Source organism: Salmo salar, chromosome ssa10 (genome assembly GCF_905237065.1).
Source record: "Salmo salar chromosome ssa10, Ssal_v3.1, whole genome shotgun sequence".
In the NCBI taxonomy this organism is placed as follows: Eukaryota; Metazoa; Chordata; class Actinopteri; order Salmoniformes; family Salmonidae; genus Salmo; species Salmo salar.
The window spans coordinates 63507257-63651435 of NC_059451.1; the positions used below are offsets into that span (position 1 = coordinate 63507257).

Genomic DNA, 144179 nt, shown 5'->3' on the forward strand with positions numbered 1-144179 from the left:
CCATAGAGAAATGCTTATTGAAATTCTCAATTATCGTGGATTTATCAGTGGTGACAGTTTATCCTAGTCTCAGTGGAATAGTCAAAGAAAAGGAAACTCAACCAAACAATTGGCAAAATCTTGACAAATGCGTTTTTAAAGGGAGATGAGAGTGCCCATATTCAGCACTGCTGAATGGAAAGCGCCTTGGCTGCAGCTCCACACATGAGACAGGTATAGCGGAGCTCCTTGGTGCTGAACTGGACAATGCCCCTGCCCAGTTAGCAGTTGATATTTCCATTTGAGGGAAATTCACCATGTTATAGGTTTTTACAGTTTTACTGTAAATGGCAATGCATGATGGGTAATTCTTTGACCTGACTGTAAACTCAAATCGAAGTGGGATTTGACAGCTATCAAGCAGGTAGCATTGTGGGATTGCCGCGGCACAAATTTTAATGGTGGACACATCAATCAAACAGAAGTAAGGAATCAACAAACAAGGTATGTAAATTATTTTAGCATGCTTTACCTGAATGTGTACCATTCCATTTCATTAACTTAGCTAGCTAGGCAATGATGTGGCTAGCAATAATGATCAACAACAGTGCCCTTCGATGCATGTTCGACTAGCATAGCTGATTTTGTGTTAAGTTGAAAGACAGTGGTTAGGCTAGCTAGCTTATCTCTCCTTTATTCGAGTTAGACATCATGCAAACTTTTGATTGTAGCTAAAGTTTTCTGTGGGCTGTGTTCGCCTGGGTGTTCTCCAATGTTCAGTGCGTGTGATACATCTACGACTCAAAGTGCATGGAGCTTTAAATACGTCTACGACTCGCAGTGCAAGGAGCTTCAGGTAGTACCTTCTCGGTAAGCTTTCAGTTTAGGTCACAACGTGAGAGAGACTAGGTATGGTGGTTTGAGTAGCCACTGCCAGCATATTTTAATAAGTCAATAATCAAAAGTACACATCACCAAGACAGCGGCCCTGACCTCTACACATTCTTACCAAAGATTTTATAACTAACATCTATCTGTGTTCTTAGCTAAATATTTACCGTTAGCTGGATAGCTTCCAAGCAAGGTAGCCTAGCTATATAGCTATCTACCTAGCCAGTTAGCTTAGAATCTGTGCTACTGGCGTGAAAGTGTGCCCTCATCCTTGATACAAAAATAACGTTGTTACTGTGTGGGCCTATTATGTTAGCTAGTGGGCTTTTTTCATTTTCCGAAATATGCAATCTACAAAAAGCAAGACAGTTGGGGCAGATCGTGCATTCCGGACATGTGCTTGCATTCATGGCGAGATAAAATTGTTAGCTACAGTAGCTTGCTTGCTAACGTGTGTGAGGGAAGCATTTGCTTGCATAAACAATTTCATTGGCGTATGGCATTTACAAAAAAAAGGTTTGGGATTTACAAACTACAGGCCACTAAGTACCCTGGTTTAAATGAAGATATGGATTTCTTACCTTTCCTGTAGGGTCATGATATGTCTATTTCCTGTCATCTAGTGGACATTTTTGCTCTATTGTCCTCAGCTATGTTTAGACTGTTGTTGTCCAAGTTTGCTGTGTTTTGGGGTACTACAGAGTAGATGGCTCTCCTATTCTATGCACTTTGCCCAGTCATATTCAAGGTTGGAACTCCCTTTCTAGGGGTTCTGATGCTTTTAGCTTGGAGTTGCATTTTTGATAACATATTTACAGTATTTCACTTTTTAATGTGTATAGTATTTCTTACTAGGTGTTGTCCAATGAATGCTGTAACCACTCCCTCTTCAAATCAGTGCGGATTGGAAAAAGCTGTTCAAAAGAGGACATTGTATTATCATTTCTTTGTACTCCCTGACGAAGGCCATGCAGCCAAAACGCATCTGAGTTTTTAAACTTTGTTTCCATTGAACATGCCACACAAATTTAGAATGCATTGGTCCTCCTTTCTTTTTGATGACCAATTTACCCCTTTTACCAAAGAGCACCTTCTGTCTACCACAATGTACTATTGTGTACCATAGCAGCGCTTCCCTTCCTCCTTTTTCTACAAGTATGGCATTTGCAGTTGAAAAATATAGCTAGCTAGCCAATACATTTTGCATTGAATATCATAGTGTAATGTACATAAGGTTTTAATAAGAAAACAATGTCGTAATGAACAGCTAGTGTGCTAGTCATTACGAGCTGTCATTACGAGGTTGCCAGAAAGTGTTTCTCCTTCTATGGTATTATGGCGGCCCGCAAACAAGCGTTAGAGGTGCATGCCACCACCTACTGTACGGGTGGTAAAACTATAGAAAAAAATATTGATTGTAGGACATAAAGTGTTTGTTTAGCTACATGACCTTTGGCTGTAGTAAATCTTCTCAATACAAATGCTGGCGTTGACAGCTAGTAGTGGTGACATTACGAACTGCATGTTTACTGCATACACTGTAAAGGGGTTGCCGTGAATTTGACTGGAACAAAGCTCCCTTGATATATCTGTGACAGTAACTTGCAGGCAGCTCAGTGGCAAGTACAGTGAGGGAAAAAAGTATTTGATCCCCTGCTGATTTTGTACGTTCGCCCACTGACAAAGAAATGATCAGTCTATAATTTTAACGGTAGGTTTATTTGAACAGTGAGAGACAGAATAACAACAAAAACATCCAGAAAAAATCATGTCAAAAATGTTATAAATTGATTAGCATTTTAATGAGGGAAATAAGATGCTGTTCTTCTACTAATCTTACTGCAACTCCCCTCCAAGTCTCCGACCACTACCTTGTATCCTTTTCCCTCTCGCTCTCCTCCAACACTACTCACTCTGCCCCTACACAGATGGTATTGCGCCGTCGCAACCTTCGCTCTCTCTCTCCTGCTACTCTCTCCTCTTCCATCCTATCATCTCTTCCCTCTGCTCAATCCTTCTCCAACCAATCTCCTGATTCTGCCTCCTCAACCCTCCTCTCCTCCCTTTCTGCATCCTTTGACTCTCTATGTCCCCTATCCTCCCGGCCGGCTCGGTCCTCCCCTCCTGCTCCGTGGCTTGACGACTCATTGCGAGCTCACAGAACAGAGCTCCGGGCAGCCGAGCGGAAATGGAGGAAAACTAGCCTCCCTGCGGACCTGGCATCTTTTCACTCCCTCCTCTCCACATTTTCTTCCTCTGTTTCTGCTGCTAAAGCCACTTTCTACCACTCTAAATTCCAAGCATCTGCCTCTAACCCTAGGAAGCTCTTTGCCACCTTCTCCTCCCTCCTGAATCCTCCTCCCCCCCCCCGCCCCTCCTCCCTCTCTGCGGATGACTTTGTCAACCATTTTGAAAAGAAGGTCGACGACATCCGATCCTCGTTTGTTAAGTCAAACGACACCGCTGGTCCTGCTCACATTGCCCTACCCTATGCTTTGACCTCTTTTTCCCCTCTCTCTCCAGATGAAATCTTGCGACTTGTGACGGCCAGCCGCCCAACAACCTGCCCGCTTGACCCGATCCCCTCCTCTCTTCTCCAGACCATTTCCGGAGACCTTCTCCCCTACCTCACCTCGCTCATCAACTCATCCTTGACCGCTGGCTACGTCCCTTCCGTCTTCAAGAGAGCGAGAGTTGCACCCCTTCTCAAAAAACCTACACTCGATTCCTCCGATGTCAACAACTACAGACCAGTATCCCTTCTTTCTTTTCTCTCCAAAACTCTTGAGCGTGCCGGCCTTGGCCTGCTCTCTTGCTATCTCTCTCAGAATGACCTTCTTGAATCAAATCAGTCAGGTTTCAAGACTGGTCATTCAACTGAGACTGCTCTTCTCTGTGTCACAGAGGCTCTCTCTCCTCTGCTCTCATCCTTCTAGACCTATCTGCTGCCTTTGATACTGTGAACCATCAGATCCTCCTCTCCACCCCCTCCGAGTTGGGCATCTCCGGCGCGGCTCACTCTTGGATTGCGTCCTACCTGACAGGTCGCTCCTACCAGGTGGCGTGGCGAGAATCCGTCTCCGGCCACGTGCTCTCACCACTGGTGTCCCATAGGGCTCAGTTCTAGGCCCTCTCCTATTCTCGCTATACACCAAGTCACTTGGCTCTGTCATATCCTCACATGGTCTCTCCTATCATTGCTACGCAGACGACACACAATTAATCTTCTCCTTTCCCCCTTCTGATAACCAGGTGGCGAATCACATCTCTGCATGTCTGGCAGACATATCAGTGTGGATGACAGATCACCACCTCAATCTGAACCTCGGCAAGACGGACCTGCTCTTCCTCCCGGGGAAGGACTGCCCGTTCCATGATCTCGCCATCCCGGTTGAAAACTCCATTGTGTCCTCCTCCCAGAGTGCTAAGAGCCTTGGCGTGACCCTGGACAACACCCTGTCGTTCTCCGCTAACATCAAGGCGGTGACCCGATCCTGTAGGTTCATGCTCTACAACATTCGCAGAGTACGACCCTGCCTCACACAGGAAGCGGCGCAGGTTCTAATCCAGGCACTTGTCATCCCCCGTCTGGATTACTGCAACTCGCTGTTGGCAGGGCTCCCTGCCTGTGCCATTAAACCCCTACAACTCATCCAGAACGCCGCAGCCTGTCTGGTGTTCAACCTTCCCAAGTTCTCTCACGTCACCCCGCTCCTCCGCACACTCCACTGGCTTCCAGTTGAAGGTCGCATCTGCTACAAGACCATGGTGCTTGCCTACGGAGCTGTGAGGGGAACGGCACCTCCGTACCTTCAGGCTCTGATCAGTCCCTACACCCAAAGAAGGGCACTGCGTTCGTCCACCTCTGGCCTGCTTGCCTCCCTACCTCTGAGGAAGCACAGTTCCCGCTCAGCCCAGTCAAAACTGTTCGCTGCTCTGGCACCCCAATGGTGGAACAAGCTCCCTCACGATGCCAGGACAGCGGAGTCAATCACCACCTTCCGGAGACACCTGAAACCCCACCTCTTTAAGGAATACCTGGGATAGGACTAAGTAATCCTTCCAACTCTCCCCCCTACCCTCTCCCCCCCCCAAAAAGACATAGATGTACTATTGTAAAGTGGTTGTTCCACTGGATATCATAAGGTGAATGCACCAATTTGTAAGTCGCTCTGGATAAGAGCGTCTGCTAAATGACGTAAATGTAAATGTAAATGTTCTGAACACTTCCAAAACAAAGGTAATGTGGTTTGGTAAGAAGAATGCTCCTCTTCCCACAGGTGTTATTACTACCTCTGAGGGTTTAGAGCTTGAGGTAGTCACCTCATACAAGTACTTGGGAGTATGGCAAGACAGTTCACTGTCCTTCTCTCAGCACATATCAAAGCTGCAGGCTAAAGTTAAATCTAGACTTGGTTTCCTCTATCGTAATCGCTCCACTTTCACCCCAGCTGCCAAACTAACCCTGATTCAGATGACCATCCTACCCATGCTAGATTACGAAGACATAATTTATAGATCAGCAGGTAAGGGTGCTCTCGAGCAGCTAGATGTTCTTCACCATTCGGCCATCAGATTTGCCACCAATGCTCCTTATAGGACAATTCACTGCACTCTATACTCCTCTGTAAACTGGTCATCTCTGTATGCCCGTCGCAAGACCCACTGGTTGATGCTTATTTATAAAACCCTCTTAGGCCTCACTCCCCCCATCTGCGATATCTACTGCAGCCCTCATCCTCCACATACAACACCCGTTCTGCCAGTCACATTCTGTTAAAGGTCCCCAAAGCACACACATATCCCTGGGTCGCTCCTCTTTTCAGTTTGTTGCAGCCAGCGACTGGAACGAGCTGCAACAAACACTCAAACTGGACAGTTTTATCTCAATCTCTTCATTCAAAGACTCAATCATGGACACTTACTGACAGTTGAGGCTGCTTTGTGTGATGTATTGTTGTCTCTACCTTCTTGCCCTTTGTGCTGTTATCTGTGCCCAATAACGTTTGTACCATGTTGTGTTGCTACCATGTTGTTGTTATGTTGTGTTGCTTCCATGCTGTGTTGTCATGTGTTGCTGCCTTGCTATGTTGTTGTCTTATAAGTCTCTCTTTATGTAGTGTTGTGTTGTCTCTCTTGTTGTGATGTGTGTTTTGTCCTACATTTATATTGCATTTATTTATTTATTTTTAATCCCAGGCCCCCGTCCCCGCAGGAGGCCTTTTGTCTTTTGGTAGGCCGTCATTGTAAATAAGAATTTGTTCTTAACTGACTTGCCTAGTTAAATAAAGGTTAAATAAATAAAACAATTTTAAAAGTAAAATTCTGTATTTCATATTACAGTACACCTACTGTCATATAAATACGTTATCAAAGCAAGTACTGTGTAATGTCATAGTACAATAATAAAATGTACTGTATTATACTGTAAAAAAGTAAAAAGTTAATGCTACCATAATTGGAAAGAATGAATTAAATTCATTTAGGGGAGTGGTTTGGATTGGTTCATGCAGGTTGATAAAGTGTTTATACGACTTGCACTTCTAGAGGCTTCCAAACTGGCAGCAACTACAGGGCACAGCAGACCTAAAGGACATGGCAAACTGCTCAACCATTTAAGGTTTAAGACTTGCTTCCACTCCAATCTGTCCCCTATACATTTTACATTTAAAGCAGCACTATAACCACATAGGAGTTAAATTGGTACAGCATTCTCACTCATGGGACGGGCGCAACAAATATAGCCTCTTACAAGGCACGCCTCACGCACTAGTGGTCAAAAGATTTTTGCCGCACCAAAGATACGGTATGGTAGGGTACAGTACTGTATTCTGTGGGATGGAATTACAGTACCATTAAAATGTTGATAATACTCAAAATTACCATATCAATTACAGTTTTGCGATACAGTGTATCAATGCATAGGTTGTGAACAGTGTAATCCCGTTCCCAGACACATTCAGCCCAAATGTCTGGTGGAACAACATGTCAAACTTGGCCTTTGTTAGCCAATACAGAACAATCGAAGGAGGAACTCCCGGTGCAGAGGCATTGGCTTAATCGGTTAATGTACCAGCACATTCTCAACCACAGCAACCATAAACTTCCCCCATACGTGTCTTGCTTCGATTTGGAGCCACACCTCTCAGTTGTGGGATTCTCTAAAATGTAATGATGACAAATACTTTACTCAGGTCCCTTCCGTCCCTCCCACAGAATTCTATGGTCATTCCTATTAAAGCCAATTTTGAATCGTTGATATCCCAGGCTTACATGTGCTGTGCGCAATAGCCTGGGGATGAGGTTATGAACAATGCAGTTTCAGATTTACTTTGTGACAAAGTTTAATTCATTCAGCCAGCACACTTCCCGTCGTGTTTATTTGTGTGCTTGTGTTGCTACAGCACAACACTGCCCTCAATAGACAAATCTTTAAGTTGTACATTTACATTTTTGTCATTTAGCAGATGCTTTTATCCAGAGTACCTAAGAAGGTAAACTAAACAAGGCTTTTCCCTGTGTCTTTGCTGTGGCTCAGTTGGTAGAGCATGGTGTTTGCAACGCTAGCATGGTGTGTGCAACGCCAGGGTTGTGGGTTCAATTCCCAAGGGGGCACAGTACAAAAAAAAAAAATGCAGGAAAGGAAATGAAATGTATGCATTCACTACTGTAAGTCGCTCTGGATAAGAGTGTCTGCAAAATGTAAATGTTTTGCATTTACAGAGGATATGTTTTTTTTGTTGTGGTTATCTTGTAGACCATGAATAAAATGATCTTAAATAATGTTAATTTGAATAATTATGTGACCGGATTCTGTGGTATTGATATGTTCATGTCCTGCAGAGGCCTGCCACAGCTGCGGACACCCTACCTGGGAGTCAATGACTCATTGTACTTGATACTGTCTGTATTCTTTCCCTCTTGCACTCACTCACTCACTCACTCACTCACTGTGAAAATCACTTAGATGTTTATTGTAAATGTTTGACTGTTATTGATCTTTGGTTTCAGGTGAAACACTGACCAGTGCACCCTGGATGGTCAGTGTGGAAGGCCAAGTCATATGTGAGGGGACACAGCCTACATTTCTGTCTGGCCTGGCAGCATTGTTCGCGTGCTAACTATATTTTCAACCTGTAGATACCAAGAAGAGGCTGCTTGCATACTGGAGTTTATTCAAAGGTAAGCGTGTGTCTTTATTTCTCTCTCTCTCTCTTTCTCTCTCACTCAATCACACTCTCTTAACTCACAACATTAAATTACTTCACCAATGGATAGAGCAGCTTGTGGATACAAAGATTAAATATAGCAGATTTGATACTGTAATTTCTCTGCCCCCCACACTGACACAGCCACAGATCCACTTGTAGAGTGACAGTCCCAGTCAGAGTCAATTATTATTTTGCATTACTGATTGCAGAGGCACGTATGTAATCAAAATATACTCATATTTTTCTCAACTAATCTGACAGTAGAGCGAATGTTTTTACCGATGTGCTTTACTGTTGTGGCGCTGAGGGAGAATAAAGCTCAATGGTGAGACACACACATATTATCAAAGTTTTGTTTAATGTTTTTGTTGCGAGCCTGTAGGAGCTCACATCGACCAAGGGCTAAATTGCCTGCTGCAGGCTAAAAAGGCTGGCTGAAAAAAGCTAACAAAATAAAATAAAAAATTCAGATTCGGTTTTTTAATTGTTCTTCTCACACAAGCGCGCCAGTTCAGAGTGTGTTTGTCTCTCACTTTTCTCTCATCACACAATGCCATGCAAGCAGCCCGTTCTATTTATATAAAGTAGAACATATTATGTTTTTTAAAAATGTTTATATACTGCACCAAAATCTAAACACAACATGCAACAATTGCACCAATTTAACAGAGTTACAGTTTATATAAGGAAATCAGTCAATTGAAATAAGTTCATTCGGCCCTAATCTATAGATTTCACATGACTGGGCAGGGGTGCAGCCATGGGTTGGCCTGGGAGGGCATAGGCCCACCCACTTGGGAGCCAGGCCCACTCACTACGGAGCCAGGCCCAGCCAATCAGAATGAGTTTTTCCTAACAAAAAGGTTTTTACGACAGAGAGAAATACTCCTCAGTTTCATCAGCTATCCGGGTGGGTAGTCTCAGAGGATCCCACAGGTGAAGAAACTGGATGTGGAGGTTCTGAGCTGGCGTGGTTACACGTGGTCTGCAGTTGTGAGGCCGGTTGGACGTACTGCCAAATTCTCTAAAACAACGTCGTAGGCAGCTTATGGTAGAGAAATTCAAATTAAATTCTCTGTCAACAGATCTGGTGGACCTTCGTTCAGTCAGCATGCTCCCTCAAAACTTGATACATCTGTGGCATTGTGTTGTGTGACACAACTGCACATTTTAGAGTGGCCTTTTATTGTCCCCAGCACCTGTGTAATGATCATGCAGTTTAATCAGCTTCTTGATATGCCACACCTGTCAGGTGGATGGATTATCTTGGTAAAGGAGAAATGCTCACTAATTTGTGCACAGAATTGGAGAGAAATAAGCTTTTTGTGCGTATGGGATCTTGATCTTTTATTTCAGTTCATGAAACATGGGACCAACACTTTACATGGTGCCTTTATATTTTTATTCATTATAAGATTCTTTACAAACATTATATTTGTAAGGCAAACAAGACATATCTGTCTAGAATCTTTATCTACCTGGATGCATGCCAGTTATCTAGGTGTAAACGATGTGAAATGGCTAGCTAGTTAGCGGGGTGCGCACTAATAGCGTTTCAATCGGTGACGTCACTTGCTCTGAGACCTTGAAGTAGTTGTTCCCCTTGCTCTGCAAGGGCTGCGGCTTTAGTGGAGCGCTGGGTAACGATGCTTCGAGGGTGGCTGTTGTCGATGTGTGCAGAGAGTCCCTGGTTCAAGCCCAGGTAGGGGTGAGGAGAGGGATGGAAGCTATACTGTTACATAGGTATGGTCTAAAGTTTAGATGAATTATTTTGTTCCTATCTTGACTAATTGATTACCCCAGAGAGATTTTAGCCAGAGACTTTAATTACTTGGATAGTTGATTGCAATGTTTTGTTTTACAAATTTAAGAACATGCAAATAATTTTTACAACTGCATTCCTCTCTAAAGCTTTTGACCATGTTAGATTTCAGCTAAATTGTTTAATTGTCATGTAATTATCATTTGAAGGACATATTGCTTTTAAGACTTCTCTCTGTCCTAGTCAAATTTAAACTTTATCAAGATAAATAAACTAGTCAGAGAACCAATTGATTGCTTTTGCCTAATGGCAATAGAGACAGCTTGTGGGTTCAGTGCAGAAAAGTGTGCATACAGCTTCATACGTTTTGACAGAGCCTTCTTCAGCTATTTATGTTAACATGTATGAAGATTAGGTGAAAACAATGACAAGGTTAGGGTTATGTTTAGTTTTGTTTGTTGACAAAAGTTTTGGTCCAAGCTCTGATGGAAGTCACAAGCTTTGAATCGGGAACTGGCTACTACGCCCCCCATATTCCCCAATCTACCTCTAAGTGAGCACTTAAGACCTCTTAGATGTAAGGTCCTGGACCTGCGTGGTTCTGGTACTGGTTCTGACTGACATTTTCGCTTATAAATTGATCTGTGGATACCGTAGATCGAAATGGCTTGCATTGAGCGATAGCCCTAGTTCCCATGAACACTATAGTATTTCTTAGCCTGTGTGACATAGGATGTGAAATCTGAAACCACTTGAACCTGGAATGTCCCTCCTACCATTTAATTTGCTCTTCCGACTGTCCATCAACTCCTGGCTGAACTGTTACATCGCAGTGCAACAGGAGAGAGTGGTTTCATCATGGTAGCACATTCAAGGATCGATTTATAGCAATTCATCTAAAATAATTCATACATTTTAAACAAAAACACTTTGTTTTGTCATAGACGGACAATATTAATATGAGAAGAAAGGCGAATTCCTAACATTTTCAGGAAGCCAAGCTAAATATATGTGAGAAGTTCACATAGAAGGAGGCAGACGTTTTAATCAAGAGAGACCTTTAGAAAATACTGTATGCAAATTTCCTCTAGCACTAAACATACAAATATGTATTTTATTGTTATAAGGAAGGTGAAATCTTATAGTTAATGGTTTTATAATTTGATTCTGCTATATTTAGAAAGCATATAAGTAATTTCAAGCCTTATTCATACATTTTTGTTGAATAGGAAATACATCATATAAAAGATTTCATATTTTCATATTTTTATCATATTTGTATTGTTACTTGAGCTTTAGTCCTCAAAAATGACTACACCTTAGCAATTTAAAACTATTTTTACCAGAAAGGGGAGATGTTAACCTTTCTTTGAGAATGCAGCATTACTAGTTATTATTTATGACCCTCTCATGATAAATATTACGTAGATTACATTTTTGATTACATTTAAGTTACATTTAACTGGTTAATTGTCACAGTGAGAGCGGAGATATATTACACAAAAGTTTGTTATTGTACATGTAGGCATTTTATCGTGGAAACCTGCCCTTGCTGTTCAATTCAACTTTACTTAAATGTACTTAAGAAAGTCGTTGAGAGAGAATTTTATTTTTGCCACAACAGCATGGTTTAATCATAATGAAAGACAAACACAAACACTGTACTGCCAGTCACTGTGTAGGCCGCAACTGAAATTTTGCGGGTGAGGTGAGGGTGAGAGAGGATGGAGGAAGCTTGCCTTGAAGTACTGAGTATCTTGTTATGGCATGCATTATCTGAATTAGGCCTACAGAATTATACCTACGGAGGAGCGGCTTCTATGAAGGAACTTTGAATGTCTTTATACTTCCTAGTTGGTTTAACGTTTGACCAGAGCAAACGTTAAAGGCACTTTATTAGGATTTCTGTGGGACTGGTAAAAAATGCCCGGAGCGTAAAATAACGTTATTAACCGGTTCTCATGCATTTAAAATAACGGTTCTGAGGAGCAGGTATGCAGCAACATGTGAAGACGTGTTTTCTCGGTGCTCCTGTCCTGGGCAAACAATTTACTATTAATACTTCAACACCTCCCCTAACACGTAAATGTTATAACATTTAATTCAGAACCAAACGCAATTCACTAATTTTCATTATAAAATGTCTAAACAACAACGGCCCAGAGTCACAACAGAGCAGGCCTCTACTAAAGCCTTGGGCTCACCGTTCACTGACACGGACTCTGGCCCCCCGACCTAGCCAAGGTAATGGCGAGACTATCATTAAGTCTGGACAGACTGTGCTGGCTAAGACACTATCCACTGAGTATCCGCATAAATAGGCACTCTCGCCACAGAGGTCAACACACATTTTTGTTGGGAGAGAGGGACTTGAGACCGTAGGCAGATTGCGGGCTACCCAGTTCATAGATAAACTGCTACAGGAAATCCTAGGCCTCGATTAAGCCCCAACCCTTGACCGTGTGCACAGAAGCTTACAGTCTGAACCGAAGAATGGGGAGCCGCTCAGACCCATCATAGTCAAATTCCTCTACTTTCAGGAGAAGGAGGATGTTCTCTGTAAGGCACCACGAGCGGCTCCCATCAACCACAATGGGCAGAAGATTCGCATTTACCTGGACTACACGGCGGCAGTCATGTAGAAGAGGTCAGCCTTCAATGAGGGGAGGGTCAGCCTTCCTACAGTGGGGGGAAAAAGTATTTGATCCCCTGCTGATTTTGTACATTTGCCCACTTACAAAGAAATTATCAGTCTATAATTTTAATAGTAGGTTTATATGAACAGTGAGAGACAGAATAACAACAAAAAAATCCAGAAAAACGCATGTCAAAAATGTTATAAAATGATTTGCATCTTAATGAGGGAAATAAGTATTTGACCCCTCTGCAAAACATGACTTAGTACTTGGTGGCAAAACAACTTGTTGGCGATCACAGTGGTCAGACGTTTCTTGTAGTTGGCCACCAGGTTTGCACACATCTCAGGAGGGATTTTGTCCCACTCCTCTTTGCAGATCTTCTCCAAGTCATTAAGGTTTCATGGCTGACGTTTGGCAAGTTGAACCTTCAGCTCCCTCCACAGATTTTCTATGGGATTAAGGTCTGGAGACTGGCTAGGCCACTCCAGGACCTTAATGTGCTTCTTCTTGAGCCACTCCTTTGTTGCCTTGGCCGTGTGTTTTGGGTCATTGTCATGCTGGAATACCCATCCACGACCCATTTTCAATGCCCTGGCTGAGGGAAGGAGGTTCTCACCCAAGATTTGACAGTACATGGCCCTGTCAAATGATGCAGTGAAGTTGTCCTGTCCCTTTAGCAGAAAAACACCCCCAAAGCAAAATGTTTCCACCTCCATGTTTGACGGTGGAGATGGTGTTCTTGGGGTCATAGGCAGCATTCCTCCTCCTCCAACCACGGCGAGTTGAGTTGATGACAAAGAGCTCCATTTTGGTCTCATCTGACCACAACACTTTCACCAGTTGTCCTCTGAATCATTCAGATGTTCATTGGCAAACTTCAGACGGGCATGTATATGTATTCTTGAGCAGGGGGACCTTGCGGGCGCTGCAGGATTTCAGTCCTTCACGGCGTAGTGTGTTACCAATTGTTTTCTTGGTGACTATGGTCCCAGCTGCCTTGAGGTCATTGACAAGATCCTCCCATGTAGTTCTGGGCTGATTCCTCACCGTTCTCATGATCATTGCAACTCCACGAGGTGAGATCTTGCATGGAGCCCCAGGCCGAGGGATATAGACAGTTCTTTTGTGTTTCTTCCATTTGCGAATAATCGCACCAAATGTTGTCACCTTCTCACCAAGCTGCTTGGCGATGGTCTTGTAGCCCATTCCAGCCTTGTGTAGGTCTACAATCTTGTCCCTGACATCCTTGGAGAGCTCTTTGGTCTTGGCCATGGTGGAGAGTTTGGAATCTGATTGATTGATTGCTTCTGTGGACAGGTGTCTTTTATACAGGTAACAAGCTGTGGTTAGGAGCACTCCCTTTAAGAGTGTGCTCCTGATCTCAGCTCATTACCTGTATAAAAGACACCTGGGAGCCAGAAATCTTTCTGATTGAGAGGGGGTCAAATACTTATTTCCTTCATTAAAATGCAAATCATTTTATAACATTTTTAACATGCGTTTTTCTGGATTTTTTTGTTGTTATTCTGTCTCTCACTGTTCAAATAAACCTAACATTAAAATTATAGACTGATCATTTCTTTGTCAGTGGGCAAACATACAAAATCAGCAGGGGATCAAATACTTTTTTCCCCCACTGTACATCGCTGTCGAGACACCAAATTCTGAATCCTCTACGCAGCAGTGCTGAAGATCACTAGTTCCTCCAGCGAGCAGAAGACATTCGTGGACCCAACCAGGGCCAAAGAATACATTGTCGCGCACCTACATCCACAGGAGGACAGGGGCATACAGCATACGATAATTCCGATCTCACTCTGGACAAGTGACATGTTTGGCCATATTTGTCCTGTAGGGATGGAAGTGCAGTGGTGTAGGGCCTGGCATAATTTATACCGGCTTTGGCAAGTTTGTGTGCACCTGGGAACTGGAGATGATCCAAGAGGACCTCGTATTTTTATTATTCAGTGAGGTGAGGATGATTGTTCAGGAGACTGTCCAAAGACATCTTGAGAATTACAAAATCACTCACACTTCCACTTCTGAAGGTTGGCAATGATGGCTTTGGTATCCCATGGGCTGATGCTATAAAAAGGGCTAACACATTGGCAGCTGTTGGTATATTAACAGGGGGTACATGGTATGCTCCAGTTATGGAATTTGCAAACATATACCAAGGATGGGCACCACGGTTATGGAGATAGCATAGCTTGACCAGGGGCTAGCAGTTAAAGGAGAGCTAGCACAGTTGACCTGGAGCTAGCGGTTGAGAAGCTAGCATGGATTGAACAGGGGCTAGCAGAGGTTGGAAAGGGGCTTAGCATAACATAGACAGGGGCTAGCAGAAGTTGAGGGGAAGCTAGCTCATTGTCAACTGTAGGTTGAGGAGCTAGCATAGGGGCCAGCAGAGTTTGGAGAGGGGCTAACATAGCATATCAGGGGCAAGCAGAGGTTGCAGCTGGGGTAGCATAGCATGGCCAGGGGCTAGCAGCGGTTGGGGGGAATCTAGCTCATTGTCAACTGGAGCTATTATAAGTTGGGGAGCTAGCGTAGAATGGCCAAGGGCTAGCAGTGGTTGGAGAAGGGCTAGCATAGCATGGCTACTGGCTAGCAGAGGTTAAGGATGAGTTAGCCTAGCATCTTGAGCAGGAGCTAGTGGGGGGGTTAGTGAGGGCCTAGCTGGAGAGCTAGATTTATATGTGGACAGTCTAGGAGTGGCTGCTTCACCCTCCAAGAGGTTCTGTTGAATGGAGCTGCAACAAGCTCAGCTGACGAGAGGTCAAGTTCTGCTTGGCGGAGGTTTAGTCAAGGTTTATTCTCCTAGCAATTCCTTCTCTCTCCCTTGTTGCTCTTTTCTTTACCCTTTAAGCTGCTTTGGCTTAAGCATCCATCTGAAGGCATTGTGCATCCTCCTCCTCCATTTGTATTTTCAGATCCTCAACTTTATCTGTCCTTTGTTTCTACGCTACAATACTGGTTTGTAGGTCACTCTGGGAGAATGTCTACCGTTCTGTCACTGAGGTCTGCTCTGCGAAGTTGCACTTGAAGTCCTAGGTCTTTTTTCAATTAGATTTGCTCAACTCCTGCGTCCTCGCTCATCCGTCCTCTCTCTAATAGAGGAGAGGGTGTGAGGAGAGTGAACGTGGACGAAAATGCGCTTGTGTTAAATAAGAAGCTATCTTTCCACTCGCGCATCGTCAGACAAATTACGTTTAGAGGGGTGGATCCCAAAATAAATGTGAAAAGTGACCAAAACAAATGAAGTTAGTTGTGCAAGACATTTTATAGACAAAAGGATAAGTAGCATATTGTTTTTAAATGTGTGCATGCTTTTCTCCTCCGACAATACAACATCTCATTCAAAGGGGATGTGGCAGATATCAAAACTCTTCTGTGGTAGGATAGATTTGTGCTTCCTTGCCAAAAGGACTCTATCAAGGAGGGGAATACAGTTTTCCATTTGCCTACTAACGAATTAACAGACTCCCCAAACATTCAACCACTTATCGGTTTCCGGGTCATGTAAGAGAGAGGAATGGAGAGAGGATGGAGGACTGACTTTTGCCCAAACGATAAAAGACCATTGTCACAGTTGACTTTTTACTTGTTGCACTGTAGGTTTGTTCAGTATGGGATTCTGATGTCCTATCCCATAGCAGTCAGGGGGGGGGGGGCTCTATCCCTCTTAGGATGAGCCACCTGCTGTTGGAGTCCCCCATGTGCTAGGTGAGACAAGCTGGCAGGAGGGAGGGGGTTAACTTTGCATAATGGTGTACTGACAAAGGAAAGGCCATGCCCATTCAGCCATGTCCATGGTACTTTGAAGCACATTACTGGGTTCTGAACTCCTGATGTCCATAGGTCACTGTATGATTGCTCACTCTATACTGCCTGCAGAACCATTTGAAGGAGAAGTTTGCAGTTCAAATAGAGTTACACAATTCACACAGGAGTCAGGAGTTTCAGAGGAACCAATCATTTATTTTGCCGAATTTAGTTCAGCCATGGTTCCTAAAGGGAGTGAAAAAGGACAGTAAATGATATGTTCTCGGCAATATTCAAACATTGAATTTATAAACATTATAACAATAAACAAATATGCATTAATAATATAACAAATTCTCTAACACCATAGTCCCCACGAAGCTCATCACAAAGCTAAGGACCCTGGGACTAAACACCTCCCTCTCCAACTCAATCCTGGACTTCCTGACGAGCTGCCCCCAGGTGGTAAGGGCAGGCAACAACACGTCTGCCACGCTGATCCTCAACACTGGGGCCCCTCAGGGGTGTGTACTTATTCCCTTCCTGTACTCCCCATGACTGCGTGGACAAACACGACTCCAACACCATCATTAAGTTTGCTGACGATACAACAGTGGTAGGCCTGACCACCGACAACAATGAGACAGCCTATTGGGAGGAGGTCATAGACCTGGCAGTGTGGTGCCAGGACAACAACCTCTCCCTCAATGTGAGCAAGACAAAGGAGCTGATCGTGGACTACAGGAAAAGGCAGGCCGAACAGGCCCCCATTAACATCGACGGGGCAGTAGTGGAGCGGGTCAAGAGTTTCAAGCTCCTTGGTGTCCACATCACCAACGAACTAACATGGTCCAAACACACCAAGACAGTTGTGAAGAAGGCACGATAACACCATTTCCCCCTCAGGAGACTGAAAATATTTGGCATGGGTCCCCAGATCCTCAAAAAGTTCTACAGCTGCACCATCAAGAGCATCCTGACCGGTTGCATCACCGCCTGGTATGGCAACTGCTCGGCATCTGACCGTAAGACGCTACAGAGGGTCGTGCGTACGAACCAGTACATCACTGGGGTCAAGCTTACTGCTATCCAGGACCTATCTAATAGGCACTGTCAGAGGAAAGACCAAAAAATTGTCAGAGACTCTAGTCACCCAAGTCATAGACTGTTCTCTCTTCTACCGCGCAGCAAGCGGTACCGGGGCGCCAAGTCTAGGACCAAAAGGCTCCTTAACAGCTTCTACCCCCAAGCCATAAGACTTCTGAACAATTAATCAAATGGCCACAGGACACTGCTGCTACTCGCTGTTTATTATCTATGCATAGTCACTTCACCCCTACCTACATGTACATATTACCTCGACTAACCTGTACCCCCTGTATATAGCCTCGTTATTGTTATTTTATTCTGTTACTTTTTATAATTTTTTACTTTAGTTTATTTGGTAAATATGTTCTTAAGTCTTCTTTAACTGCACTTTTGGTTAAGGGCTTGTAAGTAAGCATTTCACGATAAGGTCTACACTTGTTGTATTCGGCGCAAGTGTTAAATAAAGTTTGATTTGAAATAAATCAAATACATGAAAGGAGAATTGCTCATTAATACAAACCATGAACATCTCAACAGCTTTACCAAATGAAAATACATATTAAAGCCACTAAATACAGGCTGCAAGGTCCAACAGGGCCGACTTTACATGCAGACACCAAACAACAAAAATGACTGGATCATAAACAACTACCTGGCTAATGCAAACTATGCAGGACAAAACAGCGGTAAAAACTACATAATACATTGAAATAAAAGGCAGAAATTAAAAGGGATTTCTCACAATAATCAAAGACGCATGGAAGAAAAGGAAACTCAACCAAACAATTGGCGAAATCAGGAAGTACAAAGCAAAATTTGATACATGCGTTTTTATAGGGAGCTGAGGCCGCGCCCGTATTCTGAATGGACAGCGCCTTAGCTGTATCTCCACTCATGAGACAGATACAGCCGAGCTTCGTGGTGCTGAAACGGACAGCGCCTCTGCTCAGTTGGCAATAGATATTTCCTGCAGAAACCGTAGAGAAAGCGAGATACACCACTCCCTAATTTTTTCTGTTCGGGGTGGGGCCACTCTGGTCTACTTAATGCCCCAGCTCCGCAGAGGGGGTGACCCAGGGGAGACATCTCACTGGCAAAAAAAATTATATGCGGGGTGGGGCGAGCGGGAGGGGACAATAACTAGACCAGCTGTTCCCTCTCTTGCATAAGTATGCTAGATATTATGAAGCAACTGTGAGCTCACAAGGGTAAAGGCATGCTCACGCAGGAAAGGTATGCTCACGTGAGAGAGGAAAAGCCCATTACACAGACAGGAACCTTGACAAGTTTTTTCAAGAGTAAACGGCCTGAGTAAACTCATATTTTATTGACTATCTGTGTTACCAGTTTGAGGAAATTTTGACATGTTATAGGCACAATTCAATACATTTACAGACACGTTTCTTACCTTTTACATGAGTCTACAGCAGAGTCTGGCACACAGGGGGAAAACTGGGTCAAAAATTCAGCCCTGGCATTTCAGCCACACCAGCCCACATCGCACATCACCATCACCACGTTACTTACACACACAGGCAGTAATGCTACTGACACCTAACATATGCAGTACACTACAACACTTATCAACTTTTACTGTACCAGTGACCAGTGAAACATAGTCCTCCTTTTTAAACCAGCTCTTTTTAACCAGCTCATGTTTAGGATGAATACAACATGTAAAAACACCACTGGAGACACAAATCACCACTATAACTGTGCCTCTGTTGCCTCCATGTTGTGCAATCTGTCTCTGCATCTTGTCTGTCTGTCTGTCTGTCTGTCTGTCTGTCTGTCTGTCTGTCTGTCTGTCTGTCTGTGTCTGTCACTAAGTGTTAATTGCTATTAAATATAGAGCTAACATATTAAGGAACTGGCAGTACATCTGTGTCTCTCTGTTTCCTTCTTAATTCCACTACACCCACCTCTGATCTCTCTGCTAAGCCTGTCATCTTTTCACACAGCACTGGTACCATACTACCATGTGACCACACTGCCTGTGCTGGACTGCCTGTGCTGGGACCAGCAACATCCTAGTTGTGAATGAATAAACACGTTTATTAGATAAAGAATAATAATGACTGAAAAAATGCCTAATAGATGAGCATTGGCTCATAATACATTATGAAAGCCTAACTACTTATATTGCTAGCTGGATGCAGGAGATTTCCAGCAGTGTGCTTCGTTTGACATTGCCGCCTATGCGTATCTTTCTGCCAAGAAGTGACAGGCCTTTCAGCGATGGAAATAGGCGGGACTTTCCAGGTGGCTATCTAATGTAATTTGACACCAGAGTCACTCCTTACTACAGCTCATAAACTAAGACCCATTCGCTGGCTGAAGAGATTGAGATTCAGAAGAAATGTTGTTAAAACAATTAAAATACATAGTCAGTCCCCAAATTCACCTTTAACAGAGGATCATTTAGCAATTATATGCATTAATTTAGTGTTTCATTGTAATACATGAAGACTTATATTTAATAAAAATCAGTAGCACTGTATTTAATGTGTTATAAAAGCCAATCTAACAACTTTTTATTGCCAGTGTTCCCCCGAATCCCCCTAGCTTAATTAAGCCTAAGTGTTAATTAGCCTACTATTTCATACGACATACAGCCAAAATATGAACTGGCAGCAGTAGGCTAAATCTGTGTCAGTGTGTGTGTCTTTCTCTGTTTTCTCGCTACCTCGACTGCACTGTCTTCTGCAGCAGCAGCTGATCTGTCGGTGCCGAGCATCATTTCTCAGCACAGACACAGTCACAGCACTCGGACCAGCAGAAACAGAACTTTTAGAAGTTGGTTAATTTCACACAAAATTTGCAGCTTTGGCCTCAAGAGCTTTTTTTTTGGTTTCTCAAAATTTTTCTGCACCATCTTACTGTTTTTTATGATCCATCATAGCAAGTCTCTTTGGTAATGTGCGCTTGACTTTGAATGTGAACTCAGCTCAGCCAGTCAGAAAACTGGGCCGGCCCATCTGATCAGGCAAATGTGCAAAGACTATTCGGTTTCGGTTTCAAGTGTTTTACATGTACAATTTATATTATTTCGATAATTTTTACTATTTTACGAGGAAACAACATTCATATTTTAGGTTCAACAACTCTTTCCAAATAGACACAATCAAAAAATGCTCATAGACTGAGAAAACCACACACTCCCTTATCCAATCTTGACTTAATCAAGAGCAAAATATTATCTGACTTTAAACACGCATATGCAGGGGCATCATGCACCCCAAAGTATGTGAACCCATAGTTTTTAAACAGGACAAATCTGAGGGGGCACATGCCCCTATGCCCCCTATGGACATGACGCCTCTGACTCATATGTTTAATTCAGATGGGCCGATCACATTTCACTCTTTGGAAATAGTTCAAATGAATGGAAATATTAGCCTGTGGAGCGCTTATGATATCTGCTGCATTCATCATATCATCCATAGAATAGATAAATACATTAATTTGTTTTGCATCTATAATATTGCAAGTGAGATGTTTAAGTATAATTGGGTTATGTGTCTGCAGCTAAGCTATTCTTCGACAAGACTAGACTTCTATTATTTTATCATAAAATGTTGTCTAGTGGGCCTAATAAAAAGTTATGGACAGCGTATAATAAATTATATTTGACCACATTTTGTTAACAATTTACTGAACATATTAGGGCTGAGTTTCGTTTTCTGGTGATTTGTTGAGACCATTTTGGTAATATCTTTCAAAATTTGGCAAATGTGGAATGCCAATGTTCATTTTGAAACTTGTAGACCTATCTGTAATTTTATTTTTCTAAATCTCCTCATTAGTTTTATTTCGAAATGTGAAGAATATGTTTTATTTCACATTGGAAAGCAATAGGCCTATGACCCAAACTCCTAATAAGAAATGTAGGCCTATACACATCATCAGTAGGCCATCAATAATTCATAGTGTATTTTCATGAACTAAAGAAAAATGGTTGTTATCGCCAATTTCCATTAGTGTTATGGTGTTTTAATTGTATTTAGGCATAAGTAAGTAGATGGAATATACGTGGGAATATATATTAACATAGAAAATATGTGCTGAATCATGTGGTGAATCATATTTTAAATCATTTAAAATAAAAAATAATAACACTTTCAAGGAAGAAAAAAAAGAACATAGGCCAAATTCAAATTGTTCAAATTCAAATGCTGACACGAAAGAAAGATGACCCCTAAAACTCTCGAGGAATTAGGCCTAAAAGTCTTTAACATGGAAGGGACTTCATTACAGTTAAGCTACACGTGAACATATGTCATCTTAAACATATAAAGTATGGAGAACTTAACAGTTTGTTGAACAATCCTGATACTCCCTGTGGACATATGGGCTATAATTAGCTGGATATCGCCATAGTTTAATTATATCTTTTTTTCAGCCGTTCATATCAATAGAGGAGGCAAACAACGTTTCTTTTGTTCTCCAATGCAGGACATTATGTGGCTGAATTAATGGGTCTTGGCTATGTCTACATGGATTTGCCATATGGCAACAAAAAGGAAAGAATGGAGATGGGAAGCTCTTTGTGTTGGAAATGAGAACAAGGCCGTCAGAGGTACGCGTGTATGCGTGGAGCTGGCAAAGTCATTCTCGCCATCAAAAGTCTTCCAATTCCTCAAAATGTAGACATTATAAAGCATAAACATGTTATATTAATTGGTTAAGCCACAGATAGGGGCATTTGTCAGCGTTATGAAGGGGGCATAGGCCTATACATTTAGCAAAGTCCTATAGCGCATGAGCATGCTGAGTGCGTGGTTTGCTTTCTTTCAATTAAGGGTAAACTTGCAAGTATGACCAACTGAATGGTTCCTTTCAATGGACAAGGACAATTACAAAGACTAGTCGTTTTTTTTTTATTTGGGCAGGTGGCCTCCACGGCCGAAGTGGTGTGGCGCGGTGTTTCCACGGAGTAAACAGTGTGGGTGAGAGGTTCTTTAGACGAGTTGTTGAGTGCGGGTGAATGTGGGGGTGTCCGTGTGGACAATACGGGGTTCCAAAGGCAGCTGCTGCCTTTCTTTAGAAGGGCGAAAGGGCCTTTAAATCCCAGACTATATCCCGCAGCTGCCAATGGCTGCACGTTTAAATGCGCCATCATGCAATTCAACTAAGCTTATACTTTTTTTCCAAAGCCTACAAGCAATATTGGCACACAGAGATAGACTACCGGTATCAAATAAATAGAACTTCAAAATGTATGGTGATTGTAGCCTATAATCTCTTGAAAATTTAGGCTCACATTGTCTTTCATATTTCTTTTTAGGCCTATCATTTCATAAAAAAAGCAAGGATAACTTTTTTTGCATCCAGCAAAAACCTTAAGCTGACCTTGAATTATGTTTTTTCGCAAGGGAAGTTTAGGTTTTGTGGGGCTGACATTGGTGAACCGACAAGACATTATATAATGTAAAAATGTATATTTTTAGGTAAAATGTAATTGTTTTGTCTAGGCCTATGCTTGCTTCATCTAATGGCTATAATTCTCTTGCCATATGAGTTTGTAATTAGAAATTGCTAATTATTTTCATCACAGGGAAAGGGGTAGGCTATTTGATGGCAAAACAGAGCAGGCGGTGCAAATTTTTCTTGTGCTGGTGCCATGACGGGGAAAACAGATGTTGGCTTAGCTATGAAGTGACGTAGGCTTTGGTGTCTATACTGCTGTAAGCTTTTGTTACTACTTTACACGTTAGCTAATTCACACTATTCTTACACACTATAAAACTGACCCTTCCTGCAAACAAACATTCGGAAAAGATACAAACATTAACAAATGTTTAAATTTCAATGACAATATTTTATTTGCATCTTTTGCAAAACAGAAAATGAGGGCAATGATATAGAAAACGGCTCAGAAACACGATGAAATCTACGTTTCAAGTGCACTATAAAAGCTACATGATTGCAAAACATCACAATAAAACTTTGTAAATAAAAAATGTGCCCTTTGACTAAATCAAAACGGCATTTGCAAATGTAGGCCTAAAGTAACAAATAAATTATAAGTTAGAATAGTCTTAAATTGCCTATTTACACAACCCAGAAATATTTAACAGAAATAAACATTTATAATGTCTTTATAAAGCTGTACACTTTTGGCCAGTGTAGACAATTTAAAGTAATTTAGGATTGCACAGTTGTTAAACATTTAACACTGTCAAGTGGCTGTATGCAAAGCAACCATGAATGCTACATTTTGTCTGAGTCCTTAGGCGAATTCTCTCTCCCGACCGTTCAATCCTGAGAGTCCACGGACTGTAGGCTACGGTCCATATAGGTCCACACTGAGACGCACCAAGCCGATGGACAGTCGATCAGGCGGGTTCTCCATCCCTTGTTTTCTGTCTCCTTCAAATCGGACGGTAGGAGAAACGATTATCACAAAATAGTGCTAACGCCTGGAAAGGAAATAAAAATACATTAGTGTTCGTTGACTAAAATAAAATAATTTTACAGATATGAAAGACAAAAATCATGAGTATGGTCTCGAAATAAAATCAGAGTTGTAGCCTAACCCCAGCAGGCGTCACCATTTGCACGAGCCTTTCCCGCCACAGTGACAGACTCCCCTCCCCCAACCACACATTACTCCACTACGAGCGCTCACTCATGTTCAGCTCCCTCAATCACTGCAAGTGTGTAACACTATTTTCATTTCGCATTACTGGCGAATGCTTATCGTCAACAAAAGAACCCCATATAAAAGCAATTACACACAAGTAACTATGTTGTCCGGTATTAGTAAACGCACGGCCTATGTCTAAATGCCATACTGCCCATTTCTCTTGAACTAGAAACCATACAGACCTTCAACGAATTCTCTTGCGTGGAGTTTGTTCTACAGGAATGGGAGACGAAGGATGCTGGCAAGTGCTTTCACTCAGCTTCGTCTCGGCCGTCGTCCTTTTACGTTTCACGTAGAAGTCTGGAAAGAAAAGTAACATTTAAAAACCAGGAATTCACGCCATGGCCCCAGGTAGCCAAATATTAACTACCTGACAGCATGAAAATGACTACATCACTAGATGAAATATCTCGACAATCACCATCAAAGCTTAAAACACAATAGGCTTACAGGTGAGCGATATTTACCTGTAATATGTGCCGTGGTCGTTGTATCAGCAGTAGCCGTTCTTTTGCTTCGAACACACGGGACTGGTTTTCGGGTAGGCTTCCCTGAGTTCTGCTTCATTGCCCAGTTCTCCTGGTTGACTTCGGTGGGACAGGGAGTGCTACTTTCAGAGTTGGTCAAACGGTCCTCGCAAAGAGGCGATACATCCAGTGGGATAAAGTCCACGCATTGCTTCAGATTGACTGGTGTTACAATCCTGTTCCTCCCGACCTGTACAGAGTCCTGGTAGAAGACTGGAGTCGTATCTACCGGGGTTTCCTCCCACTCGTAGTCCCCAGACAGTGGCACGTCGGCGTCGAAATTAAAGTTCCATCTGCGCTGGTCCCTCTCAGAAATCTCCCACATCTTGGATTTCATCTCCCGGTTCAGTTCGTCGTGATCCACCGGTCCAAAAAGGTTACGGCAGACGCCTGTGCGTGCGTGGAGAGGAAAGGTCCTCCGTGCGACCAACCTCTCCAGGGCGCTGCTTGATAGCTGGACGTTGGACATTGTCTTACCAAAGTCCAACCCAAAAATCCACAAAAAAATTAACAAAATGCTTTATGGATAAATGCCTGGATTTAAAGTGTAGCAAAATATTTTCGTTTCTGTAGAGTTGTGCCACACGGTTCTGTTTAAATGTACCCGAGTAGAGCGCCACACCGTATTTAAAGTCCCAAACAGTTGTAGGTTCATGTAGCCGGATCGCTCGACCATCCCATTGGTTCGTTTACGTACAACCCTTTAAAAAAAAAAATGCCTCCATACCCCATTTCCATTGGCTGGGACGAAGATTTGAACGGGGGCCATCTAGAGCTTAGCTTTTGATTTGTGCCTGTGGTGTCAGTATTGGCAGTGAGTGAAATGCCTTTCGAAAGTCGATGGGAAACTGTTGTTGCTGCCTAAAGATTGCTTACTATGTATTTTTCCTTTCCTCCAATCCCCAGCCCTTACTGCTTCTCCCTCACCAGCTGCACAGCCACGTCCCGCAGGAGAGATCGAATAACTTCTTCACAAACCAAAGAGTAGAGGTTGGCAGTGCAGAAGTCTACCACATATTATTGCTGTTTAGGAAAAAATGTATCCGCTTCTAATAGTCCAATAGCCTATTGTAAGACCACCATTTAAATTATTGTAAGATTTCAGATGTTTCATTGCTGCTCCGATGTAAAGAACCCAACCCATGTAAACAGCAAACACCCACCATTTAAAAATCGAATAGCCTACCTGTCTCGTTTACAAGTGAAATCTCAAATTTGGTGAAATATTAGTTCTACAAGTGAAACATCAAATCTCATCCTAATACTCAACTAAGTATGTGATGTGAAGTTAATGAAGTGAACAGTCGGCTAGACAGGGCCAGACTACTGCATTTGGGACCCCTGGCACCGACCTTTTTGGGGGGGATTTATACTTTTTGTGGTGGAAATCAGCTAATTTACTGCATTACAATACATTTTGCCATGGTGCAGAGAGAAAAATTGTAGTTTTATAATGCTATTCTACACATTTTGATTTGAGGCTAAGATATATCTTTTTAGTTTTAAAGCTAATTTCCTGTAATTCTACACTTTTTGACATGAGGCAGAGAATAAAATGTGCTGTTTTATAGCTCATTTAATGTTTTTGTTCAGAAACAAAAAGTTGAATTTTTTAAGATTTTTTTTTGCAATTCTACACATTTTGCTAACGTATGCTATCTGTATAAAAATATATATATTTTTGTTGTTGTTGGGTTGGAGGCCCCCTGTAGGTCGGGAGCCCTGGAGCACGTGCCCTGCCTCCCCGTTCGGTAATCCGGCCCTGAGGCTAGATGCAAAGCAACCATATTAAAAATATAATTCTTGCATTTGATTGACAAGACTTACTCTTTATTTTTTATATTTTAAATGTTTTTGTCAACATTTATTATAATTGTCATGATTAGCCTGTTGCTGTTCTTAATGCTATCATTTGTAAACTGCTTTTGAAACCATATTTTTTATCAGGTAATATCTAAGTTGTTGCATTGGTCTGTTGTTGCTCATTGAATTCACAATACCGACATTCCCAAGTTAGGTTACTGATATATTTGTGCAGCAGAACCCATACTCTTCTAGCAATAACATTAATAATCTACTAAGAAACCAGAGACCAGATGGAAACGCCTAACGTTGCAGTATGAAGGGCGACAGCGACCTCCTTTGGCTTACACACTAGTGGTTTATGTTGGATTGGGTTTGTTAAAGCCTAGGGTGTCACTTTTATTTACTATGCGGTAGCGCCCTCTCATGGTTCTCAAATTGTAATTTCTATCAAAATAAGCTTCACAACAGCACCAATTCTAAATGCAGATTATTTTATTCAGTGCAAACTTAATTCTGTGGCAGTACTGGTTCATTGCAAGTAGACTAAACTGTTAAAGTTGCAGACATTTCTGAAGTATTTAGGCTACTGCTTGAGTGGCAGTGAGTGAATTAATTAATGTGATGTCATGATTATAATGATGATGACTTGATTACATTAATAAATTAACTCATGATAGTGTTTGATGTTTTCTCAGAAATTAATCAAGCAATTGATCAACCAAGAAAATAGAAAATAGGTTGATTAATGGTTTGTATTTGGTTTTATTCTTTATGACCTACTCTTTCTGGTAAGGAATAGAGTGTTGTTGTCAGACCATTTTCCCTGAAGTGGAAACCTTTCCCAAATCCGACAGACAGATACACACACACACACACACACACACACACACACACACACACACACACACACACACACACACACACACACATGCACACACACCCTTGACCCTCCCTGTGTGTGTGTCTCTGGCCCGTTGTCTGGAACTGCAGCAGTGGGTGACGTAACTGGCTTCTTTTGTGGCCCCAGGACCTGCTCTTCAGGACCCTTGGGGCAGGGAGGTGTGGCCCATGTTTTATCTTGTTTTGTCATGGGATTTACCTGGAAGTTAATGCTGAGTTGTGGATTTTCAGGTTCAAGTCCACGGACTGTTTGTCTGGTTATACATATGAAGCCCGTGTAAAGATGGGAATAGCGGGCCCCACTCACTTGTGAGATACATTAAACATGCTATTTAGCAAATGTGCATGATACCACTTATATGTAAGCCTACTAGTATATGGTACAGGGGAAATAAGTGGGCGAAACATACAATTCATTATTTATGTTCAAGATCAGAAACACAGTTCAGAGCTTGAAGGACATTTTCCATAAAATACAGTGTTGACTCCCCCAAAAATAAAAATCAGAAGGATTGTAACAAAACATGGAGTAAGTATACAAATTGCCTTATTTTGCAAATGTGACTGACTGCACATCAGACGTCATTTGCGAGTGGCTCTGCATTTTCAAGTGGCATTTCCACTTCTAAACAGCATTACGACCGGAGCTGCAAGACCCATTTCCAGGGTGTGGTGCACAAAGATCTTACCTATACGACTGGGCCTTTTGAAGTGTGATTAGGCTATGTTCCTTACTAGGGGAAATCGCCAACCATTTATACCACTGATGTCCCTATTGCCACCTGTAAAACCATTTGGTCTGTGTCCTCCACTCTTCCTCAGCTTACCTGGAGAAAAGGTGAGCTGAAACACCCAACCAGCCACCACCAATTTGGTGTTGTTTATTACACCATTGGATTTCTGTAGAGATTTATATGGTGCCAACATTTGCATGTACATTACGTCTACATCTACAGTACCTGCAGGCAGGTGCATATTTTTTGCTGTATTTGTTTATAAGAAAATACAAAAATGTTAATGCTTACATGTTTTATTTCACCTTTATTTAACCAGGTAGGCTAGTTGAGAACAAGTTCTCATTTACAACTGTGAGCTGGCCAAGAATATACTACATAACTTCATAGTGTGGCAAATCACATTTTTGTCTGCACTGGGCCTTTAAGACAAGCAAATGAAACCAAAAATGCCAGTTTGGTCACATTTTACATTACATTCCATAGGCCATGTAACAGAGTGAGTGATTTACCAGTGGAATTCTGTAATAGACTAGTAAGAAGTTGGAATAATGCTGTGAAATTGTGAAAATTATGATAATACCCTTTCAGTGTAAGAGCTGTTTGAAAAGACCACCTGACATTTCAGCCTGTTTTGGTGGGATGGAATTTTGGCCTGCCTGGTGACATCTTCAGGTGGTAAATTAGTTAATAGACCAATAAGAAAGAGAATTCCAAACCCCTCTGACAATAGCAGCTAGTTTCCAGTGTTCTCCCCCCTCAGACAACTCCCAGGCAATCCTAGAAACATTACTGCTTGATAAATTTCTCTTCTCTAAGAAGCTATTTGTTTCTTTCTTACCATTTTAATTGAAAACAACCACAGTAATGTACTTAATTGTTAACCAGAAATGATTTGAGATTGAGATAAAAACAGCAGCATTGGACCTTTAATAAGTTATTACAGTATCTAATTTATGTCTTTTGTAAATGACTCTCGTTCAACACAATGTGTTTAACAGTCTGGAAAACACAATCTCTCTGCATTAGATTTCAGCACTTTGTTTTTAATCAGTGTCACAGCTGTCGTAGGAATGAGCGGACCAAAGTGCAACATGCGTGTCGTTCCATAAATAAACTGAAAGACAAAAAAAACTAACCGTGACGCAGAGGTGAACCATAAACTAACTCAAAAATAATCTCCCACAAACCCAGGTGGAAAAAAAATAAAAAATACTTAAGTATGATCTCCAATTAGAGACAACGAGGACCAGCTGCCTCTAATTGGAGATCATCCCAAACAAAACCAACATAGAAATACAAAACTAGAACATGAACATAGAAATACAAAACATAGAAAACACCCCCATCACGCCCTGACCTACTCTACCATAGAAAATAACATCTTACTATGGTCAGGACTGTCACGTCCTGACCAGTATAAGGGTTATTTGTTATTGTAGTTTGGTCAGGACGTGGCAGAGGGTATTTTGTTTATGTGGTTCGGGGTGGTGATTTATTTAGTAGGGTGTTTGTTTAGTTAGTTCCGGGTTTTTTGGGGTTATGTTCTATGTTTGTATTTCTATGTGGTTTCTAGTCTGTTGTATTTCTATGTCTAGTTGATTGGGGTTGGACTCTCAATTGGAGGCAGGTGTTTTCTAGTTGCCTCTGATTGAGAGTCCTATATATGGGTATGTGTTTGGTTTAGTGTTAGTGGGAGATTGTTCTTGGATTGCTGTGGTGCTGTCAAGACTTGTTTTGTTATTTTTGTATACGTGTTTGTTTGGTTTTTTCCGTCTTTTCCCGTCAATAAAGAAGATGAGTATACACTTCCCTGCTGCATTTTGGTACTCTCCTTACGACCACAGAGACACTCTCTCTTGGATGTGATTGATAGGCACACAGAATGCAGGGATTTGATCAGTACAACAATAACAACAGGATTGGGGAAACTACTTTAGTTGTACATCAATTTCAGTGATGTAAGTCATAGAAAATGAGTAATATCAGAATAACTGAGATTAGAAAACTCAGAGTTCCTAATCAGGAAAAACACAACTATATATCTCAACATGCTAAATAGAAAGTGAAATTTCTGTTTAGGTAACAGAGCACTGACTGTATGTTGACAAAGCTGTGCAGTTAGATAGCATAATAGGAAACCTATAATATACAGTGCATATCAGTATGCACTCCGTTCATCCACCTCTGGCCTGCTCGCCTCCCTACCTCTGAGGAAGCACAGTTCCCGCTCAGCCCAGTCAAAACTGTTCGCTGCTCTGGCACCCCAATGGTCGAACAAGCTCCCTCACGACGCCAGGACAGCGGAGTCAATCACCACCTTCCGGAGACACCTGAAACCCCACCTCTTCAAGGAATACCTGGGATAGGATAAAGTAATCCTTCTAACCCCCCCCCTTAAAAGATTTAGATGCACTATTGTAAAGTGGTTGTTCCACTGGATATTATAAGGTGAATGCACCAATTTGTAAGTCGCTCTGGATAAGAGCGTCTGCTAAATGACTTAAATGTAAATGTAAATGTATGCACCTTTCCTTGGATTTCTTCACATTTTATTGTGTTACAAAGTGGGATTAAAATGAGATGTGTGTGTGTATATATATATATACACCTTTTATTTGTTATTTTTTACAATCTGCACAATATACTCATGTCAAAGTGGGAGACAAATTTTAACATTTTCTTTTTAAATTAAGGAAAAATTAAACACATCTTGATTAGATAAGAATTCACACACCTTTGGCAGCAATTACAGCTGTATTTTTAGGTAAGTCTCTAAGAGCTTTGCAGACTTGGATTGTACAATCTGCACATTCTTTTTTTCCAAATTCTTCAAACTCTGTCTGTTAGTGTCACGTCCTGACCAGTATAAGGGTTATTGTAGTTTGGTCAGGACGTGGCAGAGGGTATTTGTTTTATGTGGTTCGGGGTGGTGTTTTTGGTGAAGGGTATTTGATTTATGTATTCCGGGGTTTTTGGGCACTGTTCCTTGTTTATGTATTTCTATGTTTTAGTCTAGTTGGTTGTATGTCTATGTTTAGGTTAATGGGGGGTTGGACTCAATTGGAGGCAGGTGCTTTCTCGTTGCCTCTGATTGAGAGTCCTATATATGGGTATGTGTTTGGTTTAGTGTTTGTGGGAGATTGTTTCTTGTTTTGCGTGTGTGAGTGTTACAAGACTGTTGTGTTGATCGGTCGTCCTTTGTTTATTATTTTGGTGTTCACTTTTGAGTTAAAATAAATATCAAGATGAGCATCCATATTCCTGCTGCGTTTTGGTCCTCCATACCAGACGTCAACCGTGACAGTTAGGTTGTTGATCATTGCTAGAAAGCCATTTTTAAGACTTCCCATAGATCTTCAAGCAGATTTCAGTCAAAGCTGTTACTAGGCCATTCAGGAACATTCAATGTCTTCTTGCTAAGCAACTCCAATGTAGATTTGGCCTTGTTTTAGGTTATTGCCTTGCTGAAATGAGAATTCGTCTCCCACTGTCTGGTGAAAAGCAGACTGAACCAGGTTTTTCCTATAAGATTTTGCCTGTGTTTAGCGCCATTCAGTTTATTTTTATCCCAGTCCTTGCAGCTACCACCATGCTTGAAAATATGAAGAGTAGTAATTACTGATGTGTTGTTTTGGATTTGCCCCAAACATAACACTTTGTATTCAGGACAAAAAGTGAATTCCTTGGTCACATTCTTTGCAGTATTACTGTGGTGCCTTGTTGCAAACAGAATGCATGTTTTGAAATATTTTCTTCATTTCACTTCATCATTTAGGTTAGTTTTGTAGAGTTATTACAATGTTGTTGATCCATACTCAGTTTTCTTCTATCACAGCCATTCAACTCCGTAATCGTTTTAAAATCACCATTGGCCTCAAGGTGAAATCGCTGAGCGGTTTTCTTCCTCTCTGGCAACTCAGTTAAGGACACATATATTTGTAGTGACTGGGTGTATTGATACACCCCCCCCCATGCATAAAGGGATATTCAACATCTGCTTTTTACATTTTTACGCATCTACCAATCAGTGTCCTTCTTTGCGTGGCATTGGAAAAGCTCTGCACTCTTAGAAAAAAAGGTTCCTTTTAGAACCAAAAAGGGTTCTATCACTTGCTTCATACAGTATATGGAACACCTAAAAGTTATAAATAAATGCCTTTTATAGGATTCTTTGATAAGAACTGATATAGAGTCCTGCATGGTGCCATTTATTAATTATGGTTACTACTGTTAAAATAATATTTCAAAAAAGATATATAATTTAAAAAACGATTAAATAAATTGACAAAATAATACTGACAGTTTTTAGAATTTATTGTAACTATATGCAAACATAGTTTGGAAATATGCACTGGTGGCCAGGAAGGCATCTCTTTGTTTGAAAAATGGCCCAAGTCACCTGTGGCTGACTTCTTTATAATACAATAGAACTTAGTCCATCAGTTATAGCGAACAACAAAAATGTGTCTTCTGCTCTATCCTCAACCCCCCCAAACAGCAGACCTCACATATATGTCTAAATCCAAGATGGCGTAGCAGTCAGTCATCTTTTGTCTTGGTCTTGGTCTATTTTTTTTCTTCGCATATATTTTTTAAATATTTTTCTTAACCCCAACTTCAACATACTCTTGTGTAACCCGCCTCACCCAATGTGGTATGGATCTGCTATTTTCTTTACTTTAGAACCGGAACCCCCAACAGAAGCTAGCCAGCTAACTAGCTACTAGTCAGCTAGCCACTGCTAGTGGTCATCAGCTAAACTTTAGCCAGGACAACTCCTGCCAGTCTGTACAGCGTGTTTCAACCCAGAGTTTATCAGACTCTTTTTTTCTCCATATCACCGGATTCCTACCGCAAGCTCTGAACCTCTTCACCTGGATCATCACAGCTAGCTCGCTGCTATCCGATTGGCTTCTCCTGGCTAACATCTCTGTCCCAAAGCAAGCACCAATTAACCTGGAGCTAGCCTACGCTAGGCCCATCTCCCAGCTAGCTGAAGAGGTCAATCAGTAATTCCTTGGGCTACAATATCTATTTTGCCAATTCGCCTGGACCCCTTTTATTGCCGATAAGGAGCCCCGCCGATCCATCACGACTGGACTACCGACGTAATCCGCCCGAGGGGTTTATTCAACAGGCTCCTTCGTCGCGACGTCCCCTGAATGCCCATCTACTAGCCTGCTAGCCGTGGCCCGCTAGCTGTCTTGAGCATACCGGACTGTTAGCTGAAATGGTACATCAGTCAATTTCTTGGGCTACTATACCTATTTTGCCAATTGGCCTGGACCCTTTTACTACACGGACCCCTGCTGATCCATCACGACTGATCTGCCGATGTAACCGCATGAGGGGGCCACGACAACAGACTTCTTCCGTCGCGACGTCCCTCTAAGGCCCATCTGCTATCCTGCTAGCCCCGGCCAGCTAGCTGTCTGAATCGCCATTTCTCCAGCCTGTCCAGCTACTCATTGGACCCTATGATCACTCGGCATCGCATGCCTCTCCCTAATATCAATGTCTTTTCAATGCTGTTTTGGTTAGTGATTTATTGTCTTATTTCACTGTAGAGCCTCCAGCCCTGCTCAATATGCCTCAGCTAACCCTCTTGTCTCACCTCCCACACATGCGGTGACCTCACCTGGTTTAATTGATGTCTCTAGAGACAATACCTCTCTCATCGTCACTCAATACCTAGGTTTACCTAAACTTTATTCACATCTTACCATACCATTGTCTGTACATTGTGCATTGAATCTATTCTACCGCGCCCAGAAACCTGCTCCTTTTACTCTCTGTTCTGAACGTACTAGACGACCAGTACTTATAGCCCTTAGCCGTACCCTTATCCTACTCCTACTCCTCCTCTGCTCCTCTGGTGATGTAGAGGTTAATCCAGGCCCTGCAGTGCCTTGCTCCACTCCCATTCTCCAGGCCATCTCATTTGTTGACTTCTGTAACCGTAAAAGCCTCGGTTTCATGCATGTTAACATTAGAAGCCTCCTCCCTAAGTTTATTTTATTCACTGCTTTAGCACATTCTGCCAACCCAGATGTCCTAGCTGTGTCTGAAAACTGGCTTAGGAAGGCCACCAAAAACCCAGAAATGTCCATCACTAACTATAACATTTTCCGACAAGATAGAACTGCCAAAGGGGGCGGAGTTGCAATCTACTGCAGAGGTAGCCTGTCTTACTAGTTCTGTCTTACTATCCAGGTCTGTACCCAAACAATTTGAGCTTCTACTTTTAAAAATCCACATTTCCAGAAACAAGTCTCTCACCGTTGCCGCTTGCTATAGACCACCTTCTGCCCCCAGCTGTGCCCTGGACACCATATATGAATTGATTCCCCCCATCTATCTTCAGAGCTCGTGCTGTTAGAGACTGTTTTTTTTAGAGACTGAGATTGAGACTGACGTGTTTCAAGACTGGGCATTAAACTGAGACTGCTCTTCTCTGTGTCACGGAGGCTCTCCGCACTGCTAAAGCTAACTCTCTCTCCTCTGCTCTCATCCTTCTAGACCTATCTGCTGCCTTTGATACTGTGAACCATCAGATCCTCCTCTCCACCCTCTCCGAGTTGGGCATCTCCGGCGCGGCCCACGCTTGGATTGCGTCCTACCTGACAGGTCGCTCCTACCAGGTGGCGTGGCGAGAATCTGTCTCCGCACCATGCGCTCTCACCACTGGTGTCCCCCAGGGCTCTGTTCTAGGCCCTCTCCTATTCTCGCTATACACCAAGTCACTTGGCTCTGTCATAGCCTCACATGGTCTCTCCTATCATTGCTATGCAGACGACACACAATTAATCTTCTCCTTTCCCCCTTCTGATAACCAGGCGGCGAATCGCATCTCTGCATGTCTGTCAGACATATCAGTGTGGATGACGGATCACCAGCTCAAGCTGAACCTCGGCAAGCCTGAGCTGCTCTTCCTCCCGGGGAAGGACTGCCCGTTCCATGATCTCGCCATCACGGTTGACAACTCCCTTGTGTCCTCCTCCCAGAGTGCTAAGAACCTTGGCGTGATCCTGGACAACACCCTGTCGTTCTCCACTAACATCAAGGCGGTGACCCGATCCTGTAGGTTCATGCTCTACAACATTCGCAGAGTACGACCCTGCCTCACACAGGAAGCGGCGCAGGTCCTAATCCAGGCACTTGTCATCTCCCGTCTGGATTACTGCAACTCGCTGTTGGCTGGGCTCCCTGCCTGTGCCATTAAACCCCTACAACTCATCCAGGATGCCGCAGCCCGTCTGGTGTTCAACCTTCCCAAGTTCTCTCACGTCACCCCGCTCCTCCGCTCTCTCCACTGGCTTCCAGTTGAAGCTCGCATCCGCTACAAGACCATGGTGATTGCCTACGGAGCTGTGAAGGGAACGGCACCTCCATACCTTCAGGCTCTGATCAGGCCCTACACCCAAACAAGGGCACTGCGTTCATCCACCACTGGCCTGCTGGCCCCCCTACCTCTGAGGAAGCACAGTTCCCGCTCAGCCCAGTCAAAACTGTTCGCTGCTCTGGCACCCCAATGGTGGAACAAGCTCCCTCACGACGCCAGGACAGCGGAGTCAATCACCACCTTCCGGAGACACCTGAAACCCCACCTCTTTAAGGAATACCTAGGATAGGATAAAGTAATCCTTCTAACCCCCCCCCCTTAAAAGATTTAGATGCACTATTGTAAAGTGGTTGTTCCACTGGATATCATAAGGTGAATGCACCATTTTGTAAGTCGCTCTGGATAAGAGCGTCTGCTAAATGACTTAAATGTAAATGTAAATGTTAGGTGACCTAAACTGGGACATGCTTAACACCCCGGCCATCCTACAATCTAAGCTTGATGCTCTCAATCTCACACAAATTATCAAGGAACCTACCAGATACAACCCCAACTCCGTAAACACAGATACACGCAGATATTATCCTAACCAACCTGCCCTCCAAATACACCTCTGCTGTCTTCAACCAGGATCACTGCCTCATTGCCTGCGTCCGTAATGGGTCTGCGGTCAAACGACCACCCCTCATCACTGTCACTAAAACACTTCAGCAAGCAGGCCTTTCTAATCGACCTGGCCCGGGTATCCTGGAAGGATATTGACCTCATTCCGTCAGTAGAAGATGACTGGTTATTCTTTAAAAGTGCCTTCCTCACCAGCTTAAATAAGCATGCCACATTCAATAAAAAACAAAAACAGGAACAGATATAGCCCTTGGTTCACTCCAGACCTGACTGCCCTTGACCAGCACAAAAACATCCTGTGGCATATGGCATTAGCATCACATAGCCCCCGCGATATGCAACTTTTCAGGGAAGTTAGGAACCAATATACACAGGCAGTTAGGAAAGCAAAGGCTAGATTTTTGAAATAGAAATTTGCATCCTGCAGCACAAACTCCCAAAATTTCTGGGACAATGTAAAGTCCATGGAGAATAAGAGCACCTCCTCCCAGCTGCCCACTGCACTGAGGCTAGGAAACACTGTCACCACCGATAAATCTTTCCACCTGGCCACCCCTGCCTTGGTCAACAGCCCTGCACCCCCCACAGCAACTTGCTCAAGCCTCCCCCATTTCTCCTTCACCCAAATCCAGATAGCTGATGTTCTGAAAGAGCTGCTAAATCTGGACCCCTACAAATCAGCAGGGCTAGACAATCTGGACCCTCTCTTTCTAAAATTATCAGCTGAAATTGTTGCAACCCCTATTACTAGCCTCTTCAACCTCTCTTTTGTATCGTCTGTGATCCCCAAAGATTGGAAAGCTGCCGCGGTTATACCCCTCTTCAAAGGAGTAGACACTCTAGACCCAAACTGCTACAGACCTATATCTATCCTACCCTGCCTTTCTAAGGTCTTCGAAAGCCAAGTTAACAAACAGATCACAGATCATTTCGAATCCCACCGTACCTTCTCCGCTATGCAATCTGGTTTCCGAGCTGGTCATGGGTGCACCTCAGCCACGCTCAAGGTCCTAAACGATATCATAACCGCCATTGATAAGAGACAATGTGCAGCTGTATTCATCAACCTGGCCAAGGCTTTCGACTCTGTCAATCCCCACATTCTTATCGGCAAACTCAACAGCCTTGGTTTCTCTAATGACTGCCTCGCCTGGTTCACCAACTACTTCTCAGGCAGAATTCAGTGTGTCAAATCGGAGGGCCTGTTGTCTGGACCTCTGGCAGTCTCTATGGGGTGCCACAGGGTTCAATTCTCGGGCCGACTCTTTTCTCTGTATACATCAATGATGTCACTCTTGCTGCTGGTGATTCTCTGATCCACCTCTACGCAGACGACACCATTCTGTATACTTCTAGCCCTTCTTTGGACACTGTGTTATCTAACCTCCAGACGAGCTTCAATGCCATACAACTCTCCTTCCATGGCCTCCAACTGCTCTTAAATGCAAGTAAAACTAAATGCATGCTCTTCAACCGATTGCTGCCCGCACCTGCCCGCCCGTCCAGCATCACTACTCTGGACGGTTCTGGCTTAGAATATGTGGACAACTACAAATACCTAGGTGTCTGGTTAGACTGTAAACTCTCCTTCCAGACTCACATTAAGCATCTCCAATCCAGAGCTGGTGTAACTGAGTCAGGTTTGTAGGCCTCCTTGCTCGCACGCGCTTTTTCAGTTCTGCCCGCAGATTTTCTATGGGATTGAGGTCAGGGCTTTGTGATGGCCACTCCAATAACTTGAATTTGTAGTCCTTAAGCCATTTTGCCACAGCTTTGGAAGTATGCTTGGGGTCATTGTCCATTTGGAAGACCCATTTGCAACCAAGCTTTAACTTCCTGACTGATGTCTTGCGATGTTGCTTCAATATATCCTCATAATTTTACTTCCTCATGATGCCATCTATTTTGTGAAGTGCACCAGTCCCTCCTGCAGAATAGCACCCCCACAGCATGATGCTGCCACCCCCGTGCTTCACGGTTGGGATGGTGTTCTTCGGCTTGCAAGCGTCCTTTTTTTCCCGCCAAAGATAACGATGGTCATTATGGCCAAACAGTTCTATTTTTGTTTCATCAGACCAGACAACAGTTCTCCAAAAAGTACGATCTTTGTCCCCATGTGCAGTTGCAAACCATAGTCTGGCTTTTTTTATGGCGGTTTTGGAGCAGTGGCTTCTTCCTTGCTGAGCGGCCTTTCAGGTTATGTCAATATAGGACTCGTTTTACTGTGGATATAGATACTTTTGTACCTGTTTCCTCCAGCATCTTCACAAGGTCCTTGGCTGTTGTTCTGGGATTGATTTGCACTTTTCGCACTAAAGTACATTCATTTCTAGGAGACAGAACGCGTCTCCTTCCTTAACTGTATGATGGCTGCGTGGCCCCATGGTGTTTATACTTGCGTACTATTGTTTGTACAGATGAACGTGGTACCTTCAGGCGTTTGGAAATTGCTCCCAAGATGAACCAGACTTGTGGAGGTCTCCAATTTTATTCTGAGGTCTTGGCTGATTTCTTTTGATTTTCCCATGATGTCAAGCAAAGAGCCACTGAGTTTGAAGGTAGGTCTTGAAATACATCCACAGGTACACCTCTAATTGACTCAAATTATGTCAATTAGCCTATTAGAATCTTCTAAAGCCATGACATAATTTTATGGAATTTCCAAGCTGTTTAAAGGCACAGCCAATTTAGTGTATGTAAACTTCTGACCCACTGGAATTGTAATACAGTGAATTATCAGTGAAATAATTTGTCTGTAAACAATTGTTGTAAAAATGACTTGTGTCATGCACAAAGTAGATGTCCTAACCGACTTGCCAAAACTATAGTTTGTTAACAAGACATTTGTGGAGTGGTTGAAAAACAAGTTTTAATGAGTCCAACCTAAGTGTATGTAAACTTCCGATTTAAACTGTATGTGAAGCATTTATTTGGGCTGCAATCTGAGATGCGTTTAACTCTGATGAGTTTATCCTCTGCAGTAGAGGTAACTCTGGGTCTTCCTTTCCTGTGGCGGTCCTCATGAGAGCCAGTTTCATCATAGCGCTTGATGGTTTTTGCGACTGCACTTGAAGAACTTGAAATTTTCCAGATTAACTGACCTTCATGTCTTAAATTAATGATGGACTGTCATTTCTCTTTGCTTATTTGCTACATTTATTGTAGCTGGGGATTTTAACAAGGCTAATCTGAAAACAAGGCTCCCTAAATTCTATCAGCATATCGATTGCGCTACCAGGGCTGGCAAAACCCTAGATCATTGTTATTCTAACTTCCGTGATGCATATAAGGCCCTCCCCCGCCCTCCTTTCGGAAATGCTGACCACGACTCCATTTTGTTGCTTCCAGCCTATAGACAGAAACTAAAACAGGAAGCTCCCGTGCTCAGGTCTGTTCAACGCTGGTCCGACCAATTGGATTCCATGCTTCAAGATTGCTTGGATCACGTGGAATGGGATATGTTCCGCATTGCGGCGAACAACAACATTGACGAATACGCTGATTCGGTTAGCGGGTTTATTAGCAAGTGCATCGGCGATGTCGTACCCACAGCGTCTATTAAAACATTCCCAAACCAGAAACCGTGGATTGATGGCAGCATTCGCGCAAAACTGAAAGCACGAACCACTGCTTTTAATCAGGGCAAGGTGACCGGAAACATGACCGAATACAAACAGTGTAGCTATTCCCTCCGCAAGGCAATCAAGCAAGCTAAGCGTCAGTATAGAGACCAAGTAGAGTCGCAATTCAATGGCTCAGACACGAGAGGTATGTGGCAGGGTCTACAGTCAATCACGGACTATAAAAGGAAAACCAGCCCCGTCGCGGACCAGGATGTCTTGCTTTGAGGACAATACAGTGCCACTGACACGGCCCGCTAACAAAACCTGAGGGGCTCTCCTTCACTGCAGCCGACGTGAGCAAAACATTTAAACATGTCAACCCTCGCAAGGCTGCAGGTCCAGACGGCATCCCCAGCCGAGTCCTCAGAGCATGCGCAGACCAGCTGGCTGGTGTGTTTACGGACATATTTAATCAATCCTTATCCCAGTCTGCTGTCCCCACATGCTTCAAGAGGACCACCATTGTTCCTGTTCCCAAGAAAGCTAAGGTAACTGAGCTAAATGACTACCGCCCCGTAGCACTCACTTCCGTCATCATGAAGTGCTTTGAGACACTAGTCAAGGACCATATCACCTCCACCCTCCCTGACACCCTAGACCCACTCCAATTTGCTTACCACCCCAATAGGTCCACAGACGATGCAATCGCAATCACACTGCACACTGCCCTAACCCATCTGGACAAGAAGAATACCTATGTGAGAATGCTGTTCATCGACTACAGCTCAGCATTTAACACCATAGTACCCTCCAAACTAATCAAGTTTGAGACCCTGGGTCTCGACCCTGCCCTGTGCAACTGGGTCCTGGACTTCCTGACGGGCCGCCACCAGGTGGTGAGGGTAGGTAACAACATCTCCACCCCGCTGATCCTCAACACTGGGGCCTCACAAGGGTGCGTTCTCAGCCCTCTCCTGTACTCCCTGTTGACCCACGACTGTGTGGCCATGCACGCCTCCAACTCAATCATCAAGTTTGCAGATGACACTACAGTGGTAGGCTTGATTACCAACAACGACGAGACGGCCTAGAGGGAGGAGGTGAGGGCCCTCGGAGTGTGGTGTCAGGAAAATAACCTCACACGCAACGTCAACAAAACAAAGGAGATGATCGTGGACTTCAGGAAACAGCAGAGGGAGCACCCCCCTATCCACATTGACGGGACAGTAGTGAAGAGGGTAGAAAGTTTTAAGTTCCTCGGCGTACACATCACAGACAAACTGAAATGGTCCAACCACACAGACAGCGTGGTGAAGAAGGCGCAGCAGCGCCTCTTCAACCTCAGGAGGCTGAAGAAATTCGGCTTGTCACCAAAACCCCTCACAAACTTTTACAGATGCACAATAGAGAGCATCCTGTCGGGCTGTATCACCGCCTGGTACAGCAACTGCTCCGCCCATAACCGTAAGGCTCTCCAGAGGGTAGTGAGGTCTGCACAACGCATCACCAGGGGCAAACTACCTACCCTCCAGGACACCTACACCACCCGATGTCACAGGAAGGCCAAAAAGATAATCAAGGACAACAACCACCCGAGCCACTGCCTGTTCACCCCACTATCATCCAGAAGGCGAGGTCAGTACAGGTGCATCAAAGCAGGGACCGAGAGACTGAAAAACAGCTTCTATCTCAAGGCCATCAGACTGTTAAACAGCCATCACTAACATTGAGTGGCTGCTGCCAACATACTGACTCAACTCCAGCCACTTTAATAATGGAAAAATGTATGTAATAAATGTATCACTAGCCACTTTAAACAATGCCACTTCATATAATCTTTACATACCCTACATTACTCATCTCATATGTATATACTGTACTCTATACCATCTACTGCATCTTGCCATCTTGATGTAATGTATCACCAGCCACTTTAAACAATGCCACTTTTATATGTTTACATACCCTACATTACTCATCTCATATGTATATACTGTACTCTATACCATCCACTGCATCTTGCCTATAGCTCAGTTGGTAGAGCATGGTGTTTGCAATGCCAGCATGGTGTGTGCAACGCAAGGGTTGTGGGTTCGATTCCCACGGGGGGCCAGTACAAAAAAAATGCATTCACTACTGTAAGTCGCTCTGGATAAGAGCGTCTGCTAAATGACTAGAATGGAAATGTATGCCGTTCTATACTATCATTCATTCATATATTTTTTTATGTACATATTCTTATTCATTCCTTTACACTTGTGTGTATAAGGTAATTGTTGTGAAATTGTTAGGTTAGATTACTCATTAGATATTACTGCATTGTCGGAACTAGAAGCACAAGCATTTCGCTACACTCGCATTAACATCTGCTAACCATGTGTTCGTGACAAATACAATTTGATTTGAGCTGTTCTTGTCATAATATGGACTTGGTCTTTAACCAAATAGGGATATCTTCTTTGTACTCCCCCTACCTTGTCACAACACAACTGATTGGCTCAAACGCATTAAGAAAGAAATAAGGCTTCCTTCTTTTCACTCTGTCAATTAGGTTAGTATTGTGGAGTAACTACAATGTTGTTGATCCATCCTCAGTTTTCTCCTATCACAGCCATTAAACTCTGTAACTGTTTTAAAGTCACCATTGGCCTCAATGGCAAAATCCTTGATGGGGTTTCCTTCCTCTCCAGCAACTGAGCTAGGAAGGATGCCTGTATCTTTATAGTGACTGGGTGTATTGATGCACCATCCAAAGTGCAATTAATAACTTCACCATGATCAAAAGGATATTCATTGTCTTCTTTTTATTAGATTTTTACCCATCTACCAATAGGTGCCTTTCTTTGCGAGGCATTGGGAAACAGTCCTGGTCTTTGTGGTTGAATCTGAGTTTGAAATTCACTGCTCGACTGAGGGATCTTACGGATAATTGTATGTGTGGGGTACAGAGATGAGGTCGTTCAAAAATGATGTTAACCTGTCTGGGATAGGGGGCAGTATTTTCACGGCTGGATAAAAAACGTACCTGATTTAAACTGGTTAATACTCTTGCCCAGAAACGAGAATATGCATATTATTAGTAGATTTGGATAGAAAACACTCTAAAGTATCTAAAACTGTTTGAATGGTGCCTGTGAGTATAACAGAACTCATATGGCAGGCAAAAACCTGAGAAGATTCCAAGCAGGAAGTGGCCTGTCTGACAATTTGTAGTCCTTCTGTTGCATCTCTATCGAAATTACAGTATCTGTGCTGTTACGTGACACTTTCTAAGGCTTCCATTGGCTCTCTAAAGCCTTCAGAAAGCGGATTGACGCGTCTCCTGTCTCTGGACAGATAACAGCAGCAGAGTTTGTCAGTGGACTGCCTGGTGACAGAGAGACTGGAGATGCGCATTCACGAGACCTCGCCATTTTTTTATTTCCCTCTTTGAATGAATACAACATTGTCCGATTGGAATATTATCGCTATTTTACGAGAAAAATAGCATAAAAATTGATTTTAAACAGCGTTTGACATGCTTCTAAGTACGGAAAAGGAACATTTTGAATTTTTTTGTCACGAAATGCGCTCGCACGTTACCCTTTGGATAGTGACCTGAACGCACAAATAAAACGGAGGTATTTGGATATAACTATGGATTATTTGGAACCAAAACAACATTTGTTGTTGAAATAGAAGTCCTGGGAGTGCATTCTGACGAAGAACAGCAAAGGTAATCCAATTTTTCTAATAGTAATTCTGAGTTTAGTGAGCCCCGAAGTTGGCGGATGTCTGAATAGGTAGCCTGTGATGGCCGAGCTATGTACTCAGAATATTGCAAAATGTGCTTTCGCCGAAAAGCTATTTTAAAATCTGACATAGCGATTGCATAAAGGAGTTCTGTATCTATAATTCTTAAAATAATTGTTATGTATTTTGTCCACATTTATGATGAGTAATTTAGTAAATTCACCGGAAGTTTTCGGTGGGTATGCTAGTTCTGAACATCACATGCTAATGTAAAAAGCTGGTTTTTGATATAAATATGAACTTGATTGAACAAAACATGCATGTATTGTATAACATAATGTCCTAGGAGTGTCATCTGATGAAGGTCATCAAAGGTTAGCATTTTTGAGGTATTTGTATTTCGCGCCACGCGATTCCACGGGCTGTTGAATAGAGTGGGACGCTAACGTCCCAGCTAGCCCATAGAGGTTAACCTCTCCTACGTAACAGCCAGTGTAATCCCGTGGCGCGTTATTCAAAAACCTCAAAAATGCAAAAACTTCAATTTTTCAAACATATGACTATTTTACACCATTTTAAAGACAAGACTCTCGTTAATCTAACCACACTGTCCGATTTCAAAAAGGCTTTACAACGAAAGCAAAACATTAGATTATGTCAGCAGAGTACCCAGCCAGAAATAATCAGACACCCATTTTTCAAGCTAGCATATAATGTAGACACCCACCAAGTTTAGCCCTCACCAAAGTCAGATTTACTATAAGAAAAATGTTATTACCTTTGCTGTTCTTCGTCAGAATGCACTCCCAGGACTTCTACTTCAATAACAAATGTTGGTTTGGTTCAAAATAATCCATAGTTATGTTCAAATATCCTCTGTTTTGTTCGTGCGTTCAAGACACTATCCGAAGTGTAAAGAAGGGTGACGCGGCAGACGCGTTTCGTGACAAAACATTTCGAAATATTCCATTACCGTACTTCGAAGCATGTCAACCGCTGTTTAAAATCAATTTTTAGGCCATTTTTCTCGTAAAAAAGCGATAATATTCCTACCGGGAATCTGTGTTTTAGTACAAAGAGAGAGAAAATAAAAACATGGGGTCGCCTCGTGCACGCGCCTCAGTCTCATTGTCCTCTGATAGACCACTTACCAAAGGCGCTAATGTTTTTCAGCCAGGGGCTGCCTCGACATCATTCAGCTTTTTCCCGGGTTCTGAGAGCCTATGGGAGCCGTAGGAAGTGTCACGTTACAGCAAAGATCCTAAGTTTTCAATAAAAAGAGTCAAGAAGCCCAAGGAATGGTCAGAGAGGGCACTTCCTGTACAGAATCTTCTCAGGTTTTTGCCTGCCATATGAGTTCTGTTATACTCACAGACACCATTCAAACAGTTTTAGAAACTTTAGGGTGTTTTCTATCCAAAGCCAATTATTATATGCATATTCTAGTTTCTTGGCAGTAGTAATAACCAGATTAAATCGGGTACGTTTTTTATCCGGCCGTGTAAATACTGCCCCTAGCCCTAACAGGTTAAACACTATTATTGCACAGTAAGTCCATGCACCTTATTATGGGACTATTATGTTACATTTTTATTCCTGAACTGATTCAGGCTTGCCAAAACAAATGGGTTTAATACTTATTGGCTCAAGACATTTAATCTTTTCATTTGAAATATGCTGCTCAAAAAAATAAAGGGAACACTTAAACAACACATCCTAGATCTGAATGAAAGAAAAAATCTTAATAAATATTTTTTCTTTACATAGTTGAATGTGCTGACAACAAAAATCACACAAAAATAATCAATGGAAATCCAATTTATCAACCCATGGAGGTCTGGATTTGGAGTCACACTCAAAATTCAAGTGGAAAACCACACTACAGGCTGATCCAACTTTGATGTAATGTCCTTAAAACAAGTCAAAATGAGGCTCAGTAGTGTGTGTGGCCTCCACGTGCCTGTATGACCTCCCTACAACGCCTGGGCATGCTCCTGATGAGGTGGTGGATGGTCTCCTGAGGGATCTCCTCCCAGACCTGGACTAAAGCATCCGCCAACTCCTGGACAGTCTGTGGTGCAGCGTGGCGTTGGTGGATGGAGCGAGACATGATGTCCCAGATGTGCTCAATTGGATTCAGGTCTGGGGAACGGGCGGGCCAGTCCATAGCATCAATGCCTTCCTCTTGCAGGAACTGCTGACACACTCCAGCGACATGAGGTCTAGCATTGTCTTGCATTAGGAGGAACCCAGGGCCAACCGCACCAGCATATGGTCTCACAAGGGGTCTGAGGATCTCATCTCGGTACCTATTGGCAGTCAGGCTACCTCTGGCGAGCACATGGAGGGCTGTGCGGCCCCCCAAAGAAATGCCACCCCACACCATGCTTTTTCCCGGGTTCTGAGAGCCTATGGGAGCCGTAGGAAGTGTCACGTTACAGCAAAGATCCTAAGTTTTCAATAAAAAGAGTCAAGAAGCCCAAGGAATGGTCAGAGAGGGCACTTCCTGTACAGAATCTTCTCAGGTTTTTGCCTGCCATATGAGTTCTGTTATACTCACAGACACCATTCAAACAGTTTTAGAAACTTTAGGGTGTTTTCTATCCAAAGCCAATTATTATATGCATATTCTAGTTTCTTGGCAGTAGTAATAACCAGATTAAATCGGGTACGTTTTTTATCCGGCCGTGTAAATACTGCCCCCTAGCCCTAACAGGTTAAACACTATTATTGCACAGTAAGTCCATGCACCTTATTATGGGACTATTATGTTACATTTTTATTCCTGAACTGATTCAGGCTTGCCAAAACAAATGGGTTTAATACTTATTGGCTCAAGACATTTAATCTTTTCATTTGAAATATGCTGCTCAAAAAAATAAAGGGAACACTTAAACAACACATCCTAGATCTGAATGAAAGAAAAAATCTTAATAAATATTTTTTCTTTACATAGTTGAATGTGCTGACAACAAAAATCACACAAAAATAATCAATGGAAATCCAATTTATCAACCCATGGAGGTCTGGATTTGGAGTCACACTCAAAATTAAAGTGGAAAACCACACTACAGGCTGATCCAACTTTGATGTAATGTCCTTAAAACAAGTCAAAATGAGGCTCAGTAGTGTGTGTGGCCTCCATGTGCCTGTATGACCTCCCTACAACGCCTGGGCATGCTCCTGATGAGGTGGTGGATGGTCTCCTGAGGGATCTCCTCCCAGACCTGGACTAAAGCATCCGCCAACTCCTGGACAGTCTGTGGTGCAGCGTGGCGTTGGTGGATGGAGCGAGACATGATGTCCCAGATGTGCTCAATTGGATTCAGGTCTGGGGAACGGGCGGGCCAGTCCATAGCATCAATGCCTTCCTCTTGCAGGAACTGCTGACACACTCCAGCGACATGAGGTCTAGCATTGTCTTGCATTAGGAGGAACCCAGGGCCAACCGCACCAGCATATGGTCTCACAAGGGGTCTGAGGATCTCATCTCGGTACCTATTGGCAGTCAGGCTACCTCTGGCGAGCACATGGAGGGCTGTGCGGCCCCCCAAAGAAATGCCACCCCACACCATGACTGACCCACTGCCAAACCGGTCATGCTGGAGGATGTTGCAGGCAGCAGAACGTTCTCCACGGCGTCTCCAGACTGTCACCTCTGTCACATGTGCTCAGTGTGATCCTGCTTTCATCTGTGAAGAGCACAGGGCACCAGTGGCGAATTTGCCAATCTTGGTGTTCTCTGGCAAATGCCAAACGTCCTGCACGGTGTTGGGCTGTAAGCACAACCCCTACCTGTGGATGTCGGGCCTTCATACCACCCTCATGGAGTCTGTTTCTGACCGTTTGAGCAGACACATGCACATTTGTGGCATGCTGGAGGTCATTTTGCAGGGCTCTGGCAGTGCTTCTCCTGCTCCTCCTTGCACAAAGGCGGAGGTAGCAGTCCTGCTGCTGGGTTGTTTCCCTCCTACGGCCTCCTTCACGTCTCCTGATGTACTGGTCTGTCTCCTGGTAGCGCCTCCATGCTCTGGACACTACGCTGACAGACACAGCAAACCTTCTTGCCACAGCTCGCATTGATGTGCCATCCTGGATGAGCTGCACTACCTGAGCCACTTGTGTGGGTTGTAGACTCCGTCTCATGCTACCACTAGAGTGAAATCTCTGCCAGCATTCAAAAGTGACCAAAACATCAGCTAGGAAGCATAGGAACTGAGAAGTGGTCTGTGTTCCCCACCTGCAGAACCACTCCTTCATTGGGGGTGTCTTGCTAATTGCCTATAATTTCCACCTGTTGTCTATTCCATTTGCACAACAGCATGTGAAATGTATTGTCAATCAGTGTTGCTTCCTAAGTGGACAGTTTGATTTCACAGAAGTGTGATTGACTTGGAGTTACATTGTGTTGTTTAAGTGTTCCCTTTATTTTTTTGAGCAGTGTAGTATGATTGAGGTGAAGAGGATCTCTTTAGAATCACATTTTGAAGAAAAAATGTATTAGTGGGGTGCCGGCGTGCAAGCTTGGGAACAACAGTCTGTATAGAGAAGGGAGTGAAGGGAGAAAGAAGGAACAGGAAAATGTGGGTTTTTTCATGAAATAAGTATGTATTTGTCCAAATTAATTGGATATAAATCAGTTTTCTGTAGCTTTTTGTTGTGGACTACACATTCTAAGATGTAAGTGGTGTGTTAACTTCGCTGGGCTAGTGGGACGTGACCGTCCCACTCTATTCAACAGCCAGTGGAACAGCGTGGCGCGAAATACAAAAACCTCAAATGCAATAATTTCAATTTTTTAAACATACGACTATTTTACACCATTTTAAAGATAAGACTCTCGTTAATCTAACCACATTGTCCGATTTCAGAAAGGCTTTACAGCGAAAGCAAAACATTAGATTATGTAAGGAGAGTACATAGCCCTAAATAATCACACAGCCATTTTCCAAGCAAGCATGTATGTCACAGAAACCCAAACCACAGCTAAATGCAGCACTAACCTTTGATGATCTTCATCAGATGACACTCCTAGGACATTATGTTATACAATACATGCATGTTTTGTTCAATCAAGTTCATATTTATATCAAAAAACAGCTTTTTACATTGGTGTGTGATGTTCAGAACTAGCATACCCAGCAAAAACTTCCGGTGAATTTACTAAATTACTCATCATAAACGTTGACAAAATACATAACAATTACTTTAAGAATTATAGATACAGAACACCTTTATGCAATCGCTATGTCAGATTTTAAAATAGCTTTTCGGCGAAAGCACATTTTGCAATATTCTGAGTAGCTCAGCCATCACGGCTAGCTATTTTGACACCCGCCAACTTCGGGGTACACTAAACTTAGAATTAGTATTAGAAAAATGGTATCACCTTTGCTGATCTTCGTCAGAATGCACTCCCAGGACTGCTACTTCCACAAGAAATGTTGTTTTTGTTCCAAATAATCCATAGTTATGTCCAAATACCTCCGTTTTGTTCGTGCATTCAGGTCACTATCCAAAGGGTAACGCGCGAGCGCATTTCAAGACAAAAAAAATCAAAATGTTCCATTACCGTACTTAGAAGCATGTCAAACGCTGTTTAACCTGTTAGGGCTAGGGGGCAGTATTGACACGGCCGGATAAAAAACGTACCCGATTTAATCTGGTTACTACTCCTGCCCAGTAACTAGAATATGCATATAATTATTGGCTTTGGATAGAAAATACCCTAAAGTTTCTAAAACTGTTTGAATGGTGTCTGTGAGTATAACAGAACTCAAATGGCAGGCCAAAAACCTGAGAAGATTCCATGCAGGAGTGGCCTGTCTGACAAGTTGTGTTTCATCTAGGCTCTTTTTATTGAAGACTGAGGATCTTTGCTCTAACGTGACACTTCCTACGGCTCCCATAGGCTCTCAGAGCCTAGGAAAAAGCTGAACGATATCGAGGCAGCCTCTGGCTGAAACACATTATCGCTTTTGGCAAGTGGCCGATCAGAGTACTATGGGCTTAGGTGCGTGCCCGAGTCGACCCCATGCTTTATTTTCTTTCGTCTGTTTACCTAAACGCAGATTCCGGGTCGGAATATTATCGCTTTTTTATGAGAAAAATGGCATAAAAATTGATTTTAAACAGCGGTTGACATGCTTCGAAGTACGGTAATGGAATATTTAGAATTTTTTTGTCATGAATTGCGCCATGCTCGTCACCCTTATTTACCCTTTCGGATAGTGTCTTGAACGCACGAACAAAACGCCGCTGTTTGGATATAACTATGGATTATTTTGAACCAAACCAACATTTGTTATTGAAGTAGAAGTCCTGGGAGTGCATTCTGACGAAGACAGCAAAGGTAATAACATTTTTCTAATAGTAAATCTGACTTTGGTGAGTGCTAAACTTGCCGGGTGTCTAAATAGCTAGCCCTGTGATGCCGGGCTATCTACTGAGAATATTGCAAAATGTGCTTTCACCGAAAAGCTATTTTAAAATCGGACATATCGAGTGCATAGAGGAGTTCTGTATCTATAATTCTTAAAATAATTGTTATGCTTTTTGTGAACGTTTATCGTGAGTAATTTAGTAAATTCACCGGCAGTGTTCGGTGGGAATGCTAGTCACATGCTAGTCACATGCTAATGTAAAAAGCTGGTTTTTGATATAAATGTGAACTTGATTGAACAAAACATGCATGTATTGTATAACATAATGTCCTAGGGTTGTCATCTGATGAAGATCATCAAAGGTTAGTGCTGCATTTAGCTGTGGTTTGGGTTTATGTGACATTATATGCTAGCTTGAAAAATGGGTGTCTGATTATTTCTGGCTGGGTACTCTGCTGACATAATCTAATGTTTTGCTTTCGTTGTAAAGCCTTTTTTAAATCGGACAGTGTGGTTAGATTAACGAGAGTCTTGTCTTTAAAATGGTGTAAAATAGTCATATGTTTGAAAAATTGAAGTTTTTGCATTTTTGAGGTTTTTGAATAACGCGCCACGGGATTACACTGGCTGTTACGTAGGTGGGACGATTTGGTGCCACCTACCCTAGAGAGGTTAAAATCAATTTTTATGGTATTTTTCTCGTAAAATAGCGATAATATTCCAACCGGACAATAGTGTATTCATTCAAAGAGGAAAAGAAAAAACAGCGTGGTCTCGTGAACGCGCATATCCAATCTCTTTGTCACCAGGCAGACCACTGAGAAACTGAGCTACTATACTCTGCCCAGAGACAGGAGACACCTCAATCCGCTTTAGAGAGCCAATGGAAGCCTTGGAAAGTGCTACCTAACCCCAGAGATACTGTAGTTTCGATAGGGAATCAAAAGAAGAACTACAAATTCTCAGACAGGCCACTTCCTGCTTGGAATTTTCTCAGGTTTTTGCCTGCCATATGAGTTCTGTTATACTCACAGACACCATTTAAACAGTATTATAAACTTCAGAGTGTTTTCTATCCAACTCTACTAATAATATGCATATTTCCGTTTCTGGGCAAGAGTAGTAACCAGTTTAAATCGGGTACGTTTTTTATCCGGCCGTGAAAATGCTGCCCACTAGCCCAGACAAGTTAATTAATATTGATATGTAGAATATGAAACTGTTTCAAAGTTCTTTACAAACAGACATCAGCCCTAAGCTGGCTCAGACATGGTTTTCTTCAAGATGAGAGTGGGATGTTCTTTGGGAGAATATGTAAGATTGGAAAGTACTGTGCTCACTTGGACGGGCTAGGTTCAGGCTCTGTGTAAGTCCACAACGGCACAGGCAATGCCTACAAGGAGGAAGCCAACAAACTGCAGTCACTGTGATCCCCTCTCTGGATGATCTCCTCCAATCAGTGCAGCATTGGAAGTCACGTTAATATGACAAGTACAGTAATGGAAGAACAAAATCATACATACCGTTTAATAAGCTCTTCTCACTTACATGTTTGGTGAATTTGGTGGTTCCATAGAGGGAAAAAATCACAGCTGTCTCCCTACCTAACTAAGGTGTGCGTGTTTGTGTTTAATATAATGGTGTTTTAATTGTGTTTATGTAAGTTATTGAGATATTCATGGACTTTATTTGAGGTGAAAGTTGTTTGTGAAGTTGTAATTTTGAATATACAAAACATGGTTGCTGTTGTTGAGATGGGAAAAAACATATGCGCACATACCCGGCATGCAAAACAAATGTAATTTAAATATTGGTTGAACTTAGGTTAAGGTAAGATTCAGGGTTAAGGGTTTGGGTAAGTGTTAGATCTTGGCTAGTTGTTTCTCTGGCCGGGTGTGTCCTTATAGTCTCTCCCTGTTGAGACATATTGCTTGATGTTGTTTAGACAGGAGTAGGGATAGGACAAAATAAAGTTCAAAGCTTGGATTTTTTATTGTAAATGTTTTTTCTATACAACTGATCCTTGACCTCTTCGACCTCAGTTATTGTCTGCATGTAGTGTAGAGTGCCACCTAATTATGAAAATGCCCCATTAGGTGGAATGTTTAATACTCAATCAAGTCTGTCATGTTAGTCAAATTTACAACATCAAACAGCAACAGGAGGTTAGTGGCACCATAATTGGGGAGAACAGGCTCGTGGTAATGACTGGATTGGAATGAGTGGAATGGTATCAAATACATCAAACACATGGTTTCCAGGTGTTTGATGCCATTCCATTTGCTTTGTTCCGGCCATTATTATGAGCCGTTCTCCCCTCAGCAGCCTCCTGTGAAAACAGGGTATTAAGCTGATCTGCTTAATATTCGTATTATCAGTTTTTATTAAGTAGAAATAATGGAGAGAGATGAGAAACTAAGGAGGAGAGGGTATGTCAGCAGGGCATGAGCCGGATTCAAACCCATGGCGACATGGGCATATGTGTGCATTGTAGACTATGATGCTACACCACTGGACCACCCCGGACCACAATTAAATCTGCAATTTGTAACTTTTTGGGCAACCGGACCAAATTCACATTTGTATTCTTCCAGTTCTTAAATTTTGTTTTTGCATTTTTTAGTTTAGTTTTTGTACACCAGTGTCCAACAGCTGAAAATGCAATATTTTTGGTTATGGAAAATATATTTCACAGCGGTTTAGATGGTAGAATAATTCTCTACACAAAAACTGGTTGTTTTGTCACAAACTGAAATTAGGTTAAGTATTATAATTTTAGCAACCAGGAAATGGCTATGAAATGGCTTATGATAATCAAATCTCAAACAACTTTTGAAATAATCTATAGACACATGCATTCCCGGAAGAAAGTGAGTTTTAATACCATATCCCATAATCAACCACAGGTGCCTCAGGCTATAACTATTTCCTTGTAAGAAGTGTATTTGTCCCAGTGTATACCTACCAGTGTGTGAAAACATTTGTAGATACAAGCAAATAACATTTCCAGATATTGGAAGATACAAAGCAACTACTGTAGACTGTTTGGCTGGATGCATAGCCAACAGAGACAGTAGAAATCATCTCAGTAGGTAACTTCCCAAATATGGACATCAGAAATGACAAAAACCAAGGATTATTCATCAAAAGGCTAAGTTATGTCATATAGGTTCATGATCTAATTGGTCAAGGAAGTGTCTTATTCTGTGTTATGTTATTACATGCTGACCAGACACGTCGCGTGTGCGAGCATCGCAAAATAAATGTAGAAATCCATGTTATTCAATTATTGCGCACTCGCCAACGAGTGTCTGCGATGCCAAGGGCTAAAATAGAAGTCCTTTCTATTTCTGACGCAGATCGCACTGAAAGTCCTGCCTCTCCCATCTCCTCATTGGTTTATAGAAGCAGGTACCCACGTGCCATCTCCTCATTGGTTATACCCACGTGGCTGATTGAAAGATGAACTGTTTTGCCGGTAGTCGTGGTAATACTATGAAAGTTTAGATGCCAATCACCATATAAGTTCAAAGATGAAAAAGCCTGGAAGGAGGAGAGATGACTAGAAACGAGTCGGTTGGCCGTTTTATGTGTGGATTAATTGGCGGAGTAGAGGACCTTGTGCATTTCAGATAAAATAACAACTCAATGTTTATATCCTTGGACAAATTAGCTAGCAACAGCAAGCTAGCTAAATAGGACAAATTAGCTAGCAAGTGCAAGCTAACTAGCTAAATTGCAATACATGTTTAATGCTTTTTGACCTGTTCCCAAATTAATGTCATTGGTTCAGAGTTTGTTTTGATATTTTAACCTGCGTGTCGTGATCGCGTTTGGTGTAGGGGGACAAAATAAATGTATGCACGATGGCGCCCGCGCGCAGCCGGTTTGGGTTCCGTGTTAGGGTGTTTTAATTTGGTCTAGTAAACCCCCGTTCCCGGGGGTCGGCCCACCTAGTCTCTGGAGTCATACTCTAGACAGTCTCTGGGTTAGAGTGTTAACGTCACCTGTAAATGCACACTGGAAAGGTGCTTGAACATGTGTAGAAATGACCATAATCATTCTAATCATGTCACGATCGTCAAAAGGAGTAGACCAAGGCGCAGCGTACTTAGAGTTCCACATGTTTAATAAATAAGAAACTCACCAAAAACAATACATTAGAAAATGAAACGTGACGTTCTGGGCTGCTCACAGGCAGCTACACAAAAACAAGATCCCACAACTAAAGGTGGAAAAAAGGGCTGCCTAAGTATGATTCCTAATCAGAGACAACGATAGACAGCTGCCTCTGATTAGGAACCATACTCGGCTCAACACAAAGAAATATAAACCATAGAATGCCCACCCCACACCCTGACCTAACAACCTAGAGAAATAAACCGTCTCTCTCAGGTCAGGGCGTGACAAATCACCTGCAAATGCACACTGAAAAGGTGTAATGGATACGTGTAGAAATGACCATAATCATTCTAATCATCTGTAAATGCACACTGAAAAGGTGTAATGGATACGTGTAGAAATGAACATAATCATTCTAATCACCTGTAAATGCACACTGAAAAGGTGTAATGGATACGTGTAGAAATGACCATAATCATTCTAATCACCTGTAAATGCACACTGAAAAGGTGAAAAAGATCACGTGTACAAAAATGACATTTGACACTTTTACTGCTGTTGATGAATTTTTTTACTTAACACTTTTTTTTCTTAAAACTTCTTAAAGCATTGTTGCTTAAGGGCTTGTAAGTAAGCATTTCACTATAAGGTCTACTACATCTGTTGTATTTGGCGCATGTGACAAATAACATTTGATTTTATTTGAAAAAAGCAAGTGAAAAATTATAATTTCAAGTATTAAGACGTGTTCCAGGTAAGATGATTTGAACCTTTTGCCTTTCCATAGTAAACACACACTAGACAGGCAAAACACATGTACAAAAAAAATGACATTTAACACTTCAAAAAAGCAAGTGAAAAATGATAATTACAAGTGTTAAGATATCCCCAAGCTCTGGGGCCTCATTTATAAATGTTGCGTAAGCACAAAAGGCTGCGTACGTCATTTTCTAAACAAATTTTGGGATTTATAAAAAAATAACTTGAGGGAGAATGTGCGGTCCTCCAGACACTTTCACCCATATGTACGCACGTAAACTCGACAAATGAGAAACTGCAACTCCGATGGCAGAAGGATGAAACTCGAAACGATTTGAAATTGATACCATTGTGTAAAATAAATTGAAATATTACCTCTCACGTATTATATATGAAGAGTTCCCTGGAGTGCACACAAAAAACATAATTTAGGATAATAAATACAAATGGAGATATCTGTTCTTGCAAAAGAACCCCTCATATGTTGTACAGTTTAATCGGGAATCATATTTATTTGGTTCTGTAATTATTAAAAAATACTTGCATGTTATGAAATTTATTCTGAAATGTAATAAGGTGGACAGTAGGACAAATTACATTTAAACTGATGCCGTTTTCAATGCCTTAGTCGGGCAGATAGGAGGGCACAGTTTCATATATTGTTATCACATGTTCGTTGCGCAGAACTGTCAATGTGATAATGGCCCTGTCATGGTCAGTTACAATCAGGGTAATTACTACACCTGAAGTTGTTACGCAATTGGGGGTAGCTTTGACAATCAAATGGGTGGGTATAAAAAGGCATGCAATTACAATGCGTAATGACGCACAATGGCTGCTTTGGCACTGTTGGAAGATTTGGAGAATGGAAGAATTCGGAGAGAGCGAATTTTCAGAGACCAGGCAAGATTTACTGGCCAATGATGATGAGTGGCTTATGAGCCTCTTCCGATTACCAAGAGCTGTTCTCTTGGATCTGTGTTGTAGTGGACCCAGCTTTACAGAGAAACACCCGCAGAAACCAAGCTGTGCCTGTCCCACTTCAAATCCTGACAACCCTTGGATTTCTGTCAACAGGCACTGTTACATACACCTCTTGGAGGAGGGAACGCAACACCCTGCTACACTCAACTCCCCGTGGAGTGAAAGAGGTATGTGACTGTACAGTAGGTGCGGGTAAGGATGGCAGAGAATATTACAGTTTACAGGGAATTTATTTCCTTCACACGGTCATTTGGGGAAAAGGGGCCAGATGGAACCAAAGCAAAGAAAGTAAAAGTTAGAGTCCCCTCTCCTACCTTACCTGCCTACCCACTACTTACCTACATTACCACCTGGCGCGCTAACCAAAATACAGGGGAGTGGGTCCGCCCAGGTCTTTCCTAGTGTGCATAGACAGAGTACATACTATGGGTATATGTATGCCCGCAGGCCTCTTGCCTAAGCACTCCCAAGGAGCCTTCCCCTTCCCCCCTGGGAACAAATTAAACAGAATAATACAAACTTAAAGTGAACAGGTTCAATAACCACAAACACAGTCCTTCTGGCATACACATACCTCAGCAGGACCGGTTACAAAATACTTCACAAACTGTCTCTGAGCAACAACCAACAGAGGACATCAAAGAAGCTCTCTCGCCTAACAAAGGAACACTCTTTTATCCAGCTGCAGAAGGAGTTTGTAATTGCCGACAGCTGTTTCCCCTAACGAGAGGGTGGGATCAGAGCTCCAAACTGCAATGGGGCCGACCAATCAGCTGCTTGGGGGAATTCAGGAAGCTATTTCCTGAAATACACATATACACAAACCCACAACACAGAAACTTGGGAACCTAACAGGCACTTTTCAAAGGGAATTGGCTGACAGGTCAGGAATCTCTCAGGCAACCTTTAGCCATGTTATGCCAGACGTGTTAGGAGGTATAATTGGATTGATGCACCTCTACATAAAGTTTCCTTACGCGGTGGGTGAACAGGTTAATAAAAAAGTATAATTTGCAGCAATGTCCGGTTTCCCAAATGTAATTGGTGCTATTGACTGCACTCATGTTGCTATATGGGCACCGAGTGAGAATGAATTTGCTTTCAATAATCGAAAGCATTACCATTTCACTAATATGCAAATCATATGTGATCCGGACATTGTACTGACTAATGTAGTGGCTCGGTGGCCTGGGTCAACCCATGACTCATTCATATGGAGCAACAGCAGTGTTGGGTGCAGACTTGAGGCCGGAGCTGTGTGTGAACACACATAGCGCAGAGGAGAGGAACTACAACGTGTGCCATTGCCAGGTACGCGCTGTTGTGGAGCGCACCACCGGGCTTCTGAAGGGCAGATGGTGCTGCCTCAGTTCCTCAGGCGGAAACCTTTTATACAAGCCTGAAAAGGTCTGGGACATTGTGAGGGAGTGTGCTGTGCTACATAATGTGGTACAGCTAAGTGGCTTTACTCCCTGAAGCTGTTGGTTGTGTAGAATGGCATTGGGGGCATAGTTATCACACTGTACAACCTATGAATTGTGGATCAATGACATGGGGTCAATTGGATCCAAGATGGTGTAGCAGTAGGACGTGTGTATTTGTCTTATCCCGTGTCTTATCCCATGTAAATAGCCGGTCTTTTACGTATATATCATAATCTCACTTCCTATCTACGAACTAAATATACTTTCCTGCAACCCACAATGTGGTATGGATCTGCTATTTTTATTCTATTATTCCATTATAACTGGAACTTCCATCAGGAGCTAGCCAGCTAACTAGCTAATAGTCTTTGTTAGCCACGGCTAGCGGTCTTCACCCTTTTCTCAGTCACCAGCCAGCCTTAGATTGGACAACACCTGCCAGTCTGCACAGCGCGATATCAACCCAGAGCATATCGGACTGCTTCTCTCTACCATATCACCGGATTCCTGCCACTCTGGATCATTACACCGGATCATCGCAACTAGCTAGATGCAAACGAGTGGCTACTGTTAGCTAACACCTCTGTCCCGAAGCAAGCACCAGCTAGCCTTGAGCTAGCCTCAAGCTAGGCCCATATACCAGCTAATTCTAGGGCTACAATACCTCCTTTGCCAATTGGCCTGGACCATTTATTGTCGACACAGAGCCCTGCCGATCCATCACGACTGGACTGCCAACGTGATCGCCCGATGTGGTCTCAACAGGTTATTCTGTTATGATGTCGCCGAAGAACCATCTAATAGGCCCGGCCTGCTAGCTTTTCTGAACGCTGTGTCCCCTGCTCGCCCAGCGTAGTAGTGACTACTGAACGGCACCCTGACTCACCTATTGCTGCTCTTTTGACCCTATGATCACTCGGCTACACAGCTGATGCCCCCTGGACTGTTTCAATAACACAGTACCTCATTTTCTTTACCTGTCGGCCCCTGCCTAGAACTCAGGTCCTGTATGTACCAAACTGACCCGCTCTGCCCATTCATCTTCATTTACCCCTTTTGTTGTCTTAGCTCTCCTGATCAACACCTGTGATTGCTTTATGCCTCTCTCTAAAGTCAATATGCCTTGTCTACTGCTGTCTTGGCTAATTCTTATTGTTTTATTTCACTGTAGAGCCCTCAGTCCCGCTCAAAATGCCTTAGATAGCTCTTTTGTCCCACCCCACACACATGTGGAGACCTCACCTGGCTTAACTGAATCTATTCTGAATCTATTCTACCATGCCCAAAAATCTGCTCATTTTTTTTTCTCAGTCCCCAACGCACTAGACGACCAGTTCTTATAGCCTTAGCCGTACCCTTATCCTACTCCTTCTTTGTTCCTCTGGCGATGTAGAGGTTAACCCAGGCTCTGTAGCCCCCAGTTCCACTCCTATTCCCCAGGCGCTATCATTTGTTGACTTCTGTAACCGTAAAAGCCTCGGTTTCATGCATGTTAACATTAGAAGCCTCCTCCCTAAGTTTGTTTTATTCACTGCTTTGGCACACTCCGCCAACCCTGATGTCCTAGCATGTCTGAATCCTGGCTTAGGAAGGCCACTAAAAATTCTGAAATTTCCATCCCCAACTACAACATTTTCCGCCAAGGTAGAACTGCCAAAGGGGGTGGAGTTAGCCTGCAGAGTTCTGTCATGCTATCGAGGTCTGTGCCCAAACAATTCGAGCTTCAACTTCTAAAAATCCAGTCTCTCACCATTGCCGCTTGTTATAGACCACCCTCTGCCCCCAGCTGTGCCCTGGACACCATTTGTGAACTAATTGCCCCCCATTTATCTTCAGAGTTTGTACTGTTAGGTGACCTAAACTGGGACATGCTTAACACCCCGGCTGTCCTGCAATCTAAGCTAGATGTCCTCAATCTCTCACAAATTATCAAGGAACCTACCAGGTACATCCCTAAATTCGTAAACACGGGCAACCTCATAGATATCATCCTGACCAACCTGCCCTCAAAATACACCTCTGCTGTCTTCAACCAGGATCTCAGCGATCACTGGCTCAGTGCCTGCGTCCGTAATGGGTCTGCGGTCAAACGACCACCCCTCATCACTGTCAAACGCTCCCTAAAACACTTCAGCGAGCAGGCCTTTCTAATCGACCTGGCCCGGGTATCCTGGAAGGATATTGACCTCATTCTGTCAGTAGAGGATGCCTGGTTATTCTTTAAAAGTGCTTTCCTCACCATCTTGAATAAGCATGCCCCATTCAAAAAATGGGCCCTTGGTTCACTCCAGACTTGACTGCCCTTGACCAGCACAAAAACATCCTGTGGCGTACTGCATTATCATCGAATAGCCCCCGCGATATGCAACTTTTCAGGGAAGTTATGAACCAATATACACAGGCAGTTAAGGAAGCAAAGGCTAGCTTTTTCAAACAGAAATTTGCATCCTGTAGCACAAACTCCAAAAAGTTATGGGACACTGTAAAGTCCATGGAGAATAAAAGCACCTTCTCCCAGCTGCCCACTGCACTGAGGCTAGGAAACACTGTCACCACCGATAAGTCTACGATAATCGAGAATTTCAAAAAGCATTTTTCTACGGCTGGCCATGCTTTCCACTTAGCTACCCCTACCCCAGTCAACAGCTCTGCACCCCCCCACAGCAACATGCCCAAGCCTCCCCCATTTCTCCTTCACCCAAATCCAGATAGCTGATGTTCTGAAAGAGCTACAAAATCTGGACCCCTACAAATCAGCAGGGCTAGACAACCTGGACCCTCGCTTTCTAAAATTATCAGCTAAAATTGTTACAACCCCTATAACGAGCCTGTTCAACCTCTCTTTTGTATTGTTTGAGATTTCTAAGGTCTTCGAAAGCCAAGTTAACAAACACATCACCGACCATTTTGAATCCCACCGCACCTTCTCCGCTACGCAATCTGGTTTCCGAGCTGGTCATGGATGCACCTCAGCCACGCTCAAGGTCCTAAACGATATCATAACCGCCATCGATAAGACACAATACTGTGCAGCCGTCTTCATCGACCTGGCCAAGCCTTTCGACTCTGTCAATCCCCACATTCTTATTGGCAGACTCAACAGCCTTGGTTTCGCTAATGACTGCCTCGCCTGGTTCACCAACTACTTCTCAGATTGAGTTCAGTGTGTCAAATCGGAGGGCCTGTTGTCCGGGCCTCTGGCAGTCTCTATGGGGTGCCACAGGGTTCAATTCTTGGGCCGACTCTCTTCTCTGTATATATCAATGATGTCGCTCTTGCTGCTGGTGCGTCTCTCATCCACCTCAACGCAGACGACACCATTCTGTATACTTCTGGCCCATCATTGGACACTGTGTTAACAACCCTCCAGACGAGCTTCAATGCTATACAACTCTCCTTCCGTGGCCTACAACTGCTCTTAAATACAATTAAAACTAAATGCATGCTCTTCAACCGATCGCTGCCTGCACCTGCCCGCCCATCCAGCATCACTACTCTGGACGGTTCTGACTTAGAATATGTGGACAACTACAAATACCTAGGTGTCTGGTTAGACTGTAAACTCTCCTTCCAGACTCACATAAAACATCTCCAATCCAAAGTTAAATCTAGAATTGGCTTCTTATTTCGCAACAAAGCATCCTTCACTCATGCTGCCAAACATACCCTCGTAAAACTGACCATCTTACCGATCCTCGACTTTGGCGATGTCATTTACAAAATGGACCCCTTGTACCAGGTTAGGATAATTTATACAGCAGGTTAGGATAATTAAAGTGGCAGGTTATGAGACTTAGGTTAAGGTTAGGAAAAGGGTTAAGCATAAATCATAGTCCATAGACACTGAGACAGAATAGTCCGGCATCCCATTGTGATCAGTAGTCATATGCCTTGCCACCGTGATAGGCATAAGGCTGAGACAATAAGAAGACAGTGGCAGAATAAATTCAACCACACCTTTGTCTCATCACAAAACCGGAGAGCAACATCTGTCCGGTGAAGGCCACAAAGCATTTTGCCTGTAACAAACAGTTACATGACCTACAGCATGGTTAAGCAAGTTAATGTTTCCGACATTTTCAGACCACTAAACAACTATTGATTTAGAACACCGGAGAGTTACCACAAGTTGCAAAGAAAACAGGACCACTATTCCAGCACCCTTTCAACTTAAACATTTCAACATAATCAGATCACATATTGCTTAGTGTAATACAGTGACAACTAAAAGATACGAAAAACAATTGAGTCCAATCAACGTAAGCTAAATATGTGGCTTGTCCATGGTTGTGATTTGTGTGTGTGTGTGAGTGCGTGTGCGTGCAAGTAGAAGAAAAAAAACTTTTTCACTCACCCTACTTGTAGAGAAACGCCAATGACTTTCGTGTTGCCAAAACGGTCTGACTCTGTCATACAGTACATGCTTTTAGTTTTTGTTGTCCTAGTCTACCTGGCTAAAATACTTGCTCGCTAGCCTAACTTATTTTCATAGGCAACGATGCGCCAGGCCAGCTAGTTAACATTAGCCTACTACATCTACAGTAGCTACATATTGAACTTCCATCCTCTCAGGCCAGGGGCACAATGTATGAATTTATGGTTGGATCAGAATAGTCGTTATAATCGTTGGCCAGTACGGAGAATTAAGTAAAACCACAAGTCCAAATACCTATCTCCATCCATGGCTAATTTAGGAATGTGATGATTTTAGCTAGCTAGCTAGCCACCGAAGCACAACAAGATGCAACAATTCAATTTTTTTCTGTAAATGGCGATCTGTTTTTGATGTGATGTAATTGGTGTGAAATTAAATCCAAACTGGCTTCCTATGACTTCTGTTCCACAAGGCAACCAAAAAGAAGGCACTGGCTGTCATTGGCGACCCCTCCCACCCTCTACACCCTCGGTTTGAGAGGCTTCCCTCTGGCCGGTGCTTCAGAACGCCCATGGCCAAGAAGAATGTGTTCAAACATTCATTTGTTCCTTATGCTGTTGGACGAACAAAAAAGTATAGTAAATTGTATTGGTATCTGGACTTATCTAGTGCAGTTGGGACAGTGGTTGTTGTGAGTGAATGTATTAATGTCCTCTATGTTGTTGTGTATGCAACATGATCCACTGACTGGTTTAAATGGGTATGAGGTGAGAATGTATGTGTATGTGATTCTTTTAATGAAGGTGATGCCAAAAAGAAATGGCCATCCTGGATGGACAATAAAGTTTTTTGGTGTGCCAGGACCATTTACAGTTGAGATCATTCAGTTTAGCTCATCGCTGATTGGCTGTTATTTTATCAAATATTTTTGGTCAATTCTTGGCAGAAGCCTGGCTTCCCTTGGCATCCATGAGCACACACCACTGATTGTGACATGGCTACGCAGCTCTGAGACCAACATCCAAGGTGAATGGCCCAAACACGCACCTCCCCACAATTCCTAACCAACAAGTTGTTGACAGTTGGAGAAATTGCTGGAGCTGCACTGAGAATTCGAGAAGTATGAATGTCAACGGTACAATATTCTAGAACACTGCTGTGTGTACCGGTACGGTACTCTGATAGACCCTTTAGGGGTTGATGTAAGCCTTAAAGTAAATAAGATGTTTTCATTGTCACATAATGTAAACTACACCAGATAGGTGCAATGAAATGTGTTGTTTTACAGGGTCATCCATGTACAGCGCCCCTGGAGCAAATTAGGGTAAGTGCCTTGCTCAAGGACACGTTGACAGAGGTTTCACCTTGTCGGCTCAGATATTTAAACCAGCAACCTTTCAATTGCAGGCCCAACGCCCAAACTGCTAGGCTACCTGCCGCCCTAAAGTGCCCTAGCCCTTGTACTATATACACTGCACTGTGCTGTTCTGTGCCAATTACTGTGAATCTTCAGCATTATTAAAACACCTCGACTGTAATAGAGTACCACAGTATGAGTCATAATACCCATGGTTATCAAAATGTCACACCAGGGTAAGCCTACATGAAACACAGCCCTTATTTTTAAGTGTTTCTAAAGTTCTTGTGCAATTTATATATGTAGCCTACATTGAGGTTTTTCTTTCATTATTTTAGGCTATCTGGCATTAGTGCGTAAACCTAATCTTTAGGGCCTAACTGTAGGCATGCCAAATAGCCTACATGCCAATCGCCAAATGCTTTTGGTTAAACAGGTTGATCCACAGAGAGAATAACTGAAAAAGCTGCGAAATGGAGAGTTGAAAATAAAGAGAAGGGAGGGTCAGAAAAGTAGCTTAATGTTTGAGAAATATTTGGTGAAGTGGTTAATGAGGATGACTGAAGTGCCTGTTATGTGTGACAATTGTGAGGTGTTATAGCCTACAAATTATACAGTCACAAGAAGGGACTTCAAATAAGGCCTATGGCAATTCAAGGGAGCTGTAGCCAACTGTTCAGATGGGTTAAATGGAAACTGAAATCTGGACATTGAATGAAGGTCTATAACTTCTCACATACCCTTAACATTAACTCCTGCAGAATTAAGCATGTCTTACAGTAATATGATACACCAAATTTAGGCTATATTTTTACTTAGGAACAGGAGTGAAGAAATCAGATTTCTTTCAGCATCTTGAGAGAATGCAAATGCTCAGTTAGATAGGCCTACCATCTGTATAGGTGCTATCTGTATTAGCATTATAAAAGCTGATAGTATTTCAACCACAAAATATGCACTCAAGCCAAACTGAAATCTTTTAAGAAACATGTTGCGTCTGTTTTCACAGTTTTCTATTTCCTTACAACTGGTCAAGCTTATGTCATTTGACATTTTACACAGACAACTTTCCTGAGTTAATGTATTTTGTCCCCCATCCCTAAACGTCTTTGCTCCATGAAAGAAGCAGAGATGATATATAAAACTTTACTGCTGTCAACTGGATTAAAGCATTCATTCTATCTACAGTATTTATGACATTATTCTGGTGAGAAAGGGCTTATTTAGTCTTCTTGGGCAATATAAAATAACAGAAGAGAAGCTGCATGTATATAATTATACGACCTGGTCTCAAAGCATCTTGTATTATTCTGTACATAAATCCGAGGAACTCCATTTAGTATGAAATGTTACGAATTACAATTCGTATGATATGTTACGAATTGCAATTCGTGCAATTTGTTACAAATTTGCTAAATGTACAATATGTTACGAATTTGCTAAAAGAATGATATGTTACGAATTCCAATGTGTTGTGGCTAATGTTAGCGTTAGCCACATAGACACCTAGCTAACGTTAGCTAGCTGGCTAATGTTAGCTAGGCTATATACAGGTGGTACCGGTACAGAGTCAATGTGCGGGGGCACTGGTTAGTCAAGGTAATTGAGGTAATATATACATGTAGGTAGAGTTATTAAAGTGACTATGCATAGATAATAACATAGAGTAGCAGCAGTGTAAAAGTGTGTGTGTGTGGGGGGGCAATGCAAATAGTCTGGGTAGCCATTTTATTAGATATTCAGGAGTCTTATGGCTTGGGGGTAGAAGCTGTTTAGAAGCCTCTTGGACCTAAACTTGGTGCTCCGGTACCACTTGCTGTGCGGTAGCATAGAGAACAGTCTATGACTAGGGTGGCTGGCGTCTTTGACAATTTTTAGGGCCTTCCTCTGACACCGCCTGGTATAGAGGTCCTGGATGGCAGGAAGCTTGGCCCCAGTGATGTACTGGGTTGTGCGCACTACACTCACTACACTAACAAACCTCCAAACTAGCTTCAATGCCATACAACACTCCTTTCGTGGCCTCCAACTGCTCTTAAACGCTAGTAAAACTAAATGCATGCTTTTCAACCGATCGCTGCCCCCGCCCGCCCGACTAGCATCACTACTCTGGACGGTTCTGACATAGAATATGTGGACAACTACAAATACCTAGGTGTCTGGCTAGACTGTAAACTCTCCTTCCAGACTCATATTAAACATCTCCAATCCAAAATGAAATCTAGAATCTGCTTCCTATTTCACAACAAAGCCTCCTTCACTCATGCCGCCAAACATACCCTCGTAAAACTGACTATCCTACCGATCCTCGACTTCGGCGATGTAATTTACAAAATAGCCTCCAACACTCTAGTCAGCAAACTGGATGCAGTCTATCACAGTGCCATCCGTTTTATTACCAAAGCCCCATATACTACCCACCACTGCGACCTGTATGCTTTCGTCGGCTGGCCCTCGCTACATATTCGTCGCCAGTCCCACTGGCTCCAGGTCATCTATAAGTCTTTGCTAGGTAAAGCTCCACCTTATCTCAGCTCACTGGATTCGATAACACCCACCCGTAGCAAGCGCTCCAGCAGGTATATCTCACTGGTCATCCCCAAAGCCAACCCCTAATTTGGCCGCCTTTCCTTCCAGTCCTCTGCTGCCAATGACTGGAACGAATTGCAAAAATCGCTAAAGCTGGAGACTTATATTTCCCTCACCAACTTTAAACATTCGCTATCTGAGCAGCTAACCGATCGCTGCAGCTGTACATAGTCCATCTGTAAATAGCCCACCCAATTTACCTACCTCATCCCCATACTGTTTTTATTTACTTTTCTGCTCTTTTGCACACTAGTATCTCTACTTGCACATCATCATCTGCTCATTTATCACTCCAGTGTTAATCTGCTAAATTGTAATTCTTCGCTACTATGGCCTATTTATTGCCTACCTCCTCGTGCCTTTTGCACACACTGTATATAGACTTTTTTTTTTACTGTGCCATTGACTTGTTTATTGTGTTATTGGCTTGTTTATTGTTTATTCCATGTTATTCCATGTGTAACTCTGTGTTGTTGTCTGTGTCACACTGCTTTGCTTTATCTTGGCCAGGTCACAGTTGTAAATGAGAACTTGCTCTCAACTAGCCTACCTGGTTAAATAAAGGTGAAATAAAAATAAATATCTCCCTCACCAACTTTAAACATCAGCTATCTGAGCAGCTAACTGATCGTTGCAGCTGTACACAGCCCATCTGTAAATAGCCCATCCAATCTACCGACCTCATCCCCATATTGTTATTTATTTACTTTTTTGCTCTTTTGTACACCATTATTTCTTCTTGCACATCATCATCTGCTCATCTATCACTCCAGTTTTAATTTGCTAAATTGTAATTACTTTGCCACTATGGCCTATTCATTGTCTTACCTAATCACACCATTTGCACACACTATATATAAATACTACTCAAAAAAATAAAGGGAACACTTAAACAACACAATGTAACTCCAAGTCAATCACACTTCTGTGAAATCAAACTGTCCACTTCGGAAGCAACACTGATTGACAATAAATTTCACATGCTGTTGTGCAAATGGAATAGACAACAGGTGGAAATTATAGGCAATTTGCAAGACACCCCCAATAAAGGAGCGGTTCTGCAGGTGGTGACCACAGATCACTTCTCAGTTCCTATGCTTCCTGGCTGATGTTTTGGTCACTTTTGAATGCTGGCGGTGCTTTCACTCTAGTGGTAGCATGAGACGGAGTCTACAACCCACACAAGTGGCTCAGGTAGTGCAGCTCATCCAGGATGGCACATCAATGCGAGCTGTGGCAAGAAGGTTTGCTGTGTCTGTCAGCGTAGTGTCCAGAGCATGGTGGCGCTACCAGGAGACAGGCCAGTACATCAGGAGACATGGAGGAGGCCGTAGGAGGGCAACAATCCAGCAGCAGGACCGCTACCTCCGCCTTTGTGCAAGGAGGAGCAGGAGGAGCACTGCCAGAGCCCTGCAAAATGACCTCCAGCAGGCCACAAATGTGCATGTGTCTGCTCAAACGGTCAGAAACAGACTCCATGAGAGTGGTATGAGTTCCGACGTCCACAGGTGGGGGTTGTGCTTACAGCCCAACACCGTGCAGGACGTTTGGCATTTGCCAGAGAACACCAAGATTGGCAAATTCGCCACTGGCGCCCTGTGCTCTTCACAGATGAAAGCAGGTTCACACTGAGCACATGTGACAGACGTGACAGTCTGGAGACGCCGTGGAGAACATTCTGCTGCCTGCAACATCCTCCAGCATGACCGGTTTGGCGGTGGGTCAGTCATGGTGTGGGGTGGCATTTCTTTGGGGGGGCCGCACAGCCCTCCATGTGCTCGCCAGAGGTAGCCTGACTGCCATTAGGTACCGAGATGAGATCCTCAGACCCCTTGTGAGACCATATGCTGGTGCGGTTGGCCCTGGGTTCCTCCTAATGCAAGACAATGCTAGACCTCATGTGGCTGGAGTGTGTCAGCAGTTCCTGCAAGAGGAAGGCATTGATGCTATGGACTGGCCCGCCCGTTCCCCAGACCTGAATCCAATTGAGCACATCTGGGACATCATGTCTCACTCCATCCACCAACGCCACGTTGCACCACAGACTGTCCAGGAGTTGGCGGATGCTTTAGTCCAGGTCTGGGAGGAGATCCCTCAGGAGACCATCCGCCACCTCATCAGGAGCATGCCCAGGCATTGTAGGGAGGTCATACAGGCACGTGGAGGCCACACACACTACTGAGCCTCATTTTGACTTGTTTTAAGGACATTACATCAAAGTTGGATCAGCCTGTAGTGTGGTTTTCCACTTGAATTTTGAGTGTGACTCCAAATCCAGACCTCCATGGGTTGATAAATTGGATTTCCATTGATTATTTTTGTGTGATTTTGTTGTCAGCACATTCAACTATGTAAAGAAAAAAGTATTTAATAAGATTATTTCTTTCATTCAGATCTAGGATGTGTTATTTTAGTGTTCCCTTTATTTTTTTGAGCAGTGTATATACTTTTTTTCTTTTGTGTTATTGACAATTATGTTTGTTTATTCCATGTGTAACTCTGTGTTGTTGTTTGTGTCGCACTGCTTTGCTTTCTTTTGACCAGGTCACAGTTGTAAATGATAACTTGTTCTCAACTGGCCTACCTGGTTAAATAAAGGTGAAATAAAATAAAAAACACTCTGTAGTGCCTTGCGGTTGGAGGCCGAGCAGCTGCCATACCAGGCAGTGATGCAACCCGTCAGGATGCTCTCGATGGTGTAGCTGTAGAACCTTTTGAGGATCTGAGGACCCATGCCAAATCTTTTCAGTCTCCTGAGAGGGAATAGGTTTTGTCGTGCCCTCTTCACAACTGTCTTGGTGTGCTTGGACCATGTTAGTTTGTTGGTGATGTGGATGCCAAGGATCTTGAAGCTCTCAACCTGCTCCACTACAATCCTGTCGATGAGAATGTAGTCCACAATCATCTCATTTTTTTGATCACATTGAGGGAGAGGTTGTTGTCCTTGCACCACTTGGTCAGGTCACTGACCTCCTCTCTATATGCTGTCTTGTCATTGTCGGTGATCAGGCCTACCACTGTTGTGTCATCGGCAAACTTAATGATGGTGTTGAAGTCGTGTCTGGCCGTGCAGTCATGAGTGAACAGGGAGTACATGAGGGGACTGAGCACGCACCCCTGAGGGGCCCCCGTGTTAAGGATCAGCGTGGCGGATATGTTGTTGCCTACCCTTATCACCTGGGTGCGGCCCGTCAGGAAGTCCAGGATCCAGTTGCAGAGGGAGATGTTTAGTCCCAGGGTCCTTAGTTTAGTGATGAGCTTTGAGGGCACTATAGTGTTGAATGCTGACCAATAGTCAATTAATAGCATTCTCACATAGGTGTTCCTTTTGTCCAGGTGTGAAAGGGTAGTGTGTGGTGCAATAGAGATTGCATCATCTGTGGATCTGTTGGGGCGGTATGCAAATCGGAGTGGGTCAAGGGTTTCTGGGATAATGGTGTTGATGTGAGCCATGACCAGCCTTTCAAAGCACTTATGGCTACCAACGTGAGTGCTACGAGTCGGTAGTAATTTGGGCAGGTTAGCTTAGTGTTCTTGGGCACAGGGATTATGGTGGTCTGCTTGAAACATGTTGGTGTTACAGACTCAGACAGGGAGAGGTTGAAAATGTCAGTGAAGACACTTGCCAGTTAGTCAGCACATGCTCGGAGTACACATCCTGGTAATCCGTCTGGCCCTGCGGCCTTATGAATGTTGACCTGTTTAAAGGTCTTACTCACATCAGCTGCAGAGAGCGTGATCACACAGTCATCCGGAACAGCTGATGCTCTCATGCATGTTTCAGTGTTACTTGCCTCGAAGCGAGCGTAGAAGTAATTTAGCTCATCTGGTAGGCTCGTGTCACGGGGCAGCTCTCGGCTGTGCTTCCCTTTGTAGTCTGTAATAGTTTGCAAGCCCTGGGTTAACGTTAGGATTTAGGTTAAAGGGTTAAGGTTAGGGGAAGGGTTAGCTTATATGCTAAGTAGTTGAAAAGTAGCTAGAAAAAGTAGTAAGTAGTTGCAAAGTAATTTTTTTGGTAATAAGCTAAAATTTGAAAGTGGTCCAAGATTTGAGCATGCAACCTTTGGGTTGCTAGACGTTTATGTTATACGAGACCAGGCTGAACGATAGACAAGTTGATGAACAAATAAGCTACCAAAATGTCGGAATTTATAGGCAGAAACATATCTAAATCAGCAAAAAAAATATCCTGCACCTCCTGTCAAAAAAACGTTCCGCTGTCTCTGACTGTAGCCTACAGCATTTTTTCTATATTAGCGGGTCGGGTGTGAGCCTCAGATTTTCACTTGATCACATATAGTCCGGTGGTTGTGGATGGGTTATTAGCAATTGTGGGCAGCTGCAGGTGAACAAACAGCTGACCCATGCACCACTAGGAGGTATGGCTACACGAGAATAGCTGGAGATTAACTCCAGTTATACATTAACTCAAAGAAACTGTGTGGACGTAATTGTGTTGGGAAAGTTTGCTTTCTGTGTTGCACTGAAGAAATCCCCTCACACTGGCCCTCTGCCAAAGATCATATTTGCTCAGGTCTTCTATTTCTATTTGGTTTGTTTTACGTAGACTTTGGAGACCTCATATTAGTACCTCATTCATTTATTCTGGGACCGCAAGGCAAACAAAACAAAAAAACGTTTGAATTCATATGATATTGCAAAACTGTATGGATCAAAAGATAGGCTACATTATAGATTGACCATCTATCAGGCTATTATCAAATAAAACTAAGAGAAGAGCCAATAGTGTTAGTGGTTGGGTCAGCCAGTTGGACTGTGCAGTGGGTAAATGACCTTTGTGTTAAATCTCCAGCTCATCAGTGCTTGTTTGAATCCACACAAAAGGAAGATATAGATGGTGTGACACTTTTTGGAGATTTTTGCCAGGATTTCTGTAGGATATTCCATATTCAGTCTGGTGAACAGATGTTCGCTATGATAACCTTGTGCTATCTACACATTCAGTCAAAGATCACTCATGACAAGATCTATAACTTTTAGAAAAGTTTTTAACACTTTAGCCCAAGACATGTCATGGAGTGAGGTGGAGTGACTAAGTATAAAAGAAGACAGACTGATTTTGAGGCGCTTAATCTGTTTTAGGCTATAGGCTAAAGGGGAATCAATAACATTTGGGTTAATTTCAAATAGCTTTTGGCTATTCAGTTGTATTGTTGCCTGCCCTTAATTGTATTCACAAGAAATAAAGACAGACCTATTCTGCATTAATTGTAACCTGTCTTTTCTCCAGAATACATCTGAACACTCTTCAAATGTTCAAAAGAGAAACCATGGGGGAGATGTTTGAACCTGAAATTATGAATCACATAAAAAGAGTATTGGTGAAGCTATGAGCTATATAATATATTTGATAGTCTTTACTTATACAGATTAGAAAATCAATATCTATATAGATCTATGTCAGTAATATAGATATTCTTATTCACTATAAATATTCAAAAGAAAATCTTTGACACAGTGCAGTGGCACAGTTATATTTGAGTAAAATAAATGACGAAAACGACAAATTTGGTGACGCAATGGGATTATGTGTATGCTGATCTAGAAGGAAGTGACGACAAAAGCGGCCACCACAACATGTTCGTTCGCATCTCCTGAAATTATTTTCGAGGCAACGTTACAGGTAAGTTAGGTGGCAACAGTAGCTTTTCCACAAACTGGACGTTGCGTGGAGAGACAAGTATTTGTGGGGCACAACCTAAGAGGGGAGTCGCTTTATGTGATCAACCCGTCGTTTACAAGCCAATTATATGCGAATTTGACGACGCTCACATTTCATTTTTTTTGTTCGCCAGTCATCACTCTAGATCGATAGACGGAATGCCCATGTGTCCAGGTTGGATTAGCTAACGTTAGCTACAGTAGCTAACTTGGAGAGCTGTAGACACTGGGTCTGGTTTTATAGGCTATCATCAGTGGTTTGCAAATTGCGTAATGACTATCATTTATGTAACTATCCAGTTAGCCACAGTCTGCCGTTGAACTGATGTATTTAGCTATCTTATTTGCAGTGACATAACATTTGCGGTGTATGAACAGTTGGAATAAGTGATACATTTATTAGATTTGTGGTGGGTGGAAAATGGCTAGCTAGCGAGATGTTTTTTTTTTCTTCAGCAATGTATCAATACAACGTTATTATAGCATAATCGTTGAGACATTGGAACATTTGTAGCAAGTCATCGCGTTGATATAAATGTATACGTTGTGTGAAGTTTGCTTTTCGTGTTGGCGTGAAGTGTCTGGCCCGGGCATTTACAAGGTCAATTAGAGAGAAAAAAGCTCGCGGTATCACTGTGTTCTAACCTGTCATTCATGAAGGACCAGTGCTATCCGGGGTCCATTGGACGTCCCTACCCTAGCCCTCGATCGTGAATCTCAGTTCGATTACATACTATCCTCTCACCATTACAACAGGGGAGGTTCATTTGTCTATATCGGGTCCGGATGGGAAAGCCCCAGGTTAATTTCGGAACGGGTTCAATTTATATCTGTATTTGTGATAATGGTTTCCCTTTGTAGCCAATTCAATTGCAGTAATTCAATTTGGTAACAGAATTGTACGTTTTAATCACTTAATAGCTATCAGTAAAAACGCGAACTAATTGGAAGGTCTTAGTTCACACAAGTAAAGGTAGACTATCATTATCATCCCTGCGTGAGGGAGAGAAATGAGAAAATATCTTAAAGATATGTGGGTTTTTGGTAACAGAATTAAAGGGGATACTTCGGGATTTTGGCATTGAGGCCATTCATCTACTCCTCACGAGTCCGATGAACTCGTGGATACCATTTGTATGTATCTGTGTCCAGTATGACGGAAGTTACAGGTAGTTTCATGAGCCAATGCCAACTACCGTCAGCGCAATGAATGGAAGTCTATGGGTATATAGACTGTCAGTCATTGTGCTATCGCTTGTTAGCAATTGTGCTAGTTAGCAACTTCCTTCAAACTGCACGCAGATAAATAAAATGGTATCCATGAGTTCTTCTGACTGTGAGGAAGTAGATAAAGGTCCTCATTGCCAAAATCCCGAAGTATTCCTTTAAGGTCCAGGGCAAAGTTTCTTAAACGTACACAAGGCAAATAATTTCTCAATAACTAAATATAAGTCTTATTAGTTGGCAGGGGTCTTCAGCATTGTTATGTTTTGATGTATTTCTAGTACCTATTTAAAGGGATATTTAGGCAACGAGGCCCCTTTATCTACTTCCCCAGAGTCAGATGAACTCACGGATACTATTTTAATGTCTCTATGTACAGTAATGAAGGAACTTAGTGGTAGTTTTGCGAGCCAATCCTAACTAGCGTTTGTGCAATGACTCAAAGTATTATGGTATCTGCTATCATATTAGCCGATACCACAGACTTGACTGGAAATCTATGGCAGGGTTTCCCAAACTCGGTCCAGAAATCAAAGCCTTTGCTTATTCCTAACTTTTAGGATGGAAAATCTTTGAAATGGTTATATGCTTTAATTTCTCAAATATAGACTCCTAACTTTCATTTGACACCAGATTTAACATGCTCCCATGAACTTCACATGTGCTTTTCAATTAATGGTGTGTTTTACTATCTCAACCCGCTTCAGATGCTGACAGACTTGGGAGGGGCTGTTTTGGATGACACACAGTGAAATAACAGAAAGCTATTTCCTGAGAATATCATCTACTCAACCTAGGGATTCAGAACACAATGACCAAACCTGACTCGAAGAGGAGCAGCATGGCTCTTGTCACTGGCAGACCTGCCAATGCTGCGGAGGAGCAGGTCAATAATGGCTCATCTGACCCTTCAGTGTCCGGTTCTCCCCACCACGCAGTGACCCCGGCGACTCCAACCAAACACAAATCTGCTAAACAAGTCTCCCGAGACAACCTTTCTAGACGAAACACGGAGTCTGAAGTATTCGACGACGGAACCAACACCTTTTTCTGGTGAGTGCTGCTGATCAATGGCAGGTCATTTTATTCTCCCAAACTGAAGGCTATCATTGTTGGCTATGACGTGACAGTGCCTGGGGCTCTTTAGAAAGTGACAGCTCTGCTTTTTATGTGGGCTATGAATTCAAGGTTAATTGTACATTTGTCACATGCCACTGGAATACAAGCTCAGACAGGTTTTTCATGCCCCCATGTATTTGTGATGGACATTGAGTATTTTTGGTGAGACAGATCTTTTGTCTCTGTTAAACTAAAAGCGACATGCCTAAAAAGTTACCTACCATTATCTCAGATTGTGAAATGTGAGTTCAATAAAAGAAAATAGAGCTTTTTTTTTTTAACACTTTGTAAAAATGAATATGGACCAGAATGAGGCTCTCTCCTGACTACCTATTGTTCCTGCAGTCAAGAATTACCATCTTCAGATAAGGTTTTTATAAGATATCTCCAGATTTATTGTTGTCTGGAGCTCAAAAAGTATTAGTAGCAGTATGCAAATCAGAGAGCCAAATGAACAGCTCTTTCACAGATGTGATTCGGATCTAAAATAAAATTATATTTGTCACATGCGCCGAATAAAACGGGTGTAGACTTAACTGTGAAATACTTATGAGCCCTTCCCAATGATGCAGAGTAAAATAAATTATAATAAAAGTAAATAGTAACACAAGGAATAAAATGCACAAGATGGAGCTATATACAGGGAGTACCAGATCAATGTGCAGGGGTATGAGGTGTTTGAGGTAGATTTGTACATTAAGGCAGGGTAAAGTGACGAGGCATCAGGATAGATGAGAGTCAAATGAAGAACGGCGTTGCAGCAGCATATGATAAGTGTAAACGTGTGTATTCAGGAAGTATTTATACCCCTTGAATTATTCCACATTTTGTTGTTACAGCCTGAATTCAAAATTGATAGATTATTTTCTCACCCCCATCTGCACACAATACCCCATAATGACAAAGTGAAAATCCTTTTCAATACATTTGCTAAAATGTCTAAAAACATAAATACAAAAATATCTCATTTAGATAAGTATTCAAACCCGTGAGTCAATACTTTTTAGAAGCACCTTTGGCAGTGATTACAGCCGTGAGTCTTTCTGGGTAAGTCTCTACACCTGGATTGTGCAACATTTGCCCATTTTATTAATTTAGAAAATCCTTCAGCTCTGTGTAAAATTTGTTTTCATTTAGAATGGACTATTATCATGCACCTGTCTTGAAACAGGGGCAGGGGAAAAATACATGTCATCTATGCACTTAAATAGCGAATAGAGGATGCTTTTCTTGTGGTTAATTTTCATGCCTGCTAGGTAGGCTATACTCATGTTGTAAAGATAAGCAATGTGATTTAATATTTGCTCAATATCAGGAAAGTTGAGAAATCAATATAGTAGGCCTAGCCTATAGAATTCTGATGGGACCCTCTTTTTAATAGAAGCCATCACTCTGTTTTCTCATGCAATTGCATAGCCTTTTCGATTACGTTTACATTGATGTCAAAGTGATTAGGGGGACAATGGAGTGCTGAGTACCAGGCAGTTGTCAAGTTTGGTAGGCTACTAATGACCATCGGCAGCATCCGAGCTTTGAGAAGTCTGATTACCGTGACTAAACGGTCACATGGAATTTGACTGCCTTCATGACTCGTGACTGGCGGTGTGACGGTAATAGTCACCGCCCTATGCCTGGCACCTACTACTATACCCCGTTCAAAGGCACTTCAATATTTTGTCTTGCCCATTCATCCTCTGAATGGTACACATACACAATCCATGTCTCAATTGTCTCGAGGCTTAAAAACTTTATTTAACCTGTCTCCTCCCCTTCATATACACTGATTTTGAAGTGGATTTAACAATTGACATCAATAAGGGATCATAGCTTTCACCTAGTCAGTCTGTCATGGAAAAAGGTGTGTTTTGTATATCTCTGTTATGCATGGGAATAATACATTTAATAACAATATGTTTACATACACCTTAGCCAAATACATTTGTTTTTGTAACCCAACCTTGATCTGTACTTCTCAAACTTTGTCCCTGACCTGTTTAGAGAGCTCCTTGGGCTTCATGGTGTCCCTTGCTTAATGGTGTGGCAGACTCTGGGGCCTTTCAGAACGTGTGTGTGTGTGTGTGTGTGTGTGTGTGTGTGTGTGTGTGTGTGTGTGTGTGTGTGTGTGTACGCGCACACACACACACACACACACACACGGTTGAAGTCGTAAGTTTACATGCACATTAGCCAAATACATTTAAACTCAGTCTTTCACAATTCCTGACATTTAATCCAAGTAAAAATTCCCTTTTTTGGTCAGTTAGATTCACCACTTTATTTTAAGAATGTGAAATGTCAGGATAATAAGTGATTTATTTTGGCTCTTATTTCTTTCATCACATTCACAGTGGGTCAGAAGTTTACATAAACTCAATTAGTATTTGGTAGCATTGCCTTTAAATTGTTTAACTTGGGTCAAACGTTTCGGGTAGCCTTCCACAAGCTTCCCCCATTCCTCCTGACAGAGCTGGTGTAACTGAGTCAGGTTTGTAAGCCTCCTTGCTCGCGCATGCTTTTTCAGTTCTGCCCACACATTTTCTGTAGGATTGAGGTCAGGGCATTGTGATGGCCCCTCCAATGTCTTGACTTTGTTGTCCTTAAGCCATTTTGCTCAACTTTGGAAGTATGCTTGGGGTCGTTGTACATTTGGTAGACCCATTTTCAACCAAGATTTAACTTCCTGACTGATGTCGTGAGATGTTGCTTCAATATATTCACATTTTCTTTCCTCATGATGCCATCTATTTTGTGAAGTGCACCAGTCCATCCTGCAGCAAAGCACCCCCGCAACATGATGCTGCCACCCCATGCTTCACGGTTGGGATGGTGTTCTTCAGCTTGCAAGCATCCCCCTTTTTCCTCCAAACATAACAGTGGTCATTATTAGAGGTCGACTGATTCATCGGAATGGACGATTTAGTTAGGGCCGATTTCAAGTTTTTGTAATCGGCATTGTTGGGCACCGATTATGGCCGATTACATTGCACTCTACGAGGAGACTGTGTGGCAGGCTGACTTCCTGTTATGCGAGTGCGGCAAGGAGCCAAGGTAAGGTGCTAGCTAGCATTAAACTTCTCATAAAAAACAATCTTAACATAATCACTAGTTAACTACACATGGTTGATGATATTACTAGTTTATCTAGCTTGTCCTGCGTTGCATATAATCGATGCGGTTTCTGTTAATTTATCATTGAATCACAGCCTACTTCGCCAAACGGGTGATTTAACAAGCGCATTTGCGAAAAAAGCACTGTCGTTGCACCAAGGTGTACCTAACCATAAACATCAACGCTTTTCTTAAAATCAATACACAAGTATATATTTTTAAACCTGCATATTTAGTTAATATTGCCTGCTAACATGAATTTCTTTTAACTAGGGAAATTGTGTCACTTCTCTTGCGTTCTGTGCAACAGAGTCAGGGTATATGCAGCAGTTTGGGCCGCCTGACTCATTGAGAACTGTATGAAGACAGTTCTCAACGAGAACTTCGCCAAACGGGGGAGGATTTAACAAAAGTGCATTTGTGCTTTATTTCCGCAATCGTTGCACGAATGTACCTAACCATAAACATCAATACCTTTCTTAAAATCAATACACAGAAGTCTATTTTTTTAAACCTGCATATTTACTTAAAAGAAATTCATGTTAGCAGGCAATATTAACTAGGGAAATTGTGTCACTTCTCTTGTGTTCATTGCACGCAGAGTCAGGGTATATGCAACAGTTTGGGCTGCCTGGCTCGTTGCAAACTAATTATGACATAACATTGAAGGTTGTGCAATGTAACAGCAATATTTAGACTTATGGATGCCACCCGTTAGATAAAATACGTAACGGTTCTGTATTTCACTGAAAGAATAAACGTTTTGTTTTCGAAAGGATAGTTTCCATTTGACCATATTAATGACCTAAGGCTCGTATTTCTGTGTTATAATTAAGTCTATGATTTGATAGAGCAGTCTGACTGAGCGGTGGTAGGCAGCAGCATGCTCGTAAGCATTCATTCAAACAGCACTTTCCTGCGTTTGCCAGCAGCTCTTCGCAATGCATTGCGCTGTTTGACTTCAAGCCTATCAACTCCCGAGATTAGGCTGGCAATACTAAAGTACCTATTAGAACATCCAATAGTCAAGGTATATGAAATATATATATATATATAATACAAATGGTGTAGAGAGAAATAGTCCTATAATAACTACAGCCAAAACTTCTTACCGGGTATACTGAAGACTCGTGTTAAAAGGAACCACCAGCTTTCATATGTTCTGAGCAAGAAACTTAAACGTTAGCTTTTTTACATGGCACATATTGCACTTTTACTTCACCAACACTTTGTTTTTGCTTTATTTAAACCAAATTGAACATGTTTCATTATTTATTTGAGACTAAATTGATTTTATTGATGTATTATATTAAGTTAAAATAAGTGTATATTGTTCATTCAGTATTGTTGTAATTGTCATATATATATCTCTCTCTCTCTCGTCTGATTTAATCGGTACCGGCTTTTTTTTGTCCTTCAATAATCGGCAGCGTGTTTTTTTTTTTTTTTGGTCCTTCAATAATCGACATCGGCGTTGAAAAATTATCATCGGTTGGCCTCTAGTCATTATGGCAAAACAGTTCTATTTTTGTTTCATCAGACCAGAGGACATTTCTCCAAAAAGTACGATCTTTGTCACTGTGTGCAGTTGCAAACCGTAGTCTGGCTTTTTTATGGCGGTTTTGGAGCAGTGGCTTCTTCCTTGCTGAGCGGCCTTTCAGGTTATGTCGCTATAGGACTCGTTTTACTGTGGATATAGATACTTTTGTACCTGTTTCCTACAGCTTCTTCACAAGGTCCTTGGCTGTTGTTCTGGGATTGATTTGCACTTTTAGCACCAAAGCATGTTCTACTCTAGGAGACAGAACGCGTCTCCTTCCTGAGTGGTATAACGGCTGCGTGGTCCCATGGTGTTTATATTTGCGTACTATTGTTTGTACAGATGAACATGGTACCTTCAGGTGTTTGGAAATTGCTCCCAAGGATGAACCAGACTTGTGGAGGTCTACATTTGTTTTCTTCTGAGGTCTTGGCTGATTTCTTTTGATTTTCCCTTGATGTCAAGCAAAGAGGCACTGAGTTTAAAGGTAGGCCTTGAAATACATCCACAGGTACACCTACAATTGACTCAAATGTTGTCAATTAGCCTGTCGGAAGCTTCTAAAGCCATGACATCATTTTCTGGAATTTTCCAAGCTGTTTAAAGGCACAGTCAACTTACTGGAATTGTTATACAGTGAAAAAGTCTGTCTGTAAACAATTGTTAGAAAAATTACGTGTCATGCACAAAGTAGATGTCCTAAACGGTGTGCCAAAACTATAGTTTGTTAACCCCTACTCGACAGCCAGTGTAATCCCGTGGCGCGATATTCAAATACCTTAGAAATGCTATTACTTCAATTTCTCAAACATATGACTATTTTACACCATTTTAAAGACAAGACACTCGTTAATCTAACCACACTGTCCGATTTCAAAAAGGCTTTACAACGAAAGCAAAACATTAGATTATGTCAGCAGAGTACCCAGCCAGAAATAATCAGACACCCATTTTTCAAGCTAGCATATAATGTCACATAAACCCAAACCACAGCTAAATGCAGCACTAACCTTTGATGATCTTCATCAGATGACACCCCTAGGACATTATGTTATACAATACATGCATGTTTTGTTCAATCAAGTTCTTATTTATATCAAAAACCAGCTTTTTACATTCATGGACAGCATGTGACTAGCATTCCCACCGAACACTTCCGGTGAATTTACTAAATTACTCACGATAAACGTTCACAAAAAACATAATTATTTTAAGAATTATAGATACAGAACTCCTCTATGCACTCGATATGTCCGATTTTAAAATAGCTTTTCGGTGAAAGCACATTTTGCAATATTCTCAGTAGATAGCCCGGCATCACAGGGCTAGCTATTTAGACACCCAGCAAGTTTAGCACTCACCAAAGTCAGATTTACTATAAGAAAAATGTTATTACCTTTGCTGTCTTCGTCAGAATGCACTCCCAGGACTTCTACTTCAATAACAAATGTTGGTTTGGTTCAAAATAATCCATAGTTATATCCAAACAGCGGCGTTTTGTTCGTGCGTTCAAGACACTATCCGAAAGGGTAAATAAGGGTGACGAGCACGACGCATTTCGTGACAAAACATTTCTAAATATTCCATTACCGTACTTCGAAGCATGTCAACCGCTGTTTAAAATCAATTTTTATGCAATTTTTCTCGTAAAAAAGCGTTAATATTCCGACCGGGAGTGGTGGTTTTCGTTCAAAGAGAGAGAAAATAAAAACATCTCGTGCACGAGCCCCAGTCTGATCGTCCTCTGACAGGCCACTATCCAAACGCGCTAATGTGTTTCAGCCAGGGGCTGCCTCGATATCATTCAGCTTTTTCCCGGGTTCTGCGAGCCTATGGGAGCCGTAGGAAGTGTCACGTTACAGCAAAGATCCTAAATGTTCAATAAACAGAGGCAAGAAGCCCAAGGAATGGTCAGAGAGGGTACTTCCTGTTTGGAATCTTCTCAGGTTTTTGCCTGCCATATGAGTTCTGTTATACTTACAGACACCATTCAAACAGTTTTAAAAACTTTAGGGTGTTCTATCCAAAGCTAATAATTATATGCATATTCTAGTTTCTGGGCAGGAGTAGTAACCAGATTAAATCGGGTACGTTTTTTTATCCAGCCGTGCAAATACTTCCCCCTATCCCCAACAGGTTAACAAGACATTTGTGGAGTGGTTGAAAAATGAGTTTTAATGACTCCAACCTAACTGTATGTAAACTTCTGACTTCAACTGTATATCGACATAACCTGAAAGGCTGCTCAGCAAGGAAGAAGCCACTGCTCCAAAACCGGAATTAAAAAAGATATACTACGGTTTGCAACAGCACATGGGAAAAAGATCTTACTTTTTGGAGAAATGTCCTCTGGTCTGATGAAACAAAAATAGAACTGTTTGGCCATAAATGACCATTGTTATGTTTGGAGGAAAAATGGGGATGCTTGCAAGCGGAAGAACACCATCTCAACCGTGAAGCAAGGGGGTGGCAGCAGCATGTTGTGGGGGTGCTTTGCTGCAGGAAGGAGTGGTGCACTTCACAAAATAGATGGCATCATGAGGTAGAAAATTATGTGCATATATATTGAAGCAACATCTCAAGACATCAGTCAGTAAGTTAAAGCTTGGTCGCAAATGGGTCTTGCAAATGGACAATGACCCCAAGCATACTTCCAAAGTTGTGGCAAAATGGCTTAAGGACAACAAAGTCAAGGTATTGGAGTGGCCATCACAAAGCCCTGACCTCAATCCTATAGGACATTTGTGGGCATAACTGAAAAGGCGTGTGTGAGCAAGGAGGCCTACAAACCTGACTCAGTTACACCTGCTCTGTCAGGAGGAATGGGCCAAAATTCACCCAACTTATTGTGGAAGGCTACCCGAAACGATGTTTGATCCAAGTTAAACAATTTAAAGGCAATGTTACCAAATACTAATTGAGTGTACTGTATGTAAACTTCTTACCCACTGGGAATGTGATGAAAGAAATTATTCTCTACTATTCTGACATTTCACTTAAAATAAAGTGGTGTTCCTAACCGACCTAAGACAGGACATTTTTACTATGATTAAATGTCAGGAATTGTGAAACTGAGTTGAAATGTATTTGGCTAAGGTGTATGTAAACTTCTGACTTCAACTGTACCTGTGTGCGGTCTATATTATTTATATGTATATGAGATAATGTGACACTTAGATTGCACACAGTTGGACATTATTTAACTAATTCTGTGACTTCTGAAGGTAATTGTTTGCACCAGATCTTATTGAGGAGCTTCATAGCAATGGGGGTGAATACATATGCACGCACCACTTTTCAGTTTTTTATTTTTTAGAATAACTTTTTTCACTTCACCAATTTTGACTATTTTGTGTGTCCATTACATGAAATCCAAATAAAAATCTATTTAAATTACAGGTTGTAATGTGACAAAATAATAGGAAAAACGCCAAGGGGGATGAATAGTTTTGCAAGGCACTGTATAAACATTGCAATTCCTTTCGAATGAGCGGCTGATCATGTGCAAAGTATTAGCATTTCCATGAGCATAGTTACCAGCTGTATGTATGATGGTGAAGTGCTTTGTCTTTTCTCATGCTCTTTCTTACATGGCCCTCTCTCTTAATTTGGTTTTACAAGCTGTCATATCGGTTTAGTTCACTAGGGACCTTTCATTGCATTGGATTAGTAACCTATAACTATACTGTGTGTATGTAATTCTGTGTGATTATTTAGTTAGCTAGTAAATAAATAATTAAACCAATTTGTATCGCTGATTCATTTATGCTAGGGTTCTTGCAGATATCCAAGGATTTCGCGAAATTCAAAATGAGACTTATAGAAGATAACAATGCCTTGATGGCTGAATTGTAGGAGAGATCTTTTAGAGTTAATTCGAAAACGGTAACTCATGAAACAAACTTTTTCCTGGTGCCCCAAGATTGCTTATGTATTAATTGTTACATGAGTAATTTAATCATTGTTATAATGAAACATTGTTTTATCAATTCGATTAATTATCGTCATCACATTAATGATAGCCAAAGACACAACACTACCAAGTGAATAGTGGACTGTGAGATAGGCTAGGCCTTAAAGCTAGTCAATTGGAGTGTGCTGATCTTTGTTTGGTGCCTGCATGGAAGGATGTCCCAGCAAGCTTTTCTCCCCAGTGGTTTGTTGTTAGGCAGGAGTCATATAAGAGGCTCTCTCCTGCCAAACGGATTACAGAGGGAGAACAACAAAACCACATGCCCGCTCCATGACTCAACATCACCATCTTGTCATATCAGGCCTATGCGATCTGCATACAACACCTTCTTTATGGCATGCGGCAGCTCTCTTTACTCCCCTCCATGCTCCATGTATATTTATCGTTATCCCTTTCCCTCCCCTCCTTCTATCACTTTACATTTCCAATTCAAGGATACTCTATTGATAGAACATTTTTGTAAATATTGCCAAAGCCAAATCGTTTGTTATTTTTCTCTCTGTCTCTCACAAACTCACTAGCTCACCTAGGGCTGGGCGATTTGGCCTAAAAATCTGATCAATTTTCTTTTCAAACTTATGGGCGTCTTATGATATGCAGTGCATTTGTAAAGTATTCAGACCCCTTCCTCTTTTCCACATTTTGTTACGTTACAGCCTTATTCTAAAATGGATTACACACCAAAAAATCCTCATCAATCTACAGTTGTGGCCAAAAGTTTTGAGAATTACAAAAATAATAATTTACAGAAAGTCTGCTGCCTCTGTCTTTAGATATTTTTGTCAGATGTTACTATGGAATACTGAAGTATAATTACAAGCATTTCACAAGTGTCATAGGGTTTTATTGCCAATTGCATGAAGTTGATGCAAAGAGTATTTGTAGTGTTGACACTTCTTTTTCAAGACCTCTGCAATCTGCCCTGGCTTGCTGTCAATTACCTTCTGGGCCACATCCTGACTGATGGTAGCCCATTCTTGCATAATCAATGCTTGGAGTTTGTCAGAATTTGTGGGTTTTGTTTGTCCACCCGCCTCTTGAGGATTGACCACAAGTTCTCAATGGGATTAATGTCTGGGGAGTTTCCTGGCCATGGACCCAAAATATCAATGTTTTGTTCCCCGAGCCACTTAGTTATCACTTTTGCCTTATGGCAAGGTGCTCCATCATGCTGGAAAAGGTATTGTTCGTCACCAAACTGTTCCTGGATGGTTGGGAGAAGTTGCTCTTGGAGGATGTGTTGGTACTATTCATGGCTGTGTTCTTAGGCGAAATTGTGAGTGAGCCCACTCCCTTGGCTGAGAAGCAACCCACACATGAATGATCTCAGGATGCTTTACTGTTGGCATGACACAGGACTGATAGTAGCGCTCACCTTGTCTTCTCCGGGCAAGCTTTTTTCCGGATGCCCCAAACAATCGGAAAGGGGATTCATCAGATGGAATGACTTTACCCCAGTCCTCAGCAGTCCAATCCCTGTACCTTTTGCAGAATCAGTCTGTCCCTGATGTTTTTCCTGGACAAAAGTGTCTTCTTTGCTGCCCTTCTTGACACCAGGCCATCCTCCAAAAGTCTTCGCCTCACTGTGCGTGCAGATGCACTCACACCTGCCTGCTGCCATTCCTGAGCAAGCTCTGTACTGGTGGTGCTCCGATCCTGCAGCTGAATCAACTTTAGGAGCTTGCTGGGCTTTCTTGGGCACCCTGAAGCTGCCTTCACAACAATTTAACTGCTCTCCTTGAAGTTCTTGATGATCCGATAAATGGTTGATTTAGGTACAATCTTACTGGCAGCAATATCCTTTCCTGTGAAGCTTTTTTGTGTGCAAAGCAATGATGACGGCACGTGTTTCCTTGCAGGTAACCATGGTTGACAGAGGAAGAACAATGATTCCATGCACCACCCTCCTTTTCAAGCTTCCAGTCTGTTATTCGAACTCAATCAGCATGAGAGAGTGATCTCCAGCCTTGTCCTCATCAACACTCACACCTGTGTTAACGAGAGAATCACTGACATGATGTCAGCTGGTCCTTTTGTGGCAGGGCTGAAATGCAGTGGAAATGTTTTTGTTGGGATTCAGTTCATTTGCATGGAAAAGAGGGACTTTGCAATTCATCTAATCACTCTTCGTAACATTCTGGAGTATATGCAAATTGCCATCATACAAACTGAGGCAGCAGACTTTGAAAATGTATATTTGTGTCATTCTCAAACCTTTTGGCCACGACTGTACATACAATACCCCATAATGACAAAGCAAAAACATATATTTTTAAATTTTTTGCAAATGTATTAAAAATATAAAAACATACATTATTTACATAAGTATTCAGACCCTTTGCTATAAGACTTGAAATTGAGCTCAGGTGCATCCTGTTTTCAATTAATCATCCTTTCAGTTTCTACAATTTTATTGGGGTCCACCTGTGGTAAAGTACATTTATTGGACATGATTTTGGAAAGGCGCACACCTGTCTAAATAAGGTCCCACAGTTGACAGTGCACGTCAGAGCAAAAACCAAGCCATGAGGTTGAAGGAATTGTCCGTAGAGCTACGAGACATGATTGTGTCGAGGCACCGCTCTGGGGAAGGGTACCATTTAACATTTCTGCATCATTTAAGGTCCCCAAGAACACAGTGGCCTCCATTCTTGAATGGAAGAAGTTTGGAACCACCAAGACGCTTCCTAGAGCTGGCTGCCCTGCCAAACTGAGCAATCGGGGGAGAAGGACTTTGGTCAGGGAGATAACCAAGAGTCCAATGGTCAATCTGACGTATCTTCAGAGTTCCTCTGTGGAGATGGTTGTCCTTCTCCCATCTCTGCACCACTCCACCTATCAGGCCTTTGTGGTAGAGTGGCCAGACGGAAGCCACTCCTCAGTAAAAGGGACATGATAGCCTGCTTGGAGTTTGCCAAAAGCTACCTAAAGGACTTTAACCATGAGAAACCAAATTCTCTGGTCTGATTTAACGCAATGCCTTGAATGCCAAGCGTCACGTCTGGAGGAAACCTGGCACCATCCCTATGGTGAAGCATGGTGGTAGCAGTATCATGCTGTGGGATGTTTTTCAGTGGCAGGGACTGGGAGTCTAGTCAGGAAAGATTAACTGATCAAAGAACTGAGAGATCATTGATGAAGACCTCCAACTGGGGCGAAGGTTCACCTTCCAACAGGACAACGACCCTAAGACAATGCAGGAGCGGCTTCCGAACAAAATATTCCACTGATTTCAAATCTCGGTCCTCCAGAAAGTGGAGAGCTAAATATTTGCAGTTCTACTACATGATATCTTGTGGAGAGCTAAATGTCCTTGAGTGGCCTAGCCAGAGCCCGGACTTGAACCCAATCAAACATCTCTGGAGACGCTCCCCATCCAACCTGACGGAGCTTGAGAGGATCTGCAGAGAAGAATGGGAGAAACTCCCCAACTACAGGTGTGCCAAGCTTTTAGTGTCATATCCAAGAAGACTCAAGGCTGTAATCGCTGCCAAAGGTGCTTCTTCAAAGTTCTGAGTAAATGGTCAGATTACTTATGTAAATGTGACCCATTTCAGGAAACTAGGCATATGTTGCGTGTCACTACTTCACAGGAGAGCCATTTTGAATGTAAACTTTTTTTTTCTTCAGAAATGCCTTCTGGAACATGAACTTTCATGTGCCTTATAACAAACTTTTATTCCATCTGGAAATATGAATTACATTTTTTAATTGAGCCTAGTTGATTTAGTCACGGAAAAAGACAGGAATCTTCCCGCTAGCCATGATTGGCTGAGAATGCATTGACTGGACATGCAAAGATGAGTTTGGATTGATATGCCATGTATCACACTTCTGTCTATAACATGAGCTGGTCAGTATGTGTAGGTCATCCTTTCTAATGGGTATTTTTTTTGAAAGATATCATGTAGTAGAACTGCAAAAATTTAGCTCGTCACTTTCTGGAGGACCGAGTTCTGAAATCAGTGGAATCGGTGGAATTTTTTTGTATGATAGCCAAGGAGATGGAGAAAATTCTGCCGTTTTGATTGCAAAAATGCAAAGGGAGTCAGAACACACAAGGCTATTGTGTAAATCACCTGTGTCCGGATTACATCTTCAAACTAAGGTCATCCGTGACAGAGGGAGAAGCGTCTATCCGTGTAAGATATTATACTTATCTAATTTTGTCAGTCGTTTCAAGTTAAAGCGTACTGTTAGCTAGCAATCTTAACCCAGCTAGCTTTCTAGCTACCGTTACCTGTATGATCTGTGGGGTAATATTATTTGTATCTCAGATCCATTTGCATTGCTAGTTATAGCCTAATTTTAGCCAGCTACATGTCTAAACAAAACTCTACATGCAAGTAAACCGTTCACTACACCTTCGGGTTCCTGTGTATGTGACAAATCAACTTTTGATTTTACTTGATATAGTATGTGTTTACCAGAGACGTTAATGTGAAAAACATGACCTGCACCAAAGTCAAATTAGGATATAATGTTAGGCCAATGAGACAGTGTCCAAGTTCTAATATTCTCCGGTAGAATGTCCTACTTTTATTTCATCACACTCACAATCTTAAGCTTTTTTCTGTAATTGGCCCGCCATTAACTTGTAAATAATGTTGTACATTTATTTTCCTGTAATAAACAAGACAAATTAGCTAAATTGGAGACATCAGCTTTATGATATTGTAATTCTTTGATCTGGCTGACAAGCTAGAAACTAACCAAAACATTGTTTTGAAAGTTGCTTTTAGTTGCCTGGTTTGCTAGATTGACAGATACTAAATTCATTTTTAAACAGGTGGATTTATTAGTGTTAAAATACTGTGGTTATGCTATTTTGTGTTTTATACTTTTTCATAATGACAAGTTTGCTGTCGGACAACAATATAATGTTCATGATGTCACTGTGACAACTTTCGATAGATGTAGTATAAACCTGCCTTTTTAGTTTTGAAATCATAGCCTCTCAAACTTTATTTGTCACATGCGCCAGTCACGACCTTATCGTGAAATACTTAATTGCAAGCCCTTAACTCTTCTTGAACTGCATTGTTGGTTAAGAAAATATTTACCAAATAAACTAAAGTAAACATTTTTTAAAAGTAATACAATAACGAGGCTATATACAGGGTACCGAGTCAGTGTGCGGGGGTACAGGTTAGTCGAGGTAATTTGTACATGTAAGTAGGGGTAAAGTGACTATCCATAGATGGTAAATAGCAAGTAGCAGCAGTGTAAAAAAACTAATTGGGGGGGGGGTGTGTGTGTGTGTGTGGGGGTGTGTAAGTCAATGTAAATAGTCCGGTGGCTATTTGATTAATTGTTCAGCAGTCTTATGGCTTGGGGGTAGAAGCTGTTAAGGAGCCTTTTGGCCCTAGACTTTGCCCTCCGGTTCACCTACAACTTGGGTGACTGGAGTCTTTGACAATTTTTTTGTTGGTATATACAGTACCAGTCAAAAGTTTGGACACCTTCTCATTCAAGTGTTTTTCTTTATTTTTACTATTGTTCTACATTGTAGAATAATAGTGAAGACATCAAAACTATGAAATAACACATTTTGAATCATGTAGGAACCAAAAGTGTTAATCAAAATATATTTATATTTGCCTTTCTTCAAAGTAGCCACCCTTTACCTTGACAGCTTTGCACACTCTTGGCATTTCTTCTAAACCAGCTTCATGAGGTAGTCACTTGGAATGCATTTCCATTAACAGGTGTGCCTTGTTAAAAGTTATTTTGTGGAATTTCTTTCCTCCTAAATGCATTTGAGCCAGTCAGTTCTGTTGTGACAAGGTGGGTGGGGGGTATACAAAAGATGGCCCTATTTGGTAAAAGACCAAGTCCATATTATGGCAAGAACAACTCAAATAAGCAAAGAGAAACGACAGTCCATCATTACTTTAAAACATGAAGGTCAGTCAATCCGGGACATTTCAAGAACTTTGAAAGTTTCTTCAAGTGTAGTCGCAAAAACCATCAAGCGCAATGTTGAAACTGGCTTTCATGAGGACCGCCACAAGAAAGGAAGACCCAGAGTCACCTCTGCTGCAGAGGAAAAGTTCATTAAAGTTACCCGCACCTCCAGAAATTGCAGCCCAAATAAATGCTTCACAGAGTTCAGGTAAGACACACCTCATCAACTGTTCAGAGGTGACTGTGTGAATCAGGTCTTCATGGTCCAATTGCTGCAAAGAAACCACTACTAAAGGACACCAATAATAAGAAGACTGGCTTGGGCCAGGAAACGCAACCAATGGACCAGTGGAAATCTATCCTTGTCTGATGAGTACAAATTTGAGATGGAAGAGGTGTGGGGGTGCTTTGCTGGTGACACTCAGCGACTCATTTAGAATTCAAGGCACACTTAACCAGCATAGATACCACAGTGGCAGGTAGCCTAGTGGTTAGAGCGTTGGACTAGTAATCGAAAGGTTGCAAGATCGAATCCCCGAGCTGACAAGGTAAAAATCTGTCGTTCTGCCCCTGAACAAGGCAGTTAACCCACTGTTCCTAGGCCGTCATTGAAAATAAGAATTTGTTCTTTAACTCACTTTCCTAGTTAAATAAAGGTAAAGTAACTGTTGGTTTTTCAACAGGACAATGACCCAAAACACACCTCCAGACTGTGGTAAGGGCTATTTGACCAAAGAGAGTGATGGCGTGCTGCATCAGATGACCTGGCCTCCACAATCACCCGACCTCAACCCAATTGAGATGGTTTGGGATGAGTTGGACCGCAGAGTGAAGGAAAAGCAGCCAACAAGTGCTCAGCATATGTGGGAACTCCTTCAAGACTGTTGGAAAAGCATTCCAGGTGAAGCTGTTTGAGAGATTGCCAAGAGTGTGCAAAGCTGTCATCAAGAATCTAAAATATATTTAGATTTTTTTGGGGTTACTACATGATTCCATATGTGTTATTTCATAGTTTTGATGTCTTCACTATAATTATACAATGTAGAAAATAGTAAAAGTAAAGAAAAACCCTTGAATGAGGTGTCCAAACTTTTGACTTCTACTGTAGGTCCTGGAATGCAGGAAGCTTGGCCCCAGTGATGTACTGGGCTGTACACACTACCCTCTGTAGCGCCTTATGGTCAGATGTCGAGAAGTTGATATAACAGGCGGGGATGCAACCGGTCAGGATGCTCTCTGGTGCATCTGTAGGACTATTTGAGGATCTGGAGACCCATGCCAAATCTTTTCAATCTCCTGAGGGGGAAAAGGCGTTGTCATGCCCTCTTCACGACTCTCTTGGTGTGTTTGGACCACGTTAGTTTGTTGGTGATGTGGACACTACAGCCCTGTTGACGTTAATGTGGGCCTGTTCGGCCCGCTTTTTCCTATGGTCCACGATCAGCTCCTTTGTCTTGCTCACGTTGAGTGAGAGAGGTTGTTTTCCTGGCACCACACTGCAGGTCTCTGACCTCCTCCCTACAGGCCGTCATCATTGTTGGTAATCCGGCCTACCAATGATGTGTCATCAGAAATCTTAATGATGGTGTTGGAGTCATGTTTGGCCACGCAGTCATGGGTGATCAGGGAGTACGGGAGGGGACTAAGCATTCACCCCTGAGGCCCCAGTGTTGAGGATTAGAGTTGTCTACCATTACCACCTGGTGGTGGCCCGTCAGGAAGTCTAGGATCCAGTTGCAGAGGGAGGTGTTTGGTCAAAGGGTCCTTAGCTTAGTGATGAGTTTTGTTGTCACTATGGTGTTGAAATGCTGAGCTGTAGTCAATAAACAGCATTCTCACATTGGTGTTTTCTTTTGTCCAGCTGGGAAAGGGCAGTGTGGAGTGTGATTGCCTCATCTGTGGATCTGTTGAGGCGGTATGTGAATTGGAGTGGGTCTAGGGTTCCGGGAGGATGCTGTTGATGTGAGCCATGACCAGCTTTTCAAAGCACTTCATGGCTACCGACGTGAGTGCCAAGGGCGGTAATCATTTAGGCAGGTTATCTTTGCTTCCTTGGGCACATGGACTATGGTGGTCTGCTTGAAACATGTAGGTATTATAGACTTGGTCAGGGAGAGGTTGAAAATGTCAGTGAAGACACATGCCAGTTGGTCCGCACATGCTTTGAGTACACGTCCTGGTAATCCGTCTGGCCCCACAGCTTTGAATTTTGACCTGATTAAAGGTCTTGCCCACATCGGCTATGGAGAGCGTGATCACGCAGTCGGCCGGAACAGCTGGTGTTCTCATGCATGCTTCAGTGTTGATTGCCGTATTTAGCTCGTCTGGTAGGTTCGTGTCACTGGGCAGCTCCCGGCTGGGTTTCCCTTCGTAGTCTATTCGTTTTCAAGCCCTGCCACATTCACTAATATTGACTAGAGGTTGACCGATTATGATTTTTCAACGCCGATACCGATTTATTGGAGGGCCAAAAAAGCCGCTACCGATTTTAATCGGCCAATTATTTTTTTAAATTTTTTTGTAATAATGACAATTACAACAATACTGAATGAACACTTATTTTAACTTAATATAATACATCAATAAAATCAATTTAGCCTCAAATAAATAATGAAACATGTTCAATTTGGTTTAAATAATGCAAAACAAAGTGTTGGAGAAGAAAGTAAAAGGGCAATATGTGCCATGTAAGAAAGCTAATGTTTAAGTGCCTTGCTCAGAACATGAGAACATATGAAAGCTGGTGGTTCCTTTTAACATGAGTCTTCAATATTCCCAGGTAAGAAGTTTTAGGTTATAGGAATTATAGGACTATTTCTCTCTATACGATTTGTATTTCATATACCTTTGACTATTGGATGTTCTTATAGGCACTTTAGTATTGCCAGTGTAACAGTATAGCTTCCGTCCCTCTCCTCGCTCCTACCTGGGCTCAAACCAGGAACACATCGACAACAGCCACCCTCGAAGCAGCGTTACCCATGCAGAGGAAGGGAAACAACTACTCCAAGTCTCAGAGCGAGTGACATTTGAAACGCTATTAGCGTGCAACCGGCTAACTAGCTAGCCATTTCACATCGGTTACACCAGCCTAATCTTGGGAGTTGATAGGCTTGAAGGGGTGGGTATAATTTGTGGAACGTTCCAACAGGAATCTGTTCCAAAAAACGTAAAGTAAAAGGTTGCCAACCAACAACGCATACAAAGTAGCAACACATACAAACCTAGCTAACTAGCTGTCGAATAGGCATCAACTCACCACGTAGCTTATTCTTAATGTTTGTCCATAGTCAAACAGACATGTGAGGACAGACATTTTTCGGAATAAACGTGATGAGTGAAAAACGCTATGAAATAGACCACTCCCTACCCGGTATTTTATTCTGCCGCTATACAACTTTGTATGCGTTGTTTTTTGAAAACCTTGTTATTTACGAAGTTTTTGGAATAGATTCCTGTTGGAACGTTCCACAAATTATACCCACCCAGGTTGAAGTCATAAACAGCGCAATGCTTGAAGCACAGCGAAGGGCTGTTTGAATGAATGCTTACGAGCCTGCTGCTGCCTACCACCACTCAGACTGCTCTATCAAATCATAGATTTAATTATAATATAATAAACACACAGAAATACGAGCCTTAGGTCATTAATATGGTCGAATCTGGAAACTATCATCTCGAAAACACACTTTTTTTTCTTTCAGTGACATACGGAACCGTTCCGTATTTTATCTAACGGGTGGCTAAGTCTAAATATTCCTGTTAGGCATTGATGTTTATGGTTAGGTACATTGGTGCAACGACAGTACTTTTTTCGGAAATGCGCTTGTTAAATCAACACCGTTTGTCGAAGTAGGCTGTGATTCAATGAAAATTAACAGGCACCGCATCGATTATATGCAACGCAGGACACGTTAGATAAACTAGTAATATCATCAACCATGTGTAGTTAACTAGTGATTATGTTAAGATTGATAGTTTTTATAAGTATAATGCTAGCTAGCAACTTACCTTTGCTTCTTGCTGCCCTCGCGTAACAGGTAGTCAGCCTGTTAATCCTTGTGGAGTGCAATGTAAGGAAGGTGGTTAGAGCGTTGGACTGGTAACCGAAGGTTGCAAAAACGAATCCCCCCTGAACAAGGCAGTTAACCCCCGTTTCTAGGCCGTCATTGTAAATAAGAATGGTTTCTTAATCTGACTTGCCTAGTTAAATAAAGGTGTAAAAAAAAATAATATTAAAAAAAAACGCCAAATCGGTGGCCAAAAATACCGATTACCGATTGTTATGAAAACTTGACTTCGGCCCTAATTAATCGGCCATTCCGATTAATCGGTCGACCTCTAATATTGACTCACTTCTTGCAGCAGGCATTATAGAAAATAGACAGTCCTCAAAACAATCTCTCAATCACAAGCCCACATGCTAATCAGTAGCTAGCTGATCTTTATGTTTCAAGTTTAGCCAACTTAGACATTTTTGCTAGCTAACAAGGCAGAATAGTTGAATAGTCATACACACCCTTCTGTTTGAATAGCATGCTAGCCTGTCCACTTTGTTCAGATTTGAAATCAAGTGGCCTACCTTATTTCTCACAATGATTGCACATTTATAAAACAGACTTGACAGGTAGTATAACAGTCTTTGGCTAAAATGCTTCTAGCGGTATGTGGTACAGCAATGCCATGTGTGACAAATTAAGCATTAATTTTCCAGAATCAATGTTCATTGATTCTTCCCTTTTAGTAGTGTCTGCTTTGAGGAGTATCGTTATCTTCTGTTACAGTTAAATGTCTCAATGTGTTCCGGTGTCCATATGAGACCAAACCTCAAATGCAAATAGCCAGTTGAAACCACTTGTCAGTGAGGACGAAGTGTTCTCATCTTTGTTGTTTTGAGTGGCACAGGGAGGGGCTGTGTGTGTGAAGAGGCGGAAGGATTTCACTCTTGCCAAAATATGTCCAATGTGTTTCAATGGGCTTATTCTGTCCAATGTGTTTGACAGATCCAATGTGTTTAAATGGGCTTATTTTGGACCTAAGCTTGTCGCCTTCCTTTGGGACAATGATTCCCATTGTTTGGGCGAAAACATGAGAATCTCGTCAGTATACAGTGCCTTCAGAAAGTATTCACACCCCTTGACTTTTTCCAAGTTTTGTTACAAAGTGGGATTAAAATGGATTTGATTGTCTCATTTGTCAATGATCTACACTCAATACTCTAATGTCAAAGTGGAGAAAATGTGTATTTTTGTTTTCTTTATGGAAAAGTAAACCCCATCTTTATTTGATAAGTATTCAGCCTGTGAGCCAATACATGTTAGAATCACCTTTGGCAGAGATTACTGCTGCGAGTCTTTCTGGGTAAGTCTGTGTTTTGCAGACCTTGATTGTACAATATTTGCCCATTCTTTAAAAAATTATTCAAGATCTGTCAAGTTGGTTGTTATCATTGCGAAACAGTTATTTTATAGTCTTGCCATAGATTTGCAAGACGATTTTAAGTCAAAACTGTAACTAGGCTACTCAGGAACATTCAATGTTGTCTTGGTAAGCAGCTCCAGCGTAGATTTGGCTTTGTGTTTTAGGTAGTTCAAATCAAACTTTATTTGCCACCTGCGCTGAATACAACAAGTGCTAACTTTTACCGTGAAAGGTGTCCTGCTGAAAGGTGAATTTGTCTCCCCAGTGTCTGTTGGTTAAGTCTGCTTTCCAAGTTTTCCTCTAGGATTTTGCTTGTGCTTAGTTCTTTTTTTTTCTTATTTTTTTTTATCATAAAGAAACTCCCAGGTCCTTGCCGATGACAAGCATTCCCATAACATGATGCAGCCACCACCATGATTGAAAATATGAAGAGTGGTACTCGGCGATGTGTTGGATTTGCCTGAAGCATAACGCCTTGTATTCAGGACAGAAAGTACATTTCTTTGCCAAAATGTTTACAGTATTGCCTTATTGCAAACAGGATGCATGTGTTTTTTTTTTTTTGTAATGTTTATTCTGTACAGCTTTCATTTTCACTCTGTCATTTATGTTAGTATTGTGGAGTAACTACAATGTTGTTGATCCATCCTCCTTTATCTCTTAACACAGCCATTAAACTCTAACCGTTTTAATCATCATTGGCCTCATGGGGAAATCCCCGAGCGGTTTCCTCCTTCTCCGGCAACTGAGTTAGGAAGGGCACCTGTCTTTGTAGTGACTGGGTGTGTTGATACACCAGCCAAAGTGTAATTAACTGCACCATGCTCAAAGGGATATTCAATGTCTGCTTTTTTTTTTTTTACCCATCTATCAATAGATGCCCTTTGTGGAAAACCTCCCTGGTCTTTGTGGTTTAAGCTGTGCTTGAAATTCACTGCTTGACTGAGGAACCTTTACAATTATCAGTATGTGTGAGGTGTAGAGCTGAGGTAGTCATTCAAAAGCATGTTAAACGCTATTAATGCACACCGAGTGAGTCCATGCAACTTATTTAGACTTTTGTTTTACTCTTGAACTTATTTAGGCTTGCCATAAGATTGAATACTTATTGACTCAAGATATTTCAGCTTTCATTTGTAAACACAATTTTTTTTTTTTTTTAAATCCACTTTGACATTCTGGGGTGTTGTGTATAGATCAGTGACACAATCTCAATTCAGTCGATTTTAAGTTAAGGCTGTTACACAACAAAATGCGGAGAAAGTCTAGGGGTGTGAATACTTTCTGAAGGTACTGTGTATGCAGATCTCTGGTGTAAATGGGGAAGGTACACCTAGCACAGAATTTTTTTTTTGTGTTTTGGAATATCGCGCTAAAACATAAGTCCAAATGAATTCAATATATCGCCTAGCCCTATTCTCACCCCCTCTCTCTCAAGAATGCTGGCAGACAGGCATCCTATCTCAGAGGGATTCTGTGACCCCTGCGCTCAATGTCCTCTCCTATTCTTCCACCCTTCTCCCTCCTTCCCCTATCGCTCTTTCACACCATTTACCCTCTTGAACAACCTCCAACCTATCATTCACATTCCCTCAGTGTTTTTTCTCTTCACTGCCCCGACCAGTCTTTTTAGTTAATCAGTGTCTGTAGATGGTGTGTGTGTGTGTGTGTGTGTGTGTGTGTGGTAGGTACATACTTGAAACATGCAATGTGGCCTGTTCATATGTAGCACACTGAACTGTGGAGAAAAGGGAACTCTCTTAAGTGTACTCAAACTAGGATGCTGTATGGAGGAATGGTATAACAGCCCAGTATCAGCACATGCATGGCAAAGTGGAGATTAACTATCTGTTGTCATTGAACTGAATTCGCCCAAGAATCTCAACACTCTTTCACACATACACACACTCTTAGTCACTTCTGCTCATTGCATGTCCAGCCAATGAATGTTACTGATTCTTCTTGCCACACTGTCATTGATTACCATTCTCTCTCCTCACCCTCCCTCTCTCTCATTGCAGGAGAGCACATACAGTCACTGTGCTTTTCATTCTCACATGCGTGTTGGTCTATGTCACTCTGTTGGAGGAGACACCCCAGGATACAACGTACAACACTAAAAGGTCAGCCATTCAGTTACGCACTCACGATGTCTCTTCCATGACGTCTTATATAATCATGCAGCACACACACACACACACACTTAGTCATGACTGCTTGTGTGAAATGAATCGCTTCCACCTCCAACAGCCAGTCACCTTCAGCCCAGCTGGCTTGTAGCACAGTCAGCACACAGACTTTTAGGTTCCTCCTTTATTTTTAGCTTTGACTGTTCCATTCTTGAGCACTTTTGTGAAATGTCAAAATATATATTGCACGGTAATAAGTACTCAACTCTTACTAGGTTCTGTAGCGTAAAGATGCTGTGAAACCTAGTAGAAATCGCACTATTATGAAAGAGATGGCCAGCATTTAAGCAAATTAAATATTAACGGCTGTTGGAGAATACATCTAAGATTGCAAGGCATAGATATAATGTAGGAAAAAGCTAGGTATTGACTAATGGATGCTTTGGAGAGCAAAGGACTGTTTCTATTCCCCCCTGCTTTTGTACTAGTCATTAACATACTTTTTTTTGTACATTTTGGTACTATAATGGAAGTAAGAACTTTAAGCGCCTTTGCAAGGTCTTACGCCATTTCAGTGAGTTTTGCGAGCAGAGGAATTTGGCAGCATTGGGGAGTCTTCAGACGGAGGAAGTGTGTTTGCACGTGTGTTTCTGTGTGTTGGTGTTACTTAGGAAGGCATTAACCCCAACCAGCTATTCCTGTTATCTGTACTGACAATCCGACGGTCATTAACGGGATTTGCCGTTGTCAGCGAGGCCCAGCTCGCCTGGGAGATTAGAGCCCACTACATCTTCTTCCCCCCGGGTCACAACCAACGGCACTGCCCTACTGCATGCCTGGCTGAACGCCTTCACCTGAATGTACTGATCCCCTGGGGGTGGTTGTCTCACTCACCTTGGCTTTCTCACCTTATCGCCTCTTTAGTCATGTGCACTGATCTGAAAAGACATGATAGGTAAAAGCACACATGCCCTCCTAGGCACAATGCCGTTTGCAATATTGTTTGTGTCGATCCAGGTCTCTCAGATGGGTGTGGTGAAAGAAGAGGAGGCTGTGTAGATTGAGATACAACCCAGAAGACCTTATAGCTAGCATGCCACGTATACTCAGCTTGCCTGGGCCCTGTCCTTAACTTGCCTGGTCTTCGACCTCTAAAACTTGTTCTTTCACCCACCTTGACCTACAGAAAAAAACCTCTGAGGGTTGAAAGTAAAATTATTATTTATGCTCTCTAGCCAAAACATTGGTCAAATAATGATATTTCAATGCAAACCATGAATTCCAGTCCATGTATATAGATGTCATAATCTTATAAATGTATCTTTTAGTCGTCCTGTAAAGAGGACTGAGCTGTGTGTGAGTTTTTCATTAGTTATTATATTTACTTAAGTCTGCTTGTGTTTTCTACCAGAGGGATTGTGGCCAGCATCCTAGTGTTCCTCTGCTTTGGAGTGACACAAGCCAAAGATGGCCCATTCACCAGACCACATCCAGGTAACACAACCTCCACCCGCAGTGCAAATACTCTTCACATTTCTGCTTCTTTGTGCTGTTGTGCTTCAGTTAATACGAGCCTGCCAGTCCTTAGAAGTTGCAGACAGTGTAAGCCTTTTTCATACGTAGGCTAAGTGCATTGACATATGATATGGGACACGCTCTCAGCAAAACTACATCCTGTCCAAAGAGACACCGTTAGTGAGTCAACATGGTCACTTTTACACTTTGAAAGAAGAAAAGAGGGAGTTAATGCTTTTGTGAAACCGAAAAGCGGCATCCCTATAATATTCATCCCAAGATATGGCTTGCGGTGAATCACTGCTTTCAAAGGTGGGGGTGCTGCAGCAGCACTGTGTACATGTCGAACATAAAAAGTTGTCAACTGCCGTGGCACGCACAGGTGTCAAATCAAACTCTGGAATGGAGTATTGCTCTCCGGTCTTTTATTTTTATATTTCACCTTTATTTAACCAGGTAGGCCAGTTGAGAACAAGTTCTCATTTACAACTGGGACCTGGACAAGATAAAGCAAAGCAGTGCGACACAACAACAGAGTTACACATGGTATAAACAAACATAGTCAATAACGCAATAGAAAAATCTATATAGTGTGTCCAAATGTAGTAAGATTAGGGAGGTAAGGCAATAAATAGGCCGTAGTGGCGAAGTAATTACAATTTAGCAATTAAACAGTGAAGTGATAGATGTGCAGAAGATGAATGTGCAAGTAGAGATACTGGGGTGTAAAGAGCAGGTCTGTTCTTCTTCCTCTGAAAATGTCTTTAGTGGGGAGAGAAAGAATGCCTGTCTGCTTTTAGATCAATATAGATGTTTGGAGGCACAGCAATGGAGTGGGCAATGAAGACCATCCCGACTGTGTGTGGTAGTGAGTGCTGCAACCGAGGACAGACGATTTTTACACGCTTCAGCACTCTGCGGTCCCGTCCTGTGAGCTTGTTACCTACCACTTTGCGGTTGAGCTGTTGTTGCACCTAGATGTTTCCATTTCACAATAACAGCACTTACAGTTGACCGAGGCAGCTCTAGCAGGGCATACATTTTACAAAGTGACTTGTTGGAAAGGTGGCATCCTATGACGGTGCCACATTGAAAGTCACTGAGCTCTTCACTAAGGCCATTCTACAGCCAATGTTTGTCTATGGAGATTGCATGGCGGTGTGCTCAATTTTATACATTGTCAGCGACGGGTGTGGCTGAAATAGCCAAATCCACTAATTTTAAGGGGTGTTCACATGCTTTTGTGTGTGTATATGTATCTATCTATCTCTGTGTGTATATGTAGTGTGTCTATACTGAACAAAAAATGTTATTTCCCTCAAATCTTGTGCACAAATTTGTTTATATTCCTGTTAGTGAGCATTTCTCCTTTACCAAGATAATTCATCCACCTGACAGGTGTGGCATATCAAGAAGCTGATTAAACACATTATCATTACACAGGTGCACCGAGTGCTGGGGACAATAAAAGGCTACTCTAAAATGTGCAGGTGCACACAAGTCAATGCCACAGATGTTTTGAGGGAATTGGCATGCTGACTGCAGGAATGTCCACCAGAGCTGTTGCCAGAGAATTTAATGTTCATTTCTCTACCATAAGTTGCCTCCAATGTCGTTTTTGAGAATTTGGCAATATGTTCAACCTCAGTGTAACCAAGCCAGCCCAGGACATCCACTTCCGGCTTCTTCACCTGTGGCATGCGGCATGGTCTGAGACCAGCCACCCGGACAGCTGATGAAACTGTGGGTTTGCACACCAAAGAATTTCTGCACAAACTGTCAGGAACCGTCTCTGGGAAGTTCATCTGCGTGCTAGTCATCCTCACCAGGGTCTTGACCTGACTGCAGATTGGCGTCGTAACCAACTTCAGTGGGCAAATGCTCACCTTCAATGGCCACTGGTACGCTGGAGAAGTGTGCTCTTTACAGATGAATCCTGATTCCAGACATGTCACCTATTGAGTACGTTTTGGATGCTCTGAATCGACGTGTACAGCAGCGTGTTCCAGTTCCCGCCAATATCCAGCAACTTTGCACAGCCATTGAAGAGGAGTGGGGCCACAATCAACAGCCTGATCAACTCTATGCAAAGGAGATGTCGTGCTGCATGAGGCAAATGGTGGTTACACCAGATACTGACTGATCCATGCCCCTACTTTTTTATTTATTTATCTGTGACCAACGGATGCATATGTATTCTGTCAAGTGAAATCCATAGATTAGGGCCAAATCTATTTCTTTCGGTTGACTGATTTCCTCATATCAACTGTAACTAGCATGTTTATTTCTGTTTAGAGTACGTTGCATTACGTTACCTTTCAGTCCTTTGGCAAATGCTTTTATCCAAAGTGACTGACTAGCAGTCAGTACAGCTGGACAATGCATTTCAAACATATTTTTTTCATAGACTGTTGCTTTGTTTGGTTTTGACTTTGTTTAGCGTTGCTTGGAGCCCAACAACTGAGCTGGGGAGCTTCTAAAAAAGAACATATTGTATCACAATGCCTCTGCTCTTTCTAAAGATCTAATTGAACTGTACTGTATATAAGAATACCAATATGTCCAGTGCATTCAGAAAGTATTCAGACCCCTTGCCTTTTTCCACATTTTAAGTTACAGCCTTATTCTAAATCTTTTTTTTTCTTATCAATCTACACACAATAACCCATAATGACAAAGCGAAAATAGGTCTTTTGACATTTTTGAAAGTGTTTAAATATTCAGACCCTTTTAATTAAAGTTCAATTTGTACCTAATTTGTTTTTTATTTCTTTTGGAGGTATTAATCATTTGCAATGTCTACTTATGATAATGTAAACAGTTTCTGTCTACTTATGATATGGTAAATATATCCACTGCAAAAAACATCTACATTTAAATGGTATTAATATTCATTTGGATATATTCCCGTTAATTCCCACGGAAAGTTTCCACCTCTGAGTAGTCCCCAAAATGTGCAACCCTAGGGTCATTGTCCTGTTGAAAAACAAATGATAGTCCCACTAAGCGCAAACCAGATGGAATGGCGTGTCTTGTCTTGAATTCTAAATAAATCAGCGTCACCAGCAAAGCACCCCTCACACCATCTCACCACCTCCATGCTTCACGGTGGGAACTACACATGCAGAGATCATCCTTTCACCTACTCTGCGTCTCACATAGACATGGCAGTTGGACCCAAAAATCTCAAATTTAGACTCATCAAACCAAAGGACAGATTTCCACCGGTCTGTCCATTGCTTGTGTTTCTTGGCCCAAGCAAGTCTCGTCTTCTTATTGGTGTCCTTTAGTAGTGGTTTCTTTGCAGGAATTTGACCATGAAGACCTGATTCACGCAGTCTCTGAACATTTGATGTTGCGATGTGTCCGTTACTTGAACTCTGAAGCATTTATTTGGGCTGCAATTTCTGACATGCCGTTAACTCTAATGAACTTATCCTCTGCAGCAGAGGTGACTCTGGGTCGTCCTTTTTAATCATAGCGCTTGGTTTTTGCGACTGCACTTTAACACAACTTTCAAAGTTCTTAATGTTCCTGATTGACCTTCATGTTATGATGGACTGTTTGTCTTTTCTTTTTTGAGCTGTTCTTGCCATAATATGGACTTGGTCTTTTACCAAATAGGTCTATCTTCTGTATACCACCCTTATATTGTCACAACACAACTAATTGGTTGAAACGCATTAAGCAGGAAATAAATTCCACAAATTAACTTTTAACAAGGCACACCTGTTTAATTGAAATGCATTCCAATTGACTACCACGTGAAGCTGGTTGAGAGAATGCCAAGAGTGTGCAAAGCTGTCAAGGCAAAGGGTGGCTACTTTGAAGAATCTCAAAAGTAAAATATTTTCATTTGTTTAACTTTTTTGGTTACTACATGATTCCAAATGTGTTATTTCATTCGTTTTTGTCTTCACTATTATTCAAAAATGTAGAAAATAGCAAAAAAATAAATGAAACACCGGAATGAATAGGTGTCAAACTTTTGACTGGTACTGTAGACCAATTCCAAATGAATTTGAATTTACCATAGGTGGACTATAATCAAGTTGTAGAAACATCAAGGATGGTCAATGGAAACAGGATGCACCTGAGCTCAATTTGAGTCACGTTTTTGTATTTTTTCCAAATTTGCTAAAATTTTAAACCTGTTTTTTGCTTCGTCATTATGTGGTATTGTGGGTAGATTGAGGATTTTTTTTTAAAATAACATTTTAGGAGAAGGGTGTAACGATGTGGAAAAAGTCAAAGGGTGTTAATACTTTCTGTATGCACTGTATATATGAATAGTGTGTAAATAATATTTTTGTTGTCGCTTTGTTTCATATTTTGTATTTAACTCATATTTTTTATTTGGAATTTAATATCTTATTCTGTTCTGTACTTTCATGTTTGTACGTTTTAATGTGGACCCCAGGAAGAGTAGCTGCTGCATGTGCAGTAGCTAATGGGAATCCTAATAAATTATACTACCGCAGCCAATCAGATACTTCTTGGATTTATACATTGAGAAACGTTCTTATTGCAGACATTCACCTGAAGCTATGCTTGGGAATGAAACACATTTAAATGATTCAGAGGGGTTGGGTTAAATGCTGAAGACACATTTCAGTTCAATGCATTGTTGTGCAACTGACTAGATATCCCATTTCCCTAACACCTGCATAAGTACAGTCATTCTCAATATTGTGAGCGGCATTCTGATTTGAGATTGCAACCCTAATTCTTGACCTACTAACACAGAACAAGCCAAATACCAGTGAAGATTGAAATAAATTGTGGTTTGCAGAGCTGTGATCAAGTAGATGACATTCCCAACCAGCACATATACAGTAAGAAATTCACACCCTTGATAAAGATGAGCAAAATTGAGTGTATAAAATGATTCAAATACTGAGCTATATTGTATGCTAAAAATATATTGGGAAATTACATTATTTTATACAAATGCTCAGATTAAGTCATATTTTTTCAAAGGTCGGGGTGAAAATGATTGAACCCATTGTCGTGTCTTTGGCTATGCCGGATTAAGTGATATGACATGCTAACCTATAAAATCCTTTCTCTGTAATTAATATTACCTGATTAAGCTAATCATGTAAATGTAATTAACTAGAAAGTCGGGGCACCACGGAAGAACGTTTATAGAGCTGTTATCTTCCGACTAAACTCTTAAAATACTTAGTCATATTTTACATCGATAGCAGTCAATATTAACCCTTATCTTATTTTCAGTCTCATAATGAAAGTTGTAAATTCTTGGCTATCTTCACGAACCCTGGCTAACAAGTTGAATCAGCAATACAAAATTGGGTTTAATTATTTATTTACTAAATACCTAAACTAATCACACAGAATTACAAATACACCGAATACAAATGATGTCATACATGATGGCTGGTTACACAAAGGAAAGGGGGTTGGGCTTGAATGAAACAGCGGGAAGATTTAGGAACAAAGAAACAGCAGCTATGCTATCGTAAATACATTATCTTATGCATTCTAAATTACCGCCCATTTGGAAAAGGAAAATGCAATAAATATTTACTCTGAGCTGCGCTTCGGTAGATTGGTCGTAGATGCTGGCCGGGTTGGCCAACAGATCTTCCTGTCCTCGGAAGAATGTCAATGGTGGTAAAGTGGATACGTGGTGGTATCTTCGTCTGGTTGTTAGACTGGATCTGTCGTCCGTCCTTTCCTAGCCCACGTCTACAGCGGCCGCTGCCAACTCAACGGCTAGGAAGTATCACTTCTGTAGTGAATAAGCTCAAAGTTCATACCATTCGCCATCAAAGCTCACGCTGAGGTTGGCTTAGTTCTGTACTTGACGTGTGTCCTTCTAACGTAGAGGCTGCAGACCTCACGTACTGGAACATGTGGTTATCTTTTCATCAAAGGCTTATATAGTGGAGAGGGGGAAGGATGTGTTTCATCGTTTATAACCCCTGTCTCTTCACAGGGGTGGGCCACTGATCAAGCAGGGCACTTTCCTTATGAAAACCCAATTCTCTCATTTGGAAGTTAAAATTACATTTAATCTCCTAACAATTTCAATATCAAACATTTCAATTGCATAACAATTCCATGTGACTCTGATAAATCGAGGGTGTATACTTTCTCAGGTACAGTTTGTCGTCCTGTCATCAGTCATGTCTCAGATGACAACCGAACTGACATCCATACTCATTACGTTCCCAAGCATATTTCCAATTGGTTTTATTACCAAAATATGGTTCCTTTTCCCCATTTGTTTGATGTTCCCAGACTCTATATTTAACACAGGCTATTCAAGTCCTTCAGTAGGGTCAGAAAGAGAGGGGAAGGGAGAAAGGTATTTATGGGGGGGGGGTCATAAACCTTACCCACAGGCCAATGTCATGACACCATGTTTTCATTATATTTCAATACCTCACCTTCCGATGATTAACAGCACTAAACCTCTTTTCCAAAAATATATTTAATGAACTGGAGAACACATTGGAAGGGATCTTGAACCATTACAGAATCCTTCAAGCCACAGATATCCTTCATCTGCGCTTATGGACTGCCCTCTTCAATTCAAACCACATATTTTGATGCAGGCTTGGGGTTATTGTCTTGCAGGAAGATCCACTTGCGACCAAGGTTCAGCCTCCTGGTAGAGGCAACCAGGTTTTTGGCAAAAATATCCTGGTACTGGGTAAGTTCAACATTTCGTTGACAAGGGCTGCGCGATATGGGCAAATCTAATTGCGTTTAAAACAAAATTCCAAATATTGCGATTTTACTTGTGATTTTGCTCAAACCACTTAGGTGAACTGTTGGAATCATAGAATCAGAATACAAATTGTATTTCTATGGTTGGTGTTTGGAATGACGGCTAATGAAAACACCAGGTACAGTAGAATTTGTCGTGACCTGGTAGGAGCTGAAGTGTTGGTCGGATTTTCCCAGGGGACCCTTTTTCCAAAAATTGCAGCCTGTTGCGATATGGAAATTGCACATGGCAACATTTGCAATTTCGATTAATTGTGCAGTCCGACTATTCACCCGTTCACGAGGAGTATTGAACAGAATCCCCCAGTTTCTGTCACACACTCACTCCTGGGTCTGTTTTGTACACTCTTTTGCAAACTACTATTGGCCTGTTTAGGAACCACCTGGGGTTCCACTGTGAAACGGTTCAGTCTGAACACAGAGACCGAGGAACTGGCTTCATCCTCCGGCTGCCCTGGCCTCTGCTGAGCCAGACCCAGCAGTGTGACTTAAACAGACACTGGAAAGTTCCGTTCACGACTCTAATGTAAAACTCGAGGGGTGGAGGTGAGCCTTTCATAGCCTTTTGCGGTGGGGAGTGGCAGGCGCAGGGCAGGAATTTGGGCTGGTGTTGAGACACCCGGCCTTGGATTCTTGCTCTCTCCACCACCCACCCCTCGGTCGTCTGCCAGCACCCACATTTTCTGACTCGTTGAGCCTGCAGAGTAAGGCTGCACGGTAAATCTAATTCAGATTGAAATTGACATGTGCTGTGATTTTTCTCCTTTGACCCTCCTTTATTACAACAAGAGGCCTCTCTTACTCTCTGCATGGCATGCACATGATGGCTAGTCACAAGTCTCCCCACTTAGAGCGCGCAGTTAGATGCTGGTGAGGAGAGAGAGGGCTTTACCAAAGACAGTACAGTATGACGTTTAGGAACTCTGCGGCTTTACATCAGTGAGTGTTCGAAACATGAGTGCTGCTAGTGCTAGCAAGAATGTCAATTTTGTGCCAAAAGCGGCGAATCTTCCGTGGTGTGGCAGTATTTCTGCTACACGTCAACTAAATGCAAGTGTTGTGCAAAAAGTGCCTCAGTTGTGGCGGCGACAAGACACATTTAGTCAATCCTTTGAAGAAAACCATCCCCTGCTTCACGACGATTATGTGACGAAAAAAGCCCCTCAGCCACAACCAGCCACCTACGTTAAACAGGCAAAAATTACCAAGGTTCATCCATCGCAAAGCCAAAGAAGTGGTTCCTATTTACACAGTCAGCAAAGACGGCTTCAAGAAGATGATAAACAAGCTGGACCGGAGATACAAGATTCCATCTCACACACATTTCTCCCAAGTTGCCTCCCAACACTGTATAACAAAATTAAAGAGAAGTTGAAACGTCACGTTGAGTGACTGGACTCCAATGTTTTGGACACAGGCAGCACCTTGCAATCATTAGGCTACGCGTTACATGTTTTTATGGAACTTTGACTAACAATTTCAATTATAATGATTTGAGCCTACTTCTAAATAATTACACAATCATAAGCTTCCTATTCCATCTGCAGCCTATGGCTGCCCGCCTGCCTGAATAAATAATTAACTTAGGTTGTTTAAAAACAAACGCTAAAATAAGAAAAAAAAAATTGCAGTTCAAGATCACAACTGCAATATCTGGCCCCCAAAAAATCACAATTTGTTGTTTTGTCCAAATCGTGCAGCCTTACTGCATAGCCAGATTTGTCCTTTTCCTGTGTGTCGTTTTCAAGCACCACCAGTTTAACAATTTTTTTAAATTTAAAAAAAAAAAATTTAATCGCAGCATGTGCGTTGGTCAGGAACAGTGGAAACTGGGCGCATATTTTTCCAAGGCAATACCCAATCTTAGGAGTTCAGATCATAACATAGTTACGCTCATCTGACTCTACAAACCGCGTTTGTAGCGAGAGAAGGCTAAAAAGGGGAGATTTAAAAGCTGGGCTCCTGAAGCCCTCCATCACTATTTTGAGTCCACTGACTTGGCGGCCCTGATGGACATTGCCGATGACCTGGAAGAGCCAGCGGATAGTGTCTGAGTACATCCGTTTCTGTGAGGATCTCGTTATTCCCAAAAATAAAGTCTCAACGTCTTCCCCAATAATAAACCGTGTGTAACTCTGGAATTGAAAAAAACAAATGTTTTTGAATCAGGTGGCACTAAAAGAGAAAATGGAAAAATATTCAGAGGCAACTCAAAAGCAAAATCAAGTAGTGCAAGGCAGCATACAAAGACAAATATGAAAACCTTTTCAAGGACAGTAGGAAAGCCTGGCAAGGGCTACAAACCAAAGAGGCATTGTAAACTCAGAAAATAAAGAAAAGTCCCTTTTTCAGGACCCGGTCTTTCAAAGATAATTAGTAAAAATCCAAATAACTTCACAGATCTTCATTGTAAAGGGTTTAAACACTTTCCCCATGCTTGTTCAATGAACCATAAACAATTAATGAACATGCACCTGTGGAACGGTTGTTAACCTCCCTGGGCAAGGTGGGACGCCTAGTCAACAGCCAGTGGAATCGTGTGGCACGAAATACAAATGCCTCATAAATGCTATAACTTGAATTTCTCAAAAATATGACTATTTTACACCATTTTAAAGACAAGACTCTCGTTAATCTAACCACATTGTCCAATTTCAAAAAGGCTTTACAGCGAAAGTAAAACATTAGATTATGTCAGGAGAGTACCCTGCCAAAAATAATCACACAGCCATTTTCAAAGCAAGCATATATGTCACAAAAACCAAAACCACAGCTAAATGCAGCACTAACCTTTGATCTTCATCAGATGACACTCCTAGGACATTGTTATACAATACATGCATGTTTTGTTCAATCAAGGTCATATTTATATCAAAAAACAGCTTTTTACATTAGCATGTGATGTTCAGAACTAGCATACCCACCGTGAACCTCCGGGGAATTTACTAAATTACTCACGATTAACATTCACAAAATACATAATTATTTTAAAGAATTATAGATACGGAACTCCTTTATGCAATCGCGGTGTCAGATTTTAAAATAGCTTTTTGGCGAAAGCACATTTTGCAATATTCTGAGTCGATATCACGGCTAGCTAATTTGACACCCACCAAGTTTGGCCCTCACCAAACTCAGATTTCCTATAAGAAAAATTTGATTACCTTTGCTGTTCTTCGTCAGAATGCACTCCCAGGACTTCTACTTCAACAACAAATGTTGTTTTGGTTCCAAATAATCCATAGTTATATTCAAATAGCTCCGTTTTGTTCGTGCGTTCAGGTCGTGACAAAAAATGTCAAAATATTCCATTACCGTACTTCGAAGCATGTCAAACGCTGTTTAAAATCAATTTTGATGCGATTTTCTCGTAAAATAGCGATAATATTCCAACCGGGCGATGTCGTATTCATTCAAAGACTGAAAGAAAAACATGGAGTTGTCTCGTGGACGCGCATCTCCAGTGTCATTGTTCCCTGCCTGACCACAAACAAAAACTCCTGTTTTTCGCCCAGAGACTGCAGAGACGTCATTCCACTTTCTGGCGCCTTCTGAGAACCAATGGAAGCCTTAGAAAATGTCACGTTACAGCAGAGATGCTGTATTTTTGATAGAGATGCCACAGAAGGAGAACAAATTGTCAGACAGGGCACTTCCTGTATGGAATCTTCTCAGGTTTTGGCCTGCCATATGAGTTCTGTTATACTCACAGACACCATTGAAACAGTTTTAGAAACTTTAGAGTGTTTTCTATCCAAATCTGCTAATTATATGCATATTTTCGTTTCTGGGCAAGAGTAGTAACCAGTTTAAATCGGGTACATTTTTTTATCCGGCCGTGCAAATACTGCCCCCTAGCCCCAACAGGTTAAGCACATTTTTACTCCTAAATGTATTTAGGCTTGCCATAAAGTGTTTTATACTTATTGACTCAACATTTCAGATGTAATTTTTTTATTAATGTGTAAGAATTTTTTAAAACATAATATTGTCACAAATCAAAATGTAATGTATTTTAAATTCTGGCTGTAACACAACAAAAACATTTAAGTCGAGGGGTGTGAGTACTTTCTGAAGGCACTGTATTAGTGTTTAAATCCCTTATCCATTACTGGAAGCAGAGTACTTCAAGCACCAATGTAATGCCTAAATCTGAGCTCTCACTGCACTGCCAGCGGGATTTCGGCAGGGCTAGGAGGTCACACCAATGGGACTGGTTAGAGCATGGTTTCTCAGCCCCTTTTTCTGTGTATATTCACCATGTATGATGGATTTAGCTACGGTTTAGCATTTTAGATAGCGACCAGCAGTACCACCTTTTGTTTGCACAGCACATTTCTCATCCTTTAACAGACTGATCTTTCGTACTGTAGTCAAGAAGCCCTCAGATAAGCTTTATTTTCAATCAACAGTTGTCATTTGTGGATGTTTATCAGAAATGCTCAGATTCTCAGACGATCATTTTAACCCGATGGCTCTTATCCAGATTCTACAACACCATCTTGCCTCTTCAGATAGTTCTAAGTAGAGTACGACTTCCTTTTATCATGGAAGTGTGCATTATGCCCGTGTGTATGCACTGTTGGTGCCATGTTCCTTAGGGACGTGAAATGACTGTCACAACCATAGCAGGCTTCCTAGCGAGGGAGAGGAGAGCAGATGCTTGACTGCAAGCCTTTTGGGGAAGTTAAATGCCTTGCAAGCGCTTTCCCAAAAATGCAGTTATCAATATCTGTAGTACTATAAAGGAAAGTTAACCAAAAAGCCCCAAGAAATCGAAATGAGAAGAACACGAGAAAGTAAGTAAGCTATATAAAGGGTCAGTTCCAGGGTCGATGCCAATAACATATTTCCAATGTGAAGGGATACTGGAGTGGTAGGGTTAGATATGTATAGGCATCAGGATATATGATAAACAGTAGCTCACTATGTGAGTGCGTGTGTGTTGTGCTGTGTGTGTGTGTGTGTGTGTGTGTGTGTGTGTGTGTGTGTGTGTGTGAATTTGAGTGTGCAGTCACTAAAAATAAAATGGTCAATGCAGATGGTCCATTTAACCATTTTTGTTAGCTATTTAAGCAGTCCTACTCATACCTGCCCATTCGTTTCCTACAGGTGATGGATAGTAAAGTGCAAACACGACAACACTTGTCATGCTACAACACTACTTGTGGTTTGCAGGCATTGTCATCTTGTTGCCAGGTGTTTCTATTTTGCAAAACAAATGGCCCATTGTAGGAGACTAAAGTCTTGTATAGGACTGGATGGTGTGAAGGTTACTCCAGGGTTTTAGACTGGAGAAACTGGAGCTACGGTATGTATCCCAGCCCCACTACACTGTCAATAAACAAAACAAACAAAATGGATGCTGTGCAGTAATGTTTCCTTGCGGTCCTTATTAGTGACTCAGTTTTGTGGTGGTTTACTGTTTTCCGTTAACCCCCTAGAGTCGATTGACTCACCAGTGCATCAATCTAAGTTACATTTAAAAAATCCCATCAAAATCTGTCAGTTTAAACTGAAGATATCTGTCACGGGACTCATCTGAAGGTAACCGGTACCGGTAAAAAAAAAGGAATGGCAGTATGAAGGTAGTTTTGTGAGTTATTTTTATATCTGCTAGATTTAGGACAATGTGTTAACCTGGTTTCTTATGATACATTTTTGGGCTGTCCTTTTTGCCATTTATGAATGTGTTATTCAATGTGTTTCTGTGGGATTTAGTAGTAAAGGCCAAAATCTATATATTTTTTGGATACCTGAGGGGGTCCTAAAATTCTAAATCAAATCGCTTAATGATCGATAGTATGACCATCTTAAAACAATTCCATATGTGAACTTAGCACTCCCGCCTCCTCCGTTTTAGACTAAAGAATTAACAGGGAAAGCACCTTGTGGATGTCCCAGGAGTGTAGATTATGCTAAAATGTATAATATTTTGATATCTCTCTTTTTCTCTCCAGCATACTGGCGCTTATGCTAAAATGTATAATATTTTGATATCTCTCTTTTTCTCTCCAGCATACTGGCGCTTCTGGCTATGTGTCTCCGTTGTCTACGAGTTATTCCTTATCTTTGTGCTGTTCCAGGTGGGTCGATTGCACCAACACACACACACACACACACACACCCGAGCACTGAATTGTTTGTGCTATTATAGTTGCAATAGAATTGTTGTTTCAATGAATAATCACTCCAATCAGCTTTGAAATACAGAGGCAAGTTCTCTCTGGGAGCACTGACAACTAGGTCTTTTTAGTAAAGCGGGACAATCAAAAGGGAAAAGGATCAATGACACGATTAGATGCGGAATGGATCTGAAGGGACTTAAAGGGAATGAAAGAAAACACATCTTCCAGAAACTAGTTAACTTCTCTATCTATGTACATTGAGAAGTTATGTTCAAAGTATACTGAACAGAAATCTAAACGCAACTGCAGCAATTTTACTGAGTTAAAGTTCATATAAGGAAATCAGTCAATTGAAATAAATAAATTAGGCACTATCTATGGATTTCACATGACAGGGCAGGTGTGCAGCCATGGGTGGGCCTGGGAGTCAAGCCCAGCCAATCGGAATGAGTTTTTCCCCACAAAAGGGCTTGATTACAGATAGCATTGCTCCTCAGTTTCATCAGCCGTCTGGGAGGCTAGTCTCAGATGATCCCGCAGGTAAAGAAACCAGATGTGGAGGTCCTGGGCTGGCGTGGTTACACGTGGTCTGCGGTTGCAATTCAATTCTCTGTCAACAGCTCTGGTGGACATTCGTTCAGTCTGCATGCCAATTGCACGCTTCCGCAAAACTTGAGACATCTGTGGCATTGTGCTGTGTGACAAAACAGTACATTTTAAAGTGGCCTTTTATTGTCCCCAGCACAAGGTGCACCTGTGTAATGATCATGCTGTTTAGTCAGCTTCTTGATATGCCACACCTGTCAGGCAGATGGATTATCTTCGCAAAGGAGAAATGTTCACACACAGGAATGTAAAAAATAAAATGTGTGCACTACATTTGAGAGAAGTAAGCTTTTTGTGCGTCTGAAACATTTCTGGGATCTTTTATTTCAGCTCATGAAACATGGGACCAACACTTTACATGCTGCGTTTTGTTTTTGTTCAGTATACATAGACAAGTACATATAGACAAGCACTAAATACTATCTATTTGTGTATACTTAATTTGCCCTCATTCATTAGACGGTCCGTGATGGGAGACAGTTTATGAAGTACATTGACCCCAAACTGGGGGTAGCCCTGCCGGAGAGGGACTATGGCGGCAACTGCCTCATATACGACCCGGGGAACACCACCGACCCCTGGCATAACATCTGGGTAAGACGCGTGCGCACACATTAACCTGTAGCACAACAGCAATGGTGGCACCTACAGGGGCTGTGACACTAAAGACATTTCTCTCTCTCGCGCATTTCTCTCTCTCTCGCATTTCTCTCTCTCTTTCTCTTGCACTCTCTCGCTCTCTTGATGTGTGTGTCTCGCTCTTTCTCGCTCTCTCGGTGTGTTTGTGTCTCTCGCTCTCTCGGTGTGTGTCTCTTTCGCTTTCTCTTGCTTTCTAGGTGTCTCTCTCGCTTGTTCTCGCTCTCTCGGTGTGTGTGTGTGTGTCTCTCTCTCTGTCTCTGTCTCTGTCTTGCTCGACAGAGTAATACTTCACTCAGGGCTCCTACTGGGTTCCCTTAAGCCAACAGACTGCCCTAGTGGACTGTACACTCCAAAATGCTGGCTTTCTGTGGACTTGTTAATTTTGTAACCATAAATTCCACTCATTAATCACTCTAATTTCCACAGATATTTCAATCCACTGTTGTTCGCGTCAAACAAGGTTCTCAGTTACTTGTTAACATGGTTGTAAAAGGGCTGTCCCAAAGGTCACTGCTGACAAAGGTTAAAAAATATTACATGAATGCTATTTTTGCAGGACAAGATGGATGGCTTTGTCCCCGCTCACTTTCTTGGCTGGTATATTAAGGTGGGTCTGAGTAGTGTACTGTATTTTAAGCCTATATTTCATACTTGATTAGCATTAATACTGGATTAAAGGTAGAGTTAGAAATATGACATCATCATACACAGTGGTGGGCAACTGCTTACAGAAATCCACAACAACCGAATTCACGTCTCCATCTCCCTCTTCTTCTGTCAGACACTTGTGATCAGAGACTGGTGGATGTGTATGATCATCAGCGTGATGTTTGAGTTCCTGGAGTACAGTCTGGAGCACCAGCTCCCCAACTTCTCTGAGTGCTGGTGGGACCATGTATGTACCTCTTCTTCATAACACACAGTTGTGTCTGACAAGGATATGTGTGTTCCCTGTTGATTTTGTTATTGATTACAGTTTGGATAATGGATGTTTGGTCAGGTTTGATACTGGGAGGCAATTGAAAAGCAACTGGCTTTATTGAATTTCAAGTGTCTGTCAGTTGAATGCTAATTATTCTTTTTACCTTTTATTTAACTAGGCAAGTTAAGAACAAATTCTTATTTACAATGACGGCCTAGGAACAGTGGGTTAACTGCCTTGTTCAGGGGCAGAACGACAGATTTTTACCTTGTCAGCTCGGGGCTTCTATCTAGCAACCATTCGGTTACTGGCCCAACACTCTAACCACTAGGCTACCTGCCGCCCCGTCAGTACATCTGTCTCGCTGTGCCTGTCAGTTGATGTTGAATGCTATGTCTCCCTGTAAGTAGATACTGAATGTTATGTGCAGAAAGCTTGAGTTAGGATTTTGTCTTTAGAGAATGCTGAATGCCATGTCTTGTTCTGTGAATCCTAAATGTCATGTCTGTCTTTCAGTGGATAATGGATGTGCTGGTGTGTAATGGCCTGGGGATCTACGCTGGGATGAAGACCTTAGGCTGGCTGTCTATGAAGCCCTACCAGTGGCAGGGACTGTGGAACATCCCCACATACAAGTACGCTGCCCATCTCCTGCCACCTTGGTTACGCTTCATTAAGCTTGTACACAAAGAAGTTCCAAGTCCCAATGTCATAAGTTATAGATATGGCCATTGTTTACTTAACTAATATTCTCCTATCAAAGAGTTTGTAGTAGTATTTTTTTTTATAGAATGTTCTCATTTCTTATTAGGGATGGATTGTATACGATATGTGTGTGTCTGTTAATCAGGGGGAAGATCAAGCGCATGGCCTTCCAGTTCACACCCTACAGCTGGGTCAAGTTTGAGTGGAAGCCTGCCTCCAACCTACGCAGGTGGCTGGCTGTCCTGGGAATCATCTTCATGGTGAGACTCAATCTCTCTCTCTCACTGTTGCTGTCTCTCTCATTTCTCTCTCACTGTTGCTGTCTCTCTCATTTCTCTCTCACTGTTGCTGTCTCTCTCATTTCTCTCTCACTGTTGCTGTCTCTCTCATTTCTCTCTCACTGTTGCTGTCTCTCTCATTTCTTTACTGTTGTTTCTTATGTTGTATTTTTTTTTAGTTGCTGTCTCTCTCATTTCTCTCTCACTTAACTCTCTTTGTCGACTGTCACTCTGTCTATGTTGCGCTCTCACTTTCGCCCACACTAATCTGTCGCTTATCTCCCTACTCAAGTTTTCCTCCCCTCTGACCTGTAATCTCTCTGCAATCTCCCTGCCTGTCTCCATCTCGCTCTCCCTTCTCTCTTGCTCTCTCTGTTAGTTCCTGCTGGCGGAGCTGAACACCTTCTACCTGAAGTTTGTGCTGTGGATGCCTCCGGAGCACTACCTGGTGTTGCTTCGCCTCGTCTTCTTTGTCAACGTGGGCGGAGTGGCCATGAGGGAGATCTACGACTTCATGGATGACCCGTGAGTATTAGTAACACTATGTATTGTGTAGTGTGTCTTTACAACTGACTAGGTATCCCCCTTTCCCTTTCTAGCAATTCAATCATCTGTCTCCTCCTTCCTCCCTCAGGAAGTTCTATAGGAAGCTGGGGCAGCAGGCGTGGCTGGTGGCAGCCATCACAGTGACCGAGTTCCTCATCGTGGTCAAATACGACCCCAGGACCATCATGCTGCCCATCCCCTTCTTCGTCACCCAATGCTGGTTCCTGGGCATCGTCCTCATCCTCAGCTGGACATTGTGGCGCTTCTTCATCCGGTAAGCTGCCAACCAGTCTACCTGTCTCCTCCTCTGAGTTCTCTGTTGTAGAACATTGCAATAATGACAGGAATGTGGATATACCGTAACATGTTTGGAGTAAAAGAGGTCTTCAGCAGTGTTAGGGTCATGAACTGGAGTCGTTCTGGTCTCTTCTGTTACCTGTGCCATGTAGACATGCTTTGGCAACACTTAACATTCCGATTCCATCAACATTAATGAATTGTTAATTGATAAGAAATGCCTTGCATGAAATTCATGTTTATGAAGACATACAGTTATGTTGATTCTTCATGGAACCTTATGTTCAGTAGTTGCCCATTTATTATTTTAGTAATTTAATGTTTATCTATTTCTTTAATATGCATCTTTTTTTTTTGTAGATTTTTTTTGGTTTCCTTTTTTTTCCCCTCCCACCTCCCCATCATGGTTGTTGTATGTTTGTTTTTTTTACGTGGCTGTGTGCGCAAGTTTTCTTTTATGTTGCCCCCCTCCCCCCATGCTGGACGTGACTGGGTATATTAGCCCTGCATGTTAAAGCTTCTCGTCTGTTTTCTCCACCCCTCCTCCTGTCCCTTCTCGTTCTTAGCGGCAATGTTCATGTCCAGTGAGGTAGGTGTAGGAGCGAGGCTGTGTCTCTTCTCCTACGTAGCTGTGGTCTGCCGTGGTGCCATTATCATCACCCGCCACCTCACCTTCTCTGGATCCAAAATAGATCCATGTTTTCCTCTACAGAATCAATCCATCTCATGATGCATGTTGTTTTCGGTTATGCCGTGTCGTACTACTATCCTCTTCCTGTTTTTTTGTTTTGTTTTCTGACCTCACACTCCTTTTTCTTTTCTCTCTGATTGTTCCTCAAGTAGAAAAGGGTTTGATCAGTGAAAACACTTTAAATGAAGTGGAAGTTGTCAACTGCACACTTCAAAGTGCCGTTCTGGAACATTTGGAAAGCTATGACTACAGTGCATTCAGAAGTATTCAGACCCCTTTTTCCACAATTTGTTACGTTACAGCCTACTTCTGAAATTTGATAAAATAAATCCTCATCAATTTACACACAATGGCCCATAATGACAAAGTGAAAACGGTTTTAGTAATTTTGGCAAATGTGTGTGTGTGTATATATATATATAATATATATATAAACATACCTTATTTAAGTATTCACAACCTTGGCTATTAGTCTCGAAATTGAGCTCAGGTGCATCCTGTTTCTATTGATCATCCTTGATGTTTCTACAACTTGATTGGAGTCCATCTGTGGTAAATTCAATTGATTCGACATGATTTGGAAAGGCACACACCTGTTTATATAAGGTCCCACAGTTGACAGTGCATGTCAGAGGAAAACCCAAGCCATAAGGTCAAATAAATTGTCTGTAGAGTGCCGAGACAGGATTGTGTCGAGGCACAGATATGGGGAAGGGTACCAAAAAATTTCTGCAGCATTTAAGGTCCCCAAGAACACAGTGGCCTCCATCAGTCTTAAATGGAAGAAGATTGGAACCACCAAGACTCTTCCTAGATCTGGCTGCCCGGCCAAACTGAGCAATCGGGGGAGAAGGGCCTTGGTCAGGGAGGTGACCAGGAACCTGATAGTCACTCTGACAGAGCTCCAGAGTTCCTCTGTGGATATGGGAGAACCTTCCAGAAGGACAACCATCTCTGCAGCACTCCAGCAATCAGGCCTTTATTTTTAGTGGCCAGACGGAAGCCCCTCAGTAAAAGGCACGACAGCCCGCTTGGAGTTTGCTAAAAGGCACTAAAGGACTCTCAGACCATGAGAAACAAGATTCTCTGGTCTGATTAAACCAAGATTGAACTCTTTGGGTTGAATACCAAGTGTCACGTCTGCAGGAAACCTGGCACCATCCCTACAGTGAAGCATGGTGGTGGCAGCATCATGCTGTGGGGATGTTTTTCAGCGGCAGGGACAGGGAGACTAGTCAGGATCGAAGGAAAGATGAACGGAGCAAAGTACAGAGAGATCCTTGATGAAAACCTGCTCGAGAGCACTCAGGACCTCAGGCTGGGGTAAAGGTTAACCTTCTAACAGGACAATAACCCTAAGCACACAGCCAAGACAATGCAGGAGTGGCTTCGGGACAAGTCTCTGAATGTCCTTGAGTGGCCCAGCCAGAGTCCGGACTTGAGCCCGATCGAACATCTCTGGAGAGGTCTGAAAATATCTGTGCAGTGACGCTCCCTATCCAACCTGATGGAGCTTGAGAGGATCTGCAGAGAAGAACGGGAGAAACTCCCCAAATACAGGTGTGCCAAACTTATAGCGTCATACCCAAGAAGACTTGAGGCTGTAATCGCTGCCAAAGGTGCTTCAACAAAGTACTGAGTAAAGGGTCTGAGTACTTATGTATATGTGATATTTTTTTTTTTAATACATTTGCAACAAATTCTAAACCTGTTTTTGCTTTGTCATTGTGTGTGGATTGATGGGGGGGGGGGGGGGGACAATTTAATCAATTTTAGAATAAGGCTGTAACTTAATGAAATGTGAAAAAAGTGAAGGGGTCTGAATACTTTCCGAATGCACTGTATGACTCATACCTCAGCCACCAACACGGTTTATAAAGTATGACATGGCATGAGCTGGTGGTGTGAGATGCTGTGTCAATGATTATTTCCTGTAACATGCCATGTCACCCTGCAAGACGTGTCATGTTATCTCTGAGGGCTTTTCTAACGATTCTCCCTGGCAAATCCAGTGTGGCCAACCTTCTTTCTGGAGAGCTACCCTCTTTCTGGAGAGCTACCCTCTTTCTGGAGAGCTACCCTCTTTCTGGAGAGCTACCCTCTTTCTGGAGAGCTACCCTCCTTCTGGAGAGCGAGCTACCCTCTTTGGGTGCATGCAGTTTCTCAACTCTAGTCCTTTAGTACTCTCAGTGGTCAACATTTTAGCTTGAACACACAATTGTACTAATCATTAGCTCAGGAGTCGGGTAAGCTTGATTAACTGAATCAGGTGTGTTAACCTCTATGGTGCACTCCATCAACAGCAGGTGCATTTCAAGAGCGGCAAATTTGAATCCAAATAAATGTCAAAATTCAAATTTTTCAAACATACAACTATTTTACACCCTTTGAAAGATAAACATCTCCTTAATCTCACCACGTTTTACGATTTCAAAAAGGTTTTACGGCGAAAGCATAAATTTAGAGTATGTTAGGACAGTACATTTACAAGAGTTGTGTGTAATGTTTTGTCAATTCAAAGACAGGGTCACCAAAACCATAAAACCAGCTAAAATGATGCACTAACCTTTTACAATCTCCATCAGATGACACTCCTAGGACATTATGTTAGACAATGCATGCATTTTTAGTTCTATCAAGTTCATATTTATATCCAAAAACAGCGTTTTACTATGGCATTGATGTTGAGGAAATCGTTTCCCTCCAATAACCGGCAGTCAAGTCAACACCACAAATTAAATAATTAAAATTAGAAAACATTGGTAAAATATTATATTGTCATTTAAAGAATTATAGATTTACATCTCTTGAACGCAATCAACTTGCCAGATTTAAAAATAACCTTACTGGGAAATCACACTTTGCAATAATCTGAGCACTGCGCCCAGAAAAATGCGCGTTGCGATACAGACTAGACGTCATGTTGGGGAGATCTAAAATCGAAAATACTATGTAAATAATCCATTACCTTTGATTCTCTTCATCAGATGTCACTTCCAGGTATCACAGGTCCATAACGAATGTAGTTTTGTTCAAAAAAGCTCATCATTTATGTCCAAAAATCTCCGTCTTGTTAGCACATGATCTAAGCCAGCCGGACTTCTCGTCATGAACGAGGGGAAAAAATATATTTACGTTCGTTCAAACATGTCAAACGTTGTATAGCATAAATCATTAGGGCCTTTTTTAACCAGAACATGAATAATATTCAAGGTGGACGAATGCATACTCTTTTATAACGTATTGGAACGAGGGTACCCAACATGAACTCGCGCGCCAGGTGTCTAATGGGCCATCATCGTTCCATGGCTCTTGTTCGGTCAGATCTCCCTCCAGAAGACTCAAAACACTTTGTAAAGGCTGGTGACATCTAGTGGAAGCAATAGGAAGTGCCAAAATATTCCTCAGCCCCTGTGTTTTTCAATGGGATAGGTTTAAAGTCAATACAACACATCAGGTATCCACTTCCTGTCAGAAAATGTCTCAGGGTTTTGCCTGCCAAATGAGTTCTGTTATACTCACAGACACCATTCAAACAGTTTTAGAAACTTTAGAGTGTTTTCTATCCATATATAATAAGTATATGCATATTCTAGTTACTGGGTAGGATTAGTAACCAGATTAAATCGGGTAAATTTTTTTTATCCAGCCGTGCAAATACTGCCCCCTAGCCCTAACAGGTTAAAACAGGGCCGGAACACACCCAGTAGCTCTCTAGAAGAGGGTTGGCCGTCCTGGCTGTATTATTGGCCGTTTTTAAAGTGTGGCCAAGGGTTTCTTCACAGGGAACTGTTGCTATGAAAATAGGGAGATCGTTGCTATGAGACTGTTGCCCTTCAACCTGTCAGTCAGCATGCTCTGATAGCCAATCAGATCAACAGCTCTTCACCCTGCACCTTCCACCAACTGTCTTCAGTCATGGTTCTGAAGTGCACAGAGGAATATAGCTGCATGTAGTCTGGACATGCCATCTTTTAAACAGAGACTTGAAAAGTGGTGTCCTCCTCCCCAGCTGTTTGACAAACACACAACCTATGTATGTCTTACTATTCTACACTGTCCCTTAGGAGGATGGGGGTGAGTGTGTTCATAACCATTGGGGGTGCTTTAGAATCAGGATATTTGTAAGTTTGTGTGAAGACGTGCTAACGTTTAGCCTATATAGGCTGGTGAACATCCTTACACGTGTGTGTGTGTGTGTGTGTGTTTGCCACTGTGTCCCCCTTGACTCTCCTCCTCTGCTCTACCCGCAGTGACATCACTCTCCGCTACAAAGACGCTCGCCGACGGAAGCAGGAGGTTACAGGGGACTGCGGCCGTCCCCATGGCAATGGTGGCACGGCAACCCCGTCGGGACGCAGCAAACTCAACGGCATCTCCGAGTCACTCCGACACAGGAAGTCCTGAGAGGCGGAGCCTGCCGCTGCGCCGCTGGTAGGGGGTGGGGAAAGGGACAAAAAAAAGAGCCGCAAAGCGCTGCAGCGCCATACACATGTAGGTCACCTGGATCACAAGTGTAGAGGTGTTAGGGGAGGTGTGTCTGGGGGAAGGGGGATGTTGTTCTTGTGCCTACCTGAACAGTGTCATAGTCATTCCTGTGCTGGCTTTTCACTGTTAACACTAATCACAGAACAAAACACTGAACAGGGATTTGGGGTTGTGGTGTCAGCTAGCTATCCCATACTACAGGGATTTACCTCATGTACGTTTATTGTGTAATCGTGCTGGGAACTTTACGGGGACGATTTATTATTCTGTTATGTGTTGAAATTTAATTGGGTCAAATATTATAAAAAAATATTTTAATTTTTTGCAAAACTGGGATCACAAAGGGTATTGGGTTGGGACAGATGATAGATTTTGTTTTCACCATGGCAGAATTATGTTAACTTAAATGTAATCAGGATGAAGCAATGGTTGGGAGGGAGAGGAACCGAACCCCCAAGGGGCCAGCAGACATGCTTACTTACAAGCTAAATAACAGCCAAAGCTTTGAACTCGTCCCTGCTAAAGCAGGGTTTCCCAAACTCGGACCTGGGACCCCCCTGGGTGCATGTTTAGTTTTTCCCACTAACACTACACAGCTGACTCAAATGATCACAGCTTGATGATGAGTTATTTGAATCAGCTGTGTAGTGCTATGGCAAAAACAAATCGGGAGGCGCACCAGGATCGAGTTTGGGATCCCTATGCTAAACCATTTGGGCTGTGCCACTCAACCTGCGCTAGGGCAATTAAGTTTACAAAGTCCCAATGCCGTGGAGGTCCAATGCAATCGTTATATCCTAGCAACATGTGGTAATGATGGCTGTAAAATGACAGATGATGGTTTTCAAACCAAATTGGATGCAAAGGAGGGATGCAAAGCCGGCCAAAAAAAGCTTTAAATACAGAATGAACATCTGTGCAATTGTAAATATGCTTAAAGAATGCAGGGCACGCATAGCCACCGGAGAAATGTTACCCACGTCTGACACCTGTTTTTAATAGGCTCTTTAACGTCTTAGTTCATCACACTGGCGTCATTCATGGGAAATGCGTCTCAGAATAGCCAAAAGCCAGGTAACAATTAGTGTGGGCTTTGAAGTTGAAGTGGTAGCTACAGTATTACATAACCCTTTGCCCCTCACTGCACTGTTCATCATGGGCGAATATCAAGCCTAGATGACATGACGGGACTTCTTTTGCGTTGAAGAGTTGTCCACATTGTGGATGTTGGCTACAGACTTAATCCACTTGTGTTGGTGATCACCCTCCCAATAAATAAGGGAGAAGAAAAGCACATCACAAAGTTGAGACTAAAATTGGCAGCCTTTGGACTGCTCAGGATTTTTGACTCTTGCTGGGGCATGAACTTCGGCACCTTGATTCCATGTGTAATTACAAGCACCATCCAATGTAAAATAACTAGTTGTGAGTCGCAGTAGGTATTACAGTGTGTATGTCACTGGATGGAGAGTAGAAGACTTTTGCTAAATAGTTCCAAGCTACCTGATGTGACCTAGAACATGCTTAATGCCATTTTATAATATATTGTGAATGGAAACCAGCAGCTCTAAACCTTAAAAGAAGGCGGCTTCTCATTAAACACCAATTATTTAACATGTTATGTGGTGGTTATAAACTGGGCTGTAGTACAACGTAGAATCAGAGAGGAGTTTATTGCCATTGAAGTCTACATATATATTTCTCAAAAGTTTCCTTTTTTAATTGTAATGCTTTTCCTCTCTCCTTCCAGAAATGTTTCTGGAAATTATGGCATATATAAGTGTATGTATATATATATGTGTATATATATGTGTATATATATGTGTATATATATATATATATATCTCGCTCTCTCGCTCTCGCGCTCTCTCGCTCTCGCGCTCTCTCGCTCTCGCGCTCGCGCTCTCTCGCTCGCGCTCTCTCGCTCTCGCTCTCGCTCGCTCTCGCTCTCTCTCGCGCTCTCTCTCGCGCTCTCTCGCTCTCGCGCTCTCTCTCGCGCTCTCTCGCTCTCGCGCTCTCTCTCGCGCTCTCTCTCGCGCTCTCTCTCGCGCTCTCTCTCGCGCTCTCTCGCTCTCTCTCTCTCATATATTTATATAAGTCTGTGCACAGTACCATTCAAAAGTTTGGACACACCGACTCAGTCGAGGGTTTTTCTTTAGTTTTACCATTTTCTACATTGTAGAATAATAGTGAAGACATCGAACTATGAATTAACGCATATGGAATCATGTAGTAACCCATTTTTCTTTTAACAAATCAAAATATATTTTAGATTCTTCAAAGTAGCCACCCTTTGCCTTGATGACAGCTTTGCACACTCTTGGCATTCTCTCAACCAGCTTTTCCAACAGTTTTGAAGGAGTTCCCACATATGCTGAGCACTTGTTGGCTGCTTTTCCTTCACTCTGCGGTCCAACTCATCCCAAACCATCTCAATTGGGTTGAGGTCAGGTGATTGTGGAGGCCAGGTCATCTGATGCAGCACTCCATCACTGTCCTTCTTGTTCAAATAGCCCTTACACAGCCTGCAGGTATGTGTTGCGTTGTTTGTCCTGTTGAAAAACAAATGATAGTCCCGCTAAGCCCAAACAAGATGGGATGGCGTATCACTGCAGAATGCTGTTGTAGCCATGCTGGTTAAGTGTGCCTTGAATTTTTAAATAAATCGGACAGTGTCACCAGCAAAGCACCATAACACCAGTTCCGTGCTTTACGGTGGGAAATACACATGCGTAGATAATCCGGTCACCCACACCGCGTCTCACAAAGACACGGCGGTTGGAATCAAAAATCTCAAATTTGGACTCCAGACCAAAGGACACATTTCTACGGGTCTAATGTCCATTGTTCATGTTTCTTGGCCCAAGCAAGTCTCTAGTTTGTATTTGTCCTTTAGTAGTGGTTTATTGACACCAATTTGACCATGAAGGCCTGAAGTTGATGTTGATGTCTGTTACTTGAACTCTGAAGCATTTATTTGGGCTGCAATTTCTGAGGCTGGTAACACTCAGGGTCGTCCATTCCTGTGGTGGTCCTCATGAGAGCCAGTTTCATCATAGATCTTGATGGTTTTTACGACTGCACTTGAAGAAACTTTTAAAGTTCTTGAAATGTTGCGTATTGACTGACCTTCATGTCTTAAAGTAATGATGGACTGTCGTTTCTCTTTGCTTATTTGAGCTGTTCTTGCCATAATATGGACTTGGTCTTTTACCAAATAGGGCTATCTTTTGTATACCACCCCTACCTTGTCACAACACAACTGATTGGCTCAAAGGCATTAAAGGAAAGAGATTCCACAAATTAACTTTTAACAAGGCACCCATGTTAATGTAAATGCATTCCAGGTGACTACCTCATGAAGCTGGTTGAGAGAATGCCAAGTGTGTGCAAAGCTGTCATCAAGGCTACTTTGAAGAGTCTCAAATATAAAATATATTTTGATTTGTTTGACAGTTTTGGTTACTACATGATTCCATGTGTTATTTCATAGTTTTGATGTCTTCATTATTATTCTACAATGTAAAAAATAAAGAAAAACCCTTGTATGAGTATGATGTTCTAAAACTTTTTACCGGTAGTGTGTGTACAGTGCCTTTGGAAAGTATTCAGACCCCTTGACCTTTTCCACATTTTGTGTTACGGCCCTATTCTAAAATGGATTAAACATTTTTATTTTGCAATCTACACACAATACCTCAATGTCAAGGCGAAACGTGTTTATTTATTTTTTTTGCAAATAAAAAAAACTGCCTTATTTACCTAAGTATTCAGACCCTTTTCTATGAGACTCGAAATTGAGCTCAGGTGCATTCTGTTTCCATTGATCATCCTTGATATTTCTACAACTTGATTGGAGTCCACCTGTGGGAGATTTAAATTGATTGGACATGATTTGGAAAGGCGCACACCTGTCTATATAAGGTCCCATAGTTGACAGTGCATGTCAGAGCAAAAACCAAACCATGAGGTCGAAGTAATTGTCCGTAGAGCTCCGAGACAGGATTGTGTCAAGGCACAGATCTGGTGGAAGAGTATCAAACAATGTTTGGAGGATTGTAGATCCCCAAGAACACAGTGACCATCATTCTTAAATGGAGAAAGTTTGGAACCACCCAGATTTCCTAGAGGCTCTAGAGTTCCTCTGTGGAAATGGGAGAACCTTCCAGAAGGACAACCATCTCTGCAGCACTCCACCAATCAGACTTTTATGGTAGAGTGGCCAGACAGAAGCCACTCCTCAGTAAAAGGCACATAACAGCCCGCTGTCAGACCATGAGAAACAAGATTATCTGGTCTGATTGAACCAAGATTGACCCTTTACTCAGTACTTTGTTGAAGCACCTTTGGCAGCAATTACAGCCTCAAGTCTTTTTTGGTATGACGCAACAAGCTTGACACACGTGTATTTTGGGAGTTTCTTCCCCTCTGCAGATCATCTAAAGCTCTGTCAGGTTGGATGGGGAGCATCACGGCACAGCTATTTTTAGGTCTCTTCAGAGATGTTCGATCAGGTTCAAGTCCAGGCTCTGGCTGAACTACTCAAGGACATTTAGATACTTGTCCCAAATCCACTCCTGCGTTGTCTTGGCTGTGTGCTTAGGGTCGTTGTCCTGTTAGATGGTGAACCTTCACCCCCAATCTGAGGCCATAATCGCTCTGGAGCAGGGTTTCATCAAGGATCTCTGTACTTTGCTCTGTTCATCTTTGCCTTGATCCTAACGAGACTCCCAGTCCTTGCTGCAGAAGAACATCCCACAGCATGATGCTGTCACCACCATGCTTCACCGTAATGATGGTGCCAGGTGTCCTCCAGACGTGATGCTCGGCATTCAGCCCAAAGAGTGCCATTTTGGTTTCATCAGACCAGAGAATCTTTAGGTGCCTTTTGGCAAACTCCAAGCGGGCTGTCGTGCCTTTTACTGAGGAGGGGCTTCATCTGGCCGCGCGATCATATATGCCTGCTTGGTGGAGTGCTTCAGAGATGGTTGTCCTTCTGGAAGGTTCTCCCATCTCCAGAGGTACTTTGGGGCTCTGTCGGAGTGACTGTCGGGTTCTTGTTCACCTCCCTGACCAAGGCCCTTCTCCCCCAATTGCTCAGTTTGGTCGGGTGGCCAGCTCTTTCTTGTAAGAGTCTTGGTGGTTCCAAACTTCTTCCATTTGAGAATGATGGAGGCCACTGTGTTCTTGGGGACCTTAAATGCTGCAGAAATGTTTTGGTACCCTTCCCTAGATCTGTGCCTTGACACAATCCTGTCTCGGAGCTCTACAGTCAATTCCTTCGACCTCATGGCTTGGTTTTTGCTCTGACATGCACTGTCAACTGTGGGACCTTATATAGACAGGTGTGTGCCTTTTTCAATGTCCAATCATGTCCAATTAATTGAATTTACCACCGGTGGACTCCAATCAAGTTGTAGAAACATTGAGGATGATCAATGGAAACAGGGTTCAGCTGAGCTCAATTTCGTGTCTCGTAGCTAATGGTCTAAATAGTTATGTAAATAAGGTATTTTGTTTTTTATTTGTAATACATTTGCAAACATTTCTGAAAACCTGTTTTCACTTTGTCATTAGGGGGTATTGTGAGTGTGTGTTACATTTCAGCCTTCATCAATCTACAATGTGAAAAAAGTCAAGGGCTCTGAATACTTTCCAAATTGGGGGGAGGGGTATGTTTTTAAATTGGTTTCAGAACATTTTGCCCCCTTTGAATGTGCAGGCTGCCTGTACAAAGTACAACAAAAAAATACTGTTTAGGTGAAGTATCCCTAAGTCTGTACCTGTTTTCTTGTACTATGTTATATGTTGGAGTGTCTTGAAGATGACACTAAGAATTTTGTTTTATTTTTTATTATTTAAGACGTGGGCCTGGGAATTCAGTCTACCGTGCCCGTTGAAGGATCAGGATTTCGGGCCAATTCTATTTCAATTCAGGAAACTGACGATGATTTGAAATTCAAAGTAATGGCTTGATAATTGTTCATTGTTTTCTTTTCATTTTCACGCTGACGGCACTGAAATGGGATTGATCCCCTAACCTGCTTATTCTCCAAAACCCGACCCCAAGCAACAGAGACTAGAGTCTGGTTTCAACGATGGATTCTTTTGGCATAGAGGAACTATGTCACTGCCTACGTTGATAGGGAGGGGGGGGGCTGGTGACTCTCCCAACAAATCACGAGGCAGACATGCCAAAACCTTGTGAATCCAAGGTTGCAGCCAAAATATATTTAGTATTTTATTCAAGTGGATAAAGTAGTGGCATAAGCAGTGATGTAGTCCCTCTATGCCAAACGAGTCCATCATTGAAACCAGAACCTAGTCATTGACCACATTTACATGCACACCAATATCCCGTTATTATTCGGTATAATGAAGTATACTGTTTTTGAGTTTATGCATATGAACATCATATCCCATTTATAATAACCTGAAAAGGCTTGTATCCCGGTTATGAGAAACCCGGATAAGATGTCTGGGATATGCTGATCTTAGGCGGGATACTGTGGCATGTATCCCGTTTACTGTTGTTTTTCGTGGAGTGCGCAGGCTCAATTTTGCAAATCATGGGTGTTGTGTGATATTTGATTTGTCAAACAAGTCACTTCCAAAATGTAGGCTACCTGCACAGTTCGTACAACCAAAATAATTCAATAATCATTTATTTAGCTGATTCTCCATACTGGACTTGAGAGAGAAGGAAAAAAAGGAAAGTAGTATAATATTAACATTTACATTTTAGGCATTTAGCAGACGCTCTTATCCAGAGCGACTTACAGTAGTGAATGCATACATTTCATAATTTTTTTTCTTCTCCGAACTGGTCCCCCGTGGGAATCGAACCCACAACCCTGGCGTTGCACACACCATGCTCTACCAACTGAGCCACGCGGGCTTTTGTTGTATAATGTTACTGCTAGAGTTAGTATTATATTACACTGCATGTGAGAGGTTATAGGCCCTACTGTCAGTCCGTGTTTCTGTTACAATTCCATTTAACCTATAACTTAAATGAGGAATATTCACTTTATTCATTCCAGATTAAGACCTTAAGCGGGTTATGAGCTACTATCCGGAATACTGTGCGCATGTAAATTCGGTCACTGTGCTACCTAGGGTGGGGTTTCTGAGACTAAAATCTGTTTGACTTGCCTAGTTAAATAAAGGTAAAAAATAAAAAAAGGCCTATAGTGTGGTGTTGGGTAAGTGAACTCCCACTCTTAGCCACAAGAGGGCAGCAGATCCCTTGTCACAGCCTCTGCCTGTGCAGTTGGTCTGAGAGGGCTGTTAACGCCATTTTCTACAGTTTGAATAAATGTGAACATGTAAAGGATAGTAAACAAAAAATGAAATGCTGCTGTAGCATGTTATTTTATAAAGTTTTCAATAAAATCTAATGAAAAATGTGAACATTTGTTATCCTGGCTTTATTTGTGACTCATCAGTTATGCATGGTGCAGCTCACACATCTCAATTTCCATTGAGAATTTACACCGGTGTTTTACCAAAAAGGCACAGACGTTTGTGTTTCCACCTACACGGCCCGGCTCCAGTGACACACTTGGCCATGGCCTCAGCAGTCCTGCTCTGACATGACCAAAGCGGGGTCGCTGGTACTTTTCAGCTGGCATTGATATAACACTGGAATAACTGTGAACATGGGTTCACACCTCTCACGGTTTACACCATCTCACAAAGCAACTCCACCAACACTGCTCTCCCAGTTCTCCCCCTGCATCCAGCAACTTGAGGGAGGTCTGTCAAATGTGCAGACTGCTCTGCTGTCACGTGGTTGGCCAGGGACTTTATCGAAGTCTCATCTCACTCAACAAATAGCTGCAGATGACCCTATGCCTGTTAGCTCTTAAGGCAATGACCTTAATACCCTCTCTGACTTTACAATTCATAGGGGCCTCACGCTTATGCAACTAAATGTGACAAGTATGATAGAAAAAAAGGACACAATTGACACTCAGGTTTAGGGCTCATGACTGACATTCTGGTTCTCTAGGAAACATGGTTAAATGGTTCCTTCTCTGATAGACATTGAAGTAAGTGATTCATGTATTTAGATGTGACAGATTAAAGGAAGGAGGGGCCATATGTAAAATCAAATTTCATGGTGTCTAAGTCTTTCTGTTCCCAAGAAATTTGAGCTCCTGGTTGTAGATGTTCATAAACCAGAATGAACATCTTAACTGAACAAAAATATAAACAAGTTTCAAAGATTTTACTGAGTTACAGTTCATATAAGGAAATCACTCGTGCATTGTCCGTAGCTTATGCCTGCCCATACCAATAACCCCACCTCCATGGGGCACTCTTCACAATGTTGACGTCAACAAACCGCTCACCCACACACGCTACACTGTCTGCCATCTACCTGGTACAGTTGAAACCAGGATTCATACCCAAAGAGCACACTTCTTCAGTGGCCATCGAAGGTGAGCATTTTCCCACTGAAGTCTGTTTTGGCGCCGAACTGCAGACATGAGGACGACGAATACACAAAAGAGCTTCCCTGAGACTGTTTCTGACAGTTTGTGCAGAAATTCTTTGGTTGTGCAAACCCACAGTTTCATCAGTTGTCCGGGAGGCTAGTGTCAGATGATCCCGCAAGTGAAGGAGTCGGATGAGGAGGTCCTGGGCTGGCTTGGTTACACATGGTCTGCAGTTGTGAGGCCGGTTGGCTGTAGGGCTGTTGCAGTGACCATATTACCGGCAGTCATGAGTCATGATTGCAGTAAAATTCCACGTGATCCAAATTACAGGTGACCGTTGAGTCACGGTAATCTCCTTTTTATGCACTCTGGACATACTTTGGTAGTACCCAACTTGCTACTGTAACTACCATCAGGTCCTAATGGCCTCGTACTCAGGGCTCTATTGTCCCTCTAACCACTTTGACATCATTGCAAATGCAATTGAAAATAACATCAAACACTTATCAAAACAGTAGGCCTATCGAACATTTTACAACTCACCTCGCTGTGATGATCAGTTTGAAGAAAGAAGTTCAACAGCAGGTAAAACATTGTTGTGGATGTTGTTTCAAAGCCTAACACAAAGAAATGCACAGCCTTTCAAAGGTGACTCATTCAAAACACTCATGCATATTAGAACATATGCATCAAAGTATTCAGAACCTTTGACTTTTTACACACTTTATGTTTTACAGCCTTATTCTAAAATGGATTCAATTGTTTTTCCTCACCCATCTACACACAATACCCCGTAATGACAAAGCAAAAACAGGTTTTTCAAAATTGTGCAAATTTATTACAATTTTTTTTTTAAAACATCACATTTACAGAAGTATTCAGACCCTTTACTCAGTACTTTGTTACAGCCTTGAGTCTACTTGAGTACGATGCTACAAGCTTGGCACACCTGTATTTGGGGAGTTTCTCCCATTCTCTTCAGATCCTCTCAAGCTCTGTCAGGTTGGTCACAAGAGTCACCACCTTTGTGAATGGGAGTACATAGGGTGCCTTCCATACCTTGGGGATAGTACCAGATATATAATCGTCAGGTAAAACATATGGGTTAATAATTCAGCAATCGGGGGCAGAGGGCTGCAGCAAAAATGGATCAAGCATATCAGCTCCAGTGGATTTTTATTTGTATTAATGCAGGGCAGGGATCTAGCACATCACAGATAGTAAATTCTTGAAATGAAAACAAAGATTCACCAGAAGTTGAAGGGGTTAAACCGACAAGTCAGCTAGAGGCTGGCAGAGGGAAGAGCAGTCGATTAACTGACCAAGGTCAACTACCCCACTGTTTCTCTCAAATAAAAAGCCTGCCGAGATAAAAGGACGACCACTTATCCCATTCTTCTCAGTTTTAATGCCAGAGTCAGGCATGCAGTGCATTCGGAAAGTATTCAGGCCCCTTGTCTTCTCCTCATTTTGTTACATTACAGCCTATACTAAAATGGATGATATATTTCTTTAAATCAGTCTACACACAATACCCATATTGACAAAGCGAAAACAGATTTAGAAATTTTGTAATTTTTTTTTTTTTTTTAAGTATTCAGACCCTTTGCTATGAGACTCAATTGATCTCAGGTGCATCCTGTTTCCATTGACCATCCTTGATGTTTCTACAACTTGATTGAAGTCCACCTGTGGTAAATGCAATTGATAGGACATGATTTGGAAAGGCACACACCTGTCTATATAAGGTCCCACAGTTAACAGTGCATGGGAGTCTGAATACTTTCCGAATGCAGTGCTTTTTCAAAATTATGTTACAGCCTTATTCTAAAATCTATTAAATGTGATATCACATTTACATAAACTCTTTACTCAGTACTTTGTTGAAGCAACTATGGCAGCAATTAGACTCGTCTTCTTGGGTATGACGCTACAAGCTTGGCACACCTGTATTTGGGGAGTTTCTCCCATTCTTCTCTGCAGATCATCTCAAGCTGTCAGGTTGGATGGGGAGCGTTGCTGCACAGCTATTTTCAGGCATCTCCAGAGATGTTTGATCAGTTTCAAGTCAGGGCTCTGTTTGAACCACTCAAGGACATTGTCCCAAAGCTACTCCTGCTTTGTCTTGGCCATGTGCTTAGGATCGTAGTCCTGTTGAAGGTAAACCTTCACCCCAGTCTGGAGCGCTCTGGAGCAGGTTTTCATCAAGGATCTCTCTGTACTTTGCTCCATTCATCTTTCCCTCGATCCTGACTAGTCTTCCTGTCCCTGCCACTGAAAAACATCCCCACAGCATGATGCTACCACCACCATGCTTCACTGTAGGGATGGTGCCAGGTTTCCTCCAGACGTGACACTTGGCATTCAGCCTAAAGAGTTCAATCTTGGTTTCATCAGACCAGAGAATCTTGTTTCTCATGGTCTGAGAGTCTTTAGGCCGTTTGGAGTTTGCCAAAAGGCACCTGTCACGTGCCTTTTTACTGAGGAGTGGCTTCCGTCTGGCCACTCTACCATAAAGTCCTGATTGGTGGTGTCACGTCTACTCCCGCTCCCCCTCTCTGGCACTTGTTGTTGACAGTTGTCTTATTATTACACACACCTGCCACCATCGTTACGCGCACCTGCTCCTCATGAGACTCACCTGGACTCCATCACTTCTGTGATTACCTCTCCTATATCTGTCACTCCCTTTGGTTCTTTCCTCAGGCAGTATTAGTTAAGTTTCTCATGTTCCGACGCTACTCTTGTTTTGTATTGTTCCATGTTCTATTTATTGTTAAATTCACCCCCTGTACTTACTTCCTGACTCCCAGCGTCTGCGTTACAGGTGGAGTGCTGCATAGATGGTTGTCCTCCTGGAAGATTCTCCCATCGCCCCTGAGGAACTCTGGAGCTCTTTCAGAGTGACCATCAGGTTCTTGGACACCTCCCTGACTAAGGCCCTTCTCAGTTTGGTCGGGTGGCCAGCTCTAGGAAGAATCTTGGTGGTTCCAACTTGCTTCCATTTAATTAAGACTGATGGAGGCCTCTGTGTTCTTGGGGACCTTCAATACCGAATAAATGTTTTGGTACTCTTCCCCAAATCTGTGCCTCGACACAATACTGTCTCAGAGCTCTATGGACAATTCCAACTCAGGTGAGTTCTGTGGCTCTGTCCTCTGCTTCGAGACACGGCAGAGGCTGGATCATTCCGGCGATTGTGATACGGAGTTCGATGGTGAGTCATATAGCTGTACCTGGGGGCAAATACTGTGTTTTTAACTTGTGGCAAAAGTTCAGGATATCACCTGGTTGCTTCCCGAGGCTGTGAGTCAGTCACTGGGAGCTGATACTGTCATGGTTCATGTGGGGTCAAATTACATTATGAAGGTCAGCTCAGAACAGCTGAAGATGGATTTTAAAGTCCCTACTTAACACCAACAAACGGCCCAAAATACTATACTGGCCCTCTGCCCTCCCTAAATCGTGTCATTGAACGGTTCAGCAAACCTTTAGCCCCCCTTAACTGGCTAGGAGACTATTGCAGCTCTGTGTGTAACATTCATTAACAATTTTGATACCTTCTGGAAACAAAGCTCGTATTATAAGGAGGATAGGATCCACCCAAATCATTTGGGTTTCTGGATCCTTTCACAGCATTTTAAGGCTGCGTTGAGTCAATGACCCAAGTCCAGCTCATTCAATCCCTACGATTGTGTCGCTGAGTTGTCATAATGCTTCAGCAAATGTACATTATCCCAGGGGCGTTGGAAGACACAATGTAAATAACCAAATTTATGTCCCTCTTACTGCCCTGAATGCCTCTGCTGATCCTACAGCTATTGTATGCCGTAATCATGAGCCTATGAACCAGAGTTATACTGTTAGCATTGAGGTGGTGTGCCCTACCAGGAAGTCCACTGTGTGCAGCTCGCCATGCACTAACATAAATAACCAGAGTATGTCTACCTCTTCTAAGCTTCCCAGTAAAGCAAGAAAAATAATCAACCACGTTAACATATGTAGCTTAAGAAACAAGGTTCATGAAATCAATAATTTGCTAACAGATGACATTCATATTTTGACAATCTCTGAAACTCACTTAGATAACACCTTTGATACAGTGGTAGCAATACATGGTTATAAGATCTACAGAAAATACAGAAATTCCAAAGGTGGAGGTGTGGATGTTTATATTCAGAACCACATTCCTGTAAAGCTTAGAGAGGATCTCATGTTAAATACTGTTGAAGTAATATGTATACAGGTTCAACTGCCTCACTTGAAGCCCATTCTGTTAGGAAGCTGCTATAGACCACCAAGTGCTAACAGTCAGTATCTGGATAAAGTGTGAAATGCTTGATAATGTATGTGATGTCAATAGAGTTATACTTTCTGGTTGATTTAAATATTGATTGGCTTTCATCAGCCTGCCCATCCAAGAGAAAGCTTCAAACTGTACCCAGTGCCTGCAACCTGGTTCAGGTTATCAGTCAACCTATAAACAGTACAGGAATGAAATCATCAACATGTATTCATCATATCTTTACTAATGCTGCAGACATTTTTTGAAGCAGTATCCAAATCCATCGGATGCAGTGATCACAATATTGTAGCCATATCTAGCATAACCAAAGTTCCAAAGGCTGGGCCTAATATTGTGTATAAAAGATCATACAATAAGTTATGTAGTGATTCCTATGTTGTTGATGTGAATAATATTTGTTGGTCTGTGGTGTGTAATGACGAGCAACCAGACCCTGCACTTGACACATTTATGAAATTGCTTATCCCAGTTTACTAATAAGCATGCACCCATTAGGAAAATTACTGTAAAAACTGTTAAATCGACGTGGATTGATGAGGAATTAAAAAATTGTATGGTTGAGAGGGATGAGGCAAAAAAGATGGCAAATAGGGCTGGCTGTAAAACCGATTGGCAAACGTACTGCAAATTGAGAAATCATGTGACTAAACTGAATAAAAAGAAGAAACTACACTATGAAACAAAGATAAATGACAAAGAATGATAGTAAAAAGCTTTGGAGTAGCTTAAATTAAATTTTGAGCAAAAAGGCAAACTCCGATCCATCATTCATTGAATCAGATGGCTCATTAATCACAAAATCCACTAATATTGCCAACTATATACACCAAGTCACTTGGCTCTGTCATATCCTCACATGGTCTCTCATATCATTGCTATGCAGATGACACACAATTAATCTTCTCCTTTCCCCCTTCTGACAACCAGGTGGCGAATCGCATCTCTGCATGTCTGGCAGACATATCAGTGTGGATGACGGATCACCACCTCAAGCTGAACCTCGGCAAGACGGAGCTGCTCTTCCTCCCGGGGAAGGACTGCCCGTTCCATGATCTCGCCATCACGGTTGACAACTCCCTTGTGTCCTCCTCCCAGAGTGCTAAGAGCCTCGGCGTGACCCTGGACAACACCCTGTCGTTCTCCACTAACATCAAGGCGGTGACCCGATCCTGTAGGTTCATGCTCTACAACATTCGCAGAGTACGACCCTGCCTCACACAGGAAGCGGCGCAGGTCCTAATCCAGGCACTTGTCATCTCCCGTCTGGATTACTGCAACTCGTTGGTGGCTGGGCTCCCTGCTTGTGCCATTAAACCCCTACAACTCATCCAGAACGCCGCAGCCCGTCTGGTGTTCAACCTTCCCAAGTTCTCTCACGTCACCCCGCTCCTCCGCTCTCTTCACTGGCTTCCAGTCGAAGCTCGCATCCGCTACAAGACCATGGTGCTTGCCTATGGAGCTGTGAGGGGAACGGCACCTCCGTACCTTCAGGCTCTGATCAGGCCCTACACCCAAACAAGGGCACTGCGTTCATCCACCTCTGGCCTGCTCGCCTCCCTACCTCTGAGGAAGCACAGTTCCCGCTCAGCCCAGTCTAAACTGTTCGCTGCTCTGGCACCCCAATGGTGGAACAAGCTCCCTCACGACGCCAGGACAGCGGAGTCAATCACCACCTTCCGGAGACACCTGAAACCCCACCTCTTTAAGGAATACCTGGGATAGGATAAAGTAATCCTTCTAACCCCCCCTTAAAAGATTTAGATGCACTATTGTAAAGTGGTTGTTCCACTGGATATTATAAGGTGAATGCACCAATTTGTAAGTCGCTCTGGATAAGAGCGTCTGCTAAATGACTTAAATGTAAATGTAAATGTAACTGCTTTAATGCTTTTTTCATTGACAAGATTAGCAAACTTCGGCATGACATGCCAGCAACAAACGCTGACACTATCTGACCAAATTATGAAAGACAAGCATTGCAATTTTGAATTATGTAAAGTGAGTGTGGAAGAGGTGAATTTTTGTTGTTGTGTATCAACAATGACAAGCCAACAAGGTCTGACAATTTGGATGGAAAATTACTGAGGATAATAGCGGACGATGTTGCCACTCCTATTTGCCATATCATCAATTTAACCCTGCTAGAAAGGGTGTGCCCTCACGCCTGGAGGGAAGCAAAAGTTTTTCCTCTACCTAAGAATAGTAAAGCCCCCTTAATTGGCTCAAATAGATGATACAAATGTTGCCAACCCTTAGTAAACCTTTGGAAAAAATGGTGTTTGACCAGATACAATGATATTTTCCAGTAAACAAATTGATCGACTTTCAGCACGCTTATAGGTACTGCAGTTTAACTGAATCACTTCCGAGAAAGACAATTCCTATTGATGACCCCATAGAGAAGTTAAATTTGAAAATTCCTAATATGACACTTTAGTCATCACCTTAGTGCACAAAACAGCCATTTAATTATTCAAATTGTTGTCGCCGAGGACGTTTTTTTTATTCCCATCACTCTCAGCCAAAGATATTTACATTTTATATTCATGCTCTGAGGTCAAGACCCCAGCTAGCCAGGGGAAGTGCCGGTTGTCCACATGCTCTGACAGAGTATGTTCGCACGATACTGCTATCCAGCGCAGGTAAGGTAATCCCAGTAAGAAAGAAAGCAGCAACCATGAAATGGCGTGTGCGAACGTGAGTAGATTACGTTGAAAACAAAGGTCAGCCATCATGGAGGCAGTCTTTAGTTCTTATTATACCCAAAGATTATGGATATACTGACAAGATGCATGTCTCTCCTCCCTAATAATGGGATTCGTTGTCCACAAAGCGGAACAGCGGGCTGTCTAGTTCGCGCCTATCCTTTCTTTGGATTGGTGGAGTCATCTCATTATTGAAATCCTTTTTTGAAAATTAAATGAGGGTTGTTGACGTCAACCGCCTGCATTCAATATAGAGAGATGCTATGCTACTAGCCTCATGCCATGAATATGCATAGCCATCTCGATACAACTGATAGTGTTTTTCTTTTATCAAAGTTGCCGGGGTGTCCAATGTTCCCTCTAAGCTGCAGTAGAAATATCATAATGTTCAGAGAAGCACAAGATTGAATTCAACTTTCTGGAGTTTTCACTGTTAACACTGTTAACGTTTCCCTTTACTGTGGGAATTGTGATCGATTCAACACAATATTAGCAACTTTCAAAGCAACATACCGAACCAAAACGACTATGCAAAACTTAGTATGTTAAACTAACTATACAAGATATTTTGTTGTAAGCAGAATGCATCGGAGTAGGATTCTATTGCATTGACAGGCGCGACTCAAGCACAACTCTTACCCTACGCGGTCCGGAGCCTGCTGGTTTTCTGTTCTACCTGATAATTGCATACGCCTGGTGTCCCAGGTCTAAATCAGTCCCTGATTAGAGGGTGACAATGAAAAAATGCAGTGGAACTGGCTTCGAGGTCCAGTTTGAGGGCTCTACGCAGACCGGTGCGCCATACCCAATCGGAGCTTCAGTAGGACTATATGCAAATAAACCATTGCCATATATGGATCTGTGCCATTCACTTTGAACTGGACTGTTTACAGCATCAGCGGTTGAGAGTAGATGCGCTTGTTTTGAGATCAAAGCGAGAGCTACATGTAGCCACATGTGCACATTTGTTCATGTCCTTCGCAAGTTAGTGCGTTATTAGCCCAGTTATAGATAATTTGTCATCAGCAATTGGGGAGTGATTGCTTCCTACAAGAGCACAACGTGTATTTCTAGACATTTTTGAAAAGTGAGTCAGGTAGAGCTTTTTTTTGTATTGAAGGGGCAGTGTTGTATTTTGAGTCAGGCTTGAATAAGCTAAGTAGCCAATAGGCAGAGGGTAGCATAATTTGTCTGATTCTATAATAATGGTATGGGAATAATAATGCATTTTATTTTGTGGTTTCTTGTATCAAACAAAAACATTTTTCAGTCACCTCCTTGTCCAAAGGACAAGTGGATGAACAGGTTAATGTCAAGCTCTGCATGTTTTTTTCAAAAGTCTCATGAAATGTAGGCCTACGTTGAACACCAGACATTGGCTGATACTGTAGGCTGAACGATAGAACTGCTCTTTCCAATTTAAAGTGTTATTGGATGCATTTTCTCCATTGTTTTTGATGGTAGGCCACTGTTATGCCTATATTATGATCAAATAGCCACAGTAGCCTACATGAAAAGTCCCAGAATCACAAAACTAGGTGCATTGAAACCGCCTCGGCCCATAGAGACTGACCCTACACGTTTCTGGCCGATAGCTCGTCCAGGGACCCCGTAGCAACCCCCGAAATAAGTGAATTTTCATCACTAATTAAGGTCGCTGCTTGGGCTCCGAATGACCTATTAACCCGAAACTCGGGATTCGGGGTTGCCTCAGCTTGGCCTACACATGGACCCGCAGCTCGAATGTAACTGTTTTTGAAAGTTTTTATATGGTTTTAACAGAAGGTGCTATGAATGGTGGGCCGGCTCTGAAATATGTGAGTTGGCTTCTAAAAGAGTTGGTCAAAATGAGTTTGGTTTCAGTATGTATACGTTTGGTGTCAGTATGATATCTTAAATGGCTGACTTGATGGAAATATAATATACTGCTCAAAAAAATAAAGGGAACACTTAAACAACACATCCTAGATCTGAATGAAAGAAATAATCTTATTAAATACTTTTTTCTTTACATAGTTGAATGTGCTGACAACAAAATCACACAAAAAGAATCAATGGAAATCCAATTTATCAACCCATGGAGGTCTGGATTTGGAGTCACACTCAAAATTAAAGTGGAAATCCACATTACAGGCTTATCCAACTTTGATGTAATGTCCTTAAAACAAGTCAAAATGAGGCTCAGTAGTGTGTGTGGCCTCCACGTGCCTGTATGACCTCCCTACAACGCCTGGGCATGCTCCTGATGAGGTGGCGGATGGTCTCCTGAGGGATCTCCTCCCAGACCTGGACTAAAGCATCCGCCAACTCCTGGACAGTCTGTGGTGCAACGTGGCGTTGGTGGATGGAGCGAGACATGATGTCCCAGATGTGCTCAATTGGATTCAGGTCTGGGGAATGGGTGGGCCAGTCCATAGCATCAATGCCTTCCTCTTGCAGGAACTGCTGACACACTCCAGCCACATGAGGTCTAGCATTGTCTTGCATTAGGAGGAACCCAGGGCCAACCGCACCAGTATATGGTCTCACAAGGGGTCTGAGGATCTCATCTCGGTACCTAATGGCAGTCAGGCTACCTCTGGCGAGCACATGGAGGGCTGTGCGGCCCCCCAAAGAAATGCCACCCCACACCATGACTGACCCACCGCCAAACCGGTCATGCTGGAGGATGTTGCAGGCAGCAGAACGTTCTCCACGGTGTCTCCAGACTCTGTCACGTCTGTCACGTGCTCAGTGTGAACCTGCTTTCATCTGTGAAGAGCACAGGGTGCCAGTGGAGAATTTGCCAATCTTGGTGTTCTCTGGCAAATGCCAAACGTCCTGCACGGTGTTTGGCTGTAAGCACAACCCCCACCTGTGGACGTCGGGCCCTCATACCACCCTCATGGAGTCTGTTTCTGACCGTTTGAGCAGACACATGCACATTTGTGGCCTGCTGGAGGTCATTTTGCAGGGCTCTGGCAGTGCTTCTCCTGCTCCTCCTTGCACAAAGGCGGAGGTAGCGGTCCTGCTGCTGGGTTGTTGCCCTCCTACGACCTCCTCCACGTCTCCTGATGTACTGGCCTGTCTCCTGGTAGCGCCTCCATGCTCTGGACACTACGCTGACAGACACAGCAAACCTTCTTTCCATAGCTCGCATTGATGTGCCATCCTGGATGAGCTGCACTACCTGAGCCACTTGTGTGGGTTGTAGACTCCGTCTCATGCTACCACTAGAGTGAAAGCACTGCCAGCATTCAAAAGTGACCAAAACATTAGCCAGGAAGCATAGGAACTGAGAAATGGTCTGTGGTCCCCACCTGCAGAACCACTCCTTTCTTGGGGGTGTCTTGCTAATTGCGTATAATTTCCACCTGTTGTCTATTCCATTTGCACAACAGCATGTGAAATGTATTGTCAATCAGTGTTGCTCCCTAAGTGGACAGTTTGATTTCACAGAAGTGTGATTGACTTGGAGTTACATTGTGTTGTTTAAGTGTTCCCTTTATTTTTTTGAGCAGTGTATATTGTCATTGTACATTTTCCATTGGAAATGTACATTGTCCATTTGCAATATATTTAATGAGGGATTTACATCACAAAATGGACAGGCTGAAATCAACACCAACGAGTGATGCAGAGAAACCACCATAACTGCTCGGCCATCCCGAGATTAACTGGCCAGTCAATTGGGCATTTCAGCAGTATATTAGAGCGTGTCCAATTCGTGTTGGTAAATGCCCATTGTAAGACATTGTAAATGGACAGTGTACATTTCCAATGTATTTAATGAGGGATTTACATCACCAAATGGACAGGCTGAAATCAACACCAGCGAGCAGTGGAGAGAAACCACTGTCACTGTTCGGCCATCCCGAGTTCAACTGGCCAGTCAATTGGGCATTTCTGAGTATATTAGAGCATGTCCAATTCATGATGGTAAATGCCCATTGTAAGACATTGCAAATGGACAGTGTTCAATTGTACATTTCCAATTTATTTAATGAGGGATTTACAGTTGTCAGAAGTTTACATACACTTAGGTTGGAGTCATTAAAACTCGTTTTTCAACCACTCCACAAATTTCTTGTTAACGAACTATTATTTTGGCAAGTCGGTTAGGACATCTACTTTGTGCATGACACACAAGTCATTTTTCCAACAATTGTTTACAGACAAATTATTTCATTGATAATTCACTGTCACAATTCCAGTCGGTCAGAAGTTTACATACACTAAGTTGACTGTACCTTTAAACAGCTTTAAAAATTCCAGAAAATGATGTCATGGCTTTATAAGCTTCTGACAGGTTAATTGACATAATTTGAGTCAATTGGAGGTGTACCTGTGGATGTATTTCAAGGCCTACCTTCAAACTCAGTGGCTCTTTGCTTGACATCATGGGAAAATCAAAAGAAATCAGCCAAGACCTCACAAAAAAATTGTAGACCTCCACAAGTCGGGTTCATTTGTTCAAACAATAGTACGCAAGTATAAACACAATGGAACCACGCAACCATCATACAGCTCAGGAAGGAGACGAGTTCTGTTTCCTAGAGATGAACGTACTTTGGTGCGAAAAGTGCAAATCAATCCCAGAACAACAGCAAAGGACCTTGTGAAGATGCTGGAGGAAACGGGTACAAAAGTATCTATATCCACAGTAAAACGAGTCCTATATCGACATAACCTGAAAGGCCGCTCAGCAAGGAAGAAGCCACTGCTCCAAAACTGCCATAAATAAGCCAGACTACGGTTTGCAACTGCACATGGGGACAAAGATCGTACTTTTTGGAGAAATGTCCTCTGGTCTGATGAAACAAAAATTGAACTGTTTGGCCATAATGACCATCGTTATGTTTGGAGGAAAAAGTGGGAGGCTTGCAAGCCGAAGAACACTATCCCAACCGTGAACCATGGAGGTGGCAGCATCATGTTGTGGGGGTGCTTTGCTGCAGGAGGGACTGGTGCACTTCGCAAAATAGATGGCATCATGAGGTAGGAAAATTATGTGGATATTTTGAAGCAACATCTCAAGACATCAGTCAGGAAGTTAAAGCTTGGTCGCAAATGGGTCTTCCAAATGGACAATGACCCCAAGCATACTTCCAAAGTTGTGGCATAATGTCTTAAGGACAACAAAGTCAAGGTATTGGAGTGGCCATCACAAAGTCCTGACCTCAAATCCTATAGAAAATTTGTGGGCAGAACTGAAAAAGTGTGTGCGAGCAAGGAGGCCTACCAACCTGACTCAGTTACACCAGCTCTGTCAGGAGGAATGGGCCAAAATTCACCCAACTTTTTGTGGGAAGCTTGTGGAAGGCTACCTGAAATGTTTGACCCAAGTTAAACAATTTAAAGGCAATGCTACCAAATACTAATTGAGTGTGTGTAAACTTCTGACCCACTGGGAATGTGATGAAACAAAATAAAAGCTGAAATAAATAATTCTCTCTGCTATTATTCTGACATTTCAGATTCTTAAAATAAAGTGGTGATCCTAACTGACCTCAGACAGGGATTTTTTACTCGGATTAAATGCCATGAATTGAATCCTACAGACGAAGAACCGTATATGTGACATTTTTCAAAAAAACGAGATATACATGAAAAATCATTATTGGACACCCTTTTTCTATAGTGAACCGGTTTCACAAGCTTTCCACGCGCTAATTAACAATATGTTTAAATTTAAAGATAGGCTCTCGTGGAATAACCGTTTATGTGCACCACTCAGAATGGACGGACAAGCGCACAACTTTTCTGTTGCTGATGAAAATCACCGAAATGTGGGAAAGAAACGTAAAACAAAACTAAAAGAATGGAAAGACAGGCAAAGGAAGATCTTACGGGATGCGGGAAAACCCTATACAAATCGTAAGGGTCAAGAAAAAAATGGGAAAAGCTGTCCAAAAGAGGTATGTGGAAGAACCGTATATCAAACAATCAAGCTAGCTAGCTATAGAGTACAGTAACTAACATGTATGTTCTGGGTTGTCTAATTTGTAACTATAGAGAAAACATATTAGCTAAAGTTCGTTGGCTACTAATTTATACATTATCGTTACAAATGTTATTGCTAGATTATAGAAGAAACATAGCTAGCTACTTTTTGTCCATCCACCGGATGATTCGACATGGCTACAGTAGCTAGCTAGTTATATGTAACGTTACACTGTATCCTGCAGGGAAGAGCGTGTTCCACGACGTGCAGAAAGGATTGTGGAAAGTTGATTGATGAGCGCAAGCTGCATCTGTTCAACAGTTTCTACACTGTCCCATACGAGAAACAACCAGCAAAACCATTCAAGGTGATGAGGATGCAATGTGAAGACTTCAGTCACCTCCCAGATTCTGTTCTCAAGCGACCAGCTGGACTACAGATCACTTCAGTGAGGTGGTTAAAAGTCACATGTATTGCACAGAGAATAGTTTACTAACATCCCATCAACATGCAACATGTTGTTCTAACAATAAAATATCCTAATGATTCCCTTTTTTTATTCATTACAATATACATCTCTGTCACCACATTTAGCATCAACTCTAAGCAGTTAATACTTATTTACTGCTGTCACCTCAGTACAGAAGGACGTTTCTTGCCTTTAGCATGGGTTTAACGCAATTCAAAACTTAATTGCAGATCATAGTGTTAAACGCAAAGAGAATGGTTTTCTGAACATTTTGTAATATTGACCTTAGGGACCTGCATAATGGACATGCATATTGGCACATCACATTGATCCATATTTGATATGTACAAGTTGTACTTCTTTTGATTGAATTAATTTAATTGTATTCTATTTTTGTAGTTATTCTATGGTATGTTCACATTGAGGGGCTTCATTTTAAATGAGACTAAGATTTCATGACTCAACTTTTAAGAAAAGTCATCGGTGCTAAAGTTGATAGACCACCTTTAAATGAACCTCCATTAAATGAATTAACTACATATTGCATTTAAGTTATTTACATGAAGGGCATCTGTACTTGAAAGTACTTAAAACATCATATCAGGTATTAAAAAAGGACATCTTACAAGTGTCATGCAAAATGTCACATATAGTGTTCTTCCACAAACTGAAATCATCACTGGAGATATACTGTTCTTCCACATTCTAAAAATTAAAACGGCAATAAAAAAAGTATTTTTTGAAATAACAAAAAAATATCAATTGTTGTTGGAAGATATGAGTATGGTGAAATATTTGTCAACCATAAAACACCCAATGTGGTACACACAATGAATAATATAAAAATAACTGATTATCTTAAAATGGAAAAATTGTCACATATATGGTTCTTCGTCTGTAGGATTCAATTGTGAAATTGAGTTTAAATGTATTTTGCTAAGGTGTATTTAAAAAAAAAAATAATAACGATGTATTATTTGCTAACTAGCTACAGTGCAGGCTAACTCAAATGAGTGACTAACATAGCTAGCTAGCTATCCAGCCAACTTGACATACAGTATATATTTTATTGTATTTTTTATTTAACCTTTATTTAACTAGTCAATTCAGTTTAGAACCAATTCTTATTTTACAATGACGGCATACCCCAGCCAAACATTCCCCTACAGGATGATGCTGAGGCAATTGTGCCCCACCCTCACTCTAGCTAGCTAAGTGAATTAAATATCACCAGCTACCTAACTTCATATTAGCTACAGTGGGGGAAAAAAGTATTTGATCCCCTGCTGATTTTGTACGTTTGCCCACTAACAAAGAAAGGATCAGTCTATAATTTTAATGGTAGGTTTATTTGAACAGTGAGAGACAGAAAAACAACAAAAATATCCAGAAAAACGCATGTCAAAAATGTTATAAATTGATTTGCATCAAAGTATTTGATCCCCTGCTGATTTAAACCTCCGACTTCAACTGTAACATCACCAAGTGGAAAGGCTGAAATCAACACCAACGAGCGATTGGACAGTGTCCATTACACATATGCTATATTGTCGGTGTGAACAGCTCTTCGGCAAGTTGAGTGTCCATTGCCAGTGTATCTCCATAAGAACTTCCCATTATGAAATGGACATGCTGAATCAACATCAATGAGAAATTCTTAGTTCCTATAGACCTTCTAGGTTGATTCAGAGCTTAACATAGTGATAAATTATATATAATTCGGTCAATATAAATGCCATTTGGACGTTTCTTATGCCATTTGGACATGGCTCACTGACTTTTGGGTTCGGAAGCCGACTTCCTATGATCATATATGGCAAATGGTCAAAACATTGGCCTTATGGACAAAATCAATAAAATAAGACAAATGTATGTCCATACGGTTACTGCATATGTATAATTGACCAAATAAAATGTCACCCTTGGGACCTAATTTTGTGACCATTTCTCCTATAGAGCTCAATTTTTATGGAATGGTCTGTCTATCCATGTGAGAGAGACAGACTCGGTCTCAACCTTTAAGTCTTTATTGAAGACTCATCTCTTCAGTAGGTCCTATGATTGAGTGTAGTCTGGCCCAGGAGTGTGAAGGTGAACGGAAATGCACTGGAGCAACGAACCGCCCTTGCTGTCTCTGGCTGGCCGGTTCCCCTCTCTCCACTGGGATTATCTGCCTCAAACCCTACTACAGGGGCTGAGTCACTGGATTTACGGGTTCTCTTCCATGCCATCCCTAGGAGGGGTGCGTCACTTGAGTGGGCCCCCCTTGGGTTATGCCATGGGGGAGATCTTTGTGGGCTATACTCGGCCTTGTCTCAGGATGGTAAATTGGTGGTTGGCGATATCCCTCTAGTGGTGTGGGGGCTGTGCTTTGGCAAAGTGGGTGGGGTTATATCCTGCCTGTTTGGCTCTGTCCGGCGGTATTGTTGGATGGGGCCACAGTGTCTCCTGACCCCTCCTGTCACAGCTTCCAGTATGTATGTTGCAATAGTTTGTGTCGGGGGGTTATATCTGGAGTATTTCTCCTGTCTTATCCGGTGTCCTGTGTGAATTTAAGTATGCTCTCTCTAATTCTCTCTATATATACACTGCTCAAAAAATAAAGGGAACACTTAAACAACACAATGTAACTCCAAGTCAATCACACTTCTATGAAATCAAACTGTCCACTTAGGAAGCAATACTGATTGACAATAAATTTCACATGCTGTTGTGCAAATGGAATAGACAACAGGTGGAAATTATAGGCAATTAGCAAGACACCCCCAATAAAGGAGTGGTTCTGCACTTCTCAGTTCCTATGCTTCCTGGCTGATGTTTTGGTCACTTTTGAATGCTGGCGGTGCTTTCACTCTAGCGGTAACATGAGACGGAGTCTACAACCCACACAAGTGGCTCAGGTAGTGCAGCTCATCCAGGATGGCACATCAATGCGAGCTGTGGCAAGAAGGTTTGCTGTGTCTGTCAGCGTAGTGTCCAGAGCATGGAGGCGCTACCAGGAGACAGGCCAGTACATCAGGAGACGTGGAGGAGGCCGTAGGAGGGCAACAACCCAGCAGCAGGATCGCTACCTCCGCCTTTGTGCAAGGAGGCGCACTGCCAGAGCCCTGCAAAATGAACTCCAGCAGGCCACAAATGTGCATGTGTCTGCTCAAATGGTCAGAAACAGACTCCATGAGGGTGGTATGAGGGCCCGACGTCCACAGGTGGGAGTTGTGCTTACAGCCCAACACCGTGCAGGACGTTTGGCATTTGCCAGAGAACACCAAGATTGGCAAATTCGCCACAGACGCCCTGTGCTCTTCACAGATGAAAGCAGGTTCACACTGAGCACGTGACAGACGTGACAGTCTAGAGACGCTGTGGAGAACGTTCTGCTGCCTGCAACATCCTCCAGCATGACCGGTTTGGCGGTGGGTCAGTCATGGTGTGGGGTGGCATTTCTT

General features: G+C 42.2%; 2 protein-coding genes and 1 long non-coding RNA gene across 7 annotated transcripts; 2 read left to right on the top strand and 1 right to left on the bottom strand.

Moving 5' to 3' along the window:
- The first annotated feature begins 7931 nt into the window (after positions 1–7931).
- On the top strand, positions 7932–120183 carry ptdss2 (phosphatidylserine synthase 2). Of its 4 annotated transcripts, none has more exons than XM_045688018.1 (13): positions 7932–8052; positions 72823–73168; positions 95205–95306; positions 96724–96806; positions 109605–109672; positions 110780–110914; positions 111516–111566; positions 111741–111854; positions 112398–112516; positions 112732–112846; positions 113244–113389; positions 113499–113684; positions 118652–120183. In XM_045688018.1, exons 2-13 carry the CDS (start codon positions 72927–72929, stop codon positions 118803–118805), a joined length of 1515 nt encoding a protein of 504 aa, XP_045543974.1. In that variant the 5' UTR covers positions 7932–8052; positions 72823–72926; the 3' UTR covers positions 118806–120183. The 4 variants fall into 4 exon arrangements, with proteins under 4 accessions (XP_045543974.1, XP_013979312.1, XP_013979313.1 ...); XM_014123837.2 differs by lacking the exon at positions 7932–8052 and adding an exon at positions 70735–70853; XM_014123838.2 differs by lacking the exons at positions 7932–8052; positions 118652–120183 and adding exons at positions 70735–70853; positions 114274–114783.
- cdkn1cb (cyclin dependent kinase inhibitor 1Cb) lies at positions 23137–25156 on the bottom strand. Of its 2 annotated transcripts, none has more exons than XM_014123835.2 (3): positions 24453–25156; positions 24168–24285; positions 23137–23708 (listed from the first exon to the last, which is right to left on the bottom strand). In XM_014123835.2, the coding sequence occupies exons 1-2, from the start codon at positions 24979–24981 to the stop codon at positions 24170–24172; spliced, it is 645 nt and encodes a 214-aa protein (XP_013979310.1). In that variant the 5' UTR covers positions 24982–25156; the 3' UTR covers positions 23137–23708; positions 24168–24169. The 2 variants fall into 2 exon arrangements, with proteins under 2 accessions (XP_013979310.1, XP_013979309.1); XM_014123834.2 differs by having other exon boundaries at positions 23137–23758; positions 24453–25155.
- A 19938-nt stretch (positions 120184–140121) lies between the features above and the next one.
- On the top strand, positions 140122–140812 carry LOC106560729 (uncharacterized). The gene is made up of 2 exons (XR_001318658.2): positions 140122–140238; positions 140509–140812. It is a non-coding gene; the product is annotated as an uncharacterized lncRNA (long non-coding RNA).
- The last annotated feature ends 3367 nt before the right edge of the window (positions 140813–144179 follow it).

Excerpts from the sequence above, each read along its gene's own strand:
- cdkn1cb (XM_014123835.2), bottom strand. The coding sequence starts at position 24,981 with ATGTCCAACGTCCAGCTATCAAGCAGCGCCCTGGAGAGGTTGGTCGCA. Across the intron at positions 24,286-24,452 it reads GACCACGGCACATATTACAG|ACTTCTACGTGAAACGTAAA; the intron begins GTAAATATCGCT and ends TTTTCTTTCCAG.
- ptdss2 (XM_045688018.1), top strand. The coding sequence starts at position 72,927 with ATGACCAAACCTGACTCGAAGAGGAGCAGCATGGCTCTTGTCACTGGC. Across the intron at positions 109,673-110,779 it reads TTATCTTTGTGCTGTTCCAG|ACGGTCCGTGATGGGAGACA; the intron begins GTGGGTCGATTG and ends CTCATTCATTAG. Across the intron at positions 112,847-113,243 it reads TCCTGGGAATCATCTTCATG|TTCCTGCTGGCGGAGCTGAA; the intron begins GTGAGACTCAAT and ends TCTCTCTGTTAG.